Source organism: Manacus vitellinus, unplaced genomic scaffold (assembly GCF_001715985.3).
Source record: "Manacus vitellinus isolate BGI_N305 unplaced genomic scaffold, ASM171598v3 scaffold_4_pilon, whole genome shotgun sequence".
Lineage (NCBI taxonomy): Eukaryota > Metazoa > Chordata > Aves > Passeriformes > Pipridae > Manacus > Manacus vitellinus.
Genome location: NW_021940604.1, coordinates 43,830,415 through 43,939,620, shown reverse-complemented (window position 1 = coordinate 43,939,620; position 109,206 = coordinate 43,830,415). Strand labels below are relative to the sequence as shown.

Sequence of the window (109,206 nt, the reverse complement as noted above, 5' to 3'; positions counted from 1 at the left end):
AAATTAGCTTGCTGAGAACCTTTATTTTCCACATAACTTTTAACAGGAGCATTATTTTACATATCTCTGCGGTAGAGAGGCCATTTACAAATTTACAACAAGTAACCGCTGAACTTGAGCTAATTTTTCTCAGTTTTCTGTTTCATCTGCTTAATTAGTGACAGTACATTTGAACTGGGTTGCTAGCACATCTATAACTAAAAGTCTGACAGCATTTCCATTCTGTGCACCTCAGGCACTTTCACACTGTCTTAATTTCGGCCTATGAAATCAAATCTGGAAAAGGCTTAGAGGTAAAAGTATTGTTTGGTTTTCAAAAAAACATCTTTCATGTAGCTCTGTTTGAAATGATGAACCAACTAAAATTAAAACAGAAGAGGACTCAATTCACATGTCCTTTTTATTTCTCATTTTTGAACATATGAAAAGCCACAGGTGGGTCAGACCAGAGATCTGCAGTCAGCTCAGCACCTGACTGCTGCAGGAGTTACAGTACATGCTTAGAGGAAATAGATCCCCCTACCCTGTCCTGCCATGCCTCCCAGCTACTGCCATAGCATTGTCCCACGTGTTCATCATAGAAATGAGTTGAGATCTGTAATTTCTGGTTTGTTTTTTTTTTTTTCTTTTACAGTGCTTGGCATCATAAAACCTGCTTCTAAGTACAGTTATATTATTATCAGTTCATTCTGCCATGTCTACAAACCATCTGTGGTGGGGTGCGTGGGAACATACTTTTACACTTGAACATTTCTGTTTGTGTGGTGCTTAGCACCAATGAACTGGTGAGGGCTGTCAGAGCTGCCATACAAAACCAGAACTCACCAACCTGTTTTAAAAATCTGGCAAATTCTTTCTTTTCTAACTTTCTCTGCATTCTTCCAAATGCAAAATGCAGTCTGTCCCTGTCATTTGTTTCAAAACCTGATCGGTTTTTGGCTGGAAGTCCCCTCTACAACTTCACTTTCAAATTCAGGCGTAGAGATTTTCCACTCTTTTTTTAGGACTTTTCTATCTTGTGAAGTGAATTTCATTATGAGTTATGTCATGGCAGGTGTTCATCTCCCCTCACCTTCTTAATGCAGGAAGCATATGGGGCATTACCCACAATAATAACCCCACTGAATGTCTCTACCAGCAGTGATGACGGGAAAGCCAACAGGCCAGTCTGGAGTTCCCTTTCATAAGGGAAATTCCGCAGGAGTTATGGGGCTTGTATAATAATAGTCTTATTCTAGGATATTTTCCTATGTGAACTTCATGTTCAGGTTATGGGCTTGAGGAAACATTTTTTTAAAGAAAGAAGTTAACATTTCTGAATAGCAATTCAAGAATATGTCGATTTAGATTTAATTTCAAATTGTCTTGTTTTTGGGATTATAGATTCAGACTTTCGATCTTATCAGATTGTATTTTTTCATGCATTTCATTTTTTTTAAAGCGTTTTAGTTCATTTAAATTTATTTAGCAGATCCATCTTTGGAGGAGGAAATCCCAATGTTATTTAATTCAAGGACTCAAAGAAAGGAAGGTAGAAAAAATATGTGTCACTTGGAAAAAACTGTTGATTAATACTGAAGGGTTCTCAAACCAATTTAAAATTAAGATTAATCTGAATCCATATAATATACGGAAAATCATTCTGAAATTGCAACTTGAGAAGCTATATTTTAGTCCTGAAAAGCTTTGTTTCTTCTGCTACAACACAGGGAATGTATATTTGCACTTTGAATTATATAAACAACTCATACTCCAAATTATATTTTTAGAGTTTTCATTAACTGTACAGTAATACTTTTAAAATATTGTATATAAGTATTTTTTTGGAATACAAGAGTCAAAATATAAAAATACTATAAAAACTGTATCAAATAATCACTTAGCTAAAGAATAGATAAATTTTGGGGGGTTTATAGCACTTCTTTCAGTTTTGGAATATTTCCAAAGAATTTTTTGCACCTAATTTCCCTTTCTCATGTAACACATCAGTTAGTCTTTATTTTCTTCTGCTATTGTTTTAGCCAGACCATGCTACCCATTTCATAGTGTGTGGTATTGTTTATATTCTGCTCTCAGACTGGGACAAAGCAATCCATTTCCCTCCCAGTGGCAAATACAGAATTTCCAGTGCTCAGTGGAAGTGCTATTCTAAGGCAAGTTTCTTGCTGGGCCAGACAATGTCTCTACACTGCACAGCACAGATTGAAGATTAGTACAAATGCACAGATTTCACAGTGTTTCCATAAAATTTTATGGCAAAACCAGTCTAGATATTCCCCTACTCTCCTAGCCACGAAATATTTGCCAAGCAATCACTGAGATAACGTGTCAAAACCAGACCATGAAAACTGCTATTTGTTTTCTCTTCTCTGAAGTACAAAAAGTAAAAAGTACACAAAAAGATAAAGACACAAAAAGCACAAAAAATTAAAGGTGTTTAAAAAGTAAATTATTAAACTGAAAATAAGTATTGATAGCTACTCAAAGATATCTATTAACAAAGTTGAGGGCCTTAGAGACTGTAAGTTGGGGTAAATATGACTTCCTATTGGTACCATGCTTCTGTAATAGGGAATGCTGCACCACCGGACAGCCCTCTGCAGTGGCATTGAAGTTGTAGCCAATAAACATGTGCGGAGGCTTACTTATCTAAAGCTGCAAGAAAAATTTTGCTAGTGCTGGATCCTATGTTTTTGATTATGTATAACTTTCCTCCCATTATATGTGCTCAGGTATTGTAAGAAAGATTTAAGTGATTAACTGCAGGAGAGTTGAATATACTTTTATTTTCTTAAAACTTCAGAAAATTATATTAAACACTGTGATTTGGAACTGATGATTTGGAATCCTTTAAAATCCTTTAAAAATGAGGAATTCAAGGACACCTGTAAATGGGGATGAAGGAGTAAAAAAATGCAAGCTAGGACCACTAACTACGCTTCTGTATAAGCCACACTCTGCTTAAGGATACAAATAAGTAGAGCTTTGCTCTGGAGCAGAGATTGCTTCTTTTGTCTTTTCCAGTTATGAAGAGTTCCCAACAACAATACTACAAGACCAGGAGAGGAGAAGGCTCCCAGTGCTATATTTTGGTGTAGTGAATGGTTATAACCACAGAGACTGAATGGTATCTTGATGCCAAATCTTAAGGTTTTTTCAGTTTTCAAATTTCACTTCTACTAATGGTTTAACTGTTGCTTCCTTGTAATAGTACAGTAATGAATGCATGTCAAATACCTACAGGGAAGATGCAATGGAAATATGTTTAATCTACTTTAAACTCCAAACAGTTACAGATGCAATAAAGTAATAACATTAAAGAGAACAGTAGATTTCAGAAAACAGCATCAATAGTACATTGTGATTATAAGGATTCCTCTTGATGGACTCTGCTTTCACACAGATCAATACCTCTGTATGAATTGTCATTGCATTACATTTTAAATTAAGATAATTTTATCCCCTCGATTTTTCTGGATCTGATTAATGCAATGTGAAGCAGGATATAAATTCACTACATGAATTACACCATTTCTGACATCCAGTGGTCCTATTTCAGGCATGCAGAACAGACAAAATCAGGTTATCACCAGGATCAAAGGTTTTGTGACAGTAAGGGGTAAAACACAGATTGTTCACAGAAGATGGAAACTAAGATGGTTTGCTAATTAAACACCATAGCATTAAAACTAATGTTAGGACTCAAAATTGGTGGGATATGTACTTGATGGGAAGTGATCACAGCACCAAGTGTGTCAGAGTTCAAGAAACGTCTGGATGATGCTCTTAGTCATATGGTTTAGTTTTAGGTAGTCGTGCAAGGAGTAGGGAGTTGGATTTAATAATCCTCATGGGTCCCTTCCAACTTGAGATATTCTCTGATAATATCAACTCACTTTTGATATAAACTGCTGCAGAAGTGTTTGATAAGGTCCAAAACATACTCCAAATTGTATTGTAAGCAGCTGTCAAATTGTCACACTGTCAGTCACCTGACATGATTGATTCAATCACTATTTTTCAGCCAATTATAAATGCTGTTGAAATACATACATAATATGTCAGAAGATGCTCCTGCAAATCACAGAATCACAGAATAGGTACAATTGGAAGGGACCACGGTGGGTCCAACCTCCCTGCTCAAGCAGGGTCAACGTAGAGTACATGGTGCAGAATTGCATCCAGATGATTTTTGAGTATCTCCAATGAGGGAGACTCAGCAACATTTCTGGACATCTATTCCAGTGTGTAGTCATGTGTGGTCACTTCCTCATATTCAGGTGGAACTTCCTGTGCATCAGTTTCTGCTCGTTTCTTCTTGTCCTATTGCTTGGCACCACCAAGAAGAGCCTGGCTTTATACTTTTGACACTCCCCCTTCAGATACTTATAGACATGTATGAGGTCCACTCTCTTCTCAAGGCTGAACAGGCCCAGCTCCCTCAGCCTTTCCTCCTAAGAGAAATGCTCCAGTCCCTTAATCATCTTTGTAGCCCTCCACTGGATGCGCTCCAGGACCTCCATATCACTCTTGTACTGATGATCCCAGAACTGGACACAGTAGCCCAGATGAGGCCTTGGTAGGGCTGCCAATGCTCTTCCTAATGCACCCCAGGATACCATTGGCCTTCTTGGCACAAGGGCACACTGCTGGCTCATGAACATGTTGTCTACCAGGACCCCCAGGGTTATTTCCTGAAATGTCTATTGTTTTATGTGTCCTAGCATTCTCATCTGTATATCTGGGCTTTACTAATCTAATTCTTAAGTGTTAGAAATATACTGGTAAATACCCAGCCTCCCTGGGATCCAGTCTCAGTGAAATCTTGCAGCAAGTTCCACCAGCTAACCATGACTGGTATGAAGAAACATTTCCATACGTCACTTTTCCAATTGCTGCCAAGAAATCACTCAGTTTTTCCTTCTTTCTTTCAGCCAGTTGATCTTTCTACGGAACAAGGTGATCCACCCAAACCTAGCAGCTGCAACTTGCTGTGATTCACACTGAGAGGAATGTGGTGTTACATGGGATTTTGTACAGAGGCAAAAGCAAACCTATGGTTTGGAGGGCTGATCTACAACACACACCGTGGCTTTCTCTGTAGTCAAATTCTAAGTAACCTGTAGAACTAGTTTGCAGTTTGAAAGTGGACGAGTTAAGTGCCACTGAAGTATTTTTTTAAGTGCCACAGGTGTTTTTAAAGTAATTGTCTGTATTCCTTTGATGCGCTTTGCCTGAAGGCTAATGACTGTAAACATTCTTGCATAATAAAAGTCTTCATTAGTAGATCGTTAGCGATTGTCTTGGAAGGAAAAAAATGTAAGAGCTGTATGGCTTGAAGGAAACAAAGCCTTTTTTCTTCTCTTTTTTTTTTTATTTTTTTTTGAGAGTGCTGAATGTGATGATGTTTTGGCTGCTTCTTCTGTTTAATAACGCTTTGTGTTTAACATACTTTTCCCAGTGATATTATGAAACAACTATGTTTTTGTGGCACCAGGAAATTATGAGATTTACAAGGCAAAAATTGGATGCTTATAATGCCACTGTCTTTTTTTTTTCCTTTTCTTTTTTTTTTTTTTTTTTTGAGATCAAATTGTCTTCTAAGGAGTTTATTCACATTCTACAGATTTTGTTCAAAGCTGTGAAATCTGGCTCAGTCAGTAGCATGGACGGCTTCAGTTGCTTTCCCCAGCTCTGGCCAGCTAATGTTAATAGTCTTAATTAAATGACTGTGTTGTGGACTTTTATGAGTTTCTACCACAAGATATAGGTACAATCATTAGGAATAGATTCATTCTGGAAAAAACATACATGGCAAATGTTCACCCTGTACTTGAGAGATTGACTATGAATACATTTATTCCATGTGCTTTTGAGTATAAAGTGTCCATTATGTGATCTCTTGAAAGCTAAAGAGTAGCTAATTTTTTCCAAAATATCTTTGAAGGTTTTGCCCTTTTGTTGTTCTGGAACATTTGAAGGAGATGAGTGTGGAGTTTCTTTTTTTTCCCCAAGAAATAAATCTCTGTGGAAAGATATTGGTACAAAGTAATTTTTCTTCAGTCTTACTCAGGGAAATTTTAAAAATAGTGTTAACTGAGTAATAAGTGTAAAATAGAACAAATGCATTAAAACGACATGCATTAAAACATTCTGAAAATGAAAAAGAAGTACATAAAAAGAGAGCAGGAACTTACAGACAATACAAGACATTAGCAGGCTTTTAAAAATGAATTATTGATAGTTATGTAGACAAAACTTTTTCTGTATCTACTAATCAGTGGCAGCACAGATAACCCTTTCCCAAACTTTATTACCTTAATAGTAGTTTTGGCATGGTATCATAACTGCTGTCAGCAAAGGCAAAAAGCACGCAGAGCTGTTTCACTTCTAGAGATACCAAAGCAGCTACTCCACCTTTGCTCAACAGAAATGATCTCTGCATGCTCACAAACTCTGCTATTGATTTTACTGTGCTCCTTTCTGAGCAATTTGACATTGTGGAGTGCTAGCACCCAAATCTTTCAACGTGGAAGTTCTTCATCACCAAGGTAAGTAAGGAAGCTACAGTTTCAGTAGCTGAAGCTTCTGGCATATGTCAGATTTTAATTATCTCCATCTTGTAATGACTGCTAATCTCCTCACTTTGAGCCTTACTGTATCTGCTGGTCTGCTTCCTCTATCTGAAAAAAAGCAGAGTTGGAGTCTACAACTATCCACATTCTTGAAAAATGCTAAAATATATATTATATTTAGGCTTCATATGTAAACTAAGAGTAACCTCCAGGAAGACTTGGTAACCTTTCACAGATTGGAGCTGATTTTCCCTCGATGAATTCAAAGTTCATTTGCTATTTTAAGAGAATCTAGTAAGATTTTATTCTATGAGAGGGCAGTACAGTGGGGAAACAGTGAGGTTTGGCTTGCAGCCAGAATTAGGTGGAGAATTTCTGGGTTTTGGCTGCACTTGCAGCAATAGCAGATTAGGCAATAGCAGATTAGTCTATGCTGAGAGATTTACCAAGGCCTGCACAAAATTAGAAAATCAAATCTGTTTTTGGTGAAGACTCCTCTACCATGTCAAAGCCTGCTTGGGTATTCTCTGTGCAATCCACCACTACCTATCTCCCTCAGACATCTGATGGCTGGATCATAGAAAAGTCACCTGAGAAGAACATTTATTTTGATCCTTTGGATGAGTTTTCTTGAACATATGAAAATGGAAACAAAGACAGAGAAAGAAGGGAAAAAGTCTAGAACTTCATTCTCTTCATTGTTTCTCCATAGTCTAGCAGTTATTGAAGAGTTAAATGCCTGGATTTTAATATACCTGGCAAAACATATTTCCCTTAATATTTGTGAATCACCTACAATTATGAAAGAGTTTTGTTGCCTCTGATTTTTTGGTCAAATCTCTTCCAGGTGGACTATTTTTTGTCATAGGATCCTGCCATGAACATTTTATGTTTAAGCATAAATTTATACTAATTTATTTTGGGTTTATATCAGTATCTCATTTTAGCTCATGACATTTCTCCTTAGTTAAAACAATACAAATCTCAGCAGCTTCTGACAGTAAAGAGAACTGTGGAGTTCCTATGGATAGTGAAAGTCGTATTTTTTTAAACAAAAAAGCTTTATGCATATGTCAATACTATTGATAAGTGTTTCATGTCACAGTAGTTAGTGCATAAATATCCATTAAATTTTTGGTTACTGTAAGGGATCTCAATCATCATTTCGTAGCTTTTTTTTTGTCTTTGTACACACAATTTGTATATTTGTGTTTTATACTGACTAACTTTTAACAGAGTATAGGTATTTGCATATATAAGTAAAATTTAGAAATGGGAAACCTGAGAATGCTATTTCATGGAAACAGCATCAGGAAATTGTAGAGAAATAAATATTATATTTCATCTCTGACCATGAGGTCATAGTACACCAGTTATGAAAAGTCATTTATAAACTACTACCTCTGTGGTTTTGAGGGAGGGGAGAGTATTCTTAGTTTGCACCCTGCAAATCACAAAACTAAAGGATTCACTCTTATAGGATAAAATTTGTGAATTATATTAGTCTAAGACTGGATAGTGTTCTTAAAAGCGGGGTTACATTATTAAAATAAATACGTAAATTGAAAGCTGCACTGGGACAAGTGGAAGAAGTTATTTCCACCACAGGAAGAAATCCTCAGACCAAGCACCCTCTTTTCAAAGTGTGATTGTGGAATGTAGCAGCTGCTCAAGATTCTGCTAACTGTGGGAGATTCATGACCAGTAGATTAATTTGCTTTTCACCAATTATAATTTATCTTACATCAGACTGTTTACAATTACCCTGTCATCTACATGCATTAGCACCAGGTTAACGTGCAAACCATGTACTAAATTACGTCCTGGATAAATCTCTCCTGCTAAATACCACAGTCCTTGTCCTTACTTCCTGAGAATAACCTTTGATCTTCACATCAACAAAAAAAATAATTACTATCTCTGTCTAACCCAGGACAAGTCATTTCACTCCTAAATAATTGCACAGCTGGAGACAGATGTGTTCTTCTCCCTGGGTAGACCCTTCAGGGCCGTCCATGAGGCTTTATATCATACTTGTCATTCGTTTATCAGTGTCCAAATGTTGTACACTGGAAATGTGTGTAGAACATTCTCAGAATTTCAAACAATAACAAGTCAGAATGGGGGAGGGGGGAGAAAAGGCTGCAGGAAAAAATAGAAGTCTCCCAGCTGTGCAAACTTAAGTAGCTGTATTAGCAGAAAATGCACTCCAAAAGTCACATTTTTGCCATCCTCAGCAAAAGTGGATTCAAGGAATACATTATCAAATTTTAAATCCAGTGCCAGACTAATGAAAAAATGTTTCAAATCTTCCTTTAGTATGTATAAAGATATCCAGACTCTGGTATTCTATTCAGAGAAGTCTTGCAATTTTTTTTTTCCCACAAATACCTGGTGTTTTCTGATTGGGTTGTAGAACACAAAGGACTCCTAATATCTTTCATTTTTTCAGTGAAAGAAGATTTTTCTGTGAAGTATAATGTTTGATTCTGGTTTTACTTTACTTTTACCTTCATGTCTCTTTTAGGCAATGTGGCTTTTTGTTCCTTAATCATATAAAAGACTGTATTATTTTTGTAACATTAAGAAAAAAAATTAAATAAGCAATATGATTCAGAGAAATTATGTATCTAAAATAATTTTTGATGATATAATAAAAGGAACAAAAATAGAAAATACAGATTAAAGAAATATTTTTGATAAAAACTTGTGAAATTCAATATCACAATCAATATGACTATCACAATCAATGATATGGCTACTGATATAAAGTTTATTGCAGTTAAGCTTAATAAACATAGTTATATATCCTAGGAGAAATATAAAGATCTTCTAAGCCAATTTAATGTGCCAACTCATATTAAAGAAAATTTTAAACAACATTCTGAGATCAAATGTTGTATGAATTTGATCCAATATGACATGTACAACTCAAAATGAAAAAGAAACATGATATTAAGCAGTATGAATAATTAATTTTTTTTCTTTAATTCAAAAATCAGTAGGATTCAATTAGAAAATGTCAGTCATCTCTAAATGAGGGAAGAGTTGCCCAATTATGTTCATATTTGTTTTTCCTCTTCTTTACAACCATTTACTTTGTCATCAATCTTCCCTAGTCTCTGCAGGAAGCATGGACAGTCCTGGGTTGCTGCTCCTTTGTTCATGCACAACTATTTTCACCTGAGAGTGGCATCTCTCCTAAGTCGCTTAAAACATCAGAGTGAAAATAAGTGGGAAAACAATCTGGAAGGGGGAAAAAATGAATTGGACTATTTTCAAATGGCCATGTTCAATTGGCTACTCTTTCTATACTCTGCTATTTGAGAAGTCTGGACAGACCAGCCTTCTCTGGCTGAAACAAAGATCTCATGCTTGCTGACACTCTTTTTCATCCTGGAGGTAGTTCTATCTCCCTCTATTAGTAGAAACTACACCTATGAATAAAACGACCAAGCTCACTCTGTGGCTCAAAGGACAGATGGTGATGTCCATGGAGCTAAGTCCACTATGGATTCCAATCTCCTATGCAGAATGGCCTCACCCATTTTGCCTCTTGGAAGCAGTCGTCTAGCACATACCATCCCAGAACTGAGCCTATGAGAGAGTGCTAACTAGCATGAGCCTAAACTGTGTCCAGAGAAAAACACTGCAGTTACTAACCAGCAGTTTGGAGATGGACAGCACGATGAACACAAAAACAAGACAATACCATGCTCTGTCCTTGTTTAAGTTAGAGCAGACATAGTTACAGTGACTAAAATTGCCATCCTGCTTAATGAGATATATTTCAAGTGTTTAGTGAGGCAAATGGACAAAATTTTGGTGAGCATTTACAGATCTAATGTGCATGGTCTTACAATTTTTATAGACAATTCTCAAGCACTACAGACAGAAGAAAAACACATTTTTAACTGACAATCATAGAACAGAACTAAAGCTAACAATGCACGACAAGAAGAAAAGGCTCCTTTACTTTTAAACTGATTGCTGAAATACAGTCATATAAGCAATTCCTTTATTTTCTGCAGTGAAATCTCCTGAAATAGTGAGCTGAGTCTGATGCAGCTACTATGTGAGGTTCTCACATTACATTCGCCAGAGAAATGCAATAAGCTTTCTTGGTCTACATCTCTTTAACATGTCTGTGAATGGGAGGCTTCACAGTGACCACAGGGTTCAGAGTCCATATTATATATCCTGAACCAACCAGGGAGTATCACATTCTGCATAAAACATTTTTCAGCTAATACGCCAAGCAATGATACTTTCAAAAGCTTCTAAGGGACTAAAAAATGTAAGTTCTGTTTCCAGCCAGGCCCCTGGTCTGTAGAGAGTAGGATCACCAAAAAGCTGAGCACCATAACCCCAAGGGTTTGCATATCTCACTATCTCAAAGAGTAATCAGCAAGAGTGAAGTTGCTGTCTCTGGGGTCCAAAAACTGAATGGAGAACTGACTGAGCTAATGAGCAGATAGTGCTAAAGCAATTTGGAAGATCCACCAAAGAAGGCCCTGTGTAGCTGGAATTCATGCCATGAATTCCTTTGGTAACTAATATTTTTGCAGTCTTAGCAAAAAATATGGCATTGGTGGTAAAAAGTAATCATGTCAGTGTTCCCTTTTACCTAAAAAGCTGAGTGTTACAGACCAAGATGTGGTAATCTGGGGTTCAGAGCAGCTTGAGGGGAATACAACCCACATCTCCCACATGAGTTCTTCAACCATGAAGGTAATGACCCTCATAAGCGTATTTTCTCTCCTGTACGATTTGAGCATGTTACTGAAAGAAGAACAATTCTGTCAGACAATATTAGGACCATTTTATCCCAAAATATCCTTGAGAAGAGAAAGTCCACTTGTAGTAGCTACTTAAGGCATATATGACTGAGAATGACAGGTTGTTTGGCACGTACCTGGGAAAGCAGGGAGGGAATGGAGGAGCTTCAGGAACAGTCCATGGGTGGAAGATGACACTGGTTGCCCAGACTCCCATAGGGTGGAGTATGCTGGGCTGAATACTCAGCTAGATTCCAGGAAGATCTGGCAGTGTCGACTTCAGTTCTTGAGTCACCTGCTACCACAGAGAAAATTTGGGATGCACAGTAGTTTATATGATAGGGTCAGGTGATTTGGCCTCCAAATGGGAGGTCAACTTAAACTGCTCATGAGCAAACAGGGGCAGATAGAAAAACGAATGTGCAAATCTTCCATTGTTGAAGTGACTGGAAACTGAACCTTCACAACCACTGGGGTGAAGAAAACATCTTCATTCCTGTGTTTTCCATGTAGTCTAATCTAACATTCTCTGATGTTGGGTTTCCACAGCAGGCTGAGCCAGATGATGGTTCTGCCCATGCTTTGCTCCCACCCTTTCTATTACACTGACCTGAGCATTTGGCTGGTGTTGTGTTGAGCCCAGTCAGCATGCTGAGAGAAAAACTACCTTTTGTCACATCCATTTTCTGTTGGATTTGCATGCTGAAATGACTCAGCACAGGCAGGCCAAACAAACTCTGAAAGGGAGAGGCTCGGACACTGGCAAAGGCTGGGACCTTGGAATAGCTAAGGCAGGTCATGCTTGCACACCAGCCCATTGAATCAGCAAGGAAACAGGTGGGGAATGCTTGGGCTTTGCTATAAGAGTAGGGCGTCAGGCTACTAAGCAAGTGCAGCCAGTCCTAGAGCTCTCAAGAGGAGGTATTTAAACACTGTTATGGAACTTTACTGGAAGAAATTAGACTTCAGGCAACTTGAGAATTCAATGATGCCTATGTTAACATTTATCTGAATTTATGTTTGGATGATGTTTTTTGCAGCAGTTAATTAGCATGTGGTTTCCTATATCAGTTTGAGATTTCTAACTGCTGATATCAAAACTACTTTTGAAAATATGATGGAAGTCCCTAATTTTCTTGGGTATCTTTGAGAATTTTAGCTCTTCTATTTCTAAACCATTCAAGGCTAATTGTAAATGCTGTAATAACTTCTATTGTACAAGAGACTCCTGATTCAAACTGCTATACAGGACTAAGTACCGTATTATCCAGTACTGAGCTAGAGCTTTCTTGGAAGACTTATTATCATTATGAATGTCATAAGTTCTCTTTGCAGATAACTATTATTTCCATAGTGCTAGAGTAAGTGGACATTTCTATGAACATTTTTTTCATTATGTAACTTACAGTGCTTACTTTTTAAACTTAGTTTCTGACAATCTCGTTTCCCGGTTCTTAAGAAAGACATTTGTGGTGGGTTGACCTTGGCTGGATGCTGTGTGCTCACCAAGCCACTCTATCACTTCCCTTCCCAGCCTGACAGGGGAGAGAGAATAAGATGTAAAATGACTCGTAGGCCAGGTTAAAGCAGTTTACTAAAGCAAAAGCAAATGTTTGTGCACTCACGAGTAAAGAGAAAAATAACAAAGTTTATTCTCTACTTCCCATTAGCAAGTGGTGTTCAGCTACTTCTCGGGAAGCAGGGCTCCCGTACATGGAGTGGTTGTTCCAGAAGGCAAATACTGTAAACAATGAATGCCCCCCCCTTCCTCATCCTTTCCTTAACTTTTATATCTGAGCTGACATCATATGGTATGGAATGTCGTTTTGCTTAGTTTGGGTCAGCTGGTCCACCTGTGTCCCCTCCCAGGATCTTGCCCGCCTCTCTGCCCTCCTGCCCCTCTGTGGTGGGTGCAGGGGGGAGGAATGTCAGGGAGACAGTGCTGATGCTGTGACAGCTCTGCTTAGCAGGACCAAAACATTGTTGTGTTATCAGCACCTTTCTAACTATCAATGCAAAGCACAGAACTGTGAGAGCTGCTGTGGGAAAATGAACTCCATCTCAGCCAGACCCAATAAAACATTATAAAAAACCCAATCCATAATGTCTGATTCTTCATAAGGTACTTTCATCCAAATCTTGGTTAGACCCCAAGGACCATCCAGCAAAGCCAGCAGTCTGCCATGCTCATACTTTTACTTATTCTTCAGACCTTCTGAAATGTCTGAAATGCAAGTAGGAGCAGTGACAGCACAAATGTGTTAAGCAAAAGGACAATAGAGGATCATATCTTTATGTATTTTTATACATTGTAGTTTATTATTAATCATATCTTCCTGTGGGTGTCAGAGCCTTGAGAAGTGAGAAAAAATCTAAATATCAGGTAAAAAAACCCAAAACATAAGAGGAAGGATTCTAACTTTTCAAAATCTATTTCAACAGCAGTAAACCGGAAAAAGTCATTGGAGCCAAAGAGGGAAAAGGGTTTATACTGGGATTCTAATCAGATTTCCATCACTTATTAAAATTCTTAACTTGCAACATATATAGTTTTCATCAAAACAACAAGAGTAAGATTAGAAATAATAGAAATTAAAGATTTTTCAATTGCCAGTACAACCCATGGGACTAAAATCTGAGCTTTTCGCATCTTTCCATTATTTATCATTGAGATAAATGCTTACTGTTGGATAAATTCTGAATTCAAGTTTTCTTTCTGTGTGCACAGCACTGTATGATATGGGAAAGCTTTATTTTTCATTGTTGCAATGAGATGACAGTGTCAAATCTCTAGGTGATTCCAGTCAAATATAATAAAGCTGCTCCAAAATGCCGCAGCTGCAGATCTAGCCCAAGAACCGAAGCTTCGAGTCTTATGTGTGACACCTCAAAGCAAAGAAATTTACAGTAGTAAAAAAATACAAGCCCAAACACCATTGTTTTCATGCAAAGACAACGTCAATTTGATTTGATACATGTGGACCAAACACCTGTGCTCAACAATCCCAAAATAACAGCAAAACTTGTCTGAAGGAGGACAAGGGAGCCCTGAGGTATGCGCTACATTTGCAGTACTTCAGGAAGAAGTCTTGTTCTACTCTTGATCACTCTATACTTCACACACTGTCTGGAAGAAGCCACAAATCAACCAAGCACAGATACAGGGTCCAGAGAGACATGGCTTCTTCCATCTGATTTTTACCTATCTTCCAGGGAATTCAGAAAGTTGAAAGCAAAATGTAGAGCTTGAGATCATCCCATTTTGTTCTGACCTTTCCAGCTTTATACTGAGTCCATAAACCAGCTAGTTTTATTTAGCAGTGCTTTGTTTATTTGAAATAGATAGAGGGAAAAAAGGCTAACAGCCTTTCCAAAGGCCAATCTGTACCCCAACAAGAGACATTTGTTTTGTTTATACATGCAAGTAAAGCACAAGAACAATAAACATGACATGGAAAGACACACAGATACACAAATGCTGAGAAGATATGTTGACACATAGACATCTAAAATCATTTTGCAGTGATAGTGTGTGAAGGGGGAAATGAAACTTGCAGAACAAATGACGATTCTGGGAAGGGTATAAATCAGTAAAGGGAGAATTATCATGACTTAGAACTTGTACGAAATCTCATGGTTTAAAGTAATATAAATGCAAAAATAGGTCTTCTTAAATATTCCAGGGTATTTTATGACACACCGGTCTGAAAGAACAGATGGTGATGCAGTGAAATGGACATCTTCATTGACACTCTACGTATAATAAAAGATGTTACATTTCTTCAACTTTGGCCTTGAGCTTTGTACTGCCCAAAAGCCAATGATGTTGCCTTACCTTTCCTCTCTACAAAGTTCATCTTAGAGAGCAATTCAAAGGAATTGGGAGGTAGATTTGTAGATCAGGTCATGAAGAACTGTGATTAGAAAAGGTGCAGAGATATTTGTATGAAAAATAGGCAGTCACACAAGGTTGCCTGCAAGGTTGGCATAAGGACAGATGTGCTAAGAAGTGAGCAGAAACTGGTCAGATAAATAACTGTTCAAACAAGCCTTAGAGTAAAAGGTGGTGAATTTTGATCATCAGTGCAAAAAGAAGATGACCTAATGTATGCTGGTACAGCAGGCACAGGTGCATATTGGAGACCATGATGGTGGTGGTGATAGGGTTGCACTTCAAGTGCCTAAATATTGAAGAGACATGCATGATAGAGTCATTAATGTAGATGTATTGAGTACGCATTACAGTTCACCAGCATAAACAGGGTTAGAACCAGGAAAGTTAAGAGTAAAATTAAGACAAATATGTTTTTGCGGACATCTATGTTCTTCCTTACAGGCTTTTGGTCCCTTGGGATGTTCTGAGTCTACCATTTGTTGTGCAGGAGATGGAACAAATATGTATAGTTAGAAACCAACACAAGAACTAAATCCCTTTGGGGATATCACCTCACCTATATTTTAATTGAATGCACAGTCTTCTCACTGGAAGCTATTTAAGACAGTTGTCCTCTTTCTCTTGACCTCTTAGATGAGATCTGCAGTTATATCTACCTTTCTTTTTGGTCTGAAAATAATGAAGAAATGATGGCAATGAATATTCTGATCCAGTAAGTTCACCATGATTCTGGACATATGCTTCCAAAGTGAACAATTGTAGATGGCACTGAATGTGCATAAGCCCCAAACCCTTCAGTTTCTAGTGACACTCAATATCCCAATGGAGCTATACAGTAAAGAATATTACTATAACCAACTACATATACTTCTGTTTGGCTTATTCACTCATCGGTCAGTATCATGAGGGAAATAAAGATCTACACAACTGCAATGTATATTTAGGCATTTATTTCTGTTTTCTCCTGCCCTGCACCTTGCATTATCATGTAAACCTCTGCAAAGACTGCTACGAGGCAAAGAATCATCCCACTAGGTCACTAATCGGAGAAAGTTCCTCTCAGTTCCAGTGAGCCATCAGCTCTGCCCAATATATTTTTCGTACTTTTTCACAATATGTAGAAAATTCAGAGAACAAGAATAGTAATGTTTCATAGACTGAGGAAAGTCACTTGAAGGGAATTAATGTCAAAAAAAAAAAGAAAAAAAAAGATAACCTGAGCAAATAACCTTCTTTGTTAATGACTAAAGAAGTTCTTTAGGATGGAAAAAATTAGTATCTTGAACTGAAGTGAGCACATTAGAAAAAAAGGTGCCATTTTCTAATGAAAAAATATATCAGATGGCATTTGCATTTGTATATGCAAATAACAAATATGCACACACAAGACTATGAATATATCTGAGCCCTTCATTATTATTAAGGTATTTATCCTCTTAATTCTCCTTTGATATTGGTAAATGTTGTTATTATTGTATTACAAATGAGAACTGAAAGAGGCAAACATATCTTTGAAAATTTTGGTTTATCACAAAAAGAAGTGTATGGCAGATTAGTATTCAGACACAAACCAACAACATCTGCCACAAATCGCACTATTCCTGCTCTGCTGAATGTATCTGAATGTCCAAATGTCTCACAAAACCTAGTTAATATCACTTGTCCTTTATAAATGCAGCACAAATACATGCAGACATGGAATATTTGTTTTCCAGAGTTTCATAGTGAATCAATGACAGAAGCAGGGAACCAATCCAGAACTTCTGAGCCCATCTCTTTTTTTTTGTACCAGAGAAATACATGACTCTGGTTTTCCACCCTTTAGACTGTGTCTGAAGTTTTAATAATTTACATGAAATTAACTGGATATGTGACTTCACATATCAATCCATAGCTCTTCCAAAATTAATTGACTAAATAGTTTTGATAGGCAGCTGTCAGTCACTACTGTATTTTCTTTACTGTCCAGACAGAAATGGAAAGAAAGAACCCATATGTACTAGAACATAGCCAAGAGTTAAGTAAGTTTGATATGAAAATGATACAATTTCCTCTAGGAAAATCGATCCAACCACTTTAGTAATTTGACGATTTATATCTTTGTGCATAAGTAAAGGTTAAATAAGGTTAAAACTTTACTAGCTGGACTGTATTTATTCTGTAGTAGACTCTTCAAAATATCTAGCATACAATCTTGACCTTGGAAGAGACTGAGAAGACAAGTGCTGTCAGTGGTTCTTACTCATACAAAACTGAGTCAGCATTGAAAATGTCAGAAGAACTTTTTCTATTTTCATTTAATTCTCTTGGTGTTTTCATTGGAAATGTGCTTACATTTCAGCATCAGGCTGCCAAAGTTAAGGAATTCTCAACTCTGCACTGCGTGGTTAACCACTTCACTGCATCTCTGGAGCACTGCATAAAGCAGGTGAGCAGATATGGGATCCTTAGAGGTGCAATGAACCAAAGATAAAAATACTTGGAAATACTCCTGACAGGAAGTTAGTCAGAAGATGGTGCTATTATAACAGAACTTCTAAGGCAGCTGAGGCTCTACAGAATACCAAACCATTCAAGTCAGGATCAAGAGAAAGTAAACCCTAAGTGTAAATTAAAAGTTGAATTCAACGCAAGTTGATGCTCTGCATGTCACTGAATGCACCTTTCAGAAATGTACTCACTGAAACACTCTTTGATTCTATGCCTTGGCTTGTTTGCACTGTTCACATCAAAGGGGAAATGCAAAGGAAAACACACTTTCAGTTGCCATTCACAAACTTTTGCAAACTCGTTTGGATGTTCACTCATTTCAGAGACCATTAAATGATCAACAACCTTTTTATGTATTTCTACACTATATAGTGTATTTCCTTGTCAAGATGTAGGTTCTGACTGAATTGCTGCTGGTATTGAAAACAACCCAGAAATATGCAGCAATACAGTTGCATGGCCTCTGGAGCAGTATTAGCTCAAATATCTGCATAGAATCACTATTCTTTGTCATACAAAAATAGCGTTGAAAACACTTCCTTTTCTCTTTCTAAGAGAAAATCATGGAGGTTACCCAACTCTTCATAAACAGAATATTAAATTTTCTGCAATTTGAAAAGATTGAATTGTGACTGTGAAGGAGAAAAAGCTGAAGTTGGTGGGAAAACAAGCAAACAAAAATATAATTGCTAAAACATCTAGTTGCATGTAAATGAGTGTGGTACTTACCCACACAACAAATGGGTGATTAGAAATGTGTGAAATTAGAGTAGTTCACAGGAAGGCTAATTGTAGTCATTTACATGATGAGTGATATGGATTCTGCAGGCTTTGGGCACTTGTGGAAACTGGATTATAGAAAAAATGCAGAACCATTAGGCAGAAAACATCATAGATGGATTTACTGTCTGACAGAAATCTCTTCCATGCTGGAAAAGCCATAGTACCATTTTTAATATCAAGAATATAAAGAATGTAGATGTACATAATGAAAATGAAACTGGGGACAGGTGTTCTCATCATGATCCAGGTACGTTAATGGAGAGATTACCATCCCTGGCTGCACTCCACTGCCCTTCTGAAGGATGTTACTGTATTGAGTAAACTTCTAGTGGAACAATCTGTTAAAAAACTGCAAAAATCACATCTGTGAGCTGAAACAGCTTTATTGGCCTGGCATTGCTTAAAAGTTCAAGCAGACTGCTCTTCGTGAAGGCTGATAGGCCTTAGTGCTCAGAGTCAGAGCGGTGCTGCGTAACTAATGACTTTAAGGAGAGGATAATAGCTGTGTATTACATTTAGTTACCTAATTCAAACAATGTAAATACATGCATTTTGCCTGATTTCTGCCTTAACAATTATTATTTGGCTCATTTCTTACAGCTTTTTGAACAGCGAAGGTCAGTTAAGAGAAATGATTCAGAGGAATGAAAACAAAACATTGTAGGAAATATTTTGCAACACTACTTAGCTATTCTAGAGTAAATCCAGAGGAATATTGCTGCTTCTACTGCAGCATGTATTTACATCATGGGAAAAACTAAGAGAATGGTAAAAGAGACAGTCAGTTGAAATGGGGTGTAACATGATTGAAGAGAGGGGTCAAATTCTTTCCTGCCAAAAATGAGCAAACCTCTGTGAAAATGTCAGTGAAGCTTCACTCAGAAATGTCAGGAGAAATTTTAACCAGAGTGGGAATTTCACAATGAATACATTTCTTTTTTTGAAATAAAGCCATATCTTTAAGCACTTTTATGATTAAATGGAGGCATTTTCAGTGGGCTTTACTGTGCACTGTTCTACGAGGTACCTCTCCTGTTTCCTAGTTGGACAGCCCCCATGTCTGCACAGTGTTAGAGAAGGGAACCCTGCAGCTTCCAGGCTCCTTTCCACAAATGTGGGCTTCTGGCTCCTCATCTGAGCATACTGGCGCCCCGCAGCAACAGCCCCATACAGGGCTTCTGCCATCTATGAACACAGTCCTGGCTTCTCTGCCCTGACTGCCACTTCTACAGCACTGGTGTTGGGATCTTTTTAAAAACATTTTAAAAACTGTTTTCATCATAGTTTTTAAAAATTCTAATTAAAGTTTGGGAATTTCCACATTCAGTTCAGTCATGAAGCATGAAATTATTTTCCCATAATTTTAAGTGACCTTCACCCATATTTTGTTGTAGATGGGTTAGAGAAAAGAGTAAAAGCATAAGGCCTTGGTTATAAGGAGAAGAAATTAAGCAGTTAATTGTATTCTGGTGTGAATAACATTACCTCACTGTCCAATACGAGTAAACAGAAAGAATCAGAAATATGCTTATGAGTACTTCAAGGGCATTATTCATTTTGATAGATCTGTATGTACATCAATGTATCTGAGAATAGAGATATGGTCCTTGGATATATGTCCTGAGGTACAGAATATAGGTCCTGCTACTTAGAAATGCTAAATTTTGACTAAATTAAGAGATTTCAAAACATGAAGGGTAACCAGGTTCAGTAATTTTTTAAAAACTCTTTCCTTTTTGGGGAATACAAGTTTTTTACTAGCTATATCAATTCCATTTTTAAAGAGGAAACCAATTAGGAAGTTTTGTTTCTTGTTAAATGCACAAATGTTTTCACAGAAAGGTTTAGTGGAACTCTATGCACTTACCTACGTGGTTTTATCCACAAGAATTCATACCAAGGCAGCAAACCAAGAAAAATCCAAATGCATGCAAAAAAGAAAGAGTAAGCAAAAAGATTTCTCAAAGATTCACATCCCAATTAAACAAGTAACTGACTTGACAGGTCTTGTCTTTGTTCTATCTCTGCAGCATAGTCTATGAAAGAGCATTCCCTGTGGGAGCTGTTAGCCTTGAATAATAAAACAGATAACATGCAGAGAAGGCTGAAAAGAGCCATTGCAGAGGTTAAGGGAGAAACACTAATTTTGGTAAGGAATTCCAGTGGTGGATGTAAAATTCGCTCAAATAAAAGGGAACACACGTTCTTGTGGCAAGACAGCTCAGCAACCAAGAAAATTATCAGGCGTGAAAAACTTTTTGTTTTCCAATTAGATCAGTTTAGGGAGTTTGATATATGTAGCATGTTTCTCCACCATGTCTCGTTCAACTTTTGGTCTCTGTGCAGTTGAGTAGCTCCAGGTTCAAGCCTGGCTTTCTCCTTTGTCAAAGAATTTACAGAGGCAGAGATGCCAGAAAGAGCCCCCAGCAAGTTTTCTCCTTACAATTTAGTCAAAAAGTTTTCTCATTTTCACAAATGTTTCTGCTCACAAGTCAGTTGGAGACCCAGAAGAGACCAAGACAAGTTTTACAGAGAAGGTCCTGCTCCCATATCTCTGCTTCAATATTATTCTCTGAGAGCTGTTCCCTACAATATATGTTGCTCTCATATCTCCAGCCAACATCTGGCCTGAGAACCCCTGCTACACAGATATGAACACAGTCTCAGTCTTAACACATTGCTGAACTTCCCACTGAGCAGGAGTAAAATGTAAGAAAAGGGAGGGATGTAACACTGCCTTCAATTCTACTGGTGTAGATTTATGACCCTGTTGAAAAGGTGCTCCAAAATCTACTGCAAGATAATCCTGGTTGGTTCCCTAGAAGTAACTTTAAAATATAACCACCCCCACATAGGAAAAGTGTGGTCTGTATCCTGCACACAAATAACCATGAAAATAGAAAAATACTTGGTAAATGCAAAATATAGGTCCAGGTAACCCCTAGGACTGCCTATCTTCCCTTAAAGTTATGAGCTGCAGGGACCTGAGTGCCAAGTGTATGTATCACCAGCCAAGAGCATAGAACGGGGTTTAGGGCACTGGGACACTGGAGATCTGGTTGTCTTCCTTATACTGCCTCTCATCTGCTTTTCTCTTTGCCTTGCCTCTCCACTTTTCTGTACCTGTAAAGTAGAAATACTAATAACACATACTTCTTTTGTAAAGCATTAACATCTGCTAAAGCAATGAAAATATCTTCATTCATATTAATAATAATAATTGATGGTGCCTATCTGAAAGCAAAAATGTACAGGAAGAGAACAGAAAGTATTTAGCTGGAAATATAGCAGTTAGGAGAAGTGTCTGTGTCATGTGTTGCAAATATGGAAAACAGAATACAAAAGGCCCATTTAATTCGCATGAGATTCCTAACTCCTCATGTACCACGTTTGGTGCTGATTTATTTGAATTAAGATGGCAAGTAAACCTCCTCTCGCGGTTTTTCGTTGAATTTTTAGTTTAGTTTTCTTTTGTTTTTAATCAAGTTCTTGCTCAAGCCCTGTGAGTAAGAATTCAGCAACACATTGTAAATCATATTCTGCAAGTTCTGTGACTGCAGACGAGATAGTAAAAGATAATGCTCTGTACTTCACATATGTCTGGTTTGTCATTCAGGCACCACATGTCAGATTCTCCCTATACACAGCTGAATGTGTGAGCAGAAAAGCTGGTAGAGATTGCAAATAACATCATTTTAAAGTCCTGATAATTTGAATCCTTTAGTTATTGCTGAAACAATTTAAAATCTTATGAGTACAAGCCTAAACCATTTTTTAAATTTTTTGAAACAGGAATTGACAAAAAAACCCGAACAACCAACCAAAAAGAAACAGGAGAAACACAGTCAGCAACCCAACCTTTTCCAAGTAAAAGGTAGGGATAATTATATTCCAAAACAGTAGTGCCTGACATCTCATCATGATAACAGAAGATTTCTCAAAGCTTCACATCCCAAATAAACACTTCAGTAAAACTTTTTTGACAATGTAATTTTTTTTTTTAAGGTGTCAGGAATTGTCATTGATTATAGTTGCACAGAAAAGGTCTAAAGCAGTGTGACTGTTCTAAACCCACACTGTAGTTTTTGGAGAGAAATAGATGAATTGCATTTAAAAGAGCAATGTCTCTACGTTGCCCCTAAAGAGAGATTCAGTTAGAATGTTTGCAGCATAGGTGTAACTCACATTGCTCATGCATACACCATTTACCAAAATGAAGCCCCAAATGGTGTGACAATTGACTCCTATAATAATATAAAGACTAACTACAGTTCTATAGTTTTTTATGTGCCAGTATGCAAAATAAAGAGCTAGAAAGGACTGGTTTCTTATTCCTAAAGTTACCTGAGCTCCTTGTATGTCTCCGTTTCTACTACATGCCTAATCACTCACACAAATGCATATTTACTTACACAGACCATCGAAGAAGGAAGAGTCATGGTGTTGCTAAGGACGTGTCAGTCAGGACAGTCCCTCAGACAGATGCAAAACAGAACAAACAATGATCATGGTTTCGTTTGAAGAGGTCGATGCCAATGTCTCTCCAAGATATCTTTAGCTGAGTCTTGTACTGATCAGATGTACTGCTATGTTGTCAGCTACCAGAAAGCTTTGTATAAATAATGTAACATTAATTCTGTACAGGGCTTATTCTTTTTCTCTGGTTTCCCAGTTGTTAAAGATGCAGAAAGCCTAAACAACTTTAAAAAGAACAAATATCTTGTGTCCTGAATGACAATGAATGGTCTTCGTAACTAGAGAATAGCTTCATAACTACAGATATGGGTATGTATTTGATATAATGATGTACACATTGCATTAAATATGTGTGTATATATTATGCATAAATATCTATAAAATAACAGGCATTTGATAGATTCAAGTAAAAGAACAAAAAGCCCTGTATTAGTTACTACTGAAGAAGAGCTTACCCGAACAAATTTGCATGAAAACATGCATATATTCACTTATCCAGAGCATGTAGAAGGTGTGGTGCCACTGTCCTTCATTTCAAACAAAGGAGTGACCAGTTATGTATTTAGTGAGAATTTTAAAAACCATTTCTCCTTTCTATTTTGAGTAGAGTATTAGCACTTGGAGGTATCATTTGAAGGCATGATTTTTACCACTAGTGTAGATGTTTCACTATCTGCAGTTTAAGAAGTAACAATATAAAAGCAATTTTGCAAAATGTCTGTACTAAAAATGAACTGTAACAAAATTGGTGATCTCTTGCTTTTCACTTTAAAAGAATACATCAAATCACTGCCATTTTGTCATGCATCTTAGAAGTAAAATCACAGCAGAGGAAAATGTTATTACAGGTTTATTATGTCTCAAAATATAGAAATATATTCCAACAGCATATTTTAAAGAATAATATAACAATAATCTTCAGCTTCTTAGTCTCAAAATGGTACACCATTATTTAAAAATATATTACTTAATGTACCCAAAATTTAATATCCATCAAATTCCATTCAGAATAAATTGAGTTCAAAAAAAGCATATCCGCCTACCCAATTTATAAAGAAACCAGTAAATTTTTGAAGACAACCCAGAAATCTAACCATTCCAAAATGGTAATTCAGATGGAGACATATTTTGCCGTACACCCTTGTGCATAATCTGCAACTAAATGTAGATATGTAGGTAATGCCAGTATAAAACAGAGATGGAAGTGTAAAATGGAACTGTTCTATTAAGAGGAAAGAGTTCCCAAGACTGAAATCAGGACTGCTAATTTATTTTCTTTTTTTAACTGAGTGTATGCATAAAAAGGATTTATGTATTACTCCAAAAGCAAGATAAAATAAATTAGTTTCTGCAAAAACGGCAGCTGCACATTCACATGCATACACACAGTCACACGCACACACCGATTTTATCAGTCTGTAATAATCTGAGTTTTCTGAAATATATTTTAAATAACCGGAGAAGTCAGAGTTACATGAATAGACTGTCTAAGGAGAAACTGATACGTCCTATGCATTTTTTAGCAACTCTCTGAGAATGGTTTAAATGAAGCATTTTTAGTGAAGTCAATTCCTGATAAAAGCATATATTATAATTAGTCATGTAATAGAGAGAAAACTGAGTTTCTGTTTTCCCATTTTCATAACACTAAAACAAAGGAGTGTCCAAAGACATTAACTGTTCTTAATTCAAAATAAGCATATATGTAGTGGTGGTGGAAATGTAATCTGTAATTGGTTATGCAGTTCACAACCACAGGATTTGATTTGAGGCCAAAAATTTAGGGAGATTAAAAAGTTATTATATGGATTTAAGAATTATAACAAAGTTACAATAGTTAATGCAAAATAAAAGGAACAATATCCCACATTGAGTCTCATTATTTAAACTAATTCCCACCCGATAGAAAAGCAGATGAGACTGAAAGTAGGCTGCAAATTACCCAATGCCTTGTTATGAAAGGTGTTTTTCATCTTTTTCTGAAAACAACCACCACTAGGGACATGACTTTTGATTAAAGAAGTGACAATTGCATACCCAATGCCTTCCCTCACACACTCACAAAACACATCCAGAAGTAGGAGCTAAATAAAGCAAAGCCCTTCCATACTGCATCTTCTGTATATTTTGTGTATATAGTGCATATACTGTGTATATAATGGGAAGGATTGTGTGGTTTTTGTTTGATTTTACCTTGTGGTGCTATTATAAAAATACTTGCCAGAGCAGCGTAGTAGATAAGAGACTCATATGATTAGAGGTAAGAATGTTGTAGTTCAATTTTTAGTGTTAACTTGGAAAGTCCTAGATAAAGGCAAGAGTCTGTCTACACAGAATTTCCGAAGCCTGGAGCCTTTTGCAAACTCTGCAGCTCACAAGCCAAAAAGTAACATACTCCTCCAGTTACACTCATTTTGTTAAAGAAAATAGTTATAACAATTATGTGCAATTTTTTCACTTCTATTTTCTATCTACTATTTATTTACTTAAGCACTGTTCAACATTTCACTTTTTCTAATGGAGCAGAACTTCTAAAAGAAAAAATATGTTTAGTCGAGCAGTTTTGTTTAGTTTTTTTCCCTGTGTCTTTTTCTAAATAAATACCTCGCCACAGTTTTCATTGGCACAATATGATCAAATGTATTTTAGTTCCTTTAACAATACAAAGCCATTACAGAAGTTCTGGAGTTTCTAGTTTTAAAAAATTCTGTACAAAGGTTTTACCTTAAAATATTGAGACAGAATGAAACAGATTTCAGCATGGTCCATTGAAAAACTAGTTTGTGAACTTCTACTGCATGGTGAGGCGACCCATAAAATAAACGGTTCTGAAATTTTGCTCATACAAAAGAAACTATATACTTTTAAATAAATAAAAGCTACTATATACATTATACTGTACAATTAAATGAGAGATGACATGAAATGGAATAAATTTAGGCCTGCCTTTTCATCAGCAAGGCTCATATCTTGACTTTATTACAATTTTGAATAAACCCCTCTGCTTTAGATTATCTTTTTATTCTAGTGGCAGCCACATGAACGCACCACCATATTCCTGTATTTTTTTAAAATAACATTGGAACTGTCATCAAAGTAGAGCACGGAGATTGCATTCAGTTTTGTTGGTGCACAGCATGGCTTCGGTACATGATCAGGGAACATCAAGTGAACCTGAAAGATAGATAAATACATAGCTCATATGTCAAACAGAGAGGTACAAGGACAACATCAGTGGAAAACATGTCTTTGCAATTCAGAGAAGGCTGTGGTCACAAATTTTCCCTGGTTAGTAACTTTAAAGCACAGCTTACCTCCAGAGCATTGCTCTGATTTCAATTGCACGGGCAGAGTTATACAATAAAAGCAGATGGAGAGATAAATGAGGAGAAGTGGCCAAGACAGAAAGTTGGTTTTCAGATGAAATTTAGAAAAGAGTTGGAGTTAGGCAGCTGCTCAGGAAAACATTTAAACATATTGTGCGTGCCATCTTTGGGGAGGACAGTGCTTAACATGAAGCAAAGGCTCGAGCCCTGAGTCCCACCAGGACCCAAGCATGTGTGAAAAAATGCTTTCCTCTGTTGGAATCTCAGCATGGAGGAAAATCTGTTACAGACAGCAAAGGTTGTGCAGGCAAAGGCTCTGGAACTGTTTTCAGCCTATGAAATGGTAAGATATGTGCTTTTAGACAGTATGAGTGCATTTTAGGGTCTTATCTACATATCAGTGGATCCAATTCTACTTCCACTGAAGTAAAAATCGATTCATAAGGTGGGTGCCAGCTGGACAAAATGTCTGGGGAAAGGGCTGAGGAAGAAAAGTCTTTGTGTTCTCTAGGCTGAAATATATCAATGAAAGGTTAAAGAGAAGGAAAAGAGTTTTGAACAGCATCCCAGAATGAACAAGATCTAGTGGAAATATCTGAAAATGGGGGAAATACAAGTTCTTTGTACTTTAAAGAAGGTTGAATGTAATATTCTACACATGCTGAAGACTTGGAAACTGGGGAGGCCAGAGAAGAGGGAGTTGTAATAGAGAGGGCAAGAGATTATTAAGGCATGGATGAAGACTTCAGCAGTAATAGGTTTCATTTGTATGTTAATCTTTGTAAATCTGTTAGAGCCATCTGTCTTGCAGTGATATAAGCTCAGAGCCTTTGCCAGACAACAGAGAACAGTCTATCAGGAAACAATTTTTACATAACTTTTACCATGAGAAGGTCTTTTGAAATGAGCAATAATAAATCCTGAAGTAGCAGTTTAGTAAAGGTTTAGACACACACTTAAAAATGGTTTAACAAATGAGCAGCAAAGCACTGGAGAAAAGAATGATTGTGCCTCATCCAGGCAGATGTTTGCCCTGTCATAAATCCTGGTTCCACCAGCCTCTGCCACCCCAGCTGGAAGCTCCGTGGCCCCGCTAACCATGGCAGTGATGGTCACAGGCTTTTCAAGTGTTTGTTAGCTACAAATTCAGCACGAGCCAACCTGCTGATCCACTGCCTCTCATGACCAGGAAGTCAGCGCGTCTCCTGAGCCTGATCTGGGGGTGATGAAGAAAGCTTATAGAACACATTAAATGCAGCCTATCTTGTATTTATATGGATCTGTATCATCTGTTTGCCTAAGTTCAGCTAAGAAAAAAGGAGAGAGAGAGGTACTGGCCTAGCATTTCTCCCATTCTTATTACAAAAGAAAATAAAAAAAGAGTCAGCAAAGTTTGGAGGGGTACCAAGGAACAATCATTTCCCAACCCCAAAAATGGGCTTTTTCAGAATGGTGTAATCAGTATGGCCGGGAGATGAATACATTTAGATTAGGGTGGGGTGTATGAATAATTGTTTCCCAAACCATCCCCATGTGCACACCTTGTGTAAATCTGAATTTTGTATAATTTAAACCAGAAAGCATTCAACTACTGTTATCTCATCTAATTTATGTGCAGCTAAAATTTAATTAGCCTCATGATTTTTTGGCTGCACAACTGAATGCATGTACTGTACATGCAGAGGGAGACACAATTCCAAAAAGGCCATAATAATGGGAAAAATTTGACTATCCAATTTAAAAAATAGGACAAACTACACACATTTCTTAACAACTGGAAATTAATCATTTTTGGACACAAAAGACACATAATAGAAACTAACGTTGGGCCAATTCTTATTTAACAGTCCATAATTGCAGGAAGGAACTCTAACCTGGGGATCTCACTGATATTGGCAACTTTTCTGGACAATGTTTACATAATGCTAAACTATTGCTTTACTGATCTATTTCTTTTTATCTCTGAACTGTTCTTCATTGTCTCCTAAACACATTGCTGTATTCCTTGCCAACTGGCATTTTCTGTTTCCTTTCACCTGAACCCTTTAACACACTTCTATTTATTTCCAGCCTGACATTTTCCCTTCTTTTTATAAATCTTACTGACTTGAATTCTGGTATAGAAGAATAATGTTGCATTGGTGGCTGGCCTTGAAAGGGTGAGTAAACAAAAGCTGAATGGAAAGGAAAAGGTCTCATCATATGATGAGTTTTTAAAAATGTCCCTGTCATAGAATCAACCAGGTTGGATACGATCTCTGAGATCATCAAGTCCAACTCTTGATCCAACACAGTCGTGGTTACTAGACCATGGCACTAAGTGCCACATCCAGTCTCATCTTAAAGACCTCCAGGAGCGGCGAATCCACCACATTCCAATGTCTGATTACTCTCTCTGTAAAAAATTTCTTCCTAATATTCAACCTTCTAGAAATACTTGATGATTTTCACAAACAGAATTTGGTTTCTATCAGAAAGATATCAAACTTCATTTTTGTTTATTTGCTTTTTTGTTTTTGAGATGTTTTTTTGGTGTGGGGATTAAATTTGACGGGGGTTTTGGGGTGATGTCCCGGGATGGTAGTAACTGCACTCCTTTCTGAAGGAGGAAAGGTTTTTAAGGCCCAGATTTTTTATGTGAAAATCAAAGAAAAAGATCATTTTCCATGGACAGATCTGTCAGCATAATCTGATGGTCAGGATACTTTGCTATCAGTTTATATCAGAGGGAGCTTTAAACCCATGTTTCTATAATTGCAGTTGAGTATCTTGACCTTTCCAGAAACAAATTAGAGATGGCAACCCTTTCCTGTTCTGATTTTGTACTGCTGCTCCCTCCTTGTTTATTATCCCTCATTCCTCTGCTTCTTAATCATTCTGCTAATATCAATGCTAATACCAGTTCTTCAGCCAACATAGGTGAAAAATCAATTTTTTACCAAACCAACCAGACTTCAGCCTCACAGCATTACATTTAGGCATAGTCTAAAGGTCATGATTTCTGTAGCTGAATGCTGCCAGGGTAGAGGAGGCCTAGCCAGCTGCCTCAACTAAGATCATCTTTTTGGCTGCTTTTGTTGAGGCACAGGAGAAAACATAAGAAAAACCAGAGGCAGAAAGCTGGCTGTGAATCCCCTTTTACATGTACCAGGTTGAGCAAGAGATCCGAACACACTTATTTTTAAATTGCATTTATAAGCCAGGCATGACTGAACACAATTTCTTACATGCCAATGCATCTGTTTGCAAAGCTTCACATTAAATTACAGTGTAAGTATCTCTGCCAACAGTCGACAACAAAGGTCCACAGAGTGGCCAAGTGTCATCATTTCTGGAAGGTATAGCATGTAGATGTTAACAGTGGAGTTCAATAAGCTGAAAAACTCTTGGAAGTCAGACCAGGGGGCCCCCTTTGTTCCTAACAATTCTCCAGTAACATGACACAGTACTCTCACGTGTAATCGCATTTAAAATGGAGGGGGAACCTACACACAGGCCACTCTGAGCAGCTCATCCTCTCCCCAACATAATCATCAATGCATGTTTTCGAAATGGGTTATCATTTACCCAGAAACAATCAAAATTCAATAGTAGTAAACAAAAGAGTCAGACCCTGAGCAAAGACACTAACAACTGCATAATAAGCAACTACAACATAGGCAGAGGCATACCAGAGTCTGAACAATGGCGTGGTTTGTTGCGTTCATGTGGGCATTGAGGGGGAAAGAACACTCTCCATCACAGTAGAATGCAGCGTAGCCCTCTGGTGCAATAATCCAATCCTAAAACAAGAGCAAATAGATCCAGTCAATATTTTTTTTTCTCACTGAGAATTTGGAACTATATCAAACTAAGACTTGTTCAATGACAAAAGGAACTTCAGAAGGTGGCATGTGAAACAACTTTTTTTTAAAGTAATTGCTTTGTTCATGCAGAACAGAGATGAAAATTAAATTAAACTTAAAAATCCATACTGAATACCAGTTAATGAGACCATAAGGGGAATTAAAGATCAAAATACATTTGTAGAATACTTTTTCTCCCAAACCAAAAATCTTGAGCATTTCTTGGTGCAACAAAAGTAATTAAAATGCATTCTCTTCCTTCAGCATACTCAATACCATTAACTGTATTATTGCATGAAACTGAGGGTTGCTAGTAATTATGTGTTGGCATGTCAATGAACCATGCATTTTGAATGTTTCTAGCAACACAGTATGGGCAAAAGACCACAAGAGGGAAAATATTTTAAAATGTTAATGAAAGTTGTGTGTTTAGTTTGCTGAATTACTCCTTTGCCAGGTAATGGAAGTGCTGCAGGAAGGACAGAGAGGATCAGGTACCTACTTCCTAGGGTTTGTATCTTTTTTTTTTTTTGTATGTCATTTCACCCTGGGTTTTGCTGATCAAATACTGTACAGTGTAGCTTTGGCTTTCCAGTTGAAACTTTTAATTCTTAAGGTACTTTTTGGAATAAAAATATATTTTCTTTTCTCTATGGCCACCTTGGCCACTGTGGCCACTCATCTGAGAACCTTGCACATCTTGGAGCATATCAGAATTTACTGTTTAGAAAAATTAAAAAGCTGTTGATACCTTTAAAAAAATCTGTGATCTACAGAGACACAATGTCTTCCTTGTTCAGTAGCCTGAGTTCAATACCACAAGCCTGCTCTGTGGCCCTGGATGGGGTTATTATGCTTTGAAGACTTGGGAAAACAGCCTCTGCCTGCTTCTTCAGGCTGCTATGAGGATAAATACACTACAAAATATCAGATAGGATAATAAGACCATACGAGAATCTGAGCTAGATACATAAAGGATGAGCTGCCACCAAAGAGATAGCATACTTTTTCTTCTCATAGACTTCTGCTCCTGGAGAGTTGTCTTAAAATAATTCAGAGAAATGTGAAATGCAAAGACAGCCATCTCTGAATTCTTGCCTACATATGCAATATGTCTAGGTTATAGGTTGCTGATGGCCTTCTTGTTCTTTCTTTATAGAGAGTTCCTTGCTTTCTGGAAAAAAAACCTAGATCGATGTCTATTTTCTTTTCTTGTAATGCCCCTCCTCTGACTTCATGACCTTTTACTACATTTTTCTTTGTTACTGTATGGCAGGATTCCCCAGTTTTCCCCAGAAATTATATAAAATTAGCTATGGTGTTATGAAGACCACTGAGCAGTGATCCAGGATTTACTTCTCTAAGGATCCTACCCCAGTGAAATCTCTCTGACCTGCAATAGACAGCACTAAACCAGGTTGAATTCAAGCATAAATTAAAAAAGTTGCATTACTTGGTGTGGGTATTTTGGTTTCATTTACTGCAGATTCATTCATATCTTGAGTAATAGTTCAAATTTATCTTTATGTGAATGAATCCAGATCATAAAGCCACAAATGTATGCAATATCTTTGAGAGAACAGCTAAAAAAGGTAAAGAGATAGTGAGTGATAGCAATACTGATAGGGATTTTTTACAAGATGCATTTAAAGAATTTGTCTCTCATCCGTGATATACCAATTACCAGAAAGAAAACAGGGTGTAAATAATGGGGGACTGTAAAATAGATAGTCCCAATTGGAACTGATAGGAAAAAGCATTTATAGTCATACCTGCCATCCTAAGTCTCGGAAGCTCACATAAAGTTCATGTTTCTTACATGCTTGCTTTTGCTCGCTCGTGTTATAATCTACAGGAAGAAAATAACATTAATGAATTTTCTAGAAGCATTGCTAGAACTGACAAGATTTAGCTATTTTTGAGATGCTGACCAAACTGTACAAAGGAAATAAAAACCATACTGTCATTTATATTCCTAGGGTTAGTTGTAAAGGTGATGTTTACTTGGACATGCAGAATGAACACAGACAGATTGATACAATTTGTGTACACAGGCAAAATAAGACATACAGCATTAGGGGAAACAGGTTTACATGATGTCTGTTTGCTGGCTAGCTGGGTAAGACCTCTGATAATATGCACACAGGTAACCAAAGAGGACAAGGAAGAGCCTGATCCAAGATATGGGGAAGTCATCTGTATGCTGGCACAGTTATAATTGCCAGGTTAAGAAAGTAGTCCAATTCAAAACATAAATTAACAATGATAAAAATTGTCCCGAAACAACAGAATTTCCCAAAGTTTGTAATTTAAACACATAATAGGACATTTCATATGCCTTCATTTTTTACCATATTTTCTGGAAATATTCGCTACTTGATGATCTTTAGTTGGTAATACTAATGTAAACAAGTAGATTAACAGGTGCTTTTTAAAGGACTGAAAGTTTCTGCACTGTCAGAGATGTGTCAGGATAGGACACAGAGAACCATCTTCCCTACATGCTTCTCCACGACAATTGTAATCCTGGAGAAATTCTAGTACTTGTTCCTTACTGCTCCTTAGTAATAGGAAAGGAAGGGAACAGGGTCATGCCTTCATCACATTATCACCACAGAGCTGGTTTATAGAGCTATTCAAGTGATGCCATAACTGAGGTATGCAATAGAGCAGGGAGTACAGGCTGTCTTCTCCGTTTCCAATTAAAGAATGCTTAAAGTGAATTTTTTGGACCAAAATAACCATTCTGGAAGGAAAAAAAATCACCAAAAAAATTCACAACAACAAGAAAAAACAAACAAACAAAATCCCATAAGACCCAAACAAACAAGGAAAAACAAACAAAGTCTTCAGTTCCAGGAAAAGACATTTCTTTAGGAACATTTTTTTTAACATTATAAGCCCTGAGGCTGGAATGGGAACATCTCTGAAATTATCCTGAAAAATTTCAGGATATTTAAGAGATAGAGGCCTTTTCTCACATAAAATGAAAGGAAGGGAGTTCTACAGACTGTGAGATAACTTATGTAGTTCTTCACTATCCTTATGGAAAACTCTTCCAAATATACAGCCTAAAGGAACTTCTCTGCAAATTTTACAACTCCTTCTCCTCAGCTGTCCTGATCTCTTCTTTCATTGCTTCTCTGGGTTCTCTTCAGCTTCTCTATGTCTTTCTGAAGATGTGATGACCACAACTGAACACAGTGCCAAATTAAGTGAAGTAGTTATTTCATATTATTTTCAGGTTGTTTTCTAGTAGTATAACTCAGAATAGGAATTTTGCAGCAAAACCACACTGTCAAATGGTGAGCTTCAGAATCTTTTTTTATATATTCCTGCCTAGTCACCTTAATAGTCTGTTGTAGTTGTACAAATCAATGAATAAAAAGCAGATTTTGGGTGTGAGGATGTTGATGACACCAGCAGCGTGATGGGGCTGCAGCAAACATAGTACAGTACAGTCAGGATTCTGAGGGATGACATCAACAAGAGCATTGCAACTCATTGCAAGTCAGGCAAGTATGGCACAAAACCACTGTGGCTGACTGGAAAACTCTTGACTGAACTCAAATTCAAATGAAGCAAAAGTAATGTGAAATTGGGATGAACTACACAGAAAAAATATAAACACATTGCCTGAGCATGGAGGGACAGATATTAGGAAAGCTAAAGCTTAGCTGGAGTTGAAACTCGTGAGGTCATCAAGAAGTACCTCTATAGGCACATTCATAGCAAAAAGAAAACATAAGAAAAATACAGATTTGTGTTCAGTAGAGTGAAGGACCTAGTGATAAGGACTCAAAAAGGTTAAGGTACTCAATGACTTCGTCTCGTTTTTTACTCGCAAAATTTGCCCTTAGGACTTCTGAGTCCCTGACCCTAGTGGCTGAAGTTCTATCCATAGTAAAAGAAATAGAGTTAGGAATTAGTTAAACAATCAAGATACATGAGTCCGTGTAAACAGAAAGGATGAATTTCAGGGTGGGGAATGAACTGACCAACCACATTGCAAAGTCACTTCCTGCCATTTTTGAGTGTTCATACACTGGAGGATTTTTCCAATTATTCAAAATGGAAAATGTCACACCCATCTTCAAGAAGGCCAATCAGCTTAACCTCAGTTTCTGGGAAGTTTGTGGAAAAAATTCTTGTGGAAACTGTGTCCAGGTACATGAAGAACAAGAAGGTGTTTGGGAACAGTCAGCATGAATTTACTAGTTCAAACTCTGCCTTACCAACCTCGCTGTTTTCTGTGATGGGCTGACAAATTTTGTGGGCTTTTGAAGAGCACTGGGTATTGTTTCCCGTGTTTTTAGGAAGGTTTTGGATATGGGTCTCCCACAATATCCTAGAGTCAAATTGGTCAATCCAATCAATAACTTGGGATAGGTAAGACTATACTGGATGGAAATTTGTCTAGGCTGCTGGGCTCAAAGGGCTGGTATCAGTGGTACAAAGTCTGCTTGGCAGCTGGTTACTAGGGGTCAGTACTGATGCCAGTACTGACTAACGTCTTTGTTAGTAATTTGGACAATAGAATAGAGTGTGTTCTCTGCAAGTTAACAGAAGATACGCGATCTGGGAGGAGTGCTGAATCATCCAAATTACCAATAAAAGGTAAAAGATTCATAAGAGATTCAACAAGATGTCACTCAAAATACCCACACAAATTTTTCTCTTATTGATAACATGCTCTTTGAATAGGCTTTTTCTTTGTTTTTTAAACAGTCTGTGTACCTACTTTCTGTTGAATACACATAGGCCCCAATATGACTCCCAAAACAGTCAAAAGCTGTCCACAAGTCAAGGTATGTCCATTTGTAGTACTAAATAACCATCAGGGATATTAAGTTAGGCTTTCTGATCTATAATACCTCAAAGCCTCATCCTTTTTTAAAGATGAACACTTCATTCTTTCCTATGGTATTTTCCTAGCCCTTCAATGACAGTCATTAAAGGATCTCTGCAGATAGCTGCCATCTCAGATAATCTCAGTTGTCCCAGGTCGTACTGAGTCAAAATATACACCCGCATGCCATGGGAGTTCTGTGTCTTTCTGGAGTAGCAATTAGAAGGAACACAGGATGCCCTAAGAAATCACAAGTTTTCAAAAATCTGTATGTCTTTAATATAACAAAACCCCCTAAATCATACTTTGTTCTGAGTTGCCTGTAATAATCCAATATGTTCTGAAAAACACACTAGAAGTAAGGTGAAGGTAATCAAAAGTAAAGGAACTTTAGCTTTAGAAAAACAGAACTGTGTTTCACTGATAATTCTTTACAAGGATCTATACACTCATTTTAACTCATATCAGTGCTCATAGGAAGTAAATATTGAGCTTTTCCCTCTCAATTATTAGTGGGAATTTAAAATTCATACATATAGAATACAAGTCACTTTGCAAAAAAAAACTGTGACTAAAAAATGTGGAAAAGATATGCATGTGAGAAAGTCAGAAAACTCATAATCTGGTTTTAGATAGCACCCAAGCAGGCAAACAAATGAAAGCTGAAGATTTTGCTTTTGCCAGCTTTCTCTGTTACGACATTTTTTTATTTGAGAACATGTACAGATGTTTTAGTGCCAGGATGTAGCATAAGTCCCTACACTTACAGGAGAAAGTCTGAATAATAAATATGTAAGTCATTGCACAGATGTCACCATTGTCTTGATACTCTGGATCATTTAAATATAGGTTAACTAGCAGTGGATGAGTAGTCACACCAGAACACCTGATAAAATGGTCTGCATATACAGACTGCAAGCCATCTAACAAAGTCACCTATGAAGAAAGTGACGCTTCCTTGAATTCTATCTTTCATATAAGACAAATTTTGTGTGTAATGTAACATTTCATGTAAGTATCAAATGTGACATTTATAATAGGATCTGATGCCAAGGATTCAATTTCACATACTGTAGCTTCAAGGCCCATATGCTTATTCTGTGAAGAATCAGAACTGTAGGCTATTGGGACCTAGAAAATATTGTTCTTCAGCTATTCAGGGACTGCAGTTGGAATCCAAGCTCCTGCATAGTAGGAAGAGCTGTGGAAGGAGGGCAAGAAAATATATATATAAGAAGTTTCAAGAGGACTTTTTTGCAGGGAAAATAGAGGCATGTAAACATGCCTATATATATTATTCCAAAGTACTATATTTTTAATTAATTAGTGTGACATAAATCAATAAAATACAGGAAACGTAGACTTAAATATTGTTTTCTAGTTTTATCTCACTGCATTATGAACAAAAATTATGTAGCTTTGTTTTGCATTTTCCTGATGTAAGTCAATATTCAGTATTTAAATCTGGATATTCTCTAGTGCCCAATTACACTGTAACTCTTTTTACAAAAGGTTAAAAAAATTAAAATTAAGCCAACTTTGGTTTTAAGGAAGAGCTATGTCATGTCCTTTGGGAATGAGTTGTCTAGTTTTGGTTTGGGTTTTTATTAATTTTTTTTTCTACAGTTTGACAAAAATAAAACTGGGCAAATAATAATCAGTTCAATCCTCTGTGCACAGCAGGCAGTTGGAGTCTGAATGCTAAGATTAATTCTGTCTGTCTTTATACTGCATTGAGGTCATCTTCTCTTGAAGTTCTTAGCAACACAAGGATGCTGATTTTATGACTCTGCATCTTCATGAATAATTCAAAAATTGTCTTGTCCATTGGAAGGGAAGAGCTGAGTTGCCCAGTGGAGCTTTTTTTTTTTGATGTGCTCAGAATACAGTAAAGCTAATTGCTGAGGTCCAAGAACTTAAAAAAGAAAAAAGTAAAATACAAAAGGCAGGAGGCAAAAGGAAGATGACAGAAGGCAAGGGCAAAAGAGGAAAAAAAAAAGAGGAGAAAAAAGGGGGAAACCCTCAAGAAACAGAAAATTAAGAAGAAAAAAAGCAAGAAGAAAATGAAGACATGACTTCATAGTGAAGTTGAGATTGATATATAGAGAGAGGCATAACCAAAGCCTGTGACATACAAATGATAACACACCTATCTGGGTCTGACTACATAACCTCTGGCTTTATAAGTGAGCATTTTTCACTGTCAACATCTGTCTTACATGCTGTAGGTACATGATTATGGAACAAGCTTGGAAAAAAATTACCTCCATCACACAGTGACCTTTGCCCATCATTGTGTCTTTTGTGTCAAGTGTCTTGCATCAGGGAGAGGATAAGAATTGAATGTAGTCTATTGAATCTCCCATAAAGATGATGGCCGGAATTCTTTGGTCTTTTTCCCAAAAAACTTTTGCATTGAAATATGAAGGGATGAAAACATACTTTTGAAGTGCTGCTCATTACTGGAAGCTGTAGAGAACTTGGAGAATTAACCTTCTCGCACAAACCTGAAGGGATGCAGCGTATCCCCCACTTCCTGGGGCTTGTGAAGGGGAGGTAAAGGGCATAGTTTTTCCCTGATAGCAGGCTCTCCACATGGAGCCTGCAAAGACTCAATGATTGGAGTAATAAGAACATGTTCTCTTCTCTATGCCTTTTTTGCACACTGGAGCATCTGGATAGAATCTGTACATTGCCTTTGTAGCCTTCAGCAGGCTTATCCACAGTATTTAACGAGTACTGTTGCAATAGCTGTTAAAAGGAAAAGTGTTGTGAATCACTTGTAGTGTGAAAAGTCCCATCAATGATCATTAGCAGTACTCAAATAAAAGAAGTTTGTTGATTAGCGATATGGGGATTGTTGAGGCAAACTGCAAGGCAGGAGCATGGAAGCTGATTTGCCATGGTGCAGGACCTACACCTCCAAGAAGTTTTGCTGCAGAGAATGTTGCCATTTGAGACTGTAATGACTTACCTACCTTCAGCTTTGCCATCTATTCCAGCCTGTCCATATCTTGCTGCCTCCATCTACAGTCAGAGGTTAATGTCCCTGATTTTGATAACAATTGATATGCAATTGCTTCTTAACCTGATTTTGGTTTAACAGTATGGTATTCTTGAACTGCAATCTCTTTTGAAAGAGGTCTGTCATGGATCAACGTAAACAGTGATGTACCTCTACGCTTATGCAGACCTTGAAGATGTTAGGAGAAAATTTGTTTCATTATGCACATTTTCCTAAAGATGTTGATTTTTTTGTTTTACAGCAGCTCTGGAGCACGACTGGATGCATGGACAAGGCTGACATATTTTGAGACTTTCAGACAGCTCTTCCTGAGGTAATTTGCATGTCAATGCAGCTTGCCAGCATGTGTTAAGGTTGAGTTTTTCCCAGGTTAAACCATCAAGTAGCTTGTGTTCTGATTTCCTGCCATAATCAAGAAGGTTTAAGAAATCTGTTCAATTCTCTTTTCCTCATGCACTAGAAACATAGGATTCAATCTGAAAGTGTGATATTTTTATTTAGGTATCATGTCTGTACCAGGTACTTAGATGATTTACCTATCACCCAAAATAATGTGATTCTCCAAATTAGTAGACATTTTCCAGGAAATATGAAAAATTATTTAAATAATTTCTTTGACTTCTTTAGCAACTCAATAGCAATTTGTGGTTGTTGTGGCAAAATTCATCCTTCTGCAAAAAATCGGGGAAAGGCTTTTGTATTACATTAGAGGGGTCTCTAACCTGCCTCTGTCAAGGTTCTGAGATGGATATAAGCAATGCATATTGCTCGTAACGCTTCTCCTCAAATAAGTGAATTCCACTCCCAGGCTAAATTCCTTCTACTAAATAATGATTTGCTTACATGTAGACATCTATGGGGTTTAGGAATAGCATCTATATTGAGGTTTTGATATGCTGTTACTAGATCTGCCATGCTTCTAGAAAGATACATTTTCACACCCTGTTTCCAAAAAGTATAAATGTTTGTTCAAAAGTGAGAATATTTAGAACACGGCTTTATGACTCCAGCTGGAAGGAGTATTTCGGGAAAGAACTGGAGCAAAACTTATTTCAGGCTCTAATGGGACTAAGACATTTTCATATGCATTATTGTCAGTACCTCTCAGGTAGGTAAGGGACCAAATTGACTCCATTCAGGGATATACTGTGTGTTTGCATCAGTACATGTCAGCTGGTCTAAAATCATAAACAGTATACATTTTCTCAGATTGGTTAAGCTTCCTCATTTTCAGCATTCAGATTTTTGTGTTACTTCTTGTCTTCAGCTGAGAGACAGTTTAACAAAAAGTCTAAACATTGTCCCTTTGCTAGGTTTCCTTGACAAGTAGTTGGGGTGCAAACCTTCTCTTTACTGTCTATTTTTTGTTATGAATAGCAAAGAAATCATCCAATTGCCAAATGTGTAGGACTTGTTTCAAGCTCAGATAGAGCCTTTCTTAAACTACTTGGTCATTTAACCCTCATGGACCCCATGGTCTGACTTACAGAAGGCAGATCATGCTCAGGGCCAACATAACAACAGAGGACTGGGAGCACAGTTTCTGGCAGTTCAGCCAGTGAGCAATATCTTGTTGAGCTGCTGTGACTCCATTACATTTGATCAAGTGCCCACAACTCCTATAAACAGACTAGCAAAGCATAGCTTCATCTTACCCCCAACACTTGGCATCCTAGAAGACTCCTGTTGACTACTGGATTTGTTGCGGTTCTGATTTTTCCTTTTATTGTTGGCTGCTCGGACAGAACGGAAAAGCACTTCACTTGCCTTGAAGAATGCAACCATGAATGGTTGCTTTGACTGAGGCCCATGTCTTCCAATCAGGCCAGCAGATTTAACATTGATACTTCGACCTATAAAGTAATGGAAATTGCAAGTTAAAAGGTGAACTTCTGCCCCACCTGAAGCCACAGTGGGAGTTAAACTGCTGACTGAAACATACCAAGGAATTCTCCATAATCCTGAATTACGTGATTAAGAATCCTAACAGCATTTTGTTGAACAGAACTTAAAAGACAAAAAAATTCAACCATTTGCAGAAGTTTCAAGAGCTTTACAGACAGTTTGTTATTGCATAAAATTGCAGTCTCTGTATCCTATATATCTTATTACACAGATATTTTAATTCAATCTCATACACAGATCTATAGAACTCAAAAATAAATGAGCCCCATTAAGGTCTATTTGCTACAGAAAGGACAATGTAATGTGGTCTTCTAATCTTTGCATCATTTCAGTGTGACATGTGGAACCTTATATCCCCAAAGCAAATCAGTAGCAAATAGAAGTGTAGATAATAAATATGCTTCTGCTTTAAAAATAAGTATTGTACAGTGTTACTAAAACTGGTGTTCATTCACCAGCAAAGGTAGGAAGCCATTCAGTCTTTCTAGAGAAGAGAGTTTGAAATATGTGCATTATTGACTCTGGTTCTGTTCCCAGGGGATTTGCATATTTCTTTAAAATATTTGTTCAGTCAGGACTGTGTGGTAATCTCACTATATTATGTGGTCTAAACCTCACCGAAAGAAAGGAAAGCAAAACAAGTCAATGAAACTGCATCAGTGACATTTTAGCAAATAAACCCTTGCTCTTAACAGAATTTATTTTGGCAGCATAAACACTTTTGTGCATACGTGTATTATGCAGAGCCCTTCAACCGTCAGAAAATGAGACAGTGTCATGTGAAGTTGTGCAGCTGTGCTGGGTGGGGGACACAGAGGTCCTTTAAATGGGGAGGTGTGGGCACAGGCACCAAGTGCGCTGTGCGGCATCAGGGCGCCTGAGGAGTCCTCTAAACCGACTGGAAAAGTTTGCTATGCGGGCGACGGAGGAGCATCTGCCTGACAAACATATAATGCTGTTAACTCAATCATCCTGAAAAAGAACTTGCAAACTAGCATAGGAGTAAACCTTATAGAAATAAGCATATAGGTTTCCTTTTCAAACACAAACTTACAGTGGCCGCACGCCAGAGTCTATATTTCTTAAAAAAACTCTATCACTGGCTTAAATGAAAGAGGCAGTTTGATTTGTGGTTAAAGTAGTTTCCATTCTACTTCCACTGTAACAAATGTATTAATTCAGCTCAGACTTCCTCCTTCTGGCAGCCCTTTTGCAGTAAAAAGAGAAATTAGAAGTTCCAGCCAAATACCATACCTTGAACTGACCCACTTCAATACATAAACACTTTTACAACATGTTTATTCAGGTGTAGCACTTTAAATTGGTTTAAGATGTTTCCAGTGACAGAGAGCCCAGCAAAGGCAAGAGAAGAACTGAGAAAGTTAGCAGTTATGGAGCAGAGTAATTGGCAACATATTCTGAACAATTTTGATAATTACTTTTTTGACTGCAAGGGAAAAATATGTTTGTTGAAGCTTCTGATTTCATTTTAAATGGATTTTTAGTCCTGTGTGTTTCTTTAATTCAGTTTGAGTTACTATTAAATGATTCAGTAACATTAATTTCTATATGTTCCAATCTTCTATTGCAAGTCAGATATGAAAAACTGTACAGACTATTCTCTATTCATTGCAACATGGACAAGCTAGCCTCTTACCACAAAGTTCCAGGTTTCCCCTCTTTTCTAGAGGGAATATTTTTACTATTTTTCTTTATTTTTTGTTCCAATGACTCTCAGAATTTTAATTTTATCTGTAAAACATTCATGCCTTACTGGTGGACATTTTAAAAATACTATTAGATTTATATATTGAGGACTGTAAAGATGTGTGAAGCTTTTCTGAATTTAAATCTAGGTTCTCTGAATTTACAATGGTGGATATTGTGTGCGAAGCAAAATATTCTTCAAACCAATGTGAACTCCCTTTAAAATAACTTTTAATATTATTAAGTTTCCTCTGGGTTTCCTTTGGACTTCAGCAATGAGATGACTATTAAGATTCCACAAGTTAAGGCTTACTTGGTTATCCAGGATATAGAGATATACCATAAAAAATTAATCCTGTAACCCACAGCCTTTTTACACAGAGAAAGAGCTTCTGTGACTTTATTCCTTTATTTGCTTGATCTTCTAAGCAGTCAGCATGAGTTTTTAGAACTCATTTGTTTAATTCATGAATGGTATATACACTGGATCTGCTTCTAGTGCAGTCAACAGGAGAACTTTTATTGGCTTCTGTGGGTTCATCATTAAACTTTTCTCTCTCAAATTTATCATATACCTTAGCTTAATTGCAACTTTCAGAAGACGAAGCAATCAAAATATACACTGCCCTTGAGACACTATATTTCTTCCAAGGAGGATCTCTGAAACTGTTTGGTTTGGAAATTCAAACCGCATATGTTGTCTCCATTTTAGGTTGGTTCTTTGCAAAAGAAAGTTTGCATTTACAGACCTTCTATTACCCTTTATTAAAAAAAAATTAAAATGGTGTAGATGTGGAAGATTTCCTTCAGTATAAGAACACAAAGCTTTGCCCCTTCCTGAAGAGGAGGTATTTCAAAGTATCCTGCCTCTGAATGCATCAAGCTTTCTGCCACACCAGCAGCTCCATCTGTGTGCCCTGGTCTTATTAGGTAGTCCTTACCTTTGTTTGTAGTGTGAATTTCAGAGTACGGTAAGAAAAACCTTACTCTAACCTGAACTGCCCCTTGTAGCAAAAAGTACTCATGGGCTTCATTTTTGTAAATTATTTTAGTCTATCATTTCTTGTAGTGTTTAGAAAACTCTTGGCTTCAATGGAAATTGAAAATCCAGGTCTCTCAGGCATGCAGTTGTGGCATTAGAGCAATATTTTCTAAAATCAGCTGAGTGACTCAGGTTAACCTCCTTAACTGCACTTGGAGCTTCCCCCAGATGAAACTCATAAAACCAAAACAGCAAGGTGTGGGTTTCTGCTTCTCTTGAGCATCTCTGAACAAGAATTGAATATGGTCAAGCATTCTGAAAAATGGGTTTGTTTTTATCCTTCCATGTCTTTAATTCTGAGGATTTCAAAGATTTTTCTTCAGATTTTGGAAGAAAGGAAGAAAATACAAGAAACTAGAAATCAGCTTGTGCCTACTCCACTGAACCTAGCATCTGCAATTGCCCCTACACCTAGGGATTAAAAAAAAAAAAGCATAACAGATGGACTTAATGCTGTGTCCGCCTGAAGCCTTTTTATTCTTCACATTCTGGCATGCACTTCTCAATCCTGTTATGACAATTAATTATCTCTTCTACATATTGACAGGTATATTCAGAGACTTAGACTTATTTAAAGCATTATGCTCCAAATTTACTGAACTCCTTAGTCTTTATTCATATGATTCTGAGTCTTTGTCAAGATGTATTTGTGTGACTTGGCATTTAAACTTATTTTTGGCTTTTATAATGTTTGATAGTAAAGTGCCCTTAGCAGTTTCATAAAAGCTTGCATGGAAGTGCGGGTTTGACTCTCTGAACTGAATGAATATTATTTCTCTTCTTGTTCTGTCTGTTTCTCTTCTCTTCACATTCTGTCCCCTTATAATAAAGGAATCACTGCTGCAAAAATAATTGTGAAGTTCAACTTATAAAAAAGTCCTACCTCAAGAATCCTGATGATTTTGTACTTTTCTTTTTTTTTTTACCTACAAAATAGGAACAGCACTTAAGGTGATAACTGCAGAGCTGTTTGCTGTGTCACTATGTCTGCTTTTATGCTGTCCCATGCAGTCATATCATACAATTCTTTTCATGAACTGATCAAGTTCCATCTTAAAAGTTCATTTCCCCCTCAGCTGCTTCAAATGGAAATGCGAGAGCTCTTCAAGCTTTCAATAACAATCTGCCCTGCAGTCCTGACCTGGAAACATCTCCTTGTTTTTCACAACATTCAGAAAGCTGACTTTTTCTGAGATCCCCAGTGTGGATGCCAATGACAGTGGTAAGATTTGTGTCTTGACTGTCTCTTCTCAGGCAGTAAATATATTATGTAAAATATTGATCAGAGACTAATTTTGCAAGACCTTTCAGCCATTATGCATCTTGGCAGGATTTACGCTGGCAACACAGTACAATGAGTAATTCCAAAATCCATTATTTTATCCTGAGTCATCAGACTGCAGCAAACCACTCATTTTGTTATGAAAAAGCAGCACTTATTTACTTTCAAAAGTGTTCAAGAAGCCACAAAAAAACGTTTTACAGATTAACCACTACTTCTATGTCACAGCAGTTATTTTGGTAATAATTTCACATATCTGTAGTTAGAAATGAAAAATTTAGTGATGATGAGAATTCATTTCAGAACGGCTTGCTGAAAAAAAATTAAAATTCCAATGCCACACCTATGGTTTCCTCCTTGTAGGGAGTGACATCTGAAATGAGGATTGGGAAAGGCCTTTTGGAGAAAGACCCAGAGTATACAAGGTCCAAAAACATCTAATATTTGAGAAAAAAACTGCCTTGAGGCTCTGAGTCTGAAAGCTCATGAAGTAGTTTTCAAAATTAGATAGAAACTTTTGTGGCTTCTCATGCCTGAACAGTGTTCTCAAGAGCAATGGGACTTGAAACAAAAGATTTGTGGTAGAGTTTGGCTACCTAAGCATGAATGAAGGCTTATTTAAAAAAAAAAAAAAAGCAAACCGAAAAAACCTACAACACGTATGTGACATATGTATATATAATACATTCTCAACACTCCAGCTCCAAAGTATTTGTTACTGTCTCTATTGTATCTCTAAATAAACTGTTAAGCAAACTTTTCCTTTGGTGGACACATTTATCTATATCAACATAAAATATGTTTTTGAAAAAAGTTTTATGTGTTTTATTAACTCTTCTGCTCCCTGGAGGCTTTAAGGAATTCTGACAAATGGGTGGTCTTGGATGCTATGCTCTGCCTTTTCTAGGTCTCACAGCTTTAGTCAGCAGTAAAGATTCAGCCTTTGTTTGTCAAATCTTACATTTAGTTGGTTTTATTCAGTTCAGCTGAAGGAATTTTAAGTATCTTTTTTTTGTTGACTTTGGTATTCATAAAGCTCTTGAAGAAAGCACTTGGAACGTATAAGGAACTCTGATATGCTGTATAATGTGGCAGTACCATATATGCTTACACAAAAAAATCACATGTAATTGTACACAAGATCACTAAGTGAGTACTTGATTTATCCTTTCAAGTTAATGTACTTAAACTGTGAGTGGCTTGTGGGAGTCCTAGGGCTTCTCTTCACCACTAAAAAATGTGTTCAGGAAGACAATAAAACAAGGAGAGATTAGATTAATTGGTCATCCACCAAAGAATAAAATGGATAAAAGCCTTTTGAATGGAATGAAACACAAATGCCATTATCTCTAAAATAACAGTGTTGAGAAGTAGATGCATCCTTCATCTGTCTAGGGAGCAGGGTGGAGGGGAAGTTGCACAGTTGTACAGCCAGGACCACTGTGCACCAGCATGCAGTGGTGGCAGAAGACAGAGCAGGAGCCCGTTTCACTCACCTCCTTGATTCTTCTGCTTAAAGTCAGGGTGCCCTTATAACCAGGGGTCTGCTCACTTGCTACAAGCCGACACAATGTTGACTGTATTTCTGACCCAGCTGGAAATGGTGGTTACACCTATCTGAGCAAATTATAGTGCTGAATCATCCACTCTGCTCAGGGTGAGAGTGTGCTCCTCATGCACTTACATCCTGTGTCAGCTCCACCACAGAGTCCCCAGCATCTCAGGGCAGTGCCACAGAGACCTTTCCCACGGGGACAGATGCCAGGGTGTCACCCTGTTTTGGAGACTGAGAGAATCATCCCTTCGGCTTGTTTCACATGACACTATTCCTGAGCATGTTTAATTTACTAGTGCAATTTTGGCCAAAGTCAGCTCTGAACCAGAATGTATGTAGCTGTACTTAGGCAGTGCTTGAGCCCAAACTAATAAAACCTGCTGAGGGGCAGGATGTATTAGCTTGGGTTCAGTGCTGTGCTAACATGGCTATATGGCTTCCAGATGGCTCAGAATTTAGTCAGAGCTATTGCCTGCCAAAGTCCATACATATATCAATATAAATACATATATCCTAAGTACCCCCACTATAAGGACAGTAATGAAGGTGATTTTGCTTCTGATACTTTGCCTTGTAAATACCAGATCCATCAAGAGGTTTAAAGGTAACAACCCAGCATCATCTTCCAGAGTACTTGATGGCTGCAATGGTCATGTAAGTTAGGTGCCAAGGTTGTCTAAGGGCAGCTGCGTGATAAGACTGGTAACATTTAGGGTGGTAACAGTGAGGCCAAGACCAATGTAAAATATGCAGCCAAGTACATGAAGCCAGGGTGCTGCCACAGGTTTCTGTGGGTTGAAAGCAAACCAGCCATTCTATGCAACAGTGAGGATATGGTCCTGTTGCCTTTCTGAAGGTTTAGTAGGAGAAAGGGACCTTAGAAGAACCAGGCTGAAAGGAAAAGAGGCGAAAAAAGAAGAGCATGTTTTTTAATTTCTCCCCCATCATCTCTGGAGAAGAACCTCACCTATCCTATATTTTAGGTTCCAAAACCTATTCCAAGGGACACACATCAGAGTGTACCCAAATACATGCTGGAGGAAGAAATGGCCTTCCCCGGGTTCCACTTGTATCAAGGAAGCTATTTCTTTCAAGTTTTTCTTTGCTCTGAGGAAAAAAATCCTGCTGCTTTCCCACCTCAAAGAGCAGGAATGCCCAAAGAAACCTTCCATGGAACTACGTGGTAATAAAAATCACCTTAATCAGCTTTGGTTTTTCAGAGTTGCCAACATGTTCTTCCCTACCGACATGCTGGTGGATGGAAAATAACTGAGAGTTGCAGCAATCTAATAAAAGGCAAGAACTACATGAGTGTGGGGCTACCCAGGATGTTGTATTGAGAGCTCTGTATTTGGAATCTGTTTTATTCTGTGGGTCACCAACAGTCATTGTTACATGTTATCTCCTTCTCCCATTTTCTATAAACAATGATAGATTCTCTTCAGCAATGACATAAACAGAAAAAGGACTACTCTTGTAGCTGTTTATACTCCTTCAGCAAAAGTGATGTTTAGACCATTGCTAACTTCAAATTATAAAAATGCTAAATATTAATAAAAAGGTGCTGATTCACTGGAACATGTTTTAAGTCTTAGGAGACATATTAAATATACAGGAGAAGTTTTGCATGGAGCTTTTTGAATTGTTTCTGCATCTACACTGATTTTATGCTGCAATTCATCTGACACCCATGCATCCATCAGTGTGAAAAAGATCACCTATTGTTTTAAACACCGCAGAGAGTTTTGGTGACAAGAGGAGGGAATTGGCTGAAAGGGGATGCTGCAGAATGTTGAGGAGACATTAAAAAACAGAATCAAAAAACCATGATCCTTAATTTACCACAGCCCAAGAGAAACAGTGCATTATATGTTGACAGCTTCCATATGTGTCATGCAAACCTTTATTCTTACTGTTCAAAATAAAACGTCACATTAAGAGAAAAAGTGTACATTTCATGTTAAAAAGGGATGTATGATACCAAATACTGTCTTAAAGAAAAAAGAAAACACATTCCAATGTCATGCGGCTTTTTGTACTTTTTCAGGCTTTTCAAGGGGAGAAAAATATGAATTACAACAACCAGACATTCTTACAAAGTTGGTTTTTTGCACTGTTATATTAAATAGTTACAATTTCTTTTTATTCCTTATGTAGACATTATTATTACTTACGCACCATCTTCAGGGATCCAAAGAAATATATCTACACAAGTAATTGCCTAAAAAGTCTCTGAAAGATAACTATAAGAAATTATTTTTAATGGTAATGATAACAAATAGTAGCACCCTGGAGTCTCAGCAAATATTGACACCATATTTTAAAGGCGCTTTATGAATAAATCTAAAAATTAATATGTATTTACAGACTTGATTATCCAGGCCCCTAGTGGCACCTAAATACCTCAAACAGGGATCCTCTTACTTAACAGAATCCCATTTAGTTAATGGTCTGTTGCAATAGAAAGGTTAATGGATCAGGTCTTATAAATATCTCTCCAGTTACGGAGGCAGAACTCCTCTACCTCCTGTGAACTCAGCTGACAGCTGGAGGCATGGAGAAACATCCTTCAGACCTGGAGGGCCTGAAGTTCACTGGAGCCAAGGGAAGTTTTTTCGGTTGATTTGAACCAGTCTCTGAGCTTTCACAGAAAACTGGTTGGAGGGAAGGTGGGTGGGGTTTTCTGGGTTATAAACCAAGTCCACTACACACTGAGTCATATATAAAAATTCATGTTCCATCTGTACACAAATGTGTCATTCAACTGCTGGTATTTCTAATAGCTTCCAGAAGTAACAGCAACCCAATAAAAATAATCAAAGCCTTAAGAGCAAAATTGTAAGACTATGAAAGGATGATTTTCCTTATGCTAAGCTGAAGTGGTGCAGCAGAGGTCTTCCCTATAGTTTTGAAAACTTTAGTCCCTAGAAGGGCACTCTTCTTGCATGAATAAGCTGTAAAGGGAACAGAAAGTAAAAGGGGAATTCCCTCCTCAGTCAAGCAGCTGTGTTGAGAAAGTCAAATAAGTGAGGTGCAAAAGGTAAGGCTGCTTATGGCTTTGGAATTTAAAATAGAAAATTATTTACCACCTTTCTGATCTTGGGAGTAGGACAGGGGAAATATTTACGTGAACTATTCTTTTGCAATTTCTTCAGTGCATTAACCTAAAAGTTTCCTTTTACCTGTACAAACTTTCCTGCTGTTTACTGAACAGATATAATTTTGAGGCTAGAACCAACTGATTGGTGGTTCCAGGGTTTCTTAATGAATGTCTTTGATGGATATTTAATTTTCAACAATTTCTGTATTTGAATCTCCTCAAAATAAAAAAGCCAAGGATGGAGTTTATTCTGGAGCAGAAAAGTTGGCCAGAAGGCAGTCCACCTAATTTGGATGCCTGATGGAAGTGTCACCTCCTCAAAATTTTAAGGGCTTTAAGATGGCCTCACAAAACTAGGCTGCCTAAGAGATCCACTCCCCATACAGCCCAAGGTCAGGTGTGGTGCCTACAAATGCTGATTGAAGGCATCAACAACATGGTCTACGTTGCCTTGCTGCCTCCCTTTTCCACTTACTGTACTCCTACAGTATAGGTAATATTAGATGAAATGGTCATCTGCTCTGGTGCAAGCCTGCCAACTCTGTTTTTAAGCATCATGCCTAAAGGACAGTTTTTGCATAACTCTCCAGCAGCCAGGGCACTTGCTGAAAAAGTACGAGATGCTTTGTTCACAGCTGAGCCCGAGGGAGAATTCAGATCAAAACCAATGAGAAAATGTAGACAGAACAAAGAAAGAAGAAAAAAATATTAATCCTTACACCAGGGTTTCTTCTGCTACTCATTAACATTATGTCAGCTAAGGTTTAGATTAACTGGCATCATAGATTCTTTGACCTCTGACATAAAAAGCTCTTTGACAAGAAAGAGCTAAATCTGAGAGTTTGCTTGTAAAGTAGTATAGATTAAGTGAACCATCACAGAAAAAGCAGTCTATAAGTCTCTTTTTATTAGTTTCTAAAGAAGTCTAAGTAAAGAACATTTCTTCTAAAAATATTATTTTGCATTGAGATGCATTTTCAATTTTAATGAAGAGCATAACTGTGAATAATGCAGTAGCGCAGTAAATTTGTATTAAAATCCCCACAGCTCTGACTTCAGTTTTGATAGCGGTTTTTCTAATTTTCAGTTAATTAAAATTCTCAAGATTTCAAATTTTTAACCCATTTCAAGACAAAAAAAATTAATAATATTATTTTTTCGAATTACAGAAAACCAATTCCCACATTACCCTATTGTTAACCTTTCTCCAATATCAGTATCAGCAGCTATGAGATACCTTCTCAACTGTCCTGAGGTTATTTTGTAACTTTCTCCATTCTTCATCCCAGAAAATTCTTTAGAAACTTTCTAAAACAAACATTCTGCAAATCTGCCTCAGTTTCCTGAATGTATTGATCAGTGGAAGAACATAAAAATGGAACTTTATTTTATATGTAAGAGCTTTCATCCCAAACCTCATTTAGTTTCACTTGATTCAGTCAGCTTTATAATTGCCATATTCTCCAGAATTAAGAATAATAGGAAGTTTGCATACCACAACTACAGCAGGATAAGACTTTTGTTCTTTGCTTATAAGCTCTCAGTGAATTGTCACCCGTCAAGTTAAAAAAACACAAAACACCCATCCAGAAAAGATTCCTAGCAAGATATGAAAAGAGCATATAGGGTTTTATAATATACAGTTTCAATCTTACCGTCCTCTGTCTCAGCGCAGAGTTGCAAACCCAGATTGTTCAGTGGATTAATCACCCAGTGATTGCTGGTCACAGTAATGTCAAAGACAAACCAGCCCACATCAGAAGCTTGAGCCTTTCTTGTGTCTAAGAGGAACAAGTCTGCATCCCTAAGTTAAAGAAAATGGAGAGTTAAGGCATTCAAATATTATTATTTTTTGTCCTTAATTTTCTTGCTGGCAATAACTTTTTGGAGTCTAAATGAATAATCCTTTGACATATCCTCATCATGACACAGTACAACATGTGCTGTAGCTAACAAGTAATTGTTACGTATAATAAAGGTATTTTCCCGAAGAGGCCTTTCTGAAATGAGTCTCAGCATGTAAAAATTACAGCTATGGAAAATCTGAAAAATCCAGTTTCCTGATAGAAATACACAAAATATGTAATTGAGGCTGTATATAAAGAATTCATCTTTCACCATTAGAATGTCTTAGGAAGATTAACTTTTGCAAACCTTTCAGTGTAAAAGACAAAATATGTCAAAACCTTGTTCCAATTTCAACTCAAATTCAAAGGCATAGCATTGCTAAAATGATCTGTTGTTAATAACATATGACAGCAGCAGTATGCTGTGACAAAACATGAATAGACGACAGTTCAGATCATTTCCTATTAGTGTTGATGTTTAGAAAATATATCAAAGCAGAGATGATGTATCTATTAATAAAGTAATTATTACATTTTAACCCTCAGTTCCCTGGTATAGTCTTAAATTTGTTCCCATGAAATCTCCCCATAATTCAGAAGGGTTGCTCAGACAAGTTAGTATAATCGTGTTACTAAATTTTTACCATGGGTCATTTATTTGTTTTGTTTTCACATATCTCCTAACACAGTTGGTTCCAGAACAACATCTGTATTGCAAATAATTTGCTACAATGACCACACTAAACCCAAGATATTTAACTCTCATCAGTTTTGTTGTACGTGCTTCTGCAAAGCAGGAAGCATTATTAAAAACTGTTTTCACCATTTAATCTTTTAAACCTAAATCTATAGGTATAGAAACCTATTTATTTTCTTCCATAAATAGTAATCAAAACAATAAGATACAAAACCAAATGTTTTATTTTAAATTTTAATTGTGCAAGTCAACTAAAGACAGTCTTGGCTTACACAGATCTGGGAATCGTATTGTTGCTTTACAGACAGAATGACTATATGCTTAAATAGGAAAGACAGAAATAGTAGGCTTTGTGTCTAAAAGTGGGTTTAAAATACCTGTGGTCCTGTCGCTATATTTTTATGGTGTTTAATTGCAATGACAACTAGGAAAGTTACTGTCTTATCTAGATTAAACACCGTAAATGCACCTAAAATGTCTGATACTGAAAAAAGCATTATCTGTATCCCTTGAAGCTATGGTTGCTCAACACTGAGGAAAATAAAGCCAAATAAGCTATGACAAACATATGTTTACTTACATGTATATGTAAGATATATCTGCAGAATCAGGTTAAAGAGCTCAAAAATTATAAAGAGCTCAAAAATTATAAATTTTAAAAAAGGAATTGAAGGGGCTTTCTTTCAAGTCACCATTTGTTTTCTTCTGTTATAGGATAATCTTCTGCTGGTCTTTTATCACTTCCATTCTAGAACTGTGCTAATGACCACACAAGGAGAAAACAATTGCATTCCCCTTCTGGAGCTAACACGAAGAAAATGTTACAATTCCAAAGAACCTGATCTACTCTGCAAGCACTGAAGAAATTAACAACATACCACAAGCTCATAAATAGTACTCTCTGGAGTCTTAAATGCCAACTTTTTTCTCTAATAAGCAGTTTATCAGAATTTTAAAGTGGAAAAGTTTAATTCTGACTGTAACAGTCTTTGATATGCTTATTTATAAATATTTTTGTATTACTCAGTAGATTTAATAGAAAACTGTAAAATTGCTTGGAAAATATGAAAATATCACAATGATATAATTTCACACTTTTCTCCTCCTAGAATACATAGTTGTTTTCTGATATAGATTCTTTCCATTCCAAGTTTTGCTGGGACTGGTATGAAATGTTCTCAAAAGCCAGGATGTACAATGTCTCACAAGCCAAATCAGAATAGGGCACTACTACTACTACAGTCCAGAAATTCTGCTGAAGGACAAATTTCCCCTGTGGATCTCTCCTCAGGGTGATATTTACCACTTTGCAGTGCAGCAGAAACTCACACCAAAGTGTCTTTGGCATTGGCCAAGATAATAGACTCAAAACAGGCAGAATGCTCTTACCCATTAACTCTGCAAATGAAACTAAAATGAGAAAACCAGAGAAAACCAGAACTGATCCTTGAAAATACATAGAGAAAGTGTCTCTGTACCAATGCTAATTATTTAGCCTACATAACAGCAATTTCCTACAGAAATCCAAAGTATTTGACAGGGAAAAAAATAACTTCTTTTAGAATTGATACAAACATAGGGCAAAAACTTGACCCCTGAGAAGGCAGTGAGAGCTCTGGGATCAGGGTTCTCCCATTAGCTCATGTCATTACCTCAAACTTCTCATCCCATTTTGTGGCATTTTTAATTTTACAATTCTCCATTATTCTGTGAAAAGAAATAACCTGTCACACTTAAAACAGCTGCAAATTTTGTCTGTAATTTAAAAAATATTTATATTTAAAAGATTGCCCACAACACATAATAAAAAATTTAGTCATTATGTCATAAATAGCCTGAAATGCAACAGTGAACACATTCAGGCAGAATACAGCGGATTTCCTTTACCTTTATGGAGGCTGTTTAAGTTTAGTATCTAGTCCCAAATTACCAGTTGTCTACAGGAGAAATGCAACCACAGTCAAGAATTTCAGCAAAGAGGCTGCGGGCAGAGCATCTGAGAAGCTCCACGTGTCCGGGGTCATTCAAGGAAGTAAAGGTGGAATAAACCATCTATATGTTCCTTGAAACCCAGAACAGTTTTTGATCAGATCAAGCCATGATTACTATGTAATAGGCCATCCTGATAATGCTGTTTCACCTCACACCTCATTTCAGAAAGCTGCTTTTCTATCTTAATGCCACTTGAAGATTCCCTAATGTGGAAAGAACCCTTGGAGTTTACTTATATTAGTGGCTAGCTGCCATCAAATTGTGGACTATATTCACTTTCACCATGAGAAAAAGTCCAGGTAGGAGTACCTTGTCAGGTCTTTGTAGGAAAGTTAGCCTACCATGGGCTGTGCTGTACATGCTTCCTTAGGAAAAATAGAAAACTTCACTCCCAAAGACTGGAATTTCAGCAAACTCCAAGGGAATTAAACACACACACATTTGAGTAGCCATGATGCCACAGAGACAGGAAAATGCCTGAGACTACAGCATAATCCTTAGTTTGCAACTTGGAAACCCTGAACCCTGGCCACTTCTTGCCTAGAAGCATAGCAGTACTGTGTTTGGGATTGCAGAGCCCTGTCAGACACCCATGTTTCCTGTTCAAGGCAAAGAACCCTCACCCACTCTCTGCATGGGCAGATTATTTGGTGAGCTTGGACATAAACCTGGAATAAATTACATTCAAGATCATCTTAATTCTTTCTCAGTGTTTGTTGTTGTTGTCTAGGAATTAATATTGCACAAGCCACGGTGATAACAAGGATGCCTTACTAGGTGTACACTCATGATCAATTATTGTCTCCCTACTTAAGAAACACATGAGATAGTATTCAACATGTTATGTGTTCATGCTGAGCAGGTACCTGTTTGGATACTCCTTGATGATCTGATATATGCTAATCTGAATGGTTTCATTCTCAAAGCGGCTGTTGCTTCGATCTTTGTATATTCGGAACTCGGCTGCTGTCACTGCCTCTCCATGCGGGATCTGAGTAAGGTCAAAGCGAAACTCTTTATAGTGCCTTCGCTGGTGGGAGAAGTCCTTGTCCCTTTCAACTGTGAGAAAAAGAGTTCAGTGTAAATTAAAGATGTGAAACGAATGCCCATTTCCCATGATTAATGGAGCGTTCCTTCTGCTTGGGAGTAAACAAACATGACAATATAAAACTGTGCAAATAATAAAACCACAAGCCCAGACATACTTCCAGTTAAAGGAAATTCCACCAGCCCAGTGTCTTCAGTTCAAAAGAAAAAAAAACCTTGGTGGTTTTTATATAAATTCCAGAAGCTGGAGTGGAAAGGATATAAAAAAAAAAGCTGAAAGGGGGCATGTTGTAAAGTAACTAGAAATATGGACAAACTAAAAGCTGTGAAAGGATTTAGGACTTCAATGTAGTCATAAGCACAGCAGTAGCAATGTTAGAGCTATAGATGACTTTGGAAAACACTAATTGCCACTAATAACCAGGCAGATGAGAGGAATGCTGTTCATTTCCGTTTAACGTAATAAATTTTAAAGTGGTACTAAAGTGTACTGCAACAACTATATATTTAAGAAGCAGTTAAGTCATATAAATTAACACAAGTTGTATTCTGATGGCATACATGTCATCTTGCCAGTGTCAGAAGAAGGAGCCATGAGCCAGGGTTGAGGGGTTCTGACATCTCAGCAGCATAGGAAGCACAGTCCTGGCTTGAGAAGTCCCCTCAAACCTGGGTGGGCAGATGCAGGCTTTCACTGCTTATGACACTGCCACAATTTAAAGTTAAAAAGTAAACCTCATTATTGCCTAATTCAGAATTCTACAGAATGTAAGAGGGAGTAAATAGAGGATTTTAATTTACTTGAGTTTATAACTGGTTTGGGTCTAATTCCGCTGTCTGCTGCCATTCTGACTGAGTTAGGAGCAACTTTTGCAATGGAATATATGTTTTGATGTGTCAACGGAAACTACAGGCCACAGTACTGGCTGATGAACACCTTACGGGATTAATACTTCAGATTTTAAGGATGTGGAATGGAAAATGACCCAGGGTTTCCACTGCCACAGTATACAACATATCATTGACCTTTGAAGAAGCTGTGCTCCATTGGAAGACAGAATTTCTCTCTTCCGGAGAAGTTCTACCTGCCTTGTGAGATAGGTGTTTCATTTTACTGATGGTGGACAAACCTAAAACTCAGAGCTGGGATTTGGTTTAGATAACCAAATGGCTGCACCCAGCTCCACTAAATGCTCCCTCCTGTAACCCCTGCTCTTTTATTTCATTTTAGTCCTCAGATCTGAGGGAGGAACAATGTCAGTTCTGAAAAAGCTCTCATTTGGATTACTAAATGCTACATGTATAAATAATGTGTAAATTATTACAATATTTATGTATATTTATACTTATATGCTCATATATAAGTGCCTCCCAAGAAGTTTTGTCTACATAAACAATATGCATGTGTTTGCATGTAGATACATGTAATTATATAATTTATATATAAAGCTGCATATCTGTTTATTATAAAGCATATGTTGTCTTACAAAATACAAATGCACTAAAAGAAAAGGAAAATATCATTTTGAGCTTGCCATATAAAAGTACAGTTACGGACATAATAAAGTGAGAGTTATTGAAGGAAAATTATTTAACATTATTTTCAGAGCAGTAGTTACTAGTTAAGTCACCTGTGGTCATATAGTAGTCCTTTACAGTGTACTTCCCTTTCACTCTTTCAAAAATGTAAACTCTCTTTGTTTTTATTAGCTTTTTTTTCCTTATGTACAAATCTGTGTTGCCTTAAAAAACACCAAAAATAAAATATATAGGATATAAGAACACTTTATCTTCAGTGAAAATTAACTTTCTCCTGGCTGACAAAAGGAAAATTGTCTGTTAACTGTGAGGTTTACTTGGCTCAAGTGCATATTTAGCTTACTTGGGTTTGCCATGGAACACTGTGTTGCAAAAGTAAAACAGAAAAGAGGTGGAAGCATGTGAACTGGCTGCTCTGTACCTGAAGATGAATGGGCTGCTGCTGAAGAGAAACAGGATACAGTCTATTTAGCAGCTCCACTGACCAGTTCTAAACTGTGGGATATATAGAGATCTGACTTGAGGTTTGGGAGTTGTTGCTTTTTTTTTTAAATGTCCATGTAAAGCCTTTCATTTCAGAGAGAACTTGGCAGAGATTAGCATATGCAAAAGCACCGAGCCAAGAGGTTTTTTTCTAGTGCAAAGAGTCTGCTGCAATTTTCTAAGGTTATAACTGAGCATTTCAAAATTGACATGGAACAGATACGTCAATAATCTTCAAATGAGACTATATTAAAGACAGACTTAATGTAGCAACTCCATATGTATGTGTGACTAAGCACTACACACTATGAGTAAACACTGAAGAATTAGACACTGAATAAAAGCGCCTAATGCCGCTACATAAATAGTGCCACAATAAAAGTTTAAATGCCACTAATCCTGGTCTGACTTATTGTTATTTATTGTTATTTGGATTTGAGGTTTCCTTTTGTCTAGTTTCTACTAAGTACTTTCTAATTAGTAACATTAGTTTAGAAACAGCAGTTCTCTCCCCGTATGTTATAGTTTGGACACAAACCTCTAAAATACCTTTCAATTGCATTGGTGGGGTTCTCTCAGGACCAATCATGACTGCTGAAAGAATATTGATAGCCACTTCCTCATGGACCTGAAATTAATTATTAAAGCTCACACAGATAATACTTATCTGTGTTTTCCTGTATACCCAAGGAAGACACAGCACTGTCATCTGAAAGGGACATAAGTTAAAAATTTCCTTGGGTCGAGACACCCTTTACAGGAAGGCCAGGACTTTGCCTGTAGAAATGAAGGGTTGTAGGAAACAGGCACTGAACACCAAGAAAAACCTTGGGTCCCACTCTCCGCAATAAAGCCAGAAACTCTAACTGCAAATTTCTGTTAGCCAATGTACAGAGCAAAAAAAATTTTTTACAGATGTAGACAAATTAAAATCTTATATACTAAGCTGTAAAATAGCAGTGATGGTGGTGGTGATGTTGCAATAATGACTAGTGGCTAGAATGATAGCCAAGTTAAAAAAGAAAAATGTTATTTAATGATATTGAGTATTTTAATACTAAAAATAATACACAAATCTTGATCCCCTCTGCATCTAATAAATGCTTTGTCAGGGAAGACTGTGAATGCTCAGTAGAGAACCTCTAAGATCCTTTGTCCTGCTGAAATGGCATGAAGTACAGGGAGGCACCATGTCTCAAATATTTTTTTTCACAGGCGAGAGCTTTTCAACCCTGGCAGCCCAAAAAATACAGGTTAAGATTTTCAAGTATTGAGTACTTCCAGAGTGTTTTCATGTCATTCCAGCCCTGCTCAGTTCATCTGCCAAAACGCATCTCTGTGGGACCGATTACAGCCTCTAAAAACCGATTGACCAGAAAATCAGTAAGTATTTTTTTAATCATTAGAGGAATACAATTTTTCTAAGTAAAAATAACTAGAATATTAAGATTAATGCTGATTACAACAAAATTCTTCATTTGCTCTGATTGCTCAGGTTTCTCAGCATCAACTTTTAAAAATGGTATTTTTATACCACCTGAAACTAATATATGCAACACTATGCTTACATCAGACAAATCATGGCTCAGGGGAATATCACAAACACCTGTGTGTAAAATGGGAAAGAATGATATTTTCCACCCACGTGGCAAACTGATTAAATGTTCATACTGTATTAACACTAAGTCCAAATCTAAGAAGAAAGAAGTCAAATTTGTACAAAAAAGGTATTTTGGAAAAGAGGTCTTCTTTTACACAGAGAGAAAAATATCATGCACTGATTTTCATTAACAATATATACATAATTTAAGAAAAAAAAGAACTACTAAAAGCCACCCAAAGCACATATATGGATGGACAGTATAATAAGTAATCAATATTTTATCAATTCCACTGTAAATGTCTGATTATGTTGACTGAGCTTAAAAAGCGTAAAAAGTGCTAGCAATGAGTTTAGGTCATAGTGCATGAGGAACTGTTAGACGTGTTCTTTCTCCCCACTGATATATGTTTCTCTTTTCCTGAAGATATTGGTATGTGACACATGGGGAAAGTGAAAGCTGCTTTGGCAAGCCGATAACAAAACAACGATATGCTGTAATATGCTGATTTTACAATATAAGATCCCAGAATCCCAACTGGATTCACAAATAGTGAAACCTCACTAATCAATTTAATGTCACTGTTTAACTACCTGCCAGGGCAAAATGGAGGGGCTTACAGACTTTGTAACTATAAAGGGCCATTTACACTAATCTCACTGAATTTCACTGTTTGACTCGAAATTCTTTGTATAAGTACTAAGTAAACCAGTCAGTTTTAATCACTTCAAGGTGATAAAGATTACAGTAAGCTGATACACTACAAACGACACTCATTTACATCTTGAATATAATTAAATGATAGTTTATCTACAGTGAACACTTGTGGTTATCTGACCAAAACAGGTCAAAGGTTCCAGGCGTTTTCTCCTGAAATTACTCAGTGCTGCCTCTAATGACTGATAATTGAAAGCAGAGACTAGAAATATCAAATGTGGTAGGTGACAGATAAGCAACAGATTAATGCAAGTACTCTGTTACAGGACACTAAAAGGTCAGAGGCCCAAGGAATTAGCTATTGTGCTACTGTGAAAAGACAGACATCAAATAGCTGTTTACCTCATTCTTGCTCTTCTCCCCAACATTCAAATTCTAGTAGCATAAATTAGACTGTTTAAAGTGACTCACTTTTTACAAAATAAGGCAGCAAATATTTTGTAGGGTATGTGGGTAGGAGGAAAGTGATTCTAGAGAAGCATACAGGGGTAAAAACCCCACCGAAATAAAACAGCTATATTAGGTGTAAATATTTAATGAAGTGCATCTGAAAGAAGTTATGAAGTATGTTCCTCAGAATGTCATCTCAGTCGAAGAGATCAGATAACAGACTCTAAAATATACATTTTAAAGCTTTGTAACTTTTTAGGCTTTTAGATTGTAGAAAATTAATATCAACTTTAGAAAATCAGATTATCTCAGCAAGCATATCTTTCATCTTTTTTACTCTGGAAGTCCTAAAAACATAAAACCTAATTAATATTGAAGTAAGTAGTAGCCTTTTCATTCTGCCTATTAGTCTTTGAATAAGTACTACAGTCTTCAAAAAAGGGTTTAAATCAAGTGAACTTTTAATGTCCAAGTGGGAAGAAAAATACCTTCCCAAATCAGTGATTGAAAAAAAAAAAGCAGCAGACTATGATTCTACTTGTCTAAGCACTATTGATTTACTAGGTTTTATAGAAGGGTAAGAATCCTGATCTGGACTCAGGAAATCTATGTTGAGTTAGACATTGAAATTGTTAAAAATAGTCACCTGTTCTTCAAGCATTGTTTTGGACACCAGAGACAGCTGCCTGATACAGTCAGTGGAGAGACAATACTGTTTGTTAAAGGTCAACTGCCTTGTACCAGCCAGTAAGCAAAACAGAGGAGTTTATCTACATTTCCCCTTTAGCCCTCTGCAGCTCCAGAGAATTGGACTAAGAGATAGCTCTTGTTCAGTCAAAGGACATTTCAATCCTTATCAGCTGATTTCAATGACCATATCCTAACTGTCCGTATGCTGAGTAGCCCAGCAGTGGAACATCCTAGACCATTGCTCAGAAGAAATGCAGGGGATGATGGAAAAAATGAGAATTAAGTAAGTTTTTGTTCCCACATCTGATTTTTTTAATTCATTTGACATTAGACATTTACCAAATAATCATTCAGCTAAACATTTTAACTACAAAACTTCAGAGTTATATGCCCCATTGCTTGTTCTCCTTTTAGTACCAAGTATTTTATATTTCTTTTTACCCATTTTCATCAGGAGAGCGAGAGAGCGTTGGTGCCCCTCCTGCCTATTCTATAGCCAGTAGTAAGGGAAAGGGGGTGATTTGCAATTAATAACCCTTCTTTTCCCTCTCCATCTGCCTCCTCAGGCTGGGATGGGAAAATTCATTGCACAGGTTTCAGTCATGTATGTCCGTGTTTCTTGGGGAAGTTCAAAATTTACCTTTCAGAACTGAGATCTTTTGGGAAATCATCTCTGATCAGGCATATAAGGATCACAGAATCACAGAATGTGTTGATTTAGAAGGGATCCACAAGGATCATCGAGCCCAACTCCTGACCCTGTACAGGACATCCCCAAGAGTCACACCATGTGGCTGAGAGCATTGTCCAAACAACTCTTGAACTCTGTCAGGCTTGGTGCTGTGACTGCTTCCCTGGGAGCCCGTTCCAGTGCCTAACCACCCTCTGGGTGAAGAACCTTTTTCAATTATCCAAAGTAAACCTCCCCTGACACAACTTTAGGCCATTCCCTCGAGTTCTTTCAGGGAAGAGATCAGCGCCTGCCCTTCCCTTCTTCCCCTGACAAGGAAGTTGTAGAATGCAATGAAGTCTCCCCTCAGTCTCCTCTTCTCCAGGCTGAACAGACCAAGCAACCTCAGCTACTCCTCATACTGCTTCCCCTTGCTGAACTTCATATGGTTGGTGATTGCCCAGTCCTCTAATTTGTCAAGGTCTCTCTGCAGGGCCTCCCTGCCTTCCAGGGAATCAACAGCTCTTCCCAATTTTGTATCATCTGCAAACTTGCTTGGTATCCCTTCCAGTCCAGCATCCAAGTCGTTTATGAAGATGTTGAAGGGCGCAGGGCCCAAGATGGAGCCCTGTGGAACCCCATTAGTGACAGGTCACCAGTCTGATGTTACCCCATTCACTATTACTCTCTGTGCTTGATCTGTGAGCCAATTGCTCACTCACCGCATGTGTTTATCCAGCTGTGTGTAGGACATTTTGTTCAGAAGGATACTGTGAGAGATAGTCTTGAAAGCTTTACTGAAATCCAAAAAGATGACATCAACTGGCTTCCCTTGGCCAGCTAGGTGGGTTACACTGTCATAAAAGGAAATCAGGTTTGATGAGTAGGACTTTCCTCTCATGAAGTCTGTGACCAACAACTGCATTGTCTTTCAGGTGTTTTTCAGTACCTCCCAAAATAATCTTCTCCATAACTTTTCCAGGCACTGAAGTGAGACTGACAAACTTGTAGTTTCCAGGGTCCTCCTTCTTGCCCTTGTTGAAAACTGGGACAACGTTCACCATCTTCGAGTCAGCTGGGATGTCTTCAGATTCCCAAGACAACACCTTTGCCTTGTCTCATCCTCATCCTGTAACAGGCCAATGATATTTCTATACTGCCTATTGCCATTAATATATTTGAAAAACTCTTTTTATTATCCCTCACGTTTCTGGCCAGCTTCAGCTCCAGTTGAGCTTTGCCACTCAAATTTTCTTCCTACAGCAGTAAGTGGAATTTCTCTGTTCTTCTCATGCCCCTTAATTTACTTCCACTGGACATACATCTTCCTTTTTTGCCTTATTTCCAAGAGAAGATCTTTGGTCAACCAAGTTGGCCTTCTGTCCCATCTGCTTGACTTGCGACATATGGGAATTGCCTGCTCCTGTGCCCCATGGAGGTGATGTTTAAAAAGTGACCAGCACTGATGGACCCCAGCATCTGCAAAAGCATTCTCCCAGGGGACCTTACAACCTTACTAATCCCCTGAGCAGCCTGAAGTCTGCTCTTCTCATGCCCAGAGTTGGCACTTTTCCTCCTGTTAACAGAGATTTTAAACTCGATCACTTTGTGGTCACTCTGGCCAAGACGACCACCAATCTCCACTTCCCTCACAAAATCCACTCTGTTGACAAGCAGCAGATCAAGAAGGGCATCTTTCCAAGTTGGGTCCCTTAGGACCTTTTCCATATAGTTGTCTTCCAGGTTTTTTAGGAATCTTCTGACCAGGGTTGTATCAGCTGTGTGACAGTCCCAGTTAATTTCTGGCAATTTGAAGACCCCCACAAGGACAAAGGCAGTTGATTCGGAAGTGTCTCTTAATTCCTCAGAGAATAATTTGTTGGTGTCATCATCTTGGCTAAAAGAGAGCCATGACCTCTCTAAACTCTGCACTCATCATGATTGAGGCAGCTGCCCAGAGTGACCTCCAGTGGAAACTCTCTGTTGCCCTGGTATCAGCTGCAGGGTGTGCCCTGCTCTTGTGCTTGTATCGGAGGGCAGCAGTGGGCACCCCTGTGGGACGTGTGCTCAGGTAGAGGAACTCCTATGCTCAGTGATAGAGCACCTGAAAAAGGTAAAGTAGATTGAGTAGTATCAGGGAGAGTGAGAGAGTGAGGCAGACTACTGGAATTGGACCCTGCCTTCCCTGGGACAGGCACAACAGACAGGATGTATGATAGGGAAGATTCCCTCTATCCAACTGTCTGAACACAGCAACTGAAGGGATAGGAGGCAATGGCAAAAAGTTCCTGCCCAGCACACCATCTCCTCTGGTGACCACACCTGCAGCTGCCCGGGCACAGTAGGTGTGAGACTCTGCAAGTGGAACTGAACAACAATGAGGATGATGGTCCATCTAGCTTGGAGGTGCTGCCAAGGTTAAGTCAGTCTACACTTTGCATCAAAACTGACTCCATAAAGAAAAAAAGTAGGTCACTGCCATAGGAGACTCCCTATGAAGTCTCCTCAAAGACTTTAAGGGTTAGAGATGTGAAGACAAAGCTTCTTACTCTGCTGCTGCCCTCAGATTAATATCCATTATTTATTTTTCTGGTGGCCAATGATGAAGCTGCAACAAGAAGAGCAATCAGCAGAGTCTTCAGAGCCTTGGGATGACTGGTTAAGGGATCAGGAGCACAAGTGGTGCTCTCTTCTGTCCTTCCAGTAGCAGGGAATGATGAGGGAAGAAACAGGAAGAGCCAACTGATAAATAGCTGGCTCCAAGCCCAGTATCACTGGCAGAATGGAGTCAATGATATTAAAGGCCTTTTCCAACATAAATGATTCTATGATTCTGTGATACCTTACATAAAAAAACGTAGGCAGGGGTTGAAAATAGGTCCCCAAAATTACATTCCACACGTACCTTATCTTAGACAAAAAGGTCATTGTCAGAAACTTAATCCACATTCTGATCCCCCTCCAATTGAAGCAAAACCATTTCCGTAATCACTGGGGATTTTGCTTAATTAGAAAGGGCGAGTCTGCAGAAATTTTTCTTTTTTTCTCTTACAACAGTTCTGTTTCTTAAGAACTGCTTTATTGCAGTACTGTATATTTGAGTTTCTTTTTATTTATTATTATCATATTGGTTGTATTTAAAGTAATTATAGATTTACAGATGTGGTTTTGAAAGAATGATATAAATTACTTTAACATAAAATACACTTTCTTATTAAAACACAAAGCAGAAAGTTTGATCATTCATATTCTGAAGCTAGTTACACTGCTGTAAAGCTAGTTATTTCACTAAATTCTTTATTTTCAGATCAGCTACTGACATCAGTGAGTAACATTTGCCTATTTTGATTAACTAAATTAGGGACAGTTTGAAAATCATTTGATGAAATACTATGCAGCTAGTGACAGTTTTAATAAATGAAATATTGTTTATTGAATCGCGACGTTTGATGGTAGAACATGCCTTCCATAATTGAATAGAATTACTGACCTGTATGAATTGTAAAGTAATTCAAACCAAGATAAATTCAATGAAAAAACCCTTCCACAACTGCAACAGAATCTAAAGCAAGAATAAAAAGAAAAAGCATAATAAAAAATCAAGCCAGCAAAAAAAAAAGTTGCCTGTCCTTTTTCCAAGCACATAGTACACTTATTTTCTTTCTTTAACCTTCAAAGAAGTGCATTTCAATATCCCATACTTTATTAAAAAATAAGTTAGAATATTCATGTATCTTAACCAAGCATTTAGTATTACATCTTTTGAGAGCACAGATCTAGTATTAAAATATTAATTTCTTCATTTTGTTGTTGTAGTAATAAAGACCTGATAGATTCTTACCAATTAACAAAAAACACTTTTGAAAAACTCAAAATAGTGTAAAACACTATCATATTACTAAGGTGGACTTTGAAATTCTGTGATTTTTACTTTCTAATCCTCTTAAAATGTACATGTAATGTATTCAACTTTAGTAAGTGGTAGGCAGTAACTTGGTAAATAATGAAAATTACAAACCAATAATAGAATAAAAGTGAATATTTAAAAGGATAAGTTTCCTTTTTTCCATCAATTATTTTAAGAATTAGAACTCAGTTAATAATTAAAAGCTTTCAGCATTCCCTCTGAGAAGGAAAGAGTTCCCAGCAACCACATAACAATTCCTGCCAACAACTTTTATAAGCAGAGACCTAAAGAAATGCCTCAATCAAAGAGGCATAACTGTGCTTGGCTTTCTCACACATAATCTCCCAGGTGATCTGTACACTGTGAGATTATCAATGATACCTTCTCATTACTTTACATTAAAAAATTAAATTAAATAGATGTTTTAATGAAATTGCTAGTCTTCATTCAATAGCCAATGTTTTGCTGAAAATTTCATAGCTAAACATGTGTTATTCATTCAATTTACTCTTCTTCCAAGTCAAATGCACTTGCTCAACAAGTCAAAACAAGTGCTGCACTGCAGCTGCTCCAGTAATAATTAAATGCTGGAAGGCTTTCAGTTGTTGATTCAAAATAAGTGGAAAAGCAACACGCAGCTTTTCTTATGCTGGTTTGAACATGGCCAGTGTAACTAGAACAAAGAGATGGAGTTTTGGAAGTGAATATATAAATATAAGATATAAAAGATAGTTGGCTAAACAATTCCTCACAATCTACTTTTTCTGATGATTTCAACAGTATAATGCACTGTATCCTTCAGCCTCCCAAATGCAAAACTTTCATTCCAGTTGTTTAGCTGTAGCATGAAGCACAGAAAAATACAACTGCACATATGTGCTTTTTCATTTTTAGTAAGGACCCTGTGGTTTCTTCATTATTTTAAGTCACACTATATTACAAAGGCTCTCCAATCACAAATACTTATGTTAACCTAAATCTGATAGATTTTCAGTTATTATCAGTTTCATCAATGATAAATAAATCTGTATTTGAAAGAATAGATCAGATCAAAGTTTCATCATGTAGTTCTGAAATAATACATCATGATAAATCAAATACATACAGATAAATTAGCTAATCCTTACACTGGTATGCCTCAGGTTGCTAGTTTTGTCTGCTTTTTCAACGATGTCTATTTTGCCTCATCTTTGGTGAAGCCAGTATATTTTGATGCCATCTGTCAATAGACTTCCATTTTTTCCCATGTTTAATTTTGTTTTTCTATAATCAGATCATCACAAAGAAAACTAACAATTATTACCAGGTTTCTGACTGTGTGTGAAAGTCAGAATGTCAGATCAACACAACCTCAAGGTTAACAAATGACAGAAGAAAAGATCCCTCTTGGGTTCAGCTGCAGCTGAACAGAAACAAAAGTTATACCTCTGGGATCCAATGGTCAGAAAATAGGTGTAAGTTATAACTGTTTTGGCACTGTAAAAGTGTACAGATGGAACATAACTTCTGAGGAGGGTGAAAGGGTGTATATCATCATAGGACGACTGGCAGGGAAGGAAAAGCTAAACACTAAAGCACACTCTATCTTCCCACATCTCCTTAGTTCCTGCTCATATTAACCCTCTGCTCACTTCCACCCACTGGTGGAAGTCATTCTACCGCTTACCATTCACACGTCATCTAATAAAATCCATCTATTTTCTAACATGGAATTTGTTGGAAATACTTCCACCAAAGTTTTGTCTGCATGCCAGACTGGCTACAAACAGATAGGCAGTATTTTCTGCTTCGGCTGTGCTCACATCTGAGTATTTAAATATTACCCATACACTGACCAAACATTCCACAAAAAACAGTCTAGTTGTAACAAGGATGAGGAAGGAAACCCTCAAAAACAACACATTTAGAGAGTAGAAAACGTTTTCATTACATATAAGAAATTAAAAATTATTTTACTAGGCTACATCATAGACAGGATGTTAACTACATTCACAAAAATAGCTGCTCACAGGCTATGTGCTTAGCTGGTGTGCCAGCTTAGCTCAAATGAGTTCAGAGGTCCTCAGATTTATACTTTGGTTGCACAAGCACATACCAGGCTAATCACTGTACTGACAGAGTCATCACCATAGAATTAAAAATGTAAAGAGACTGGAATTTCATCTTTTATAAACTGTTACCGCTTGTTTTGAAAGTTTGTCCTATGCATTCTTCCTGTTGGCCAGCACCAAGAACCCAACTAGGAGACTCTAGTGCTGAGAAACAGAGCAACAGAGCCAGAAGCACAGCAGAGATAGGCCCTCACAGACATTACACTGGAAGCAAACAGGAGGAAGATGAGGAGGAAGAGCAGACAGGAGACTGGCCAGCAATGGTGAGGAATGGCACTTTCAGGCAGCATGTTTTAACAGCCAGTTTGGGAGCTGGCTGTGATTTTAACAGTCTGTTAATACTGATTCAAAACGCACCCTTTCCTCTGCAGCTCCATCAGTCTAATCTGATAATGATTTATTCTCACAAAGAGAGATTATTTCACCCCCATATAACTGCTCATATGGAATAGGTCCCCTCAACAAGAAGGAAAAAAAAAATGGACTTTTTTTCTTCCTGAAGGAAGTTTAAAACTTACTACAATTAATGAATTTGAACCTCTTTCAGGGAATAAACTCACTGACTATTAGTGAATAAAGTATCTCTGGGTTAGCCATCCAGTATTATGCCTGCATTGCCAGAGGAAAGGAAAGCTAATCTTCACAAGCTATATTTGTGCCATGAAAGAGCTCAGATTAACTCTAGGTAATGTGACAGTAAGTCGTGATCCCTCACAGTAGATTACTTTGGACAGACCTAGGGAGAGAGACACAGGAGTCTCAAAATGACATAAAAATCAAGAAAATAATTTCCAAAGTAGAAAGAAAAAGTATGACACTTTGAACACACAGCACTGTTCATTCAACAATTGTCTGATGCCAGATCATCACTCCCTTCCAAAAAAAAACGTAATTCACTCCACAGCATCAACTACCTCTGGATTTTATATTCACACACAGACACAGACACAGACACAGACACACACACATATATAATAAAACAACATTTAAAATATATTTACTTACATTAAAAATTTGATATATAAAAAAATGTTTCTCCCTGTAAATGTGATCTCATTATGATATACAACCTCATTAAACGTGATTATTAATTCAATAGTTTAAGAAGTGATGAGAAAAAATATTACTTTTTGAAGACCCATAGTGTATAGCTATAGGATATAAAAAAGGAGCTAACCAAGGAATCAGAGAAAAGAAAAAACTTCTTTCTGAAATAGTACCTAATTTTAAATTACCATGATAAACAATACTATATAGTGGCACATTATACTACCTCTCAAAATTCTGAAAAACAAACCAGTCCTCCCTGAAAGTCATCATATGTCATTGTGTGATTTCAGATATACTTACTATTGCTTAACACCAAAGGGGATTTAAACATTCTGATCTTTCAAATACCTTATTATGACATTAAGCAAATTCTGTGTTCTATTTTTAATCATATAGGCTTGTAACTAAAATCAATACATAAAAAACATTTAACTATGTAAATGTAATTTTGTCTAGTTGAACTGTAGGTTAAACCTTTGCTACAGGAAAGACAGCACTTCTAGCTTTCACAATATTGTTCGGTTCACGGTGAGCTGTGGGCAGTACTGTGTAAGTCTAGAGGCTCACCTAAGTAACTTGTCTTTTTTATCTAGAATATAACTCATGTTGGATGACAAACCATTACAATAATGCCATAATTATGTGTAGTTTACCACTATAGACAATTAATTCTTCGTGGCACTTCATTCTCCAATAAGTCTAACTATCAGAGTTTTAATAAAATAAAATTGAAGGTATATTCTTTTGCCTTGTGTTCCTTAAAGTCTTGGGACTGGACCTTCAAATCATAATAATAATGTTATAGCTTCTATTTCCTTTTCTCTTCATTCATTTTAGGAAATCAAGTTTACTATAATCTTATAAATCAAATTTATGGTAAGTGAGCTATGGAACAACAGCAGTAGAGGAAGCAAACGTATATCTTATCATTAGTGAGAAGCAATATATTCAATGCCATGTGTTTCAAAAGCCATCAGCTATATGAAAAGCATTGTAAAATAAGAAGGATTTGAAGTTGCTTTCTGAGCCTTTGGAGTGCCCATTTTCAAGAATTGCAACTCTTTCTGGGTGTTAATTTGTTTTAATTTTTGTTTTGCTGCAGCTACAGGGGATAATTGCTGCTCTTTAATGAAAGCTTAGATGTGCTCAGAAATCATCAATACACAGAAAATCTCATAGCAAAGATTACATAAGTCTCAAAAAGCTCTTGGGAACTGGGAATTCTGAAGTTTTGCAAAACCACAGAGAAACCACTTGTAACAACAGAGGGTTGTCTCTTTTATATCATCATATGTGAACCTCAGCCCTTTCAGTACTGTTGATAGGTCTTTCACTCCTTTCTTGATCTCTTTGGAGAAATATCCAAGCAGTCAATCAGAGAGGAGAGGCCCTTCTCAGAACAAAGAAAATCGTGTGATTTTATTCACAGGAGTACCAATGATCCTACATGGATCCAATTTTGCAATCGACTGGACAAGCCACAGCTTTTATTGACCTAACTACAAGATTACTCAGCACCTCATACCACTGAATTCTGCTGCTGTTTTAGTCTTCAGGTCTTTGGAGCAGATCCATAAACTCTCCTCCTTATTTCAAAATGTTACAACAGGATGTAATTAAGTACAATTAACAAGGAGGTCAAACGGTCATCTGATAAACATTGGTCCAAACAGGCAGCTTGAAAGGTCAGGGCTGGTAAAGCCACATAGTATCGATGGGAAAGAATATTATGATTTAAGGGGGAAAAAATCCCAATGACTAAAACTGAAAAAAGATTTACATGCTTTCTATATTACATATACAAAACCATGCACACAGACTGATATGCGTGCACACATGCCTCAGAGAGGCACAAACCTGAATTCTGAGAACAAGAGGTAAGCTATCCATACATCCTCTCTTCATTGCACCAGAACACGAATCTCAGTTTTTGTGTTTAAATTCCAGTGTTTCTTTTTCATTATTTTGTAAACTGTCTATTTTAAGAACACTATACTTGTTGTCCTTTTAGAAGGACTTTTTTTAACCCTTTCTAAAATAACACTTGCGATCACTATGATGAAATGGAAGGTGCTGTGAGATTCTTGGGAACAAAGTATTTTACAGAGTGAACAGTTAGAGTAAAAAGAGGTTTTGCAAGAAGAAAGCTATGCCAGTTCCCTGCAAGGCCAAAGAATGACAGTGCACAGAAGTGAAAATGAACACAGAAATATTTGCCCATCCTCGTTTTATGGACTGGAAAACAGAGGCACACTGTTTTCATTCTCTATCTGAGGCTCTTCGAGTTTTTCCTGTTTGGCTGCTCATACATTTCACTCTCTGACTTTCAGGTTTAGGCTACTTGGGGGCCAGGACAGACTCACTGCAAAGCTTTTGCACACATGTCGTATATGAAGCAGCAAGGTAACCTGGGCAGGAGCAGCAGATTAACCTTTGGGATCACTAGCATGTTATGACTTGTAGTTACTGACAGATATCCCAGCTGAGGTAACCTTGGGAACAACTTTCCCGAAGCTGTGTTCCTGCTGGATCTCTGCCATCATAAATCACCACAAAGACTACAGCTGTCATGGGGTTGTATGCTGGGCTTGGACTTGCTCCCATAGCATTATCATCCACACTACTGTTCTCCCACTCTTTCAATTTCTCAGGTAATGTTTTTGCAAACTGCACCACTAGAATAGCATGGCTTCAGGCACCAGGTGCCATCAGGCATCCTGCCTGCTACTCCAAAATCAGAGTCCCTGCTTATTCAGCGTCCCTGCTGTTTCTTTCTTCTCTGGTCCCAAAACAGAACAGAACAGAATTTTTTTGTCAGAATTTTGTTTTTTGCCAGAACAGAATTTAACACCTCTGGCTCCAAAAATGGTTCCATTCACAATTGTAAAAGTCAAACACAATATATTATTGAAATTATTTTGCAGTACATTATAGTTGCATACTCCACCTGTATTTCCCCTCCACTTTTAAAAGACGAATCTTTTAAAAGGATGTGCTTAGCCAAATTACTCTTAATTTATAATAGTTACTGTGGAATAGGGATACAGAGCATAAGAATTTAGCTTAATTAATTTGACTACAGTCAAATACCTATGAATTAAAACAACAATAATCTCATTTAATAGACACAAAGGGATATAATTACAGAATCATTGAAGTTGGAAAAGACTCTTATGTTCTCATGGGGTCTGAATAAGTAATATTGTTAAGTAAGGTAAAGATAAACCTAACAGAAATTCCACCTGTTAAAATTTCTTCCTCTTTCTGCTTCTCCTTGAAAAAGAGAGTTAGGTAGAATTTTGCTTCTGTAAAGTCACTTGTTGTCCAGCTATGGATACATTTCATGTACCAGACTAGCTGTCCTGGTTAGTTTTCTAGGTTCTGACTCATTAATAATTGTTGTCTCAGTTTGCCCTGAATTACACTGGGAAAAAAAGTAAAAGCACATTTTGGTAAGGTATGACACACGTCACCAAGTTGTGGTTGATAAAGGCAAGTCCTTGATCTATTGCACCAGAGCTGTTGCTCAAAAAGAGTTGGAAAATAAACGTTTAAATGCACCTTTTGGAACATCCTTCAATAAGAGTGGGAAGTTTCTGAGTGGAGAGCTGATCTGTAAAACCTTTCCTTTTCTACTTGTTTTATAATCATATTTTGTATAGAAACAAATTCATAACTCAGTACAATACACAAACCAGCTCCTGCTTGGTGTGCCCCACCCACAAACTTAAATAATGTAGTTGTCAGGGTTGACAAGGTCTGCCTGCTATAGCATTTCTGTGTTTTATAGGAAAGTTTAACCAGGGGTGTTATTTTAAGAGATGAGCAAATGGGGAAACCCCATGGCCTAGCCAATAAATATGAACTTTAGGTGCAATGGAGCACTCATAAATATGACTCAGAACAAGGGGATTCATTGTTTCTCCTGACCCCTTTTAGCTGCTCCTCTGATCTCAGCCTCTCTGTGTGCGTCATGGCAGCTCTTATCCTTTAACCTGTGGTTTTTAAAAGCTAGCTTCTAAGTTATTTATGGCTGCAAATGTTAGTAGCCCATCTGTGTACTCCCTGCACACACATACTGAAGGGTGGGGGGAGCTGCATTTTATTTTGCAAGGATGAAAAGTTTTGCCCAGGAAGCCAAGTGCCTGGGGAGGTTGAAGTAGTTTGTCTGCCACAAGGGACTGAGAAGAAAAGTGCTCCTTTTGCCATCAGGGCTTACTGAGAGAAGAAACCCATAACTGGACTCATTTTCCCTTTCATTTGTACATTGTCTGTCTTTACCATGCTCCTTGCCCTCTGTCTGTCTGCATGCAACTTCTTCTCTCTACCATAATAAACTTCCACTTTTGTAACTCTGCAGGCATGGGAAATGCTCTGAAGTGATACAACATCATGCTGCATGTGAGGAACAGAGGAGTAGGACTAAACCTTCCAGTAATACAAGTTCCTGCAGAGGCTGTTTTTCTGTTATGGACATTACCCATGCCCAGCAGGCCTGTATCCAGCCCCCATTGTTGGCTGTTACCTACTGAGAAGAAGAGGTAAAGCCTGGCCTGTGCTTTGCCATTTTTCTCTCATGCCTGCTCTCATTCCTTCCCTCTCCGTTTCCCGCACTGTCGCCTAATCTCACCACTTCTTGGCCTTTAATCCTTTCTACAGCCAAATGTCACTGACATAAAACTAAAGTTCAGTGACCCTACCTAGACTGTGGGAGTTAGAGACAAGGGAAAGGACAAGGAGGAGAGGATAGGAAAAAGTGTGGGAAATAATTAGAAAGTCTGGTAGCAGCCAAAGCCCTCCTGAAGCCCTGGGGAGCCTTTCTTTAGCTGGAGGCTGCAATTGGCACTTCATAAACTGTTCATTCTCAGCTATGTGGAAACACCAGATGACACCTAGAATGATCAGACTGCAATCAATCAATTTTCTGCAAAAGTATATTAGTTTGTACGCCTATGAAAGCAAGCTGAAAGGAACCACCATGGTTAAAAAGAGAAGAAAAAGGAACTGACCCTGTTGTTATTACCTCCATAACTCAGGCAGTAAGCAGGCAGATAGCCATGGTAAAATTCTTTGCATAATTTAATGCTCAGAGAAAATAATAACAGGAGCAATAAGTGTGGGAGATCACATAGGTGCCAAAGTTGTCCTGTTGTCTAAACAAACAACCCAGAGTTTAGGGAGCACACCAAAAGGGTCTTCATCCAATCCTCATGCCCTCCACACAGAGGCGTCTCCACAACTTCCCTCTTTCTCTTTCATGGCTAGCCAGAGTCACTGCAAGATTGCATTTTCCTGGGAAAATATGCACTGTACAATACATACAATCACCACAACCCCACCCAAAGTCTGTGTTTAGTCTGGAAAGGAGTGCTTCCTAAAGAAGAAGCAGAACTGGGTCAGCCATTCTTCCCAGTTGGAAAAATATTAATAACAATATATTTATATATATCCATAAATATATATAGCTTTTCACCATGCACGTCTAACCATCTGCTAAATCAGTTTCTCTTCAGTTATCTGCAATTTCTTTCAAACCTGTCGGCAAGGAAAGTCAGACAATTTTATACCCCAGTTAATGGAGAGTTTGACATTTTTTTGGCTAGTTAGATACAATAATTTACTTGGATTTAAAGTGTTAACTTTGGCAAAAAAATTAATTGGCAGTTATAGAAACATTATTTTGTTAGGTGATATTTATGGATCACACACAAACCTATTTTGAGGTAGAGCTATATAATTCATAAGATTCATGTAACTTGAGAGATTTCAAAGGAAATATAAAATATTTCAATATAAAACAACAAATGTAGTATAATTCCAAAAACGAATATGGAGAATACTTCTTACTCAATATCAAAAGCAAACTCTAACAACCTGCTCTGTCATCGCACAAAAATTGGTTAAAACTGTCTAATGAATTGTAAGGATTGGATGAGGATTTTTTAGGGCATGTCATTCTGTGGGTAAAGTCCTTTTGTTCCAGAAATGAATAAACTTATTTAGCAAAAAGCTCTATTAATATTTAATTTTATAATAGAAAATTATTTCATAATTAATATTTATTTCAAATGTCTGACTGAATATCTAGGTCACAAGAAATTCATTCCACTCACTGATTGGGTGACAAAAATTTTATTAAGGGGAAAAAAAATCTTAGGATTTCAAGATGTCAAGTGATAGCTAATTTGGATGAAGGTTAAATGAGACCTGCTTGATCTAATTTGCTTTAAATTTTATGTTAAAGAGTGAAAAATGACATCTTAATGACTTTGGGTTGCCATTCAAAAAAACTTCACAAATGTTTTCCCATTTTTTCTCAGTGTTGCTCCCATTCCAAAATTAAAGACATGGGGTCTATTTGCTATTTAACAAGTTTTATCTCTGTAATAGCATCCCTCTGTTCAAGGCAAGATAATAGCACTATTTCTATCACTTCAGTTAAGGCTGTGTCAATATTTTCATTAGAAGTCTGCATTTTACAAACTAAAACTGTACTACAGACAAGGAAATTCACCTACAGTTAAAATTACGACAGTAACATCTGAAATCCGGTGGAAAAGAAAGAAGGAAAATATGTTCATTTCTAAGCTTTGAGGAGAAAAGTTAATGATCCCAGCTCCCCTTCCACAGCTCCTGGCATTTTATAGTTTAGCACTCCATATCCCTCGCTGATGATATGTTAGCTGTGAGTGGAAGGTTGTAGAAACTGAATTAGTTTAATTTAAGAAATAAGCTACTATATATGCTCAAGGTCTGATCACAGTTAAGAATCCTTTCTTTTTCATATATAACAAAAATATATTTGTGCAGGTATTTGTTGTGGATCAATATATTATAGACTTCTCAAAGTAGCTGCATAAAAAGTTGTTCTATGCCACATTAGCATTCTCCAGTGTACACAATGGGTTGTAAATCTTTTGAATTTATGTATTTGCTTAGTGATTCAGGTTTTAAAAAAGAATGTGAACTTTAAGACAGTGTACAAACTTGGGGTAGAGAAGATGGAGAAATATGAACAGCCCTCTGCGCCTCAGACCAAAATTTCCATTGATTTCAGCGTCTGATTTAAGAACTGAATGCAGCACATGTGTCTTGAGGATTACATGATTGTGGAGTCACATTATGTGTGAAGAAGAAAAGCTGTCTTTCTGGAGCGTACCAGTTACTTTAAAAACCTCAATAATATCGTATCCTTCTTAGCATATGTAGGGCAGGGTCACAAATTTTATTTCATGTTTTTAAGATTAATTTTATATGCTAAGAAAGAAAACATAACAGAAAACCACAAAACTTGTATGTATTTATCCCCTATTTTATAGAAGGTTCATATCAATTAACAGGAACATGTGAAGAAAGCAAATAGACTTGCTTATCTAATGAAACAATCTGCTAGAAGAAAAATTGACAGATGTGTTGTAAACAAATGAAAATACAGACCATTTGAATTGCATGAAAAGGAACACTTAAGCATAGTGGATTTAATGATCACTTTGACAACAATGGAAAAATCAATATTTGAAATGTTTAAATGTAGTTTACAAAAGTGCTGCTGTTTCTCCCAGCTTCAGATGTGTACATGTTTTTTTATTAAATCCCCCTCTTTCGGTGAGAGGTGAAGAGTGGGAACACTAACATTTATCTTAGAAAAGTCCTTCCCTTACTAAATTTTGAGTGAGTGGAAAAGTGAGTAGGACTACATGAATATTATTTGCCTGTTCTCTGAGGAACAGGGTATCCTATATATGTCATTTTGGGAGACCAGCCAAAAAGAAGATGCCAGAACTCTAAACAGTCAGGGCTTTGCAATAATATAATAAAATATAATAACAGGATAAAAAAACAGCCAGTGAAGAAAACAAAGTTCTGAATTTGTAGGTGATATAATCAGATCTTTGAAAACCCCAGTGTGTTTAGTGGAGGATTTATTCTTTGACTGCTGGACCAAACCCAGTTAACTCCTCTGTTACACTCATCAATATTTATGGAGAGTTGCCAACACACACGGTCTTATACAAAACACAGGACAAGACATAATCTCTGTCTTGTTGTATCTTTCAAGAAAGAAAGAGATGGAAATTCTGATATAAATTCCAGTAGAAAGAACAGGTGTTTACAATTTTAACTTCAGGAGAAGTAAATGCATTCTTATTTTTCTCCCTGATTGCTTGACAGAATTATGATTGCAGTTCCCTTGATGATTATTTTCTAATTTTTTTTTGAAAGTGAGGCAGTTGCAACTCTGACAGCTTGATTTTTAATCAAAATTAGCATATAAGTTTCATTTTTTATTCTTTAATATAAAATTATTTGTCCTTGTCTATTTTTTTACTTTACGTTTTAATCTTATTCAGTCTTTTCAATTTTGTGCTTAATAATTCCTATCTAACATCTCAGCTACATAGTTATTGTTTTAGCACATATGTCTTAAATTGTTATAACTGGCTACAACTATATACAAAAGTTTCAATTTAAAATATCATGATGATTAATAGAGTTTTATAATTACACCTTCTGTAATTAATTGTGTGCAAGTATGAACACGGTGAATACTATTTTCAGAGCACATTAAGTTGATGCAAGTTGACCAAGGCTTCAAATCTAAAACCAGTTGAGTTATTACTATGCTGCATCAGCATTTATTGATTTTAAGGTACAGCGTTAGCATTCACTTATCACTGCATATTTTTCCCCATTCTACATTAAAAGAGCTTGCCCTCATCTGTCACAACCTTATACTGCATAAATCATATAAAATGATCACTTAGTTCCGTGATTTACTTCATTTTAATGTTAATTATACTGAAACATAGGATTGTTTAATAAAAATGTTGAAGCTAATCTATATTGGTCATCAATATTTTTTACACGTTACATGGCAGAATGTGTGATAAACCACAATATCCAACAAGCATGGAAGGGCATTTAAAGTGAATTAGGATTTAGACTAACTTAGAGCTGAGACACGTTTTAATTTTACAGATGCTGAATAAAACCTGACATTTACACAGTATTTTCTTATAAGTTAATGGTGTCTATTAATCACTTGAAAAATACAGCATCTTACCCCCAGTTTTCACCGTTTAGAAACATAAGATGTGCTTTAGCTTCTCAGAATTACTTTCTTAAGGCAATACTGGCTTCCCAAAAAAATGAGTCAAATATTAGAAATTTCCCACCCAAGGTAAGACACTCAGTGGAAACCTGCATTGTGCCTGAGGAAGTGCAGAAGGATCAGCCTAGGACATATCTGACACTGAGCTTCAGAGACTTCTACTTATTCACTGGAAGAAGTCCTCTTGAAATAAAAGACATTTTGTGAAATCAAAGGCGGGGTCCCATGTAAATAGTCCTCAGGGCTGCTGTTTGAATGCTCTGCGACATATTTACAGAGGGTATTTCTCAGGACACACAAGGAAAATTTTTGCAGAATCAGCGCCTTGACTAATGCTGCGGAGATCAGAGCATTTCCTATTTTCCTGTATTATGTTGCCATTTTAAATTCAGCTGACTCCAGATACTCTGAGTAAATTGAGGCATGCAATGTTGACTTAAAAGTAATTCATGGGTAATATGTAACTGTTTCTTAAGGACAAGGAACACATTTTCAAAAAAAACAGTTTCCATTTTTTCCTAGTCTGCTATTTCAGGAGCGAGAACAAGAAGCAAATGTATTTAGAGGTGTGGATGCATGTTACCCTTAAGGAAAAAGATCTCAAAATTGAACACCGCCTTATCTGCCAAAAAATTAATGAAAAGTGATTTTATTAATACGAGAACTAAACTGTAGTGTGTCACTTTCCTAGAAATTTAAATTATTGAGCATTTTAGTGTTTGGGAACATTTTTAATTCTGCAGCAAGGATCAAAGACATGATAGACATAAAAGGTACAGAATGTGTGTGATAATCTGAAAGTATTTTGGAACATGTACTGTTGTAGTGAAAGTATTATCCTGGAAAACAAGAGTTCATCAGATTTTGTACCAGTTTATTGAGAAAATTCAAGATTTCAATTAAATTTCTTGCTGTTCAGGTCAAACGAGAAGGGTTTTTTAGCCAAATTTATGAGTCCTGCAGCATTTAAAACAGTTATAAAAACAGTAAATGCATTCCATGAATTATTTGCAGCTTTCTAAATGAGATTTAAGTTGCCTTTTAGTAAAGAGATCTGTAGTTGCTTTTTTTAACTACACTGTAACTGGTAAGCATGTTTATTATACTCAGAAGACAATCTAATTTAGTTTTATCAGGTTTTGTGTCTGAATTGATATAATTTTCAAAAGCATTTTTTGCTTGCATGTTTCTGGTGTTTAATACTTTACTTGTTATTTAATTTATTTATGACACAGAAAATAAGAACCATTGCAGACTCTGAGCACCATGGCAGTATAATAAAATACAGTCTGTAGTTATTAAATAGAAATAACAAAGAAACAGCAACAGATCATTTAAAATCCAGCCATCCAGCTGAAAAGATAATAAAACTCTGACTCTAACCAACAGAAAAAAAACCACTAAATAACCTAAGAATTTTTTTTTTAAATGGCTTAACTTTTCCCTTTTCATGATTTTCTAGGCTTTAAAATATTAATAACTGATGCTTGTTCGTGTGTGAGCTTTAAGGAAAACAGTGGGGGAAATAACTGAGCAATAGGCATAAGCGTTTGATTTTTTGAGATTACAAAAAAAAAAGGAGTTAGTTGGCCTAAGGCTAGAATTTTCATTACATCAATGAAAGAAAGAAAACAGAAGCCAGCAGAGGGGAGTTATAGAAACTGACTTTATATAAACAGTGAGAAAAATCCTTTTTCCATGGCCACCTACAACGTAGCTACTTCACCATCAGTACGATTTTTCTTTTACCAGTGGCACAGCAGCCCGGGCCTGATCCTGCCGTTTTAGAACAGGTTACAGTCTGGCCGGGAGGTTTGCCCCTCACAAGATCTAGCGAACAGTTTGTCAAAGAGAGTAGAAACAAAAAAAAATTACACGTACCTAAATTGACAAAGCTCATGACCATGTCAGCATCATTCAGAAAGTTGGTGTCGTGCAGGCTGGCTAAGGGAGGATTCTGTGTGGTCAGGGGGATCATGCGAGATAATTGTATTCTCCGTGAATATCCATTTGGAGAGGCACGGTATCCTTTCTGTATCCCTCTGCTCTCCCCTGCCATTGATCCCTTTAGTGAATACTCCAGCTCCTCAGTATTCTCTTCATTTGTCATGGCATTATACAGGTCCAGCATGAAGAGGGGTGCAGAAGAAGCCTGCTTTCCTGGTGAAAATGGTCTGGGTCTGTGAGGTAAACCCAGGATAGAGAGAATCTCTCTCTGAATCTCCCTTCTCTCGTGGTTCCGCAGCCTCCTGTAAATAAAACTCGAATGGACATGATTGTCTCCTAAACCTCCCTGTGCGTGACCCACCAGAACCCAGCAATTCCAGAGCAAGCCCACGAAAGCTTTGAGTGCAGTTAGGTTCATCTTTGAAAAGAAAAAGAACAAAGAAAAAAAATCTTTTCTGCTACTTGTTCTGAGTTCCTATGAGGTCTGCTTTCCCAGTAGCTGAAAAACAAAATTTACCTATTCTTCATGTCAATGTCATCTCTAAACGTAACATCTTTGGTGATTCCTCTCCCCCCACCCTGTTTAAATATTATGGAATGTGTCAGGTTGCAGTTATTTCTAAGAAAGCTGAAATTCAGACTTCCAATTTTCCACTGTTGTTATCGGTTTTTCTGCATTTATGGAGCAGAAGACCAGTATTTTGTCAGCTGACCTAGGCATTCCTATATAAACCTTAGATAACCAGGTCTTTGGTGGGGAGCTGTATTAGCAAGAGCTGTTCTTCTGACACATTGTAGTTCCCAGAGTTATCTTCCCTTGTTATTCTGAGTTCTTCGTACACCTTGCGCTCTTCCCAAGATAAAATCCTGAGTCACAGATTTGTCTTGATCTGTACCTTGGTGGTGTAACACATGTTTGTCCAGCAGCCTGGTGATAAGTTTAACATCGTTTGAATCGCTTGAGTGTAAAGTAATTCTAAAGCATGTACTAATCAAATTAATGTGTTGCCATGAATTTACTCGCAAAAAATAACCTTCCGTAAATCCATTCAAGCCTTTTCAGCTTCTGAACTGTTATTTCCAACTGTAGCAGGCACAAATATAACAGCTCTCTTCAAGAGAGATCTAAAGACTAATGTAAGCACAACCCTGCTGGGAAAGAAGAGGCTTCTCATTGTAATTTGAAACGAGTATAGCAAAAAAGTCCTTAACCCTTCTCTTGCCAGACAGAGCTTTAAATCTCTCTCTCCCTCCCCAGCTTACAGTAATATACCTAATTTTGGCTACTGGTTGTTTCTTTCCTAACAGCTTGCAGAATCAATTTTAACTGTAACAATTTTAAGACATATGGATAGCTAAAAGCATGGCATAATACAAAAGCTCTTGTGAGTCTTCTTATGAGTCTACAGTTTAGTAAACTTCAATAACAGACTAAAATAGCATCTCACTAATCCAAGAAATGTTTATGTTTTAGATAAGTTTAGCAAACAAAGGTGAATTTTTTAGTAAATTCTGTGGGAAATTTTGTTGGTGAGGCTTGATTCATTCTTTTCTAAAAATGTTGGGAATGCAATCTGAATGAAACAAATTTATTCAGCAAGCAAGATTTCAAATTGTGCACAGCCAATGTTGTAATAATGGTATAGTCACAACGTTCATAAACTGTAATTTGCAATGATAATTTATTCAAAGTACATTTTTACTCATAAATTGTTATACTACATTTCCCAGTAAATGTCAAAAGCTAGGATTTAATCCCATAGCCTGCTATTTACTGGAGAAGGAAACAGCTTAACTGAAGAAATAAAAATATTAAATAGATTTTAAAGCTGCTGCCCATGAAGTTAAGGTTCGACTTAGCATTTTTTGACAGCCAGTAACTGGTGTTTTCTTCTCACTGAAACAAAATCACCATGATGAATTTCATACTGCTAAGATTATTGGTGGTCATTTTCCTTCCTCCTATGATTTGCCTTTAGCCTTGAGGGGATTTTCTTTGATGAAGGGGAGAAAAAAGGAACAGAAAAGATTTTTGTCAACATGACACTGGGGAAAAAAACAGGTATATAAAATCCGTCCCATCAGGTTTTCCCTTACATGACACCTACTCAGCAAATCACGCAATTCTTGAGTAAACTTAGGAGTGTGACAGCAAGTATAGTCACACCCTAAGAAGCAAGGAACAATTTATCTAGTACATTGACCACAAATGAGTTTTTCTCATATTTGCGAGTCCTAGTTTATATTTACAGTCTAGTTCAGACATCATTAAAATACAGCTGATTCTCTGTCATAAATCAGCACATGTAATGAAACAATGCTTCTCCCAAGGAAGGATTTCTCTCATACTAGACCTGCTGAATTAACACTAAAGTTAAGAAGCTATTTAGCAAAAGTCTTGCTCTCCTCAGCAGAAGAGCAATCACAATCAGAACACATTTTCTTTCCTCATTGAGGTTTTCCATTAAAATCCATTTGTTATAAGAAAAGTATTATTTTCTGTTTTTTTTCTTCCTTTCACTTGCTCTGCTCAGACAATTCCAATGGTACATAAGACTTCACCAAACATATGTCTTTTTTGAATTTGGCCATCACATATCCTGCAACAAGGTTTCTTCCTCTTTTCCAGCAATATATTTCCATTTTTCCCTAAGCATTTGTAAAAGCCAATGGATTGATTGCTCAGAGGATTTAAGTCCTCAGTCCATCAGAATTTCCAGCTAGAGAAACTTCCTATATTGTCCCACTAGAGTGTCTAGAGGTCCACATTTAGTTAATCTTTTTTGCATTAAAAAAGCCAAAAAATGCCCTCAAGTTTGAGGATGCTTTTATGTAGTAAACATCTTTCCAGACAGAAACTGAATAAGAACACATATAAACTAGTAATCATATGTTCCATGAAAACAGCTCCTGTTATTTTTTGACATAGCCACAACTAAACAAGTAACCTAAAAACAAAGGATTTATTTTACATTAACCTACCCTACACTGAGACACTAAATATCCTTGATTGGAATACAAAAATAAGAAATTTTCATTAATATAAATACAACGTCCTTTTTTATAAACCACTGTTTCATAAACACTCATTGTTAGCATGATTATTTTATACAGGGGAGAGAAAGCTCTAAAACTGAAAGTCTTTGCTAAAGAAATGAAAGGTATCTGCAATTGCTCATATATTCTATTTTGCATTTCCAACATGAAACAACATACTTCTAAAGAAAAAAATAGAATTCCAACATGTCAAGATACACAGAGACAGAACTTCTTTCTTCCCCAGATGCTCAACCTGATAGTAACATAAGAAATCACCTCGCCAGCCCTTATCCAGTCCTTTAAAAAGAAAAGGAAGACTAAAATTCCTCCAGAAGTGAGCTCCCATTAGGGGCAGATATCTGACACAGCAGCACCTGGAGAACAGGGTCTCAGAGGCAGGAAAGCAGCAGAGCACCGTGTAGGCACCCCTGGCAGAGCGAGACAGGAAGCAGCTGCATGATTTCTTAAACAATGTGGCATGAATGCACATGGTGAGTGAATTCAGAGCTCACTACATTTGTATTAACCTAAGCAATGTCAGAGCAAACATCATAAGGGAAGTAATGAAACCTGGGAATCCAGATCTTGCCAATCTCAGATTCCAATGGATCACCATTCACTGTAATAGTGAAAAAAATTGGTGAAAAAAAATGATGAGAAGAAAAGCTACCCAGCAGGTCACTCTAATCATTGAAGGTGAAAGTGTTTTCGTGGGTAATGCCCACTACTCAAAAATACACAAAAATCAGCAGATAGCTACTGAGGGCAGAATCCCTCCTGTTCTCAATATCACATCAGCTGAGCGTGATTCCCCACAGTAAAGATTCTCTGCAACTATTTAACAAAATAGACTAAAATGTAGAAGTTCTTTAAGACATTTGCAGTCTAAATCAGAAACCTATGCACGCTCAGGTTTCTGAATGATTCTGCTGGCTCTTTCCCTTCTTAATGACCAGCTAAATTTGGCATTCAGATCAATATTATGCATCAACAGATGATCTAGCATTAAAAATGTTTAAGTCTGTCCTTGTTATGTCTCTGCATGGCTATTGTTGCAAAAAGTACATGGAGAAAGACTTTTATAAAAAGTTTTCATGAGAGCAGAATAATTAGTGGTTAAAACTGCAGATTCCCCAGCAAAAAGAAAGCAAGTAGTTTGGACTCCTCCTGGCGCAAAAATGCGACACTGACACCACAGTTTGGCAACACTGTTATACTACCTGTATCTAAGTCAGATTTACAGTCATATAGACTGCATGAGGTGTAAATTTTAGCCTTTGGACATGTATATGTCTGGACGTTCCAAATGTCCAATCAACAAAACCTGTATGATAGCTTCCTCTTAGTTCTTTATTTTGTTTTATTGGGCTAGATGTTGTATGACAATTGTATTGTCACCCTACCAACGTAAGAAAGAAACACAAATATATTTTTCTGAATCAATGAAAGATGTGCCTCCTAATGCAAAGGGAATTCCATTTGTAATGGACACAGTGTGAAAATTGGTAGAATTAGCTGCAGAAATTGGCAGTTGAGGCATAAATTGTCATGTTTGTAAATGTTGCATATTGATATAATATTCAGGGTATTATTTATTTATAGAGAGAGTATTTCCATTTTATGCTGCAGGAAGAGGAATGCTTTGCTAAATAACACGCTGTGTGGAAGTGTTCAATACTTAGATTATAGTGTTATTTATTCAGTTACCAAACGGTTTCTTGTAGCAAAAGAGTTTTTCATCCAGGTTTACAGAACCTCAGGGAAAATCACAAATCAGCCTAGAAGGTAAGCACTTTTTTACAGAAAGGGCTCCAGCTTTAAATATAATAATGTGTGAAGTTTTTTTATTCATAGTACATGCACAGTGTTGTAAATCTATCAGCACAGAATACTCTGCAGCATTGAAATTATACTTTTCTTTAACATTAAGAAAATTGAGAAAAATAATTTAGCAATCTGCCTGAGAACTTTTTTGGAAACTTACTGTGCTCAAGAACTGGGAAAAAAAAAAAAAAAGAAAAACTTGTTTCACACATATGCTTGAGAGTATGTGAACTGCAAAACATACAATTAATAATATGATCCAACATCACAGTGTTGTCATTTGCATGATTTACAAACCCAAAGAGCTCCCAGAAATCCCCTTTGGTTTACAATAACCCTCTAATTATCTTAAAAAAAAAGAAAGAAAGAAAGAAAAAAAAAAAGGACTGGAACTGCGCTGAGGCAAACACAAAACACTTGGACAAGAGTAACATTTGTAAGTAGCAAAGCACTTTTAAAGAAGATTATTCTTGGCTCAGCTTGTAGAACGGTTTTATTGTGCCCCAGCTGCCAACTGGTACCTGCTGGTCTCCTTGTTCTCTGGCTGCATGGCCAGAAGTATCTTGTGCTGTTCCCAGACTGGCTGCAGCGCTTTTTCAGGGAACCTCTTCTGCCGCTTGCTGAAGGTCTTTTTGTTTTCAGCTACAGATACAGATAGAAATTAATTCCTAAATGGATGGCTTCTAGATAGCTACACTGCACTATTGTTCATATAGTGAAATACTCTACCTATCTAAATATAGGAATTACTTCTTCCCTTGAGCATTTTGCTACTGTGTTCCATAGCCGTGGCTTTAGCACCTCTACTGGTAGAGGGGTGATGCAGCAGTGTCTTAATCTCTAAATTAGTTTGGGGGTTTTATACCTTTTTCCTGTGCTTCATTTTATATACACTCTTCCTCACTTCCCCATACTTACTCCCATTATGTCTCTCTACATTTAGTCTGCCACTTGGATATGCTGCCTCTGATCCCACATGGACTTTCTTTTCAGCTTTCTAAACTTTAAATCTTTTTTCCCCCACTATCTCCATTTTCACGTTTCTTCTTTCTCTCCCCACATATCTGTAGACAGATGTTATTTTCTTCTTTTAAAATTACTTCCTTTGTTTAGCAAAGTTTCCCCTTTAGTAAGAGATCAGCTGGCCTCTCAGGCAGTAAAAAAGGAACTGCTGCTCCAGTACTTTCAATTGAAAGTAAGCACTACCATGAATTATGCAGTCCTTGAGAGACTAGTAATCTCTTGGAGAAGGATTGTGAAAGAAAAAGATGTGCATGGGACAACTGCTAGATTATGCACACCCTAAAATCTTTGGTATGTGCTAACTGATCTTTCTACATAGTATCATAAAATAATTTAGGTTGGAAAAGACCTCTAAGATCATCAAGATCACCACTAACCCAGCACTGTCAAGTCCACCACTAAACCTTGTCCCTAAGTGCCACATCTACACATCTGTTAAATACCTCCAGGGATGGTGTCTCAGCTGCTTCCCTGGAGCAACTTTTTCAGTGACTGGCAGTCTTTTCTGTGAAGAAATTTTTTTATCTAAACTCCCCCTGACACAACTTAAAGGTATTCCTCTTGTCCTGTTGCTTGTTGCTTGGCAGGAGAGACCAACTCCCATGCCTCATTTGAGGTAGTTGCAGAGAGTAATAAGATTCCCCCTTGAGACTCCTTTTCTCCAGGCGGAACAACTCCAACTCCCTTAGCCACTCCTTACAAGACCTGTGCTTCAGATCCTTCACCAGCTCTGTTGCCCTTCTTTAGACTCACTCTAACACCTCAAAGTCTTTCTTGCAGTGAAGGGCCTAAAACTGAACATGGGGGTTTCGGTGTGGCCTCACGACTGCTGAGTATAGGGGGACAAACACTGCCCTGGTCCTGCTGGCCACAGTACTGCTGATACAGGTCAGGATGCCTTTGGCCTTCTTGTCCGCCTGTGCACACTGCTGGCTCATGTTCAGTGGCTGTCAACCAGCACCCCCAGGTCCCTTTCTGTCAGGCAGCTTTCCAGCCACTTGTCCCCCAGTCTGTAGCACTGCATGAGGTTGTTGTGACCCAAGTGCAGGACATGGCACTTTGCCTTATTGAACCTCATACAACTGGCCTTGGTCCGTCAATCCAGCCTGTCTAAACTCCTTTCTACCCTCCAGCAGATCAGCGTTCCTGCCCAACTTGGGGCAAACTGACTGAGGGTGCCCTTATCCTCCCATCCAGATCACTGATGAAGATTTTGAACAGGACTGGTCCCAATACTGAACCTTGGGAAACCCACTAATATCTAGCTGCCGACTGGATGCAGCACCGTTCACTACCACTCTCTGGGCCCGGCCATCCAGCCAGTTTTTAATCCAGCAAAGAGCGCACCTGTCCAAGATGTGGGCTGCCAGCTTCTCCAGAAGAATATCATGGGAGGCAGTATCAAAGACTTTACTGATATCCAGGTAGACTATATCCACAGCCATTCCCTCATCCACTAGATGGGTCACCTGGTCATAAAAGATCAGGTTGGTCAAGCTGGACCTATATTTCATGAACTCCTGTTGGCTGGGCCAGAGGCCCTGGTTGTCCTGTATGTGCCGTGCGATTCTCTGAAGATGATCTGCTCCATGACCAGTATTTACTACAGCAGTCTGTTCAAGCCAGAATTTGATAAGATGGCAAGGCAAAGGAATGAAGTGAAAAGCCAGTTTATGCTGCTGGTCTAGAAACCCTTTATGTAGCCAGAGGCCTGAAAACATGATCTGCATGATCTTAAATACGCTAATCCACATCTCTTGTAAAGCAGGCTTTGGCAAGAGAAGCATGATTTACATTGCAACTTTAGCATCTGAAATTGCATTTTAATCTAAACATGAAAGAGATATATGAGCTTCATTTTTGCTTCTTGAGCTTTACTACTTTCAGTCCTTGTTCCTTAGCATTTAGACCTCTAAACTGGAAAAAACTATATTTCCTGAAGGAATTCTAGTTAAACCATGCAAATTATAAGACAGCTACAGATGCTGACTGAGACTGCAGAACAGTCTTTTCCTTGGGAAGAGGATTCACAATGATATTTTCATAGGTTTTGCTATTTGTTGTTCAGTGCTACTCATCCAAAAATATATCTGCCTCTCTAGAAACACAGTACTGAATCATAAAAAAATCCTGAATTTTGTTCATTAATAGCTTAGATTAGATGATACACATGATAAATATATTTCTGCATAACCTAATCAGGTGTACCTTCTCACAGTGATTTCTCAGAGCAGATGCCCAATATCTTCTGTGTTTATTTTCTCCTGTTTATCACTTTTTGATGATAAAATGTACACTGGGATAAATCAATGAGAATTTTTTGTGACTTCAGGCAGATATTTTCTGTATACTTCCATGAGCTTTTCTAGAAGAAGCAGAAGCAACGGGTTGCCAGGAAAGCTTCCACCTTCGAGATGCTGTTGCCTCCAGCTCTGACCACATCTTCCTCAGGCATGAGAAGGGGACTGGAAAGGGAAGGTCAATCTCATGGCAGAAACATTTTGCAATGATTTATTCTGAGGTCTAAGGTAAACTAAGTTCTCATTTCTTCATCGTAATTCAAAGTTAATCAGTCTTCACTAATTCTGTAAAGAATTGTGAAGTTTGTTTTCTTGTATTTATGGTCCTTCAAAGAACTAAAATTCTCTGCTTTTAAGCAGTGACTGATCCTCTTAATGAAGATGAAAAAAGAAAATATGTTTATATTACAGAATGGCCAGAAAGCTTACAAATCATAAAACTTCTGGCTTATTTAGTGCTCTCCTAAAAAAACATAAAGATGACCAAACAGATTATTTGTATTTAAGAAAAAAAAAAAAGAAAGAAAGAAATGAAACTTTTCAGTCTAAGAATTTATTTTCCAAGTAAGTTACAATCTAAAATCATGTTTTATAGCTACATTATAAATTGCTTAAAAATGGGGTTTATAATGGAAATGGTGACAAACTTAACTATGGCAGCACTAGCAGGCGCCAGCATAATTACAGTCTTCTCAGGACATAACTTATTACAGGCTACACAGCAGAGCCAGTATTTTGTATTTTAATTAAGAAACCTGGATTTTGTTTGTAATAATTGACTGTTATGCTGCCCCTCTTGCCAGGACACTCTTGTAAAAGATACTTTTGCCTCTAGTAGTCTTTCTTTGTTAAATATTTAAAATACATTTTATATTTTTGACTGGAAGATTGCATGAATTTTATAGGTCATTATTAACTGTCTTTTGATGACTTCAGTTGTTCTATATTTTTTAATGGAGACTTTTGTTCCTCTCATCTATGACCAGAAAAGGTTTATAGTTTAGGTCTCTCAGAAGTATAATATTATATAACATCTGTATTATCTGCCTAAATTTGTACCATGTGGACCTTCCGTAAGAAAACATGTTCTTTGGTGATGCTCTCCTAATGCCCTAGGCAGGTACTACAGACTCTGTTACCCAGAGATACCAAAATACTTAGACCATCTCTATGCTGCTCTGACAAGGGCATCATGTCATCGTGTGGCGCCTCTGCTGAGATGCTACACTGAATTTCAATTCCTGGCACCAAGCTGTATTTCCTACTTGCATACAAGCTCCTTGTATGTTGTGTAAATAAAAAAAGTGGCACACAGTAGCCTGAGAAACATCAGCTGTTTGTCAGCAGTGGGGGGAGAGCCAGCCAGGCAGTGGGGTGATGCCACATGGGTTGCTGCCACCTCTCAGCACCGCAGACCCTCAGCAGCCGCTGCCACCCACACTGCCCTGCCTGCCTCATCCTTGTCCTTTACGTCTGCAGCCCTTGCTGCTACAAATATTCTCCCTCAGTTTTCTGGCTTTGCCTTTGTTTCTTGGTTTCTTTCAGTTGTTCTTCATGTTGCAGGAGTGTGTATCTCCCACAGCCAACAGCGACAAATGGCATCGGCTCTTTACATGTATGGTCCAAAAGTGCTAGGTACCTAATTTTGACAGAAAAAAACATGGAGGCAATTAGATATTCAGAGAAGGATCTTGATATGCACAAAATTAAGTAGGTCACAAGAGCATATGTGTAACTTAATATGCTGTAATTTAACAGGCACATGTATAAATGAGATGTATGGAAGCATTTAGCATTTTTAACTGAAAACAACATATGAATGGAAGCAGTTCAGGACAAACAGAATATTTTTCTCAAATTATTAATTTTTCTTCTATGCCTGACTGGAACTGAGTACAGTAAAGACTCAGCTGAAAGAATTGTTCACAGTCTCTTTTTCTCTATTTGGCCTCAGAACAATGCTGTTCTAACAAACACTATTCAGTCATTTTCCTCCAGGACTATCTACCAACCAGAGAGATTATCAAAGTTAATTATGTCACTTCCTTTCTTTTCTCCAACACACTTCCAGACTAAGAAAAGAGACAAAGGAGTGAGCCTTACCAGCAGATCTCTCTCTGCTTTCTCCTACAGAAGTTTGCCTCCTTCCAAGGGGAACTTCAACAAGTCTTCACTGCCTTTGGATCTTCCAAATGGAGCAGAGGGAAAAGATCATAGGAGGTAATCTACCACTACATGGCAGGGGAGATAAAAAAAAAAGCTAGAGAAAAGAGGACTTGTATTGTGATTTTCTTTTGGGTCCTGAAACAGTTATCAGTATTACATTACCAAAGACTTATAATTTTGGCCAAACACATGAATGAAAATGAAAAAAATATTTTTTGTTTTTATTTTGTGTCCTTGGAGAACAAATCCAAAGTAATGAGAAAGTAAAGGGAGAAACAGAGTAAGAAAATTGATAGAAAATACACAGAAATTATACCACAGATATTTCTCAAATATCTATATTTGAGGTTTCAAATATCTCAAATATCACTCTTCACCAGCTATTTATTAGGTGGCATTGATTTCAACTGTGTGAGGAAAAAAGGCTGGAAAACATGCTTCAGTGACAATGCTGTCAGAAAAACTGATGAACAAGCAATAATCTGTGGGATGACTGGAAACGCTGGATCTGAGTCTAGGATGCCCATATCTAGCCTAGATCCTGTGAGGTCCCTAGGAACAGCAAAATCTGTTTCAGGCAGTGGTGGATCATTTTCTGGATGCTGACTTGTACTCTGCTTTTAATCATGATAAAGGAGGGAAGCTTTCAAGGTGAGATTTCAAGCAAGTTCCAGTCAGCTGTTGCTATGGGAGGGAAGGAGAACCTTTGTTCAGGTTGTCCAGGGGTAGAGGTGTCCAGCACCTCCCAAGCAGGGTTGTGGAGCTGAGAGCAAGGAATCAGGGTGGGGTGCAACCAACAGGATTTAGAAAAGCCAGTAGATTTGAGGACTGCTAATGAACAATTATTGCAGTAGGTGCTGCTGTAGGTTCAGTCACATAATTTTTTCTCTGCTTTGGCTGTATATTAAAACACCTTCAAATGCAGCTCAAGCAATATTTCATTGCTCGGAAAATGAGAGGAACCAACAACCAACTTGGTGTGTGACAATAAAAAAGGAAAAAAACTCCAGCCCCATCATCTGAATCCTTTATCCAAACTGACTAGACTGATTGCCTTGACATCATGTTTATCAATTCCACATGTTTTATGGTGTTTGAAGCCTTTTTCCAATTCCCAGAAAAGGATGCTTACCGAGGTGAAAGCAGAAACCAGTAGAGTCTATCTCTAATCTAGTTTCTCTGCTCTAGGAGTATGTGTTTGACTGCAGACCTTTGTTACTTTGTGCTATAGCAAGGAAGTATATAAGGCCTTTTAAAAGCAGCAAAAAAAATTTGAAAAAACCCATGTATTTCAGAAATAAAACCTATAGAAAAGGAGATGTGTCATAAAAAGCAAATAAAGTATAATTCTGTCTTCTATGGTCAAGAGACAGAAGTCTTTGATCACCAACAGTTTTTCCTCTTGAAGCATTTTGCAATATGAACCTGTTATTGTCAATATTTAGGCTACTCAAGAAGAAAAGAGAGATAATAAAAAATACTATTAGGAGTTATTATTGGAAAACCAGAATTAGATATTAGCCTTACAAAAATGATACACAAATAGGGAAACTAATGAAACTAAATCTCTGCCACCAGATATCAATAACAGAAAATCTGTAATAGGTACTAAGAGTATTTTATTGGTTATATAATGCTATTTTTACAGGATTTGTCAAAACAGAGCTTCCTATACAAAATGTACAAGAGCTTAGAGCAAAAGCTTAATTTTGCTTACCTGACAGTAAACCTTTTCTGTCTCATGTCATGTATAAATAGAAGGGTCATTAAATCTGAGAGTTCAACAGGAGCTGAGTAACAGGATTATGTGCTATCACTAGCTATTGTCAATATATACTCAGGTTCTGCAGTGATCTTCCATTTGTTCTCCTAATGCACTGTGGAGCATAACTTCTTCTCAGCTGGAATTGTTCTGGTGACTTCTGTCATAACATTGGAATGATAGGAAATGTTGGCCAAATCATGCAGGCCTTAGTCAGGCAGTGCACCTAATTAAGTCAGTGGGAGATTTTCCCTTCATGTGAAGTGTGGAAGCAGGCCTGTTTTCTTTATTAACTCACAGAACACAGTTCCATGATTCCTATCTTCTTCTTCTTCTTCTTTTTCTTTTTTTTTTTTTTTTTTTTTTTTTTTTTGTGTGTGTGTTTGCAGTACTGGAGGATGGTCTGAGCATTGTCTGGCAATTTAATGCAATAACAATCCTGTCCACTGTCCACAATTACCAATTCCATCCTGCGTAGGGGTGGAGTCAGATATAAAGGTGTGTGTTACAGCAGACAGGCAAACTCATTCTAACTACCAGTAAAATGTACTCTGGCCCCATTGCAGCAGAGCACTCAATCATATGCTAATCAGTTGAAAGGATAACTCAAATACTCCGAATTATGAACACGCTTTTATGGCTTGTTGCATCACACCCAGAGTGTTTGCACCATTAGCTTGGATTAATATTAACCATTAGCTTGGATAAATATTAACCAAAGTCTGAAAGAGATGAAATGGGAGAGAGAGATTTAGGGTAAAATGACATTCCAAACACTGCAACATTTTAATCTTACTGCAATATTTTAATCTTACTGCAATATTTTAATCTTACTAATACTTTTCAAATGGTTTTTTTACTATCACCTGCTTAACAAATGAGATCTCTAATTAGAAATTTAAGTCTCTGATCTTCAGTACTAATTTTTTAAAGAAATAATCTTGTTTTTAAGTCATCCCAAACCATTCCACTTGCATTGAAGTTGCCTTCAGTATTTCAGTTTCCTGAGATAAATACTGAGAATATTCTAAGGTCTTTTGGGTTTTTTTTTAAATTATTTCTCTTACTTGCTGTAGATGGCATAACATCCATAAAATCAAAAACTCTTGCAGTTGCATGAGACAGCCCCAGCTGCCTGTGGGTGATGACCGAGTGAGCTTACCAACAGTGCTACTTATCAGATTCCAGTCTAGCACAGCTTTTCCACAGCCACATATACCTTTCACCTTCTGAACCACAGGTTTGCCCTACTTTTACCCATTGACCTGCTTGTAATGAAATAATACCTGAAGTCTGAGAAATATTTGTATGATAAATTAGTAAAGAAATGAGTGCTTTGTATGGATGACATAAAATAAGTTGATTTTTAGTCACTCTGTTATTTGATAAAAGGTAGTAAGAGGAATGCATCAAACCAGATAACTTCAGGCATTAAGAGTTAAAAGACAGTGGCTACAGAGAGTTACATTTGCACAAATGCATACACAAACGAGACTTAATACTTGGAAAATTATTTAAAATTGGAGATAATCAGAAGTCTGTTAAAAGCAAAAATAGGAGAGAAAAAAAGGGGAGGATTCCAAGGACACCTAAATGAGAAAATTATGTGTATGGAAATTTTTTCACTGTAGCTCGAGAAAATACAGGGAAATGTGAATAATTGTTCAGTGCAAGTTTCCCAGGGAAAAAAAAAATCAGAGTTGATGTTTTAGACCAAACCTTTGTGGTTGCTATTACTGCAAATATGTCATCTTTAGGTTACAAACCAATACTGTTTGTAGAACCTTGAAAAAAATTAACAAGTCTCCACCACCACTTTTAATGGTAGTATGAGGCAGATACTAATGAGAGTGGTTCACTCCCATTCTCACTAGACATATTTATCAAAAGAACCAAGAGTAAAAGCAAAGATATCCACCCATAATTAAATCAATAAATGAGAAGTGAAGAAACAGCAGTTGGTTTTACATGACATTTATACTTGTCAGCGAAGTTTGCACAGACACTCATTTATATTTCTTATTTTACCTCCCATTTACAGCAATGTGAACTACCTGCCATTTTATTTATATTATTACTAGCTGAATAAAACAATCTACAAATTGCCCATCAGTTACTTATCCTCTTATTTCCCATGGAGGTGGCTTGGACAACTGGAAACTGATCTCTGTTATTTTTCATCTTAACTTCACCATTACAGTGCCCAATTTGGTTTGACAGAAACAAGCTAGTTCCCTGTTGGTGACTGTTAGGGAACTTTGTAGGACAGACAGTAATTTGTCATTGGGGCTCATATCCATCCTGCCTAATGGCAAGCACTGCATGAGGTTCCAAATTATGATCATTGTAAGGCTGTGCTCTCCACAGTCAAAAGAGAGAAATGGGTCTAGCCAGGATATGCCTCAGGTGACCACACCCTTCTCAAGAAATTACAGGCCACTGGAATTCTGTAGTCTGTAATTCTCCTCAAAGGACAGCGCTGCTCCCCAAACACTCCATTTTTCTGTTTAACAGGAGCTAGTTGTGTAAATGATTTCATAAAAAACAGTTGTGCAAGGATTTCTATCATCTGTTTTTTTTCATAAATATAGAGAAAAGGGAACTAATGAAATATACCATGTCAACAATCTGTGGTAGGAGATAGCATCTATCTGACTTTATCCAATACATATAGAGGTCATTTTCAACATGTGCCATTTATTGTTCACTGTACAAATACCAATGCATCACTCCTAGCTAAAATAACTGTGGTACCTTTACAAATGGAATATGCCTAGAAGACAGAATAATACTGAAAATTAACTATGTCTCATAAAACTCACTGACATTTTGATTAAATTAATTGAGGAAACTATTTACTAAATATCTCAGTGAATTATTAAACCTAATACATCAAATATCTAAAATCTATAAATAATGAATTTTAAATCTGTCAGACTATGGGTTAAATATATGATATGATAAATATTATTCATCACCAATAATAAATTTTCCTAAACAATCTTAATCCTGCTTGCTGGTTTATGCTAGAGTAATATATGGTGAGCACTGCGCTTTCACTTTGAAATTGGTTTTTTATAATAATAGAACTCATGTTTTTGGAGAAACACAGATTTACAATCAAGGAGACAGCTATATGACAATCTTGATAGAGAAGCTGGTCATACTGTGGGTATATTTAATAAAGAAATAAATCAAACATTAAAATAATTCTCTGAGGAAACTTACTTCATTTGACAGGAGAAATAAAGGTTCACCAGTAACCATAGTGAGTTCATATTATTGCCATTGTTTTTATAAGTTGTTGCCATGACTTTTTTGACTTTTGGGCTAGATTGGACTTAAAACACAACAGATGGCTACAATTATGTGTCTGTAACTCTTTTTTAGAATAACTAAACAGAGTACAATAAAATAAACAGGCTTATATTCCAAAGAGACTCTCACAGTTTAAGAGGGCTATACATGGCTATTAAAAAAAATTAAAATCCATAATATTCTAGACTCCATATACAATAGGAATAAAGTATAAATGAGAAGTTAGTTTCACAATGTGCTGTATTCCATAGGCACATGATTCATACATATAGCCTAATTCTTTTGACTAGCAATTTCAGGAACAAAATGAAGTCAGTATATAATTTTGTGATTATTTGGGGTCCAAGTGTGCATTCCTTTCAATGGCACAGGTTCCACTGGATTTTGTCTCAACAAGAAGTACTAGGTCGGGCTGTTTGTAGGGTAGCTTTTAAGTAAGTACAGCTTAATTTCATTATTTATTATCTAGAATAAGTATTGAAGAAGCCTTTGGATCAATTGCTTCCTAAAAAGAAATTTATTTGATTACCTCATGATACTTCAATCTGTGTATCAGTGGACTTAGTAAAGGGGAAAAAGCAAATTTAATAAGGGGATGGAAAAAGGCATGGAAAGGAAGAGAGTACTGACTAAACAACACCCCACTGAATCAACAAGTCAACATTATTTTGCCCTTAAGTATTTGTTATGTAACAGATTACTTTAACACAAGGCACTTTGAAAAGCCTCAACTATTCTGTTGTACCCTGAAAAAAGCAGGGTATATCTGAATGGAATATCAGAACTTTCTAGCATTTGAACTTTCTAGCATTGTTCTTTGCTATTTGATTTTTTAAGTGAGGCAGTTAATTAATTTCTTCTGTATAACTTTTCAAGCAATTAAGGCATTTCTAATCATAGATTTTAGACACATGTGTATGTTACTCAACACTTTGGGTATTACTAGCAGCATCTTGGTCACAGTCTGCCTGTGTTGGCCGGCAAGGGAACATTCATGGCCTGAGAATGAGCCTTTCTGCTCCTGTCACACTCCAGGTTGCTAAGTCCAGCCCATACAGCACATCCCCAAAGTTCTGTTTCCCATCTATACTGAGTCAGCAACTGGAGGTTTTTTTCAGAAATCACTGTGATCTGTTCAGTGACTACATGGCCATACCTGCAAGATTGATATATCAAGCTGAAGTTTTGCAAGTTAAAGTCAACAGCTTTGCCCTCATCAACAACATACCTTAGCTAAACTTCACAATTTGTGTATCCTGTAGCCAAATGCAGAGCAGCAGGGACTTGGACAGGTCTGTCTCAAGCATCCATGCTCTATTCATGTAATCTTCTATTTCTCCTATGGAAAGCAACCATAAGTTGCCCAACAGGAGTACTGTGGGGATCTGGATCTCTTAATGGTGTAATGTCTTCATTTCTTCAGATTTGTCTTACTCTAACCTCAACCCTGAACACATTTAGCATATTTTCAAAACCATCCAAAGAGCTCTGAATGGACCACACTGAAGAGTTTTTGACATGATGGTGGCAGCACACTGAAGGATCGAGACAGTTTGTAGTAAAATGTCTCCTTATCTCAAAAGATAAGAAAGCAGTTTCTTGATTTCAGTCCTGTTGACTCAACAGTTCTGATTAATTTTCTCATCTTTTATTTCTTGTTCCTGCTCTACACAGTTTTCAAAGGGACACTTTTTACTTTAAAAAATGACATTTTTCACTACTTATCAAGAGCAAAGTGAATTTTTAAAGTAAGAAATTATCTAAGCTGTGAAAGCAAAGGTGACAAGCATGAGAAACTTAGACAGCATAATAAAAGCATGATAAATCACAAGATACAAGCAAGATGTCCAATTCAACAAAGCCCTCCAGCATATGCTAACCTTTAAACACATGCAGAAATTCACTGAGGCCAATTCCTCTTAAGTACTTTATTGGATCCAGGATAAGTTGTAGAACACAGTAAGTAACAAAAAAGGGCAATAGACATGTCATATGTTTCAAGATTTATTTATACATATTTACCAAAACTTTGTATACAAAACAAAGTCATTTTGCCTTCATGGTGTCCACAACTAATTATTATGTTGATACCAAGCTCTATTTGCTGTAGTGCTCTAATTTTAGTCAGAGTAAAATTCTTGGTAAATCTAAACACAGACAACTTATTAAGTCTGGCTTTACATATATTCAAAAATGCTGAGGAAAACGGGAAAAGCAAATTTGCTGTACCACTGACACTTGATTCAAAATTTTTGTGGAAAACTGCAAAGGGCAAGAGGCAATAGTGCTGTTTAAGGTTGGGAAGATAAAGACTGACTGATTAAGTTTAATCACCAATAAACATTTTAAATTTGCAATTTGCTGTCATCTTGTCAGTATGGTTCATAGAAAAATCTTTGCTGAAGGATATTCAGATACACTGTACAAAGTCATTTTCTGCAATTGATATTCCTTGAATTATGAAGGAGTATAGTTTTTGCTTAGTTTGGTTCATTTTTCAGTTTAATATTGGTTTCTAATATATCAAACATGTTTTGTTCCTTACTTCAACAGTTCCTTTAAAGTCGTCTCTTCATTTTAACTCCAGCTAGTTAAATGTTTCTAAGAATCTTTATAAACTGATGAGGACTACATGAAAAAACACCGAGGATGCCACATGAAAAGGAAAACTCCAGTTCCTTCAAACCAAATTCAATCAGCTTGTATTAAAATCATGAACTCACCACTTTTTTTATGAGAGTAAAGTTGACACTTGTGAACACAAATACACTCCAGAAATTTTGTTTTATAAGATCTGATGAAAGATGAAACAGCAAGGTCTTAGATTTTTTTAATAGGTGAAGAGATAGGACCACATCAAAGTGTAAATGGGAATTGCCAGGTTGGTGCAAAGAGTTTCGGTTCAGTCTTGCTGCACTGTTTATATGAGACTTCTTTCTCCTACAAGAAAACTGATGGGGGAGTTTTCTACAACTTGCCCAAACACTTCATGGAAAGGAGATTAGTTTGGTTTTAATTTAACCAACTAAATTGAGTGTTATTACTGGAAACAGCTCTAAGCTTTTCAATTCCCCTAATGAGGTCCAAACTTCTATGGATGCTATCACCTGAGACTACTGTAATATTTTATTTGGATTTAAATCTTTAACTTGGCAGCACTGCTGCGTCTCCGTGGACACCTCTCATTTTAGTTTTATATTCTCCCAGGTGGTTGATTACTTATCCCTGTAACAGGATTCCTTTTCATATCGAGGAAGCTCTGACCTCCATTCCAGCACCGTACTGAAATTTTAGCAGACACGGGATGTTGCTTTTGTTTGTTTTGTTTTGCTATCAAGACCAAACAACCCATTATATTGGATTTATTTGACATATTCTTCAAGGCACCTTAATTTGCTGAGCTTCTTTGATTCTTAATGTCATTTGGAACTAATCTCTTCTGCTAACATGAAAGCAAACTAAGAGCCAAGATTTTTATGGGAGACAGGAAACGTATATTTAAAGGAGTGCTGTGTTATCTTTTACAGCAACAACAAAGGGAATATAGGCCCAATTATACCCCCAAGTGACACAGTTGATTTTCTAACTGGTTTCAAGTGTAAGTCTTCTTGGAATATTTATATGGTATCAGCAAGAGCATTAAAACCTGCATAGAACCACAATCCCAAAGCAACATTACCATCTGCTAACCTGCCCAGAACCATAGCGGATACCTGATCAGTTGGAAATGTCATTAGAAGAAGTTATTTCACAGAAGGAATTTCCCTTTGTTTAACACTTTCATTCTGTATTATGTTTAAAAATGGAAAACTAGAAAAAAAAACACCTAGGCAATTTTTCCAACAGTTATTTATATATATTCGAACAGCTTATATATATTAAAACATACACAAGAAAGGCTATTTCTAGACATTAATACCATTCTGTGTGACAGATTCCACTGAAAAACTTCCATAAAGTAATGTAGAGAGTAATAGCATTATACTATTCAGAGAATGTTCTTCCAGTTTAGGAATAAAATATGTTTATTTAGCCTAATTGGTCTCTATGAGCTGTTGAGGTCCAGTTGACTTCTACAGTGCTGTTAAGATATTGATGCAATAATCATTTCCTGAGACACATGATTTGTGAAATAGTAGATCTGAAAATGTCAGCTGAGAAGGCAAGGTTGAGTTCACTTAAGAAATACAGTTAGCAGACAGCAAATTGCTTCTACAAGAGACATGAGTTAAAACAAAGAAAACAAGTTTGACAATGTTTATATTTTCTGCCTGATAAAAGGATGAAGAAGTGACAGAAAAATCCAAAATAAAGGGCAATTTCCAGTAAGTTACAAAATAATTTGCCTGTGTCAGGGTATCATTTCAGTAGCTTAAGGTAATACAGTGGGTATCTTCAAACTACACAATAGAGGGAAGGGCTTCCTTTGAAAAACCATTTGTGCTTTGTTCTTCCATATGCAAGCAAGAACTTAGAAGTTTTTTGGATAATGCTAGGGTAGTTTTCTCTGATTGCACTCTTCATGAAACAATTCTTACAAGAACACAACCTCCTTCTAAGGCTCACAACAAGCTAGAGAGAAAACAGCATAGCTAAATTCCAGCAACATATTACTGTCTTGCATTTTGCTGTTTCCTTTCATCTAAATAAATCTCTAACACTTCACCTTGACAGAATAAGAGACTTATTCCATTCTTAAAGATATGTGGCAGTTCAGGAGTTCTTAAGGAACAATGAATTCTTATTCAAGATGGACCAGCATACTCCAAGGAAACTGCCTTTTTCAGGAACTGGAACATAGGATTGTCACTAAGCTGCAGGAGCTACTCTGGAGACTCTGCCTGATGCCAAAAGTACTGAGGTGCCTTCACGTACTGTCAGGATGTCTCCTTTGTCAAGCAAAACATTGTACCTGAAACCAATTTATGCTGAGAATATGCACTCTTTTGTGCTCAGCCAGCCCAGTTTTCCTTCTGCAGAACTGCATGTCTGATTCTCTTACTGGAGTCTTCAGGTCAGATTCAACCGGATTAGAAATATATATGACCTGGGTTACCCCACCCCCTGGCAGCAGATTTTAAAAGACAGAGCATATATTATGCTTAAGAAAGCCTATTCAGGGAGCAGCACGCACACAGTGGCTGACATAGATGCAGACATCTGAAATGGGGAGTGATGAATCTAGCCTGCTTCTTTCCCATCTCTGGCCACAGTCCCATGGACAGAGGGCAGTGTGCTCATTCATGCTGTGGGAATGCCCTCCCTGGTAGACCTGTGATGCACAGGTATGCTCCCTGGAGACATTCATCCAGGAAAACAAAGGAGATTATACAGCCTATGTGCAAGAAAGATTTTGCAAAGGCCTGTAACACACTTTCCCATGAGTAGCAAAGGTCATATTCTGACTCTAAAATGCCTTTCCCTGCCTGTTCCTTCTCAGTGTAATTTTAAATCCTAACTCTAGAGCACAAGGCAGCAAGAGCCATTCAGAGAAAAGATCCCAGACTTTATTTTATTTCTAAAAAACATGGAACAAATAACTCATTTTCCCCAGACTTTCTTGGAAATGGCTAAACCATCTTAGCCAAAAATTTCCAAAAAGTTCAGCCTGAGGCACAGCCAGGATATAAAATACTACCCTGAAAAAGTGTTACAGTTCAGAAAATCATAAGGGATTGAAAAATGAGGGTTAGAACCGGCAATATTAAAAACATGGGTGATTCAACTAGTCTCAATAATAAATAATTTGCATAATATGTAGAATATATTTTAAGTCACAGGGACAAGTTAACAAACTGTCAGCTAATTAAAGCAAACTGAGGTCCAAGTGTTTCGGAAACTTTCTACTGATACTCAGCAGTTCATCTGTTCCGTAGATATAAATCAGTAAAGTAAGTTTTGCCTAATTTAAGGTCTTTGACCCCCTTTTGCTTTCCACTGACTGTTTCAGAATACATTCTATTAGCCTCAGCCTGAGAGGTAGCTAGGTTTTCAGTGCTTCCAGTCTGCAGAAAATATTGAAGCCAAACTTGTATGAAAAACATTCACAGTAAGGAGTTGCATTAACAACTGTGAAGCTTTCGTGATGCTGAGCATCAGACTCGATGATCCCTGTGGGTCCCTTCCAATTCAGCATATTCTGTGATTCAGTGAGAGAAACACTTAGGGGAAAATAGGTCAAAGCATAGATAGACATTTACATACATGCATGTATGTAAGAGAGAAGGACATTTCTGTGTATATGTGAAGTGCATACTTGCTGCATTATTCAATGAAGATTCCAGCTGCTGGAGCTGCAAATGCACTAGGAAGAGCTGGCGAAACAAGGATTACTGCCTTGTCACAGTGTTGTACCTAAACCGTGTTAAACTGAATATCCATGCAAATGTTAGTGAAAACTGTTACAGGGTAAAAAGCTTGCCAACTCAATATGCTTTGTATCGACAAAGCACTTAAAATACATATAGTATATTATATATACAGACTCAAAACCTGATACTCATTATAATGGAAACACTGTAATGATAGTATTTGCATCAGTTTCATTGCACTTTTGCAGCTTATTTTGGATAAGTAGATTTTTCTATACAGAAATTTCTACAAGCCTTTCAGATTTCAATTCCACAGAAGTAACAAGAGAATTTTGTAATCAAACTTTTGCAATTTAAATTTACCATGTATTTGTGGGACTGTACACTTACACTGTGGGACTGTATACTCAAAGGAATCTGGATAATATATGCCCAGAAAAACTTTTAATAAATAAAGTCTCTGCACTTATTGGAAAAATCTAGTATTTAAGTGCAGTAATTCTGTATTTTGTTTAAATTGCTAAATATTCTGGTCCAAAGTATTTTCTGCCATCTAGTGGGGAAAGCACCTCAGAGGTTGGCTTCAGGCACATGGCTTCCCTGATGCTCAGAAGCTGCAGATAAATATGTGCAGTGACTGGAAAAGCAAGTGTAACTGCTTTAGCAAAAAAAAAACCAGGCTCACTTCTGAAATCTTCTTCAATGTAAGTATTTAATCAGAAAAATTGTCATTAATATTGGATTCTATAAATGAAAAATTTAAACATTGGATGTGTTTATTACCATAAATTTATCTCTTGAAGTACTTCAGGGTATAATTAAAGTTAAGCATACTAGGTACATACAAAGGACCAAAGTGCCATAATATCAGGCAATCTGAAGGAGGAATTCAGAATAATGACTTCAGTTTCAACCAAAAGCCTGAGATGGCTTGCTGTAAAAATGTAAAGGACTAAAAGTCAGTGTGCCCATATACTGGTTAAAACCTCTCCCAAATAATGGCCCAGTGCTTTGAAAAATCCTCTCAGTTTCTTTTAGATTATTACATCCAGTATGTCCAACCTAAAAAAAAATATTTACTCCAGCATACAGAGATGAAAATTTTACATGTAGTCCAAACAAAACCAGATGACATCATAACTAGCATATCTAATCATTAGTTTTCTTCTTAGCTGGTCTTCACAAAATCAATTATGTTGGCAAAGACTTCTAAGATCATTGAGTCCAACCTATGACTAAACACCACCAAAACAACTAGACTGTGGTACTAAGTACCAGTCCAGTCTTTCCTTTAACATTTCCAGGGATGGTGACTCCACCACCTCCCTGGTCAGTCCATTCCAATGTCTAATCATCCTGTCTGTGAAGAAATTCTTCCTAATGTCCAACCTAAACCTCCCTTGGCACAGCTTAAGACCATGCATGTCCTCTTGTCCTGTCACTATTGCCCAGGAGAAAAGGCCAACCCCCATCTGGCTATAACCTCCTTTCAGGTAGTTGTAGATCCCTTCAAAGGGATTTAATACCTCAGACAGAGTCACAATCCTGATCTTGAAGTGTACCCTGGAAAGCTGTGCTGGGAAAATTTGTTGGAGAAAAGCGACAAGAATTCAGTAGAGCTCCTACAACATTCCTCCACGTTCCCACAGTCAAGCAATAAAGGAAATTACAGCTTAAGTCCACAAAGACTGTGCACTGAGAAGGGTCAGTGCTAGATTCAGGAGCCCTGAATTCAGCAGAGAAGAGGTTGTTCTGATTCACATCCAAATATGAAGACTCACAGTTCAGACCTATCTACACTGGACTTTTTATCCTCATTGTGCCACTGACTAGATAGGTGTTATTTCTCTGAAATCTCCCACTGACACCAGAACTGGGCTAAATCTGGCCACAAGGCCTCACCTGCAAAATGAAGGTGTAAGAGACCCTGGTATCACAGCCACAACCATTATGAAAGGGTTTGTGTGGTGGGTTGGCCCCGGCTCCCTGATAAGCTCACAAACACTCATATGCTTACTCCCCCAGTCGAGTGGAACCAGGGAGGAAATAGGACAAACAGGAGTGAGAAAGCCTGAGGGCTGAGATGAAAACAGGGAGATCAACTACTAGGCTCTATCCTCGGCAAAAGAGATTCAACCTGGGGAACTTAATTTAATGTCAGATACAATAAACATTTAATAACTGATCCAGACACTGGAAAAAATGTAAACATCAAAGAACAAAAAGGAAAAAAACCACCATCCTTCATCCTCTCTCAGGTTCAGCTCCCTTTCTCAGGCATCTCTCCTTCCCTCAGCTGTTCTCCATGTCGCTCCTTCCCTGCAGTCCTTTCTCCTCCTTCCTTGTTCTTGCCACAGGTCCATTCAGTCCCTTAGTGCAGGTGATGGGTGGTACAGGGGATGTGGTTTAGTGCAAAGTGGTTCCTCTCTGCTAATCCCTCTTTCTTTTATTTTTCCTGTGCTCTGGCATGTTCCCTCCATGGGCTGCAATCCCTCTGGGGTGTGCCTGTTCTACTGTAGTGTAACTCCTACTCCTCTGACCCTTCATTCCCTCTGTTGTCTTTTCCTCAGTTCCCTTCTCCTCCTCTGTCTCCCTCTCTCTCTCCCTGTGTGTCCCACAGTGGCTTTGCCCCTTTTTAAATAAATTTCCCCAAGGTATCCCCACCTCAGCTGTGGGCTCCGTCGTGCCCTGTGGTAGGTACAGGTTGGGGTCTAGAGGAGCTGACTAATATTAATCTAGGTTTTACTTAGTTATCTTCTATAATATTGAAAGCAGCAGTAAAGGAAATCATATATCCGACATGGGAAGGTTATTTATTACAGTAAAGATTAAATTAATCCTAGAGTAAGGCTAACCAGGCATGTGTATGTTGCATTATTTGTTTTCCTTCCCGGGGGTCCCTAGTAACCAAAAACATCAGGGAAATATTTGTTTATTGTCCCTGTCTGGCTCAAACCCACATTTTTTTAAGGGACACAATGGTCTAGGAATTTATTCTAAATCTTGCAAACAAATATAAAAACAACAGCAAATCAAATATATTGGCTGAACTAATTTCTACTGGGTGATAAAATATTTCTGCCTTGGGTATGACAGCAGTATCCAGCTCTCTGCTCTGTGGCCATCTTGTCAACTCTCTAATCCTGAAACAGGGACAAGAAAAACACCTGAAACTCCCTTTTCTGAACTTTTAAGTCCCTATATACTTCCCAGCAGTTTCTTCCAAGAACAACTCTGTTTCAGGTGGTCATGTAGGGATGGGGGAAAGCAAATTCAGCAGACACAGTGCACACCAGAAGATGACTTGAATTAGCATTGAAATGTTCAGATGAGGGTTACCCAACTGCTCTGCATGACAAGGGAAAAAAAGAGTTGAAACAAACTGTTCTGTATTCACATCCGAACTTCACATATTTCTTCTAACAGAAAACGATCAGGAGAAAAAGGAAGGGACAGCCAAAGTTGTGTTAGCTTATGTCTCAAAGCTGCCATCCTCTCAAGTCACACAAGAAGGTACATTTTCCACTAAGGAGCTTCTCAAGCAATTTACAATAACTGTCATTTACAGATGTAACATTATAGAAAACACCCAATTTGTTAGTGCACCTCAAACCTAAGGACTTGTTCAGAGCATACTTAAAACCAAAGGTCATCACAGAAATATTTGGGAGATTCATCTGGCATGTGAATACCTGCTACAGATGGTACAGCTCATGCTTGATTTAGAGCAGAGACTTAACTGCTGATTATTACTATTTGCTATTTTTCACTGGGAAAAAAAAAACCCTAGATGTTAGCTACCTAAGCAGCTGGCCTGAATTTGGGTTTTAACTCCAGAAGAAGAAATATAGATGAGGAGAGATCTAGATCTGGCACTAGCACAGCAGATTAGGAACAGCACTCTAATATTAATATTATTTAAAGATATAGATCATGATAAGTTTACAGCTAAAACACACAAAAGGGAATCCAGTTTTAGCCAAGCCTGTAGAAAAAATACTATTCTTTTTAATATTATCAGATTCATTAAGACTGTTATTTGGTTAAAAATCCAAATACAAATGAACTGAACTACCTTGTCATCCAAGGCTAATTTCAAATCTTTAACAGAGAAGTATGAATAGCTACTATTCCCAGATAACATAATGAAGGAAATAGATTAAAAACATTTTTTCCTCTGAAAACTATGTAGAATCGAAATAATAACAACAACAACAACAAAAGAACAAAAAAAAAAAAAAAAGAGAGAGAGACTGAGAATAATAGATAGAACTAGTTTATTCCATGATCTGGAAGTTTTTTCTATTTATGCAATATGTTTCTAGAAGAACGTGTAACTTCGACTTTCTATTCCCCTCAGAGCATTGTTAAATGTAAGTGTTGCAATCATGTCTGATATATTGCAAAGCTTCATAAGATAAGAGTTTTAAAATTTATTAAAATTGACCAAGAAGAAAAGGGTGGAAACAGAAATCAAGGCTTCAAGGCTTCCATTCTTAGCTTCTGTCCCAGATGGAAAGGCAGTCAAGTGAGAAAACAAAACGTGTAAGTTTATGCCTTGATTAACTTATTATGATTCCATGGGTGTATTGGAAAAACACAGAATGCTGTCTTATTTAAAATTATAATGTGATCATAGAATTAGACATAATGTTGCAAATCATCCAGATGAAGCAGAAATAAAAGTCTATACTTGATCTTAAACCTGACATTTTTTCTTGATTTTTTGCCTAATCAAAGAGCTTAATTTTTTCTTACTTATATTTATAATTAAACAATTTTAATTTGTACCAAGTTTTCCTTCTTATTTTTCCTGACTCACTAGCAATCAGGTGCAAAGCATAGTTTAATAGGGATAAGACAAAGATGTCCTAGTGAGATGGGGATCTTGGAAGTCTTTACATCAGGAGGTGCATACATTCATTGTGTTTCCACACTTGTGCAACCATATCTTTATATTCTCATACACGGCAGGGACTAGTTTTCCTTGAAGTATTAATTATTCCAAAAGAGAATGTAGAAAAATCAGAGCAACTCTAGCTTTCTGCAGCATGTGCCAAAACATTTCTCTTTGTTGAAAATTACTATCTTTTTAAGGATCAGCTTTATACTGTGAGTTCCCACTTGACTGCAGAAATAGGATAAATAATAGGAAGAATTTTAAAATGCAATTCACTAGAAGTTTACTTTAGACAATTATTTTTTCTAAAGGGACTGTAATAACTATTTCGTAGTTTTTTCTTTGTGCAGTGCTTACTGTAGATTACACATAATAAATAGTAATAACCACTATAAGCAATAGCATAAACTGACTTTTAAGCTCCACAAGAGTCATACTGAACAAGAGTTGGTCATAACTGTATTTTTAATTACATTCACTTTTTAATTACCATTTAATCAAACAAATGTCTTTTATAGTACTGCCTACATCCTCTTAAGCAATCAGTGTAATTTTTTTTATATACAATCTTATCAAAAAGGTCACAACAAAAGTAAGCCATTAAGTTATCACAGATAAGTCTGGAAGTAATTATGTAAAGCCAAACAAATCCTGACAGATGAATTAAACAAATCAAAGTTCATTGTTAGAAGAACTAGAGCCTGACCCGCTAACCTCGTGTGTTTTTTCCTCAGATTCCATGAGAAGAGAAAAAGAAGTCCTCGGAAACCCAAGATAAGAAAGATTAGTATTAAACATCTTTATTAGCCTGGCAGTCTTTCATGACCAAGGAGACCCAGACCCCATTGTACTAGATATTGTAGAGGCACAGAACAGCAAGTATAGTGCCATTGTTAGAAAGTCACTCAACTAGTTCACCTTAAATTTATCCAAACTAGAAATCAACTGTTAAAAAAGACAACTTTTTAAAACTTCATTAGAATTAATAAAAAAATTCTTTAAATGGAAATTCAGAAGCAATCCCAAAATTATTCTTGTGGGTCCCGTCTAACTCAAAATATTCTTGTGATTCTGTGATTGCTCCATTTCTTATCAGACTTGATATAACTGGGGGTTGGGTGTAGACTGAGCTGGAGGGGTGTGGGGTTTTTGCTTGCTTTTAAGACACTAGAATTTTATTTACACTTCAGAAAATGTATGTATTTAAGCAGCCCATCTTTCCTTTTTTTTTTTTTTCAGATTGCTTGTATTTGTAGCAGGAGAATCGTTTTATGATGCCTACCATGTGACAAATGTGATATTTGAGGAGCCAGTTTCACTAGTTTTCAAATACCATGATCACCCTTGATCAGTGCTTATGGAAGATCAGAAGACATATACTAAAAGACCAATACAAACTCAGAGTTCCTTATTATGAGATCAAATGAAAGCCACTATTCAAAATCTGCTGTTTAATCAAACTAGAAATTAGGAAACAAATCTTTACCTAATTCAAATGAGCAAAACATCCCTTAAAATCTGTCTGGGATGAAGGTCTGCTTTTTGTATTTTTAAACTTCCCTTTGCACAAGGTACAAGCAGTAAGAATGCAGCACCTCAGTGCAGTGACTGTCTTACTAATATAAGCACAATTTTTTTGGTAGGATTATATTCAATTTTATCTCTTAGCTTAGAGATAATACAAGACAGATATTCCAGTCACACAGGGAACTGATAGCACCGACATGTAAGTAGTCTCTGTAGCAACTGAAATATATTATTTCCATTGTGTGAACTCACAAATGTTCTGAAAACCCTTATGAAAAAATTGCATTGAAAAGTACTATAGGTTTTAGTTCATTGAGTTCAATAGGTTGATTCCAGGAAGTAAGTATAAAATGATGGAAGACTTTCTGTCCAAGGACATTAGATTTTAAATAGTAAAACTGACATATTCAAAATTTTGTACACCAGATGGCAATGTATTCCTAAAAATGGCTGAATGAACTGTTTCATGGAGATCATTAGATCATTGCTGCTTATTGCTGAGTACTTAACTTGTCACTGGAAATAAGACTAATCCAGAAGACATTGATCCAACTGCTCTGATGAGCAGATTCCACTTGAATTTCCACCTGATACTCTCAGCAAAGACCTTTCTAAAGGTTGAAATTTCCACTTCCTATTTTAAAGGAAAATTTTTACTATTATATACTCCAATTGCTTAAGTTGAGATTTCAGGTTTATATGTTGTATTGTAGGCACTTTTTTATTTGAGAATTTCTCAAGCAGTCTAATGAAAAAGGATTCTCAGAACAAAAAGCTGTAGTAAAAGAGCATTAGTGTTCAGCTGCAAGTCAGCAAGTCTACAGGGGTTGGTCTGACAACATTCAGCCTTGTACTAAACCTTGTCATCTCTAAAAAGTTGTCAAAGAAAGGTGTCTAGCAATATTCAGTAGAAGAAGAGTTCAAGGCATATGTGAAACCCTAAAAATTTCCTTCTATGTAAAAAACTTTAAAAATCTTGAATGTATTTCTTAGATTTTTCTTCTCAGCAGTAACACAGTTACTAGCTAAAGCACACTGGCACAAGCTTTGTGTGGTGACTGTATGTTTTACAATCCTTTAAAGAGAGGTTTAACCCTAAAAATCAAATTAAGTATTTAACAGACTACCATAACAATTAAAACTGTTTCTTACAGAAATTCCTTTCTTCATCTCCATGCATTGAATTGTCTTTACCATTGTTCTTCCGGTGGCAAAGAAAACTGAAGTGAGTCTTCAAACATAGGGATGAGAACTACATCATTCCCCACGAAGAGAAATCCAAACAAATGTTTGTTCCAGCAACCAAAATTACACCATCTCCAGATACCAACATTTCCTTTACAGTTCATGTGATCTTTGTCTTTCAGTAGAAGGGACTTAATGTGTCATCAGATACTGAGTGTGGATCCAAGCTTTTTTTCCAGAGTCTTGATCAAATCTCAGTTTTCCACAGTCATTGCTGGGAAACTCCCTGATGGTCTCTTCCAAGGGCCTCATATTAGTCAGGCAGATGGAAGCCAGTTTTAATCCTGCTTATCACAGGATTTTCACTGTTTCCCTGAAATTACAGGTTCCTGTCTTTCACCTTTTACCAGTTCCACCCAGCAAGACCATAGCCACACTTGCCACAAATTTGTAGTTGGTCCCATATCAGAGTGCCATTCCAGGAGAAAACAGAAATTCTGCTTTTTCCTTAGGGAATCACTGCTCATCTTCTGTCTCAGGTGTTACCCTGATTCATAGCACATTCCATGCTTTCACTGAAGAACTGCAGGTCTTATTTGCTTCCTAATTTATACCATAAGTATGGGCTTTACTTCTGCTTCTGCTTGTTGAGGGATGCATTGCTTTCTCATAATTTCAGGTCCACCTAAACATACACCTATTCTAAAAAGAAAGGCATATCAGGAGCAAGGTAGCTTGTAAACATTGTGGGCAGCCTGGAGAACGAAACCCCAGAACAACATGAGGAGATGCTCAAAATTGGTGTTGTGCACATCTCTACATGTACTGATGTGGGGAGACATCAGCCACTGAATCAAAACCATAACATTGTGGTGGGTTGGCCTTGTCTGGATACCAAGTACCCACTCAGCTGCTCTAACACTCCCTTTCCCAGACAGACAGGGGAAAGAGTAAGAAGGAAAACAACTCACGTACTGATCAACCAACCAACCCTCCTTCCTCCTCAGGAGCTTTGTGGCAGCATACAAGTCAGTCTAGGGATGCTGCAACAGATTGCATGGGTGGGATATCAGCAGTTCTTTTTGCATGAAATAGTTCTAGGTCGTGTGAAACTACAACAAATAAAGTAACAGTAGAAACAATTCTGCTAAGAATTAAAAGGTACCTTTCCAAATGTATCAGGTACCCTTCAAATTTAAAGATTTTGAGACTAATCTAAATCAGGATTGATTATGTCTTTAAACTCACCTTCCTTTCAGAAGTAGTCCATTCCGAAACCAGGAACTATTGTTAATGTCATTATGTACCTCTCTCAAGTCATGACACATTTGTAGAAGGAGGAGCTTAGGAAAAAAACCAAGAATGCATACTTTAAAAATGAAAAGCTATGCACAAAGAAATACACTATTTAAAATCAA

The 109,206-nt window shown here is 37.1% G+C and overlaps 1 protein-coding gene across 2 annotated transcripts; it reads right to left on the bottom strand.

Moving 5' to 3' along the window:
- Positions 1 to 23,836: 23,836 nt before the first annotated feature.
- On the bottom strand, positions 23,837 to 79,570 carry BMP5 (bone morphogenetic protein 5). Of its 2 annotated transcripts, XM_018077816.1 has the most exons (8): positions 79,330 to 79,500; positions 78,368 to 78,735; positions 54,036 to 54,228; positions 50,289 to 50,437; positions 39,698 to 39,895; positions 31,941 to 32,017; positions 29,995 to 30,105; positions 23,837 to 26,171 (listed from the first exon to the last, which is right to left on the bottom strand). In XM_018077816.1, exons 2-8 carry the CDS (start codon positions 78,615 to 78,617, stop codon positions 26,022 to 26,024), a joined length of 1,128 nt encoding a protein of 375 aa, XP_017933305.1. In that variant the 5' UTR covers positions 78,618 to 78,735; positions 79,330 to 79,500; the 3' UTR covers positions 23,837 to 26,021. The 2 variants fall into 2 exon arrangements, with proteins under 2 accessions (XP_017933305.1, XP_008919528.1); XM_008921280.3 differs by having other exon boundaries at positions 78,368 to 79,570.
- Positions 79,571 to 109,206: the final 29,636 nt, after the last annotated feature.

Bases quoted from the DNA above. Each gene is read 5' to 3' on its own strand.
- BMP5 (XM_008921280.3), bottom strand. From the start codon at position 78,851: ATGAACCTAACTGCACTCAAAGCTTTCGTGGGCTTGCTCTGGAATTGC. The intron at 32,018-39,697 runs GTAAGATGAAGC...TTCTTCCTGTAG, and splicing joins TAGGATGCCAAGTGTTGGGG to ATTATAACACGAGCGAGCAA. The intron at 30,106-31,940 runs GTATGACTATAA...CTCTTGTTTTAG, and splicing joins TCCGAGACTTAGGATGGCAG to GATTGGATTATTGCACCAGA.